At 40.9% G+C, this 144179-nt stretch overlaps 1 protein-coding gene across 2 annotated transcripts; it reads right to left on the bottom strand.

The window, feature by feature from the left end:
• Positions 1-23724: 23724 nt before the first annotated feature.
• On the bottom strand, positions 23725-108041 carry LOC136858027 (aminomethyltransferase, mitochondrial). Of its 2 annotated transcripts, none has more exons than XM_067137232.2 (6): positions 108002-108041; positions 66041-66150; positions 53102-53575; positions 47138-47466; positions 43495-43577; positions 23725-27333 (listed from the first exon to the last, which is right to left on the bottom strand). In XM_067137232.2, exons 2-6 carry the CDS (start codon positions 66140-66142, stop codon positions 26990-26992), a joined length of 1332 nt encoding a protein of 443 aa, XP_066993333.1. In that variant the 5' UTR covers positions 66143-66150; positions 108002-108041; the 3' UTR covers positions 23725-26989. The 2 variants fall into 2 exon arrangements, with proteins under 2 accessions (XP_066993333.1, XP_066993334.1); XM_067137233.2 differs by having other exon boundaries at positions 107863-108029.
• Between the last annotated feature and the right edge of the window lie 36138 nt (positions 108042-144179).

Here is a 144179-nt window from a genome sequence, read left to right as displayed (position 1 = left end):
TAATTTCGCAAACATCTATAAAATAATCAGAAAGAATGCCTTCCCAAAGCTTACATACAATGCATGTCAAACTTACTGGCCTGTAATTTTCAGCTTTGTTTCTATTACCCTTTCCTTTTTACACAGGGACTACTATGGCAACCATACATTCATTTGTTATAGCTTCTTCAACCAAAAATAATCAAATTATTCAGATATGGTACTATATCCCAGCCCATTGTATTTAGTATATCCCCAGAGATCTAATCAATTCCAGCCGCTTTTCTAGTTTTCAACTTTTGTATCTTATTGTAAATGTCATTGTTATCATGTGCAAATTTTAATACTTTTTTAGCATTAGTCTCCTCCTCTATCTGGACATTTTCCTTGTAACCAACAATCTTTACATACTGCTGACTGAATACTTCTGCCTTTTGAAGATCCTCACATACACACTCCCCTTTTTCATTAATTATTCCTGGAATGTCCTTCTTGGAACCTGTGTCTGCCTTAAGGTACCTATACAGACCCTTCCACTTTTTACAAAAATTTGTATGACTGCCAATTATGCTTGCCATCATGTTATCCTTAGCTGCCTTCTTTGCTAAATTCAATTTCCTAGTAAGTTCCTTCAACTTTTCCTTACTTCCACAGCCATTTCTAACTCTATTTCTTTCCAGTCTGCACCTCCTTCTTAGTCTCTTTATTTCTCAATTATAATAAGGTAGGTCTTTACCATTCCTTACCACCTTTAAAGGTACAAACTTGTTTTCACATTCCTCAACAATTGCTTTAAACCCATCCCAGAGTCTGTTTACATTTTTATTTACCGTTCTCCACCGATCATAGTTACTTTTTAAAACTCCCTCGTGCCTGCTTTATCAGCCACATGGTACTGCCTAATAGTCCTACTTTTAAGACATTCCTTTCTATCACATTTATTTTTAACCACGGTAGCTAGAATAGAGACGGTAGGTGTCACGGAACGGATGCGCAGTAGACTGTCGTGGTCGTGACGTCATGGACCCTCGCTCCCATTACACTACGCATTGTTTGTGCATTAATATAATTGTATATACTCTTTGGTGTCGTTGTTTTCATTGTAAGCAGTGAATTTAGGTGCATTGCTGTTCGTTTGCGGTCTGAAAATTGTTTCTTTAATTATTTAATTACTTTCAAGGCTTGCGAATATTTTGAAAGTCGTGAAGTTGTGCGTATCGTTCGTGAGTGTAGTGAATTCCAGTGTATATGCCGTGTTGTGCTGTTAAAATGTCGTGCTGTTCGGTGGAAGGCTCTACAAACCATCCCAAAAACGCAAAGAATCGTAAGTTGTCCTTGTATAGATTCCCAAAAGTCCTAACTCTGCACAAACAATGGGTACATTTTTGTCAAAGAAAAGATGCTTGTAACTCTAAAATAGCACACATAAGCTCCGAACATTCCCTGTCCTCTGATTTTGAAAGAGATTTACAATCTGAACTGTTAGGCCTTCCCCCTAAGCGCTTGTTGAAAAAAGGAACAGTTCCTTCCGAAAACATTCCCACGTTCACTGCATCAATAGACAATTCAGAGAGTAATACACACACCGAAAGGCGGGACTGTAAAAAAGGTCTAGAATCGCTAATAAGCAAATCTGTAGGTAAATCAAGAGAGATTTATGGCCTTTCTCAGGAAAGACAAATTAACGAACAGTTACGCCAAAATAAAGATAACTTGCCCTTGAAGTGTGAACTAACTGGTGTGGTTGTCGAAAACGATGGATTAAAAGAATCAAATTAATTACGGAAGATCTAAAAAGAGCCCAAATCAAAATAAGGAAATTGGAGGAAATTTTAAAAAAGGGTGAGGATTTTTAAATGTCAAAAACAATGTTTACAAAAGGGAAAGTGTACAAACTGTTCACCTGAAGATGTAGCCAATCAGTTACAATTCAGTGTATCTCCAAGAAAAGCTTTGTCATATGTTAGGGAAATTCTAAAATACCCTCTTCCTAGTGAAACAACAATAACACGGCGGTTGTTAGGATTTTAAACTCCACCTGGGTTTTTGGATATCATCTTTAACCTACTAAAAGGTCAAGCAAATATTATGAATGATAATTTTAAAAGATAGAGTGATGAGCTTTGACGAGACGAAAGTTAAATCTGATAAAGGCTATGATACGATAGTGTGAAAGATGTATTTAGAGGGCCTCGTGTAAATGTGCAGATTATTATAATAAGAAGTCTAACTGGTAAATGGAAACAGCCTGTTTACTATCATTTCGGCCAGACCGTCACTACTGATTTATTTTATAAAACGGTAAAACTTGTTGAGGAAACGGGATTTCGCCTAAGTGGTGTTTTTTGAGTGATATGGGCGGTTCCATCCGAAAGTTAAGCATCTACCTTGGAATAAGTCCAGAGAAGTCTTCCATAAAAAAATCCATGTACTGATGACTGTGTGATTTGGGCGTTTTGTGACGTTCCTCACGTCCTTAAGGTAATAAAATAAGAAACTATCTTTCAGACCAAATATACACGCTTGCATCTGGAAAACTGTTACAAAAGAAATCTTTGTAGACTTAGTACAGTACCAGAAAATTGGGGACTTAAAATCCACTCGCAAAGTAACTGAACAATATTTGCTAGTAACTGGTAGTGAACGGCAAAACGTAAGAAAAGCTGCTGAATTTCTCTCTGGCACAGTGGCCGGGGAATGAACATGTAGTACAATTTGTTGAGACTGTTACTGCTGGATTTGATGTTCTTAATAAAACAATCCCTCATCATCCTACGAACAAGTTCAAAAGTGCTTACAGAACAAGTTTAGAGGAACATGATATTATCCTGGATACAATGTTCGACCTGTTTTCATCAGCGATAGTCAGTGAAAAGCCTGACTTACTACCTTTTTCAGATAGGCTCTATGGTTACCATCCGTAGTTTGCAGGGATTATTTAGAAACCTAAAATCTGAAGGATATCAATATCTACAAGCATAGAAATATAATCAAGATGTTTTAGAGTCATATTTTTCTATGATCAGGGGCTTAGGTTGACTTTATGACCACCCCCTGCCCACAACAGTTACCCAGAGAATAAAGTCCCTATTACTGAGCAAAAGTGCATAATACATAATTAAAACTGGAAATTGCAGCAGAGAAGAGTGTAAACATTAACCGTAGATGTTGTCGACCGAGTAGCCTGAGCTGTTACTATCGACACCATAGAATTAGTCGAAGCTAACTTGGAAATTTTTGATTCAGAATATGAAGACATTAACTGTATAGTTGGCTCATTAATGGATAAGTTTACTGATCAGCACAATCTGAAAGATTGCTTACATAATAAAATTACCGACTAATTGAAAATGTTGGCGGGGTGTATTGTATACCGAACTACGAAAAAAGGAATCACCACTAGCTTCATCTACGGAGGAAAAACTGGAAAATGCGTTAGTATTAGGAACTCTGACTGGATTTCGGATTTGTCTAGAGGAGGCCTAAATCATACTCCTCAGTAGTTCGACATTGTTTGCGAATTAGGAAAAGATTTTCAAAGGTTCCAAGTGATGAAGGAACTGATAGATATCATCAGATCTAAGTATAGTGAAGTCGACGACTTCGCTGTTACGTGTTTTGTGAGAACTCGTTCATTTATCAGAATGAAAGAACTGAATATAAAGAGAGCACTCAAGAGGTCAGTTATTGAACGCCGGACTACGGATGCGCATGCTTACGCTGCGCGGAAAGAATCGACGAAGTGTAACGGTTCAAGTCCCGTTACAAGATGATAGCTGTATTTTTATTATTTTATGATTTTATCTGTATTATTATTATTATTATTATTATTATTATTATTATTATTATTATTATTATTATTATGCCAGTATTATTATTACTATGTTATTTGTGATATTATTACTTCCGTAGCGTAACGGTTAGTGTAATTAGCTGCCGTCCTCGGGGGCCCGGGTTCGATTCCCGGTACTGCCAGAAATTTAAGTATGGCAGGAGGGCTGGTATGTGGTTGAAATGGTACATGCAGCTCACCTCCAATGGGGGTGTGCCTGAAAAGAGCTGCACCACCTCGGGATGAGGACACGAGTTTACTTTACTTTTACTTTACTTTACTTATTGTAATTATCATTCTTATTCAATTCAATTTTGCAATGCTTGTCGCTTGCAGGATTGTACTTAGATGTATGCATATATACGTATGTGTAGAATAACGGTCAAGACATGTACAGTGAGAATTCTTATATATCAGATGTTGGATATGACATTGCTATATTGTGCAATACTGCTGACATTTTTGTCAAGTCATCGCCACGTCATGGCTACGTCATCGTGCTCACTTAGCACTGAGCTCAGTTCCTTTGAGTTTCTTAGGGAGCCCCAGGGGATTTCACCATTACATGTAATACTTGTCGCGTATGTGGGAGTAGGTCATTGTTATTTCTGGAGGTTACGTAGGTGTGCCATGCAACGTCTATAAAAGGTGGCTGCATATTGTAGCGTTAGTCATTAGTTAAACGGAAGGTGAACAGTGAAGAAATCAAATAGATAAGTGGACAGTCATTATTCTACTGGAAGCAGAGGCCACAGTTGGCCATTGTGTGAACGAGATGGAGAAGACTCAGTGAGCCAGTAGTCTTTGGTCATTGAGAGAGTGAGGCCTAAATTGGTCGGTCACCTAGTTGAAGATACGGACGCAAAGGCTTACCATGGAGTCATCGAAGGATACCACTTGCAATGAAGTAATACCATCCAGACTTACAAAGAGGTCATATGATATGGAGAAGAAGCAGTCACATGGATATATCACCAAATTAGGCGTGACACATCTACAGTAAACACCAGACTTAAGGAATACGTCGTAATTACATGAAAAGTGTTGAAGGTACAGTCAAGTGAAACAGTGAGGGATATATTTTGTATAAATTATTAAATGTCCTGCCAAGAAGAATTCAAATTCATGCCTAGTTTCTTTCAGTTGCAATGTCATAATTTCATATTCTAATCTGTTTTATCGCAGCAAGACTCACTATTTTTATATATTATTTAAAGAATATATTTTGTTCTATCAAACGAATTCATAGTTTTATTTCAATGACAGTAAAACATCTTAACCTCAAAATTAATGGGGAAACCGAACGCCAATCTCCTTTTCCCAGAACTTATATGGTATGTTGTCAAAAGTAAGCTTATTACCCCACACCCTAGAGATAGTCAAGATTCTCATTCTATTATTGATGCAATGAGTGGTAGTTGGCGCCCTTCAAATAACGTATGTGTAAGTAAGCAGGTAAGAAGTGTGAGTCCAGGGTTCGACGATTGTGTATTTTATTTAGTGAATGTTAATTTTCATAATTTTCATTTTAAATGCAGATATTCAGATTCTTTCAATTTAAAAGCAGTTTTATATGTTTGTAAATTCAGTAAGAGAGTTAGGATCGTCTCAGAAGATAACAAAATGAAGTCCTGAAAGGTACGCCTAAATTAATAGAAATACTACTTTTAGTATGTAGACTTATTATTTTATTATTATTATATATATACTGTAATTCGCTGGGGCCATCAAGGACCACGTTAAGTCTTGTTGCATTTGACACTGAACTTGGCCTTCTTTAGAGCCCAAATTTCCCTCATTCTTTGTGAGTGGGCCTGCTTACACTCCTCTGTCCAAGGGGCACCGTGTCTTCTCTTCGGTTGCTCGTCTCGGTTTAGCCCGTTCGTCATTATTTACTTGCGGAAGAGATCTCTGTTAACATTATTATTATTATTATTATTATTATTATTATTATTATTATTATTATCTTTAGCAATTTTAACTCATAATAGTTTGTTTTGAAATACCATGTGATTATAAATTACAGCCCTAATATACTTTTGTTAAATAGGGCACCATGCTGTACTGGATATTCATTATTATTATATTATTATTATCATTAGTAGTAGTAGTAGTAGTAGTAGTAGTAGTAGTATATTTTGTTAGCAATGAAAAAAGCAGGTACAGTACTTACTATTTTCAGGAAATGTAACAACATGCAGTATTAAATCTTGTGAATTTTATTTAGAATTTATCGGTTAATATTATGTCTTGATTGTTAAGCTTTGATTTATTTTACCTGTACCTGTATAGGATACTTATTTTAAATTCTTTCAAGTAAATATAAAGTGTAAATACTAACATTTCCGGTATATTGGAACATTTAAAAATAATTTTTGAACATATTAGCAAAAGGTCTCACTATTCTGCATTTCAAAGTCGATCTGCAATATTTACTAAAGCACACAAATAAGATAATAACAATAATAGTCCTATGCAATACCTTAGTGGTTTTCATTTGAACATTTTTTTACTGCAACATAAACGTATTTGTGATAAGGAAGATAAGCGGGGTGCTCCGCACACTGATTTGCAGTAAGTTACAGCCCCTGGCAGACGGTCCACGGTCCGCTGACGTCACACGCTCCTGGCCGGCTGCGCGTGACACCTACCGTCTCTCTTTAGCTACCGTGTTTTTAACTACGACAAAAACAGCTTCATGATCACTAATACCATCTATTACTTCAGTTTCCCTTTAGAGCTCATCTGGTTTTACCAGCACCACTTCCAGGATATTTTTCCCTCTAGTTGGTTCCATCATTTTCTGAATCAGCTGTCCTTCCCATATTAGCTTATATGCCATTTGTTGGTCATGCTTCCTGTCGTTCGCATTTCCTTCCCAATTGACATCTGGTAAATTTGGATCTCCCGCTACTATCACATTCCTTCCCATATCGTTTCCCTCATAGCTAATTATCTTATCAAATAATTCTGAATCCGTGTCAGCGCTACCCCTTCCAGATCTGTACACTCCAAATACATCAAGTTGCCTATTATCTTTAGAAATGAGCCTTACAGCTAGAATTCATGTTTGTCATCTTTAACTTTTTCGTAGCTTACAAATTATTCTTTCACCAGAATGAATACCACCCCCTCCCACCATTCCCATCCTATCTCTACGATACACACTCCGGTTCTGTGAGAAAATTTCTGCATCCATTATATCATTTCTCAGCCATGATTCAACTCCTGTTACAATATGTGGTAAATATACATCTATTAAATTACTTAATTCTATTCCTTTCTTTACAATACTTCTACAGTTCAACACTAACATTTTTATGTCATCTCTACTTGACTTCCAGATCTCTGTACCCTTATCATTTCTAGGCGTTTGACATGGTTTTCACAAATGAAGAAACGTGGTTCCGAAGCAAGACAATGACACATGAAGCAGCAGAAGTATCTGTTTTGGCAGCCGTTGCAATAAATCTTCATGCCAGTTCACGTGAAATGTGAAGACAGATTGGAATCACTCGAAAAAGCGTGCTGTGTATTCTTCACAGGATAAATACCACCCTTACCACTTGTCAGGTAACTATCGCGTTGTTGCTTCTACGAATCTTTACAGTCATCTTCAAATCCCTTATCTGTTTAGCACACGAAAGCCATTTCCTTTATAATAATAATAATAATAATAATAATAATAATAATAATAATAATAATAATAATAATAATAATAATAATAGTACTGGGAGGTACACCTAAACCCCGCTCAATCAAAAGAAGCGCCTAAGCAACTCCTCTATTAACCTAAATGTGAAATTGCTACTTCAGGAAGTTGAGACTTTAATCAGAAGATGTCACCACTGAAGGATTGAGTAATTGTGTTATTCTGAAGTTGCTTAAACTGACTGGTTTTATTTGCTGTATGTTTGTTTACATCAAGAAGTTTGGACAATTTTCCACAGATGTCTCCACCAAACAACCATCGTCATGCACTCTGGTGCAGGGTAAAGGATGTTGTTTTTAAAAAGAAATTTTGTGTTCATGGGGATTCTTTAGCAAATTAACTTTCATTTGTTTGTCTGATATATTTCAAGGTTTGCAACACTTATTTCTCATTCCGCCAGTTTTTGGTCCTTTGTGTGTAAATTTTGTGTCTACCAATAAAATTGAGAGGGTGTATCCGGATTAGTCCAGAATCCTCTCGAACCTTCCCTCCGGGTATATAAACTGCGGCTTTTCTGGCTACCTTGTCTCATTGATCGTCGTCCTTCTGAGTGTGTGTGTTAAGGCAGGAGGCGGGACGCCTCATTCTTCGACAGGCAGTACATCAGCCAGGTAATGGCCACCTAAATTCTCTTTTTTCTGTAGCTACCTCTGCAGACTTATCCGAGGGGAAGGTCCGAATTTTTAACTATGTAACAAACTTTTCTAAAATGTAAATTTTCTTTAGGCTAATGTAAAATTTCACAAAGTCTTTAACTGTAAATCTGGGATAGAGAGTGATTACCCTCTCGAGCTCCCATTCATCTTGGTTTGAGGTGACTACGATTTCGTAACTGTTTTCTTTCCTGTAATGTATTTATTTTATTTCCATGCGAGTCACCTGAGTAGCATGGGATAGCCCCTATATCATCGGGCCGAGAGCCCTGTTAGGTTTTTAATATTTCATTATCTAGGAGCGCAAGTGTACGCCTCAATTCGGTTTGTGTTCGGGCCATTTATTTAACCTGTTCTTTTTGGGTACTAGATACCCCTGTGTAAAACTATTTCCATTTGTAAATCGTGTCTTGAGAGGTCAGAGATTGTAAAATATTGATGTAATATTGCCTTGAGTAGGCTGTAAGAAATCGAGAACACGTAAGCTCTTTTTTTGTTTACTGTAATATTGAGGAGTGCCTCTGGAAGGCTGTAAATTTGTTGGAGCAACGTGCTCTTGAATTGAGGGATTTCTGTCCTTGCCAAAATATTACCACTTTGAAATTGTAAATTTGTAAACTAGGGGCTTGAAGCCCAGAATTTTAAAGTTCTGAATCTTGAATTTTCCAATTTTTGAAATTGTCATTGTACCTGTAACCTCATTATTTCACTGAGTGATTGTTAAGTTTGTTTTTTTATTGAAATAGTTTTTGAAGTTTTAATTCAATTTTGATATCATAGTTAGACCCACTCACCCCAGCACCTTCTTTCACCTCTTTCTGCTCCACGGGTATCCCCGTAATAATAATAATAATAATAATAATAATAATAATAATAATAATAATAATAATAATAATAATAATGGCAAGGTTCGACTCCATGGCCAAATGTTTAGCGTGCTGGCCTTTTGTCGCAGGGGTCCCGGGTTCGATTTCTGGTAGGGTCACGAATTTTAACCGTCATTGTTTAATTCCGCTGGCACGGGGCTGGGAGTAGGTGTCGTCCTCATAATCATTTCATCCTCATCACGACGCGCAGATCGCCTACGTTAGTCAAATAAAAGACCTGCACTTGGAGAGCCGAACATGTCCTCGGACACTCCCGGCACTAAAAGCCATACGCCATTTCATTTCAGTAATAACAAGGTACCAGGAATGTTGTCGCACAACTCTTCCTTCAAGCGCTGGTACATCTATCGACCGACAATTGACGTATTTGAACACATTCAAATATCACCGCACTCAGCTGGGTTCGAACCCGCCATCTTGGGCTCAGGATGACAGTGCTCTCCCATCCCAACCACTCATTCCGGATTTAGTATCATATTGGTAGCAGTAGTAAGGGAATGAGCATATGAAAACCAACTTACAATGATCGTGAACTGTCTTACTGTATGACACATCCATTATTGATAAAAGATTAAAAATGAATTATTTCAGTCGTCTTTAATATTCTGCTTTTAAGGTTCCATCTAACTTCACCGTTATGTGGTATCAGTGTGACGAGAAGACACAGGTTTGGATTGGTGAGGACTTAAATATATCCGTATCTGGTTTCGTACAATCGTTACCGCGTCGCTGATAAGCCAAACACGAAAGAAACTCTAAGACCAAGGCTCTTTTTGTGATTGCTGACAATAACTGTTATCGCAAAGCACAATGGTTATGGATACGTCTTTGTTGTGTAACTGACTCGCTACTCCCTTGCCATTTGCCACCAACAAATTGGCTGCGCGATAGCAGGCAGCTCCCGAATCTTAATTAGAACATCCCAATTGCCTAGGATTTCTAGTTATTCTCTTAATTGAAGCTCTTCTTTTTTTATAATGTACCATCTCTCGTTCAATTTGCATGCGGCGTCAGTCTACTGTATATTGTGTTAACATGGACTTGTTGATCATGCGAAGGGTAATTACATTCCACGTTCACATTGTGATATGGACGTATGCTAGCAGTTCAGATGATGACTGAACATTTGTCTAAAGACACAACTCTTTGCATTAATCATAAACAATGCTCTGATACTCAGGTGAAATTTTAAATACTTTTAAAGTAACGAATTATTATTATTATTATTATTATTATTATTATTATTATTATTATTATTATTATTATCTTATATTTTAATAACTTGAAATTCCGACTCGTTGGCTGAATGGTCAGTGTACTGGCCTTCGGTTCAGAGGGTCCCTGGTTCGATTCCCGGCCGGGTCGGGGTTTTTAATCGCTTCTGATTAATTAATCTACCTCGGGGACTGGGTGTATTTGTCTGCTCAACACTCTGATCATCATATTCAGACAACATACCACACTACCAACAATCACAGAAACACGCAATGCTGATTACATCCCTCCATGTAGGGTTGGCGTCAGGAAGGGCATCCGGCCGTAAAACAGGGCCAAATCCACATGTGCTATTCAGTTCGCACCCGCAACCCCACAGGTGTGGGAAAAAGCGGTAGCAAAAGAAGAAGGATATTTTAATAACTTGAGAATTCATGTGATTACGATTGTGAAATGAATTAATTTAGGGAAAGACTAGCTGATGTACCCGTGCTTCGCTACGGGATTCTCAGAAAGACTAACTTTGTGGTTTTCCTAACCTGAAATCAACATAGGTCATTACAAAAACGTAAGTATGAATGTAGCGATTAAAAGCAATGCTATCATATAAAATACTCGATCAAATGGAAAGCTGCACGTTTTATCACTTTTAACGAACAGTGCTGCGGTTAGATTGCGGTGCCAATCTAATAGTCCAAAGTTCCAGAGCTGGGATGACCAGGCCGCAGATTGCCATGAACACTCATTTGCCATTATTTCGCTAAATATGCACACTGTTCATTCCAATCAATGCCTCAGAGTAGGGATTGAATAGCCCGAATGCTATGATGATCCAATGTGTTACGTACCAGTAGTATCAGAAAATCTGTAAACCAGGGGAATGGCATGCTAAAGAAGAAAGTTATCTAACTCCCTAGCTACTTCCCATCAATATTCAGACAGGCTGTTACACTCTGTACGACTGGGCGAGTTGACCGTGTGGTTAGCGGTGCGCAGCTGTGAGCTTGCATCCGAGAGATAGTGGATTCGAACCCCATTGTCGGCAGCGCTGAAGATGGTATTCCATGGTTTCCCACTTTCACACCAGTCTAATGTTGGGCCTGTACCTTAATTAAGACCTAAAGCACTCCTGGCCCTTTCCTACCCCATCGTCGCCATAAAACTATCTATGTCGGTGCAACGTAAATCAAATAAAAATACTCTGTACGCAGCAGTAATCCTATCTACCGGAGATGAGGGGCAACAGAAGACACAAAGCACATCACGACAAACAATGGTCAATGTAATGTTATTGTTGATCAATGTTATGAGCTTTATATATTGTAGGCCTTCACATTTACTTTTCTTTCGACTCTGTGATTTGTAAAATATTTCATACCATAAACTGTAGTTTCTTATTCTCCGACTTTACATACCGATTTTCATTAAATACTGTTTACCCATTTTCTCGTTACTCGGCGCTGATATGGACTTAGTAATAAAAATCCAAATACATGAATATCTTTGTGATCATAGCCAGTACGGTAACAATGTATAAGACATGAATAATAGGAAATTTTATACTATATAACCTTAGTTATGTAGCTTTCATCGATTACACCTCTAATAAGAAATATTTGAGAATTACATTTTAGGCCTTCCCCTAAACTACCATTTCACTCAGCGTGAATAAAATAATTTACAGCCTAGACTATAGCGACTTATTTCCTGACTTTGCATACCGATTTTCATCAAGATAGGACTACTAATAACAATATTTGAGAATTAAATTTAGGCCTTCCCCTAAACTACCATTTTTCTCAGCGTGAATACAATTATTGATAGCCTAGATTGTAGCAACTTATTCCCCAACTTTGCATACGCATTTTCTTTAAAATACGACCATTAATAACATAAATAGTTGAGAATTCAATTTTAGACCTTCCCCTAAACTACCATTTCACTCAGCGTGAGTAAAATGGTTTATAGCCTAGATTGTAGAGGCTCATCCCCCGATTTCACATACCGATTTTCATTAGACCATTAATAACATAAATAGTTGAGAATTCAATTTTAGGCCTTCCCCTAAACTACCATTTCAGTCAGCGTGAGCAAAATGGTTTATAGCCTAGATTGTAGAGGCTCATCCCCCGATTTCACATACCGATTTTCATTAAATTCTCTTCAACCGTTTTCTCGTGATGCGTGTACAGACAGACAGACAGACAGACAGACAGACAGACAGACAGACAGACAGACAGACAGACAGACAGACAGACAGACAGACAGACAGACAGACAGACAGACAGACAGACAGACAGACAGACAGACAGACAGACAGACAGACAGACAGACAGACAGAAATTATGGAAAAGTAAAAGGTGCATTTTCTTGTTACTATGGACATGACCGATACAGAAATACCATTATTTTCAAATTCTGAGCAACGTACAGACAAAACTCTTATTTTATATATATAGATTTACTTACCTGTTAAAATATGGAGTAGAATTAAGATTCTCGGAAGTTTCTTAATGATTTTGCAACATGAAAAACAAAATTGCCTTGCCACAGATAGGGAACCTTGGCCCTCGAACTCACAACTTTCGAGTTGTGTATAAAGGGAACTCGTATTTTTTTGCCCTGGAAGGAGTGTCGCTCATTTAAGGCTCACCCCCAAACAAGATGAGCTGCATGTACATTTTTAACCATATTTCAGCACACGTGTCATTCTTAAATTGTTGACAGTACGGGATATGATCCCGGACCTCCGATGACGGCAGCTAATAACGCTAACCGTTACGCAACGGAGGCTGTTATGTGTAATCACATATTCCACAGCGATTTAGGAATAAGACCGAACATAAAATGGTACTGCACTTGCTCGTAATGCCCATCATTAGTCACACATACACAAACGTAAACAATATAGCAATTATATACTCATGATAAAACTTGGTTAGCTGATGAGCTTCTGTTAGGAACGGAACATGTCATTCTGTTGTCAGTAAAATGCTTCCGTTTTGTTAGGCATTTTTCAATATATTTTCTTGTGAATAATGTTTCCCCTTCCAGGTATTTTCTAGTGTTTTCTTTATCTTATATTAGTTTCGACTGACTGGAAAACTTGAGAGTTATGTATTAACTGTGTAGAAACTCAAAATAAATTATTTTTCACATTAACAGCTGATTGTGTGATCATGTGATCTTGTGCTTAATCTTCCCTGTAGTGCTTACTTTGTCATCTTCGTCTTGGTTCAGATCCTGGAGTTGTAACATTTGTCTATGGGATTTCTTTTTTCGCCTTGTTTGCTCTTGCTTCTTCTAGTTATGTAGAGAACATCCTCGCTCATCCCAGCTTCAAATTTCTCCATCAATCTCTTTAAATTAATTACCTAATATATTACCTAACAGGTTATCTCAGTGCGTTGTGGCACGGCCAGTTACAGTTCCTAGCTGTGTACCTGGTAGAGAGCTGGGTTCAATACCTCGTCAGCCATACTAGAAATGGTTTCCCGTGGTTTCCCATTTCAAATCCAATGAAATGCCGGGATGGTACCTTTCTATAAGTCGCGACCAACTTCAATCTTATTCCTAGCCCATATAATAATGACATCTACACCCACAGACAATACCCTCACACAGTGATACATGTAGTTCAACCCCATAGGTTTACTGGGAGAAGGAGCTGCAGAACGGGCGATCCGAATGTGTCCTCGGACACTCCTGGCACTAAAGCCCTATACTGAAACAAAAATCTGATTAATTAAAGTTGTTAAAGACATTTAATGCCTACCTGTTGCTATTTCTAGGTCGATACAGTATTTTTGCATCAGTCTCTTGGTAGGGTATAGGTAGGGTATGTTCGTGATGCAGGTAAGTTCCTGATAGATCTTTGAATTAAGTATCACGTGTCCGCTAGTGTGATGAAGACCAGTGCAAGTAGCTGGAGACATCTGTTGAGAACTCAAGGAACTAGCAGTAATGTTCAAAGGCTCAGTATGCAATAGGGAAGTTCATGATACTTATTCAAAGATTTATCATGAGCTTACCTGTATCACATATATACTTCCATTTACCCTACAGGCCGTAGCAAATTGTAGCTTCCACCGAAGTCTCAGTCTCATTTTGACTGTGAAAATAAGGAGGCTGCTGAGGTATGTCTGGTATTCAGTAACGGCTGTGGTCTTTTAGGCATTAAAAATACCATCCAAACCACACTGTTGCGGAAGACTGGTACTTTTACAATTGAGCAACATAAATTTCATAAATTAAGTCCCCATAAGGAAACCATAATCTAATGTTATTGATTGAAATCCATGAAATTAATGAAAACTTGAGTAGTTAGTGTCTTAACGGCGCTCTAGCCGTCAACGTCTGGAAGTGTGTGGACATCCAACTGAAGAGCCCACTGCCAAACAATTGGAAATGCCTAAAGAAGTAGAATGTTTACAACCCGAATTTATATTAACGTTCTCAATCGTTCCTTATGAGAACTTAATTGTTGATCATGGAAGGACCTATACAGACGGTAGAGAGACATACCTCCTGTAGTACATCGGCACTGCATTGCGCTTGTCACCGGATGGCTTACAGTGCAGTGGCGTCACACCGAGTAGACTAGGCTACGGCTTAACGATGGCTAGTTTTGCTCTGCATTCGGGAGGCGCAGGTGCTGGTCCCAATCGTCGGTTGTCCTCAGAATGGTTTTCCCGTGGTTTTCCCTTCTCCTGCACTAAGGTGAATGCTGGGACAGTCCCTATTACAGGCCGCGGCCGCACCTACCTCACCTTCTCCGCAAATCACACCTCCGATACAAAACTCCATGGCCTGAGAGACAGCGTTACCGTTTAGGAGGCCCGCCGTCCCATCAGCGACGAAATGAAAACTTGTGTAGCAGTTATTAGTGGAGTCACAACGGTGTATTATCTGGCCAGGATACTGAAGAGGTGTAGTTTCGAACTGATGATCCCAAGCTGCACTGGGATGAAACCATGGTACTTTTACAATTGAGCAGCCTGAATGTATTAAAAATCTTGTATTGGGCGGCCTTAATTGGCAGTGTCAAAATTTGTATATACTTGTATTAACTACTTAACAATTTAAAATGTAAATTACCTTCTGAACAATGTTAAATAGGAGCTTTACTGTATATGGAAGTGCCACATTGGTACTCACCTCAATCCCTGTGAGATAGTACGAAACTGCACGAAAACTCCTAAAAGAAAGTACTCTCTACCTACATTACAGTTGACTACTTGGGTATTTTTCAAAGTTTTCTGGTGTCCGTTTATGTCTCGTATCAGTCAGGATATGTCTTAACATAAAATATCCCCTCAACCTCACTGGATGTGATCAAGCTATACTTAAACAAGACCATTTCCACTCGTGACAGCTCTAATGTCGTGGCTGAAGGAGTATCACAGGGCATAATTTATTTGTTTTACATTTTCCTAACCACGAAATCATCCTCATTCTGATCCTGAAGATTTTGTCCATATCTCCAGAAATTTCATCCAGGCCAGTTTTTATTTGCAAGTCTGTTGTCTGTTCTGATGATATATATACAATTTGTTTATACGTCGCATCGACACAGATAGGTCTTATGGTGACGACGGGGTAGGGAAGGCCTAGGAGTGGGATGGATGCAGCCGTGGCCTCAATTAAGGTACAGACCCGGCATTTTGACTGGTGTGAAAATAGAAAACCACGGAAAACCATCTTTAGGGCTGCCTGCAGTGGGGTTTGAACCCATTATCTCCCGGATGCAAGCTCACAGCTATACGCCCCTAACCACACGGCCAACTCGCCGGTGACGATCTGTTACTCCGCCGACCAACGAGATACGTAGTAAGGAATAGCATAGTTTTTAAAATTGAAAAACATAGAAAAATATGTGCTAACAGTCAAATTAGGCATTTATAGGCACTACTAACAAACGCCATTTATTCGTCATAAGCAATAGAAATAATTTAACTTTCTTTGTTAAAAGGACAAACACAAATCACCATACGAATTCGCCATTAAACAGAATATGTCAGTTAATTAATAAAATGCCAAACGCGGACATATTTCACGACGAGAGTATCTTGTTAAGGTCAGTCAGAAGGGAACTCGCACAGAGAGAAGACATAAAGTAAATAGAATAGCATTATTGTGTACCATGAATAATTTAGTCCTTAGATTAATTTAGATTAATAATGTATATTTTAGGAGGAATTAAAATAATTTGAAACATACACTTACCACTGTCCATAGTTCATACGTATAATATTAGGTTTATATTTTAATTTGTATTGTAAATTATTTATAAAATAAGAAATAAGACATGGGAATGTTCTGTAAGTGGGCAGAAATGCCTGTTGAACAATAAATAAATAAATAAATAAATAAATAAATAAATAAATAAATAAATAAATAAATAAATAAATTGACCCATAACGGATTTTCAACTTCACCCTGTATGTTTAACAGTTACAGGAAAAAATGGGCAGTTTTGGAAATATCCTCAGCTCAGGAATGACAGTCGGAGCACCCTTAGTGCATCTGGATAATATGAAAGGTGTTACTCTTGGTGCCTGTCGTGCTGAAGTAGCAATTTCTGGCCCAATGAGAAAAGCAATGGCAACTATCTCGATCCTCATCGTGTCTAACACGCCTCATAATAACACCGCAAACGGCTTTTGCGATGTCCTTATACCTGCATGATCTTCGGTGGTGTTTTTTGAGTATACAACCAACCTACGGGCTCAATGCATAACCGATAGACAGTTAATGAATGCTTTGAGGGTCTGGTAATCAATTTGTTTTGCGATAGGAACACGAATGACAAGATTCTTAACAGTGAAACTGCGGCACGTACAATGCCGAAAGACCTTGGCTTTCCGAAATGTTTGCTTATAAAATGATAATGACACCATCCTTTTGTATTTAGTGTTATGAAATTACAGCATCACAATTTAAAGTTGGAATTCAAGTAGACAAATCGGGACAAATACTCATTTATAGGAAGAGGAGTTAGGGATTGGAATAATTTACCAAGGGAGATGTTCAATAAATTTCCAAATTCTTTGCAAATATTTAATAAAAGAGTAGGTGAAAAACAGATAGGAAATCTGCCACCTGGGCGACTGCTCTAAATGCAGATCTGTGGCGACTGATTGAATTCAAGGTAGCCTATTGATCTTGTTAAGAGGTATCTAAGAATCATCCTACGAGTCCGCCTCGTTCGCTGAATGGTCAGCGTACTAGCCTTCGGTTCAGAGGGCCCAAGGTTCGATTCCCGGCTGGGTCGGGGATTTAACCTTCATTGGTTAACTGCAATGACACGGGGGCTGGGTGTTTGTGCTGTCCCCAACATCCCTGCATCTCACACACCACACATAACACTACCCTCCGCCACAATAACACGCAGTTAGCTACACATGGAAGATGCCGTCCACCCTGATCGGAGGGTCTGCATACAAGGGTTGCGTTCGACTAGAAACAGCCACATGAAATTAAAAATCATTATCATCACAGCAGCCTCGGGTTCGATTCCCGGCCAGTCCGAAAAGTTTTCGGTCTGAACTGAGGACTGGAACGGTGTTCACTCAATACCGCGACATCAACTGAGAGGATGTCTGGTAAGAGAGGCAGCGAGTCCGGTCAATAAACTTAAGCAATACGGTTGAGGATGTCGTCATTCTTTTCTCGTTGCACTCAAGTTTCTGCAGGTCAATTCACTGGGCAGCAGTCGCCTTTGCCTTAATGAGCTGTTGCGGCACGGGTATTGGAGAGTCACATAGTCAGCGTGGCTTCTTTGACTCGGTCCGCAGCTCCTCAGTTGACCTATTGGGGTTAATGACCCCTGTTCTAGCCCTCGAACGAGCATTTAGTCGGAATTCGAACCAGATAAGAATACACGATATTCTACACCATGACACAGGTTATTTATCCTAAAAATGAAAATCTCGTAAGTCGGATTCTTTTTGAAACTGAGATAATTGGACGAGAGGTTGAAAAATGTGTATGTCAAGCTGCTAAATGGGGAAAAATCGAAAAAGTAAATTGCAGTGTCCTCGAGCGACCTGTTAGTAAATAATGTCTATGCAGGTAGGTAAAATTCAGTATGGAATACTCCCTGGTCGTAGATTATGATTAGGTAAACGTTTTAGATGTCTGTTATAATGTTTAATAACAAGAAACAACGAACAAAAGACCACTTGTTCAATTACCTGTTGCGATGTCCGGCTCCATGGCTTAATGGTTAGCGTGCTGGCCTTTGGTCATAGGGGTCCCGGGTTCGACTCCCGGCAGGGTCGGTAATTTTAACCATAATTCGTTAATTTCGCTGGCACGGGGGCTGGGTGTATGTGTCGTCTTCATCATCATTTCATCCTCATCACGACGTGCAGGTCGCCTACGGGAATCAAATCAAATGGCATGCATCTGGCGAGCCGAACTCGTCCTCGGACTCTCCCAGCACTAAAAGCCATACGCCATTTCATTTTCACCTATTGCGATCACCTAAATTTAGCATTATTTTCAAACAAGAATTAAATTGTTCCCAACTTTCATGCAATATAAATTACTGTAGATTTTTTGAAAATGTATTGAAATGCGATGAAAACCTTATAAATCTCAACCGTGAAGGTATCGATAACTCGTATATCCAGTAACAGGTGTATTAAGTAAGCATTTCGTAATGAAATGGAATGGCGCAGGGCTTTTAGTGCCGGGAGTGTCCGAGGAAGTGTTCGACTCGCAAGGTGTAGATCTTTTGATTTGACGCCCGTAGGCGACCTTCGCGTCGTGATGAGGATGAAATGATGATGAAGACGACCATATACCCAGCCCCCGTGCTGGGAATAGAACCCGGGACACTTGTGACCAAAGGCCAGTACGCTAACCTTTTAGCCATGGAGGCGAATAGCATTTTCTAAGTTGCCAATTCATGTATGTGTCTAAGTTTGTATGCAACATAATTACCAACAGCCTAAACCTATTCAGAGAGTCTTTGAAATCGAAAGAAAAAAATTCCTGTAAAATTAGTTAAATCGGACATACGAGGTTTTCATTCATAGGTGTCGTTATATTGAAGTATACTCTATTTCATTCGAGGTGAACTCAAACAGAGCAGACTTATAGATATTATATTGAAAGTTGTGGATAAAATGAAAATCACGGCATTACAGCGGAAGTTTCCTCCATAACTAAGTATAAAATGTGGCGAGGCATTACGAAATTAACATACGCCAGTTTCAGTTTAATATGAGTTGTGAGAAGTTTGAGGTGGTTTATTAAAAGTGGTGTCGTTCCAGGTGTGACTGAAGAAGATCGATATGCCCTTGCTATCGGGATACCTCTACTGTCACAGTGAGCACCAGTCTTGAAATATGCACGGCATTATAATTCAAACACTTCTCTGGTGTCCTCACTGCTTTATTGAGTTATTCTTCACTCTCAATATCTATTTAATACGTTTAACCTCCAGGGTTGGTTTTCCCCTGGACTCAGCGAGGGATTCCACCTCCATCGCTTCAAGGGCAGTGTCCTGGAGCGTGAGACATTTGGTCGGGGATACAACTGAGGAGGAGTACTAGTACCTCGCCCAGGCCGCCTGACCTGCTATGTATGTGGGGGAGGGGAAGATTGGAAGCGATAGACAAGGAAGGGGGAAGTAAGCGGCCGTGGCCTTAAGTTACGTACTATCCAGGCATTTGCCTGGAGAAGAAGTGAGTAACCACATAAAACCACTTCGAGGATGGCTGAGATGGGGATCGAACCCCCTTTACTCAGTTGACCTCCCGAGGCTAAGTGGGCATTGTTCCATTCCTCGTAACACATTTCAAATTTTGGGAATCGAACCCGGACCTTCGGACATGTCAGCTAATTACACTAACCACTTCACCACAGAGGAGGACTGATCCTCAATATACTTTACGCCCACTAACTGCTTTTACGGTTCTCGGAATTTTGTCCTATATGAGTTCTTTTACGTGCAGGTAAATCTGCCGACACGAGACTGTCTTATATGAGCACCTTAAATACCTCAGGACTGAGCCGATATCGAACCCACCACCATGGGCCCTGAAAGCTAGCGATCTACTGTCTGAGCAATTCGGCCCATCTGCGTGCTAATAAATAACAGAAAGAAACATACAAGTGCCAAGTATAGAAAGAGTGGAACATGATTAGGATGAACACTATGACAGAGCTTTGGCAAAATAAATAAAATTGATTTGAATTGAACTCTATTGTATTTTTTGGTTACAATTTGCCATTGAAGCAGATCAGCCCCATTATGTAGCATCTGCACTGAAAATAATTTACAGAACAGTTATTACAGAAAAAAACTAAGGAGAAAATTAAACTAAAGTTTGAAATCTGAAGAACGAATGAATTAATATAACATAAACTACATAAAAATAATATGTAGTGGTTAACCTCAAGTACGTAGGCTATTACAAACATTGAAATTGGTTAACTTGGCTGCATTAGAGATCTACGCTGATGATTACCAAGGAGTTAATCTAATTATCTTAAACGCTGCCAAAATAAAGGAATCAATTTACACTGAAGAAACATTACTAAGATTTAGAAAAGAAATAATAATAATAATAATAATAATAATAATAATAATAATAATAATAATAATAATAATAATAATAATAATAATAATAATAATCACGGATTATGGAAAATAGAATGATTTAGTGAACATACCAAGCAAAGAAATTCTTCATTAATTACTGCCTTTTTGTTGTATTCATCCCAGAAGCAGGTCGTTGAATATTTTTTGAGTGACGTGATGTTGGCAGAATTCGTAAATCGATGAAGATCAAAAATATTAAAAACCAGTGATGCTGTGCTGAGAAGAGATTTATTCTACTTTACAGTACGTTGTACGAGATTCTGAAGTGTAGATTTTGGGTATTGGTTATTTCTGTCATGGATGATTATTTTTATTTCGTATGGCATGCAAAGGTTACGGTTACAAATATGAACGTAAAACTATATACTAGTAATAAATATCTAGTAATATCCACTCTTGATCATTATAAACCACAATATAATGTCCAAAGAAGTAATCCACTTCACTGCATCGTCACTTTCATTCTGAAGGTATTCATATCCTCCGTTGAAAGACAGTAATGGACATCCCGTCACAATACGATAAATTGCCTGCACAGCGTCACCACAGTCACACTGAAGGCTAGGAGTTTTCCCCCACTTGTGTAGCCAGGAGTTACATCTTCCGTGACCGGTCCGCACTCTGTTCAGAGACGTCCATATCCTTCTTGTCAGATCGAAACCAGGAGCTTTCCTGCAGGGATCGGTGATCAATCCTAACTGATCAGGGTTTGATGTAGTCCATTCTTCTCACCAAGTTTCATCCATGTTATACTTTGATTCAATCAGCCTCTTGCCTAGTTGCCATGAGGGATGTCCAGATTTTAATCTCCCTTCCTTCTGGGGAAAGCAGTCCTGATGAATGGGTTAGAAAACATTTGGAGTAGATTTTAACCATTCCTTTTTTAGAACTGTTAGCCTTCGAAGGTGTGGAGGATGAATGTTGGATAATACTGGCAGCCACTTGAGTGGTGTGGATTTGAGAGTGCCTGATATTGTCCTCATTGCATCATTTAACTGGACATCAACGTGTGCACTACGATATTCAGCAACCGAGTACACTAAGGCGAGAACAGTTGTATGAAGAACAGTCGCAGTTGCTCCCCAACTTGTTACGTGTTCTGCTGCTGTCCTGATGAGATGTTCTCTGTATGTCAAAGAGCGGTCCAGCACAATACCCAGATATCTTGGTTGAGGGCGATACTTTAGGTGTTAACTCTGAATTGTACTTGAGGGATGTAGTGGGCCCTCATATTAATTGATAATGTTAATTATTCTGAATAGGTTATGGAGATAACATGGGATCTTAGCATAAGTAGCGCATTTGGTAGCTCTCGAAGTTTTAAGTACTGAAGTTGTACGTAATAAGGTGTACCGTTTTAACGAACATAAAGATTTTTAACTATCTGTAATTTAATATTTACTGTATCAGATAAATCATTGTACACAGCTGAGCCATAGTCGTGATTGGAAGTAGCTTTATGAAGTAACTTACCCTTCGAAGTAAGGGTCTATTGGTTGATGTTGCGTATCTCGTGGACTGAAAGAGTACGGAATGGTGAGGTGATGGGAAGACTAAACAAGAAGACCGAAGTACTTCTTTCCTTCAAGAAGCGGGAACTTGAATACTGCGCACACGTGATGCGGAATGAACAGTACAGGATCCCACAGTTAGTGATGCAGTGATCTCAGGATAACGGAGACGTGGCCGAAGAGCCTGAGGGACTAGTTCGAGATGAGTACGATGTCGCTTTTCAGTATGGTAGACTCAAATACTTTAACTTACTATCTGTTGTATGCCCACCAAGCAATAATAACAACCAACCTTTCTTCTATAGGGCGGATACTGGAAATGAAATGTTGCAGCTATATTTCGAATGTATGCATCCTTTTTCGGATATCGTCACAACGTTTCTCGGTGGAACACTAACACATTACTCGTTCTCTGCCTCTTGAATATGATGGAAGGTACTGACCAGAGGCAGTGATGCAGTCCACTTTTCCCGCTGGAGATCACACCAACATATCTTTTACCCGTAAGAGCAAGAAATTGTTGGCTTTCTTTTGTGAACCATGAATAACTCACCTTCATTTACGTTGGATATTTTAATGGGATCCAAGTTGTTTGCTTGTTTGTTTGTTGGAAAGCTTTCCACAAGATTAATACTCCAATTCTCTGAGGGTAAGGCACGCAGACGAATAATACAGCCACAGTAATTCCTGCCTGTCGTAAGAAGTGACCAAACGGGGTGACCAAGGAATGATGGTATGTCACACATAAAGATACTACTCACAGGTAACACAGGCCAATGGTGTTCCTCGTGTAATGGTACTAATCACAAATAATCTCCGTACAAAGTTTTGAAGTCAAACTCGTTGAATAGACAAAAAATATGACCATGGTCATCTCTCATGGAAAAAAATACACTGATGTGTACAACATTTACTTTATTTCATATTATTTACATTAAATTATTTAATAAACTATCAGTACTTACTTATCACATATATAATATTTCCATTCCACATGGCAACATTTAATACATAAAAATACAACACTGATCATTTTTCGAAAAGGAATGTAAACAATACATGTACGGTAATACACAGGCCCACTTCCAAACTGCAGTAATACAACAGGTGTCCAAATGTAGTCTAGTGACCGTACATTTCTGGATTTAGATTAGTTTCTCGACCGTAAAGCAAGAACAAAAATTAAACGAATACAAAGTCTTCCATCGATATAAAAGTAACAACATATTGTCCTATGAATTTCAAACATATTTATTGTATATATGACATGCCCCTCCTTCATCCCATTTGTACCAGCACTCACTACTCACACCCGTGAGCTTCGTTTATTGGAGCGACCTAGTAAATTCTAAACTCTTGGACGGAATACCTCATACTTAGATTCCATGATATTACATTTATATTTACGTATATTTCAAGAATTAGGAGGATGATTATCGTGAATTTTAGGCTATTTCAGGTACCAGTTGTCCAGATAAGTCAAGTGGTAGATTATAGTACAGTATTTTGAAAATAATTAGTTAAACAATAAATTATTCATTTCTTCCAGTTAAACTAGAAGAAAATATGGACCACTGGAGGGACAGGCATTCCTTTAGCTAGAACAATGTCTGTAAAGATCATGAATTAGTAACATTAATAATAATAATAATGGTAATAATATTAATCAATGGCGTCAAATGTGTGGTCGCGTCTGACCTGCGGCGATTCTATGGAACACAGTTTTCAATTACAGCGATCCCCACTACTACCTTCAGATGTTCCATACTTGGATAGAACAACTTTACGTCCCACAAACTGCCGTACTTATTTTTACGGCTTCGGAGACACCGGAACGTACCAATGAATCTGCCGAAAGGAGGCTAGCGTGTTTGAGCACACTGGAATACCACCGTACTGAACTGGGATTAAACGTCCGCCAACTTAACGTAGATCAGTACTCTGTCGTCGGAGATACTCCACTTGGCATGTATAGATTCGAATCTGCTTTCATTATGCCTAACCAACATGACCATTGGTGACCTGGTCTTTGTCAGTAATATTTCCTTCATACCTTATAAATTGTCCTTGATACTGTGAATATAGAAAACAGTTGTCATTTTATCCGTCACAATACATATACAGTTTTTTCTACTGGTTTAAATTCGCACTAACACTTCGAAGGTTTTCGGCGACGACACATACATATTGAAACGGGAATGCCCTACGAGCATTCACGTTTCATTCATTTATTAAGAGGAACTCGCTAACACCCGGCCGTAAGCATTTAAAACTTGCGCCGAGCGCACAGGCATTGTGGGAACTGCAAGCAAGCTCGCGCTGTTCCAGAACACCGGCCAAGGTCAAGCGACGTCACGCAGAAGGTTCTTTCGTGTTCCATAGCATGGCAGCATGAACGAAATGTGATATCAATATTTCAATAACGTCACCTTGCAGGCAGGAATAATGAACGTTGCTAGCCGAAATTTAATGTCAGTAGGTGTAAAGATGGCCAAGATATAAAATTTTCTTGGGGCCCACATGTGTAGCCACGCCCACCGACCTTCGGCAATATAAGCGAATCGCCAGCCTGGGGTAAATCAGAGAGTGTGCAGTGTGTGCAGTGTGCAGCTGCAGTGTGCCGTAGGCAGAGAGAGTGAGAGGAGTCGGCAGTAAGCCGTGAGCTCAGTGTGTGTGCAAGTAAGCACGTCGCGATGTAATTCGTCACTCGGTCCGGCTGTGTACTTGAGTTCGGAAACGTTAGTGTTGGAAGCCTTCTCCGTGGGCTTGAACTTTGTGCATGAACAAAAACGTAATTTCGTTTTTATCAGTCTGTACGACTGGGCGATTATATTTCGTTTGTGGACTATGAATGTGCGTTATGAACTGTGCCAGCCTTCATTTCATTTACAGACTTTGTGGAAACAGTGATAACATTCTAGCATAAACTGTGCCAGCCTTCATTTCATTTAAAGACTGTGTGAAAACAGCGATAACGTTTCTAACATAATCTGTGCCAGTCTTCATTTCATTTAAAGACTGTGTCTATCCATTTTTCGGAACTGTGTTCGTAATAAAACTGTGCCGACCTTCATTTCATTTAAAGACTGTGTCTATCCATTTATCGGAACTGTGTTCGTAATAAAACTGTGCCGACATTCCCTCTTAAAGACAGTATTAACTTGTGGAATACGGTATCGTCATTTCTTTCCGAGGGACCATGCCAATTCCCATCATAACCTGTTCAGAATCACGTATGATCATAAGTGTCAGTGATAATCTTCTGAAAATTACGACGTAATAGAACTTGGACTGTCGTTTATTTCAACAAGTGTGTGAATATTGTGCTCATGGTGTACAGCGCAGAGACTGTACCCAGTGAATTTAATTTTCTTTGTGAAGTGCTTAATCACTGCACCTCGGAAGGTCCTAGATTGTTTTCGTTTGTTTATTATTCCAAATACGATAATTCCTTCCATCTTATTCTCATGGAACTGTGACTCTGACTTTATCCTTGTTGCTAAAGTGCGTTCATCATCATTGACTGTGGGAACTATTTCGGTGTGCTTCGCCTTAGAAAGGTGTCACACCAGAGTCCCATGACGTCCGATGCGGAAGCTCCACATTTCCCCGTTCCTGCCTCAGGTTCGAGTCGCCATCAACGCTAATACAAAGAAAACACCAACGACGGAAGACAACGCCGACGCCGACCGCAAGACGACGCAGACGCCGCAGGACGACGTCCCCTTCACGCCTTCAAGGACAACCCCACGATTCAGCTGTAAAAGGTGACATAATTCTTTGCATATCTATTGAATAAACTGAAGGATCCACTTTAGTAATAAATTTTTTTTTCACTACCCTTCTCTCTCACTCTCTTAGCATGGGCCGTACACGCCTTGTCGTTTCTCATGCTCTCCGAAAAACTGAAGTACGGGCGTTCCTGTTTCAATATATAACGTAACAAAAATGTGCCATTAATTATGACCCTTGGCAGCAAAAATCTGGGGTTAATAAACGTACAGGATATATACTCATTGCAAGGAATGCCTTTCAGTATTCTGGATAATTCGCTGCTTGTGCATGTGATCTTAGGTAATAAAATCCTTGGCAGCAAAAATCTGGGGTTAATAAACATACAGGAGATATACTCATTGCAAGGATTGCCTTTTAGGATTCTGGATGATTCGCTACTTGTGCATGTGATCTAAGCTAATAAAATGCACTCGTAGAAGTCATACGAGTAGAATAGAAGAGACATGTCTAAACACAATAACTGCCCGCGAAATCTACGGAGGAGTATTTACTGTACCAGAACCACATCCTTAGTAATGGCCACTTTCTTACCACAATTCATTATGATCTTGTCGACAACGTAACTGGGAACTCTCCTGCCTTTTTCTATCGTTAATAATGTCTCTAGATAACTCGAAGTAGTTAATTCTTACTAACGCTCTTCATTGGACCCGATACTGCATGAATATTATCTTTCTAGAACAAGAGATCGGAACATAAAGAAGCACGTCAATACGACAGAGGCATTATCTTTGTCTTGGTATAGGGTGAGGAACTTGGCACTCGATCAACACAACTGCTGGACATTATTTTACTTGTCCCCGCGAGTGTAGTAGCGACTGGGTACGAACGGTAGCTTCACAACCTCGGCGTCCACCGTCTTGCCACGCACCTCCAGCCGAACCTTGGTGCCTGCCTTGGCTACCGGGCTTTGCACGTAACCCATGGCTATATTGCAGCCCAGAGATGGTGAGGGGCAGCCGCTGGTTACGTGACCCACCTGCTCGTCCGCCTGGTCGAGTATTCGTGCTCCGGCCCTTGCAGGAGGACCACCTGAACTCCTCAACCCCACACGTCGGCGGGACACTCCAGAGCGTAGCTGTTGCAGGACGACGTTCGCGCCAGGGAAGTCCGCAGTGGAGCGACGTCGTTTACCTAGAGCAAGGTGCAAACATACTGTATTATTAACACTGAAATACTAACTAAAATAAAAATATTTTCAGATAATGGCTATGGAGCTCGACTTGACGAATAATGGTTCACATTCTGTGCACATGATCGTTCAGGCGAGTAACTGCTCTAACTGCGTTCTCACAATTTACTTATAGTTTACTTTGCAATGAATTCCTGAACTTCCTACTTCAAAAAATAATAAAACAGTCTTTCTTTTCTTCTGTGCACTGTCTCAGATCTCCTTTCTCTTGGCTACCAATTTGGTCAGTTCATATCTGCAACTGTTCTAAAAATGTTTCTGCTGATGGAATTCTTGTCAAGCCAGGATAACCTCGTTGAGGATGTAGTGATGTGTCTTGAGACAAGGCAAGGAAGGCGCTGTTGAACCTTAGAGCTCTCATTATTTCCATGAAGGATTTTAAAATCGGGATGATCGACTTACACTGCCGGAAAAAGAAAACATGCAACATCTTCAAGGCCTGTGCATACTGAAGGGTTGTTGTGTTAGTGATTCAATTGCCATGGACATCGGCGATCAGATGGCGCATAGGAGGCCTATCCGTCCGCACTGTGTTTTGACTCTATAGACAGTAGCTGTGCTGAGGTTAGAGGTGAACAGTGTTTACAACATTCAATTGCCCCGTCGACGAGTACGTGCTCCTGTTGAACAACTGCAGTCATTTGAAAGCAGTCGCATTGTGGGCCTGCGGGTAGCTGAATGGACGTATCAAGAGATTACTGCACATGTTGGGCATAATGTATCGGTGGTGTGTTGCTGCTTTCAGCAGTGGACTGTCAAAGATTCCCACAGCCATAGACCAGGTTCCAGAAGTCCACGTAGTACAGACGCATGTCAAGATCGACGCATTGTGCGAGCATCCGTGGCCGGCCGAACATCATCCAGGAACGAACTCCGGTCACACGTTGCACCTACTGTGTCACCAAGGATCATTGGGAACCGTCAGCTTGCAGCAGAATTACGATCACGTGTGTGTTTGGTCAGACTACCACTTACACCACGACAACGCTAAGCACGGCTACTTTGGTGACGTGAAGGAGTCGACTGAAGAGGGGAATGGCGCTCTGTTGCCTTCAGTGACAAGAGTAGATTCTGCCTATATTAAAGTGATGAACGTACGCGTGTACGGCGAAGATTCCAGATTGCATTTGCCCACGACACCCAGGTCCTAATCCAGGATTCATAATGAGGGGAGCCATCAGTTTCAAACAGCGGCCACAATTGGCGTTTCTGCAGGGTAACATAACCAGTGTCCGCTACTTTGCACAGGTTGTTATTGTTTCGACAGAAAGGTGATGTGCTTTTTCAGCAGGACAGTGTACGTGCACATACAGTTGCTGCGACGCAACGTACTCTACGTAGTGTACAACAACTGAACACGTATGGAACATGATGAAGCGGGGCCTTACGCGTTCTCCAGAGCCTGCAAGAACCATTGCCGGATTGCATCAAAAAAGTGCTTGGGACAGTCTATCGCTGGGTGACATTTCGCGCCTTTATGATCGTTTGTATGCTCAAATACACGCCTGCGTTGCCGCTAGAGAGGGATATTCTGTGTACTGATGCGACTGTTTCGGCGCCCTTCACTGTGACATGTGTGTTTCATTTGGTCTGAATTTGTAATCATTAGGTCCCGGATATTTAAAAATGCATATGCGCATAATTTGAACGTTAGTGCATATTTAGATATATTTTCTCATATGTGTGATTGATTATCTAAGATTTCTGAACGAAATGAAAAATCTAATGAACTCTATATTATGTTGTACATCCCTTGGCAATACGAGAAGCCTACCCTGATCAAGGAAAGTGCTTTCAGTGTCGCAGGCGGATAATGGCCCCTTTTCACAACAGCTATTTCCGTCTTTCAAACATTTAATCCATAAGCAACTGCATAAGCAGAATCAGGCGGTCTTTGCCAGAAGAATGTTCTAAACTGTCAGTGCCAGTGTACAAGTATTGCCTAGTTACGTCTGTCGACGGAGAACGATCATTTGCAACGTATAAATTAATTCTGTCCGACAACAGAAAGTCTCTGAACCTTGAAAATATTGAAAAAAATGTTCATAACCCACTGCCATGCATAATTTTCTAAGCAATGAAAAATGTTTATCAATTTAATACCGAGTTAAAATTAAATAATGCGTTTGGTAAGTGTATTTTGTTTTATTTTTATTGCTTATTTTCAGCATTTTTAGTGCATATGTGCATGCACATTTTTGGAGTTTTTAGTGCATATGAATCCGGGCCCTAGTAATCATATACTCCTTCAATGATGAACTACCTGTCGCATCGCTTGTGAATAAAATGACCTTGTCCTTGAGGATGCTGCATGTTTCTTTTTCCGGTAGTGTATTTCAAATATTCATATCTTGAGCTCAATATAATGACTTCATGTGTGATTGGCATCTTAAGGAATCACATATAAGGATCTATGTTATATTGTATACAGTAAGAAATAAGTTACAGGAATGTGAACAAAAGACCTCGACAATGTTGTGAGATGGAGAACAGATGGATGATAGTAGTATAATTGGATGGTTCTGGCGCCTCCGCCGCCCGCCTCCTCCGCCGCCGCCGCCGCCGCCGCCGCCCGCGGGAAATTTGAATTTTGGCGGGAAATTTGAATTTGTAAACAAAGCCACGTGCTTTTTGACAGCTGTCATCGACAACAACGCATCGCTAACCTTACTGCTGCCATCTTGACGGGCCTAAACCTCACAAGTACCAACTTAACCTAACTAGCGTGAGGTAAACAAAGCCACGTGTTTTTTGACAGCCACGTGCTTTTTGACAGACAACAACGCATCGCTAACCTCAGTACTGCCATCTTGACGGGCCTAAACCTCAGTAGTGCCAACTTAACCTCACTAGCGCGAGGTAAACAAAGCCACGTGCTTTTTGACAGCCACGTGCTTTTGACAGATTTGTAAACAAAGCCACGTGCTTTTTGACAGACAACAACGCATCGCTAACCTCAGTACTGCCATCTTGACGGGCCTAAACCTCAGTAGTGCCAACTTAACCTCACTAGCGCGAGGTAAACAAAGCCACGTGCTTTTTGACAGCCACGTGCTTTTGACAGATTTGTAAACAAAGCCACGTGCTTTTTGACAGACAACAACGCATCGCTAACCTCACTGCTGCCATCTTGACGGGCCTAAACCTTAGTGGTACCAACTTAACCTAACTAGCATGAGGTAAACAAAGCCACGTGCTTTTTGACAGCTGTCATCCGCCATCTTTGAGTACAGTGCTGCCCTCTTTAGCTACTTACCTTTGACAGCTGTCATCCGCCATCTTTAAGCAGTGCTGCCCTCTATGTGGTGGCGGCAAATTCTAAATGCTTTACAAACCTATGCCCCTTTTTGACAGCTGTCATCCGCCATCTTTGAGCACTGTGCTGCCCTCTTTCATCACCTGTCATCGGCAGTGCTGTCATCTTGACGGGTCTAAACCTTAGTGCTACCAACTTAACCTGGCGCGTGGTAAACAAAGCCACGTGCTTTTTGACAGCCACGTGCTTTTTTGACAGCTGTCATCCGCCATCTTTAAACCACAGTGCACTATGCTGCCCTCTTTATCGTAGTAGATGTAAAATTCGTCACCTGTCATCGGCAGTGCTGCCATCTTGACGGGCCTAAACCTTAGTGCTACCAACTTAACCTCACTAGCTCGAGATAAACAAATCCACGTGCTTTTTGACAGCCACATGCTTTTTTGATAGCTGTCATCCGCCATCTTTAATCTATAGAGCACAGCGCTGCCCTCTTTAGCTACTTACCTTTGAAATGTGGTGGCGGATAATTTGAAAAATGCTTTTCAACAAGCAGCCATCTTTAATCATGAGAGCACCGTGCTGCCCTCTATGTGGTGGCGGCAATTTGAAAAATTCTACATGCTCTTGTTTGGAAACAAACTCACGTGCTTTTTTGACAGCTGTCGTACGCCATCTTTAATCTATAGAGCACCGTGCTGCCCTCTGTAGCTACTTACCTTTGAAATGTGGTGGCGGCAAATTCCACGTGCTCTTGTTTGGAAACAAAGCCATGTGCTTTCTTGACAGCTGTCATCCGCCATCTTTAATCTATAGAACACAGTGCTGCCCTCTTTATCGTAGTAGATGTAAATTCGTCACAGCTGTCATCCGCAGTGCTGCCATCTTAACGAGCCTAAACCTTAGTGCTACCAACTTAACCTCACTAGCGTGAGATAAACAAATCTACGTGCTTTTTTGACAGCTGTCATCCACCATCTTTAATCTATAGAGCACAGTGGTGCCCTCTTTAGCTACTTACCTTTGAAATGTGGTGGCGGATAATTTGAAAAATGCTTTTTGATAGCAGCCATCTTTGAGCACCGTGCTGCCCTCTTTGTGGTGGCAGGCAATCCCACGTGACAGCAGCCATCTTTAATCATGAGAGCACCGTGCTGCCCTCTATATGGTGGCGGCAATTTGAAAAATTCTACATGCTCTTGTTCGGAAACAAACTCACGTGCTTTTTTCTGACAGCTGTCATCCGCCATCTTGCATCACAAACCTCAGTGCTGCGCTCTTTAGCTAGATACCTTTGAAATGTGGTGGCGGCAATTTGAAAAAAATCTATGTGCTCTTGTTTAGTAAACAAAGCCACGTGCTTTTTATGACAGCTGTCATCCACCATCTTTAATCAATAGAGCACTGTGCTGCTATCATGCGGGCAATTTCATCACCTGTCATCCACCATCTTTAATCTACAGAGCACCGTGCTGTCCTCTATGTAGTGCGGCAAATTCCATGTGCTCTTGTTTAGTAAACAAACTCACGCGCTTTTTTGTCAGCTGTCATCCGCCATCTTACATCGCAAACCTCAGTGCTACACTCTTTAGTTGAAATATGGTGGCGGATAATTTAAAAAGAAAAATTCTACAGCAGCCATCTCTCGGCGCTAATTGCACAAGATGGTGGCTATACATGACTCCTTAAAGGTGCTTATGCAAGATGGCCGCTATACATAGACTCCCTTGGGATGCTTGCGCAAGATGGTGGTTATACATGGCTCCTTATGAGATGTCCTAGGGATGCTTGCGCAAGATGGCGGTTGCTCTTATGAGGCGGCTTAAGGGTCCTTGACTAGAGACGCCCTAAGGATGCTTGCGCAAAATGGCGGACGCAAGATGGCGGCTATATACGACTCCTTATGAGACGCCTTAAGGGTGCTTGCGCAAGATGGCTGCTGCTCTTAGCTTAGAGGCTAACGTGTCATGCTAGTTCGATTCATTAAATTTGGGGCTTAAATGCAAAATGTTAAATATCTCGAAAACGGTGCATCGTAGAGCAAAACGGACAAAATTTTTCCGCCCAATACCTCGATTCGCAGTACGAGGAACATGATAGCATAAGTATAATGATGAGATCGACGGTTCGGTTCCTACTTAGGCCCTATGGCATTCACTCTGTTTTAGCTTGTATTGAAGCAAGTCTTCGTAACATGATCAGGTCTAGCTATGGTAGAGAGTATAACGTGCCGTGCAGGTTCGATTCATTAAATTTAGGGCTTAAATGCAAAATGTTAAATATCTCGAAAACGGATAAAATTTTTCTACCTGATACCTAGGTTTGCAGTATCAGGAGCATAAGAAAAACATAGTCTAATGATGAGATCGACGGTTCGATCCCTACTTAGGCCCTTTGGCATTGGCAGCTATCTAATTCTACAAGATGGCGGCTATACATAGCTTCTTATGAGACAGCTTAAGAGCGCTTGCACAAGATGACTGCTGCTCTTATGAGACGCCCTAGGGGTGCTTGCGCAAGGTAGCAGTGACAAGACGGTGACTATACACAGCTGCTTATGATACGGCCTAGAGGTGCTCACACAAGATGGTGGCTGCTCTGATGAAGAAAGTTAGCTTTGCATCATGCAGGTATCTTTACAGCACTAAACCTCATACCTTTGAAATGTGGTGGCAGGTAATTTGAAAAATTCGACGTGCTTTTTCATAAGCTGTTAAGGCCTCCTCTTATGTCAAGGCATAGCTCTATCGAACGAGTTTAAACCTGCATCGGGATAGCTAGAGTAAGCGCGTGCTGCAGTGATGACGTCATTATGCATGTTTAGACTTGCAAATCAGAGAAGAAACGTAACAAGGCTGGAATCGAAAACTGCACTCTATGCTGTTAACTTTATCATGTGATCGAAACATTGATTGAAGTATTTAGAACACGCAATAAGTAGAACCAAACACTGTACTCGATACAACATGTGTTTAGAACATGTCAGGGGATATCTTTGTTCTAAGAAGATTAGTTTACCGCACATTCCTTGGCTAAAGGGCTAATGGGCTAAAGGGCTAATGGGCTAAAGGGCTAATGGGCTAAAGGGCTAAAGGGCTAATGGGCTAAAGGGCTAAAGGGCTAAAGGTGCAACAACCTCATCGATCGCTATCAGCAAGAACGCTTGTACTTTGTTAAGTGTAGAAAATTAATCTTTATTGGTAAATGGTTTTATGTTCAGAACAAGGAATGGAACCTAGGGGTTACGTCTTACCTAATAAAATCCCCGAGGTGCGATGAGTTACGTTTTTCGAACTAGTGTTTGGAACACTGAACTTTTCAAGATGGCAAGAGTGAGGTTAGCAATGTTCTGTTGTTGGATTTTAAATTCCGCGCTACAACATGCATAAGGTGGCAGCCCTTGAGGTTTACCGCCGTAAAGATGGCAAGAGTGAGGTTAGCGACGCTCTATTGTCCTTCAAAGTGAGGTTAGGGTTCGTCAAGAAGACAGCTGTCAAAAAAGCACGTGGCTATGTTTACCAAACAAGAGCACGTGGCTGTGACGTCACGGTCACGTAATCAATCCTTAGCTCGACGTCGTTAAGAGCAGTATTAGGATTAGCTATTCTTAAAAGTCTTGGGAACAGAGCAGCAGTATGAATTGCCATGTTTCAAAGCGTGTACACATCACCTATCGATTTTACATGCATCGACCATCGTACTAAACTTCATCCGCTAGATCGTGCTGCTATCTTATTATAACCTATACCCATAAAATTAAAGTACAATGAATAGCCATGTTTCAAAGCGTGTACACATCACCTATCGAATTTGCATGCATCGACTCTCGTACTAAACTTCTTCCGCTAGATTGTGCTGCTATCTTAGCATGGCCTTAAAGTACAAAGAATAGCCATGTTTCAAAGCGTGTACACATTACCTATCGAATTTGCATGCAACAAATATCGTACTAAACTTCTTCCGCTAGGTTGTGCTGCTATCTTAGCATAACTAAGACGCATGACTTAAAGTACAAAGAATAGCTATGTCTCAAAGCGTGTACACATTATTATTGATTTTGCATTCATCGAATCTAATACTAAATTTATTCCGCTAGATTGTGCTGCTATCTTAGCATAACCTATACGCATGACCTTAAGGTACAAAGGATAGCCATGTTTCAAAGCGTGTACACATTACCTATCGACTTTGCATGTAAAAAATATCGTACTAAACTTCTTCCGCTAGGTTGTGCTGCTATCTTAGCATAACTCATACACATGAACTTAAAGTACAAATAATAGCCATGTTTCAAAGCGTGTACACATTACTTATTGATTTTACATTCATCGAATCTCGTACTGAACTTCTTCCGCTAGATTGTGCTGGTATCTTAGCATAACCTATACGCATGACCTTAAGGTACAAAGAATAGCCATGTTTCAAAGCGTGTACACATTACCTATCGATTTTGCATGCATTGACTCTCGTACTAAACTCCTTCCGCTAGATCGTGCTGCTATCTTAGCATAACCAATACGCATGACCTTAAAGTACAAAGAATAGCCATGTTTCAAAGTGTGTACACATCACCTATCGATTTTGCATGCAACAAATATTGTACTAAACTTCTTCCGCTAGGTCGTGCTGCTATCTTAGCATAACTTATACACATGAACTTAAAGTACAAAGAATAGCCATGTTTCAAAGCGTGTACACATTACTTATTGATTTTGCATGCATCAAATCTCGTACTAAATTTATTCCGCTAGATTGGGCTGCTATCTTAGCATAACCTATACCAATGAACTTAAAGTACAATGATTAGTCATGTTTCAAAGCGTGTACACATCAACTATCGAATTTGCATGTATCGACTCTCGTACTAAACTTCTGCAGGTAGATTGTGCTGCTATCTTAGCATAACTAAGACGCATGAACTTAAAGTACAAAGAATAGCTATGTCTCAAAGCATGTACACATTACCTAACGATTTTGCAAGCATCGACTCTCGTACTAAACTTCTTCCGCTAGATTGTGCTGGTATCTTAGCATAACCTATACGCATGGCCTTAAGGTACAAAGAATAGCCATGTTTCAAAGCGTGTACACATTACCTATCGATTTTGCATGCATTGACTCTCGTACTAAACTTCTTCCGCTAGATTGTGCTGACATCTTAGCATAACTTATATACATGAACTTAAAAGTACAAAGAATAGCCATTTTTCAAAGCATGTACACATTACCTATGGATTTTGCATGCATTGACTCTCGTACTAATCACCTCCCGCTAGATTGTGCTGCTATCCTAGCATAACCTATACGCATGACCTTAAAGTAAAAAGAATAGCCATGTTTCAAAGTGTGTACACATCACCTATCGATTTGCATGCAACAAATATCGTACTAAACTTCTTCCGCTAGATTGTGCTGCTATCTTAGCATAACTAAGATGCATGAACTGAAAGTACAAAGAATAGCCATGTTTCAAAGTGTGTACACATCACCTATCGATTTTGCATGCATCGACTCTCGTACTAAACTTCTTACGCTAGACAGTGCTGCTATCTTAGCCTAACCTATACGCATGAACTTAAAGTACGAAGAATAACCATGTTTTAAAGCGTGTACACATCAACTATCGATTTTGCATGTATCGACTCTCGTACTAAACTTCTTGCGCTAGATTATGCTGCTATCTTAGCATAACCTGTACGCATGAACTTAAAACAAAGAATAGCCTTGTTTCAAAGCGTTTTCACATTACCTAATGATTTTGTTCGAAACGACTATCATACTAAACTTTTCCTACTAGATTGTGCTAAAATCGTGTATGTGTGCTGCTATCTTAGCATAACCTATCGATTTTACATGCATCGACTATCGTACTAGACTTCTTCCGCTAGAGCATGTAGCAATCGCTTTTGTGTATCCCTAACCCATGTGCATGAACTTAAAGCATAAAGATGAGCTATGTTCTAAAGCGTGTACACATCACCTATCGATAATGTATGTATCGAATATCGTACTAAACTTCTCCTGCTAGAGCGTACGACTATCGCTTGTGTGTGCATGAACTTAAAGCATAAAGAATAGCAATGTATAAAAATCTTGTAAACAAAGCGGCAGCATTACGTATAGTCAAGATTAAATGCGTGCACACATCATGTATCCATGACGCACACAGTACTAAACTTATTCTATTAGAATGTACAAAGTTCGCATGTGTTTGTGCTGCTATCTTAGCATAGCCTATGTGAATGAACTTAAAGCATAAAGAATAGTGATGTATAAAAATCTTGTGAACATAGCAGAGTGTTAACTACGTAGGTGTAGACATTGAACTTTGCATGCTGAGGCAGCATACTACGTGACCGTGACGTCACAGCCACGTGCCCTTGTTTGGTAAACATAGCCACGTGCTTTTTTGACAGCTGTCTTCTTGACGAACCCTAACCTCACTTTGAAGGACAATAGAGCGTCGCTAACCTCACTGCTGCCATCTTGACGGCGGTAAACCACAAGGCTGCCACCTTATGCATGTTATAGCGCGGAATTTAAAATCCAACAACGGAACATTGCTAACCTCACTCTTGCCATCTTTACGGCGGTAAACCTCAAGGGCTGCCACCTTATGCATGTTGTAGCGCGGAATTTAAAATCCAACAACAGAACATTGCTAACCTCACTCTTGCCATCTTGAAAAGTTCAGTGTTCCAAACACTAGTTCGAAAAACGTAACTCATCGCACCTCGGGGATTTTATTAGGTAAGACGTAACCCCTAGGTTCCATTCCTTGTTCTGAACATAAAACCATTTACCAATAAAGATTAATTTTCTACACTTAAAGTACAAGCGTTCTTGCTGATAGCGATCGATGAGGTTGTTGCACCTTTAGCCCTTTAGCCCTTTAGCCCATTAGCCCTTTAGCCCTTTAGCCCATTAAGCCCTTTAGCCCTTTAGCCCATTAGCCCTTTAGCCAAGGAATGTGCGGTAAACTAATCTTCTTAGAACAAAGATATCCCCTGACATGTTCTAAACACATGTTGTATCGAGTACAGTGTTTGGTTCTACTTATTGCGTGTTCTAAATACTTCAATCAATGTTTCGATCACATGATAAAGTTAACAGCATAGAGTGCAGTTTTCGATTCCAGCCTTGTTACGTTTCTTCTCTGATTTGCAAGTCTAAACATGCATAATGACGTCATCACTGCAGCACGTGCTTACTCTAGCTATCCCGATGCAGGTTTAAACTCGTTCGATAGAGCTATGCCTTGACATAAGAGGAGGCCTTAACAGCTTATGAAAAAGCACGTCGAATTTTTCAAATTACCTGCCACCACATTTCAAAGGTATGAGGTTTAGTGCTGTAAAGATACCTGCATGATGCAAAGCTAACTTTCTTCATCAGAGCAGCCACCATCTTGTGTGAGCACCTCTAGGCCGTATCATAAGCAGCTGTGTATAGTCACCGTCTTGTCACTGCTACCTTGCGCAAGCACCCCTAGGGCGTCTCATAAGAGCAGCAGTCATCTTGTGCAAGCGCTCTTAAGCTGTCTCATAAGAAGCTATGTATAGCCGCCATCTTGTAGAATTAGATAGCTGCCAATGCCAAAGGGCCTAAGTAGGGATCGAACCGTCGATCTCATCATTAGACTATGTTTTTCTTATGCTCCTGATACTGCAAACCTAGGTATCAGGTAGAAAAATTTTATCCGTTTTCGAGATATTTAACATTTTGCATTTAAGCCCTAAATTTAATGAATCGAACCTGCACGGCACGTTATACTCTCTACCATAGCTAGACCTGATCATGTTACGAAGACTTGCTTCAATACAAGCTAAAACAGAGTGAATGCCATAGGGCCTAAGTAGGAACCGAACCGTCGATCTCATCATTATACTTATGCTATCATGTTCCTCGTACTGCGAACCGAGGTATTGGGCGGAAAACTTTTGTCCGTTTTGCTCTACGATGCACCGTTTTCGAGATATTTAACATTTTGCATTTAAGCCCCAAATTTAATGAATCGAACTAGCATGACACGTTAGCCTCTAAGCTAAGAGCAGCAGCCATCTTGCGCAAGCACCCTTAAGGCGTCTCATAAGGAGTCGTGTATAGCCGCCATCTTGCGTCCGCCATTTTGCGCAAGCATCCTTAGGGCGTCTCTAGTCAAGGACCCTTAAGCCGCCTCATAAGAGCAACCGCCATCTTGCGCAAGCATCCCTAGGGCATCTCATAAGGAGCCATGTATAACCACCATCTTGCGCAAGCATCCCAAGGGAGTCTATGTATAGCGGCCATCTTGCATAAGCACCTTTAAGGAGTCATGTATAGCCACCATCTTGTGCAATTAGCGCCGAGAGATGGCTGCTGTAGAATTTTTCTTTTTAAATTATCCGCCACCATATTTCAACTAAAGAGTGTAGCACTGAGGTTTGCGATGTAAGATGGCGGATGACAGCTGACAAAAAAGCGCGTGAGTTTGTTTACTAAACAAGAGCACATGGAATTTGCCGCACTACATAGAGGACAGCACGGTGCTCTGTAGATTAAAGATGGTGGATGACAGGTGATGAAATTGCCCGCATGATAGCAGCACAGTGCTCTATTGATTAAAGATGGTGGATGACAGCTGTCATAAAAAGCACGTGGCTTTGTTTACTAAACAAGAGCACATAGATTTTTTTCAAATTGCCGCCACCACATTTCAAAGGTATCTAGCTAAAGAGCGCAGCACTGAGGTTTGTGATGCAAGATGGCGGATGACAGCTGTCAGAAAAAAGCACGTGAGTTTGTTTCCGAACAAGAGCATGTAGAATTTTTCAAATTGCCGCCACCATATAGAGGGCAGCACGGTGCTCTCATGATTAAAGATGGCTGCTGTCACGTGGGATTGCCTGCCACCACAAAGAGGGCAGCACGGTGCTCAAAGATGGCTGCTATCAAAAAGCATTTTTCAAATTATCCGCCACCACATTTCAAAGGTAAGTAGCTAAAGAGGGCACCACTGTGCTCTATAGATTAAAGATGGTGGATGACAGCTGTCAAAAAAGCACGTAGATTTGTTTATCTCACGCTAGTGAGGTTAAGTTGGTAGCACTAAGGTTTAGGCTCGTTAAGATGGCAGCACTGCGGATGACAGCTGTGACGAATTTACATCTACTACGATAAAGAGGGCAGCACTGTGCTCTATAGATTAAAGATGGCGGATGACAGCTGTCAAGAAAGCACATGGCTTTGTTTCCAAACAAGAGCACGTGGAATTTGCCGCCACCACATTTCAAAGGTAAGTAGCTACAGAGGGCAGCACGGTGCTCTATAGATTAAAGATGGCGTACGACAGCTGTCAAAAAAGCACGTGAGTTTGTTTCCAAACAAGAGCATGTAGAATTTTTCAAATTGCCGCCACCACATAGAGGGCAGCACGGTGCTCTCATGATTAAAGATGGCTGCTTGTTGAAAAGCATTTTTCAAATTATCCGCCACCACATTTCAAAGGTAAGTAGCTAAAGAGGGCAGCGCTGTGCTCTATAGATTAAAGATGGCGGATGACAGCTATCAAAAAAGCATGTGGCTGTCAAAAAGCACGTGGATTTGTTTATCTCGAGCTAGTGAGGTTAAGTTGGTAGCACTAAGGTTTAGGCCCGTCAAGATGGCAGCACTGCCGATGACAGGTGACGAATTTTACATCTACTACGATAAAGAGGGCAGCATAGTGCACTGTGGTTTAAAGATGGCGGATGACAGCTGTCAAAAAAGCACGTGGCTGTCAAAAAGCACGTGGCTTTGTTTACCACGCGCCAGGTTAAGTTGGTAGCACTAAGGTTTAGACCCGTCAAGATGACAGCACTGCCGATGACAGGTGATGAAAGAGGGCAGCACAGTGCTCAAAGATGGCGGATGACAGCTGTCAAAAAGGGGCATAGGTTTGTAAAGCATTTAGAATTTGCCGCCACCACATAGAGGGCAGCACTGCTTAAAGATGGCGGATGACAGCTGTCAAAGGTAAGTAGCTAAAGAGGGCAGCACTGTACTCAAAGATGGCGGATGACAGCTGTCAAAAAGCACGTGGCTTTGTTTACCTCATGCTAGTTAGGTTAAGTTGGTACCACTAAGGTTTAGGCCCGTCAAGATGGCAGCAGTGAGGTTAGCGATGCGTTGTTGTCTGTCAAAAAGCACGTGGCTTTGTTTACAAATCTGTCAAAAGCACGTGGCTGTCAAAAAGCACGTGGCTTTGTTTACCTCGCGCTAGTGAGGTTAAGTTGGCACTACTGAGGTTTAGGCCCGTCAAGATGGCAGTACTGAGGTTAGCGATGCGTTGTTGTCTGTCAAAAAGCACGTGGCTTTGTTTACAAATCTGTCAAAAGCACGTGGCTGTCAAAAAGCACGTGGCTTTGTTTACCTCGCGCTAGTGAGGTTAAGTTGGCACTACTGAGGTTTAGGCCCGTCAAGATGGCAGTACTGAGGTTAGCGATGCGTTGTTGTCTGTCAAAAAGCACGTGGCTGTCAAAAAACACGTGGCTTTGTTTACCTCACGCTAGTTAGGTTAAGTTGGTACTAGTGAGGTTTAGGCCCGTCAAGATGGCAGCAGTAAGGTTAGCGATGCGTTGTTGTCGATGACAGCTGTCAAAAAGCACGTGGCTTTGTTTACAAATTCAAATCTCCCGCCTAAATTCAAATTTCCCGCCAAAATTCAAATTTCCCGCGGGCGGCGGCGGAGGAGGCGGAGGCGGAGGAGGCGGGCGGCGGAGGATGCGGCGGAGGCGCCAGAACCATCCAATTATACTACTGATGATGATGATGATTGTTGTTTAAAGGGGCCTAATATCTAAGTCATCGGCCCCAACAGCAGATGGTGAAGTTCTCTCAGTTTTAATTACTGTGTTGATTGTGTGGAAGCTCCTCATGGAAATCACTGTACTATAAGTACTGTAAGTACTGTAAGTAAAAATGTGAAAGAGAGGGCGTTTAAGTCATTGGTAAGAACCCAATTAGAGTACGGTTCCAACGCAACGGACCCACACCAGATTACGATTCGAGAACTGGAAAAGAGCCCCCCCCCCAAAAAAAAAAAGCACGTCGATTTGCTCCGGGTGATTTCCGACAAAAGAGTAGTGTTACTAAAATGTTGCAAATGTTAGGCTGTGAAGAGTTGGGAGTACGAAGACGAGCTGCTCGACTAAGCGGTATGTTGCGAGCTGTCAGTGGAGCGATAGCGTGGAATTTATTTATTTCGTATGGCGTATAGAGGGTACAGAGAAACGATATATTATATATACACTTAAAATTATATACACTTAAAGTAGATAGAACAACAGTCGGACAAAGGATCAACTGATGGCAATATAACTTATAATTTAATGTCCAGAGAATTTAGCCACTACTCTTTACTTGCCGCATGAAGTTCGTGGTACCATCCCTGGAAGCTCCGAACTGGGCACATCATTACAACACTTCACTGCAGTCGCAAGGAGGGCTGGAAATTTTTCCCCACTTGTGGAGCCAGAAATTGCATCTTCCAAGACCGGTCCGCACTCTGTTCAACGAAGCCCAGATTCTTCCTGGCAAGTTGAATCCAGCAAGTTTCCTACAAGGGTCAGATATCAACCCTAGCTGGTCAGGGTTTGAAGCAGCCCAATCTTCCCTCCAGACATTATTCATATTGTACTGTGACTCAACCAGCCTCTTTCCTAGTTGCCATGATGGGTGTGGAGATTTTAATCTTCCATGCTTCTGAAGGTTGCAGTCCTGATGAATCGGCAAGAGTGTATTTGTAGTATATTTTAACCATTCCTTCTTCAGAGCATTCGAAGGTGAGGAGGATGGATGTTAGCGTGGAATGACATTGGTAGACGAATAAGCTTGAATGGAGTTTTTAAAAGTAGGAAATATCATAATATTTCCATGGCTAAGTGGTTTGGCCACAGGGATCCCGGGTTCGATTCCCGGCAGGGTCGGGAATGTTATCCATTATTGGTTAATTTCGCTGACACGGGGGCTGGGTGTATGTGTCGTCTTCGTCATAATTTCATCCTCAACACGCGCGCAGGTCACCTACGAGCGTCAAATCAAAAGACCTGCACCTGGCGAGCTGAACATGTCCTCGGACACTCACGGCACTAAAATCCATACGTCATTTCTACACAATATTAAGACGAAGTTGTAATTAAAGAGGACAAATTAGGGCAATTAGGAATTAACGATTGGAATGAATTTACAGCTTATTTTAAAACGTTAAAAAATGGAGACTAGGTAAAGTAATGAGAGGGAATCTGCGGTCTTATTGCGACGATGGAATAGGAAAGGCCTAGGAATGGGAAGGAAGCGGCCGTGACCTCAATTATGGTACAGCCCCAACATTTACTACGTATCACGAAGGAGTGTCAATAAATTGCAAACCAAGTGGTAACGCATTATTAGAAAAAATCACACCGAAGCGTAAATCATAATGAAACCAAGCCACGTGCTCTAAGCAAAGACGAAACATAATGGGCAGCATGGGTTTGTCCGAGCTAATAGGATTGCTTCTTTCTTCAACATGGCGCCAAACGTCAAGATAAACTAGATCGGGATAAACTTTAGGATTGGGAAGAAAGCGGCCGTGCACTTAATTAAGGTACAGCCCCAGAATTTGTCTGGTGTTAAATTGGGAAACCACGGAATACCATCTTTAGAACCGCCGACAGTGGGGTTCAACCCTCAAAAAATTTACCGACTTGCTTTTATTATTTAAAGATGAAACAGATTACATGTTTAGTGAGATGAAACAGCGATATTTCTTTCAGCAATAATTAGTATAACAAATGTACAGTATACACCTAGCGTTGTGTTAAATTAGGGAAGATATTGTGGAACTCACCCACTAGCCAAGCAAGCCCCGCCTCCACTGGAGTGGTCGTGTGGTCGATGTCGTGCCCATACAGACAGAGCCCAGCCTCAAGCCTGCAACACACACATATCACATGTTTTGTTACGCTAATTGCTTTACTGGGTAAACATCCGGCAGGTTAAGCGTATTACCATGGCTATTGGCCCGCTAGACACACTATAAGTCCTCTTATCTCACGAGCAGTGGCATTCAGGCGTCACTACAGTCTGCACAAAAAACAAACATTACACAGTTCAAACGGCTCTTTGTCTAACCCTACAATTCAATTACAGAACAGGAACTAGGGTATATTAAGTACTGACAGGGAAGAATGCTATAATGCTGTTAGATATCCAGAGACCTTACAAAGGCTCTTTTCGAATTAGATCTACAATTTTTGCCTAATTATATTATATTCCTGACTGCCGCGTATTAGTGAACAGATATACAGGAAAACAGCACAGATACATAGGTAGCAAAATCACAATAATTACAGGAACAATAGAATACTTCCCTCAAAATTCACATAATTTACACAGTGGTAATAGAACTGTAGTGACATCGCAAATTTTAATGGTAAATAAATTACCTCGTTTGAGAGCTTTCAACCGTTTGAGAACAATAATCCCCAACAACTGACTCCCGAGACATGAATGATTGATGCCTTGTGTCTGTTACCAACGTTGAGGAGAGGGCATCTATAATTCGAACGAGTAACACAACATTGTGAGAAAACCGCAATTAACACCTATGTGTTATACATCAAAATAAATTAGAAATAATTAGAAAAAATATTATTTATTTCGTTACGTCCTACGTTTGCCTAAAATAGTCATTTATTCAAATAATGTGATGATTAAGTCATTATTCAATGTATTCACCGGTAGATGGCTCTATGAAAGTTGTCTCCGCTGATCATTCTACGCTAGCCCGATAGAGGGCTCCGTGAAAGTTATCTATGCAAATATTCCTATGTTAGCCCGATAGATGGCTCTGAAATATCAAGTTATTGCCAGAATGTTCGTTGTTGCTCCATGTTAGTTCTAATAAGGGAGAAACAGAAATAAATCCCTCTCAAAATATTATATATTTCAAGAAGTCCTGTATTATGAAACTTACATTGAATTATTCAGTGTAGGGTTATTAAATGAAAACTGTACGCACTGTCAAGCATGACATATCGCTGTAGAAATGGTAAATGGACATTTTATTTCCCGTTGTCACAATGGTATGGTTTATTTTCCACAACCTGAAGTAATTAACGTACTTAAAAGCATGATGCCACATGAACTTTATAAGGTAGAATAATAGTACAATATCATTCGCATCCTTCTCTTCTAACGGTAGCCACATTCCAGGACCAGGATTAGGTCTTCACTATCTTAAGATTCAGGGGATGATTTATAGGAACATTTCGGACTTACTACCTACTGAAAGCCAGCCTTATGTGATTCAAGTCTTGCGAACAGAATTCCTTGTGAAAACTATATAAATTGCCAAGATTCAAAAATTCCAACAACGAAAGTGTAAGTTTAAATGCAAATACATGGTCTTCCGGAGTTTAATATATTTTCCTGTATCATCAGTTTCATTTTGAATCTTTGTGCGCAGCTATTGCTGTGGCAGACCACTAGTATTTGCATAAGGAGGTCGTACATTACATAGGACCTCAACAGGCAAACAGAAATAATTTTGAGAGCGGCCCATCGCTAAATCAGAAGATGCTTCCATATACTTTTGCCACGTTATTCAAATTCAACCTTCCTATCATATATCTCCTTTCTCTCCAACCTTGACAGTAATGGGTTTGGAGGGCCAAGGGGATCTGTCGTTTCTTTGCTTTTCATCATGTCATTTCCTTTTCTTTTGCTGATATCTTGTTTCTTAGACCAGTGAATCTATTAATCCTTCTTCTATGATTTCAGTTAAGAGAGAACCATTACCGCATTGTACTGAAGCTGTATCACGATTGTGTATGTCCGCCCCCATAGCGCAACGTTAAGCACTATTAGCTGCCGTCCTCTGAGGTCCACCAGAAATTTAAAATGACAGGAGGGCTGGTATGTGGTTAAAACGGTACATGCAGCTCACCTCCATTGGGGTGTGCCTGAAAAGAGCTGCACCACCTCGGGATGAGGACACGAATTTACTTAGTTTACCTATGTGTATTTGGTTTCCTATGCTTTTTCCTTCAAATGGTCATTAATAAACATCTAGTAATAAGAGCTTGGTGTTTACTGTATATCGGGGGCATGATTGGTGCAGTGGCATTGTTGCTGGCTTTCTACTGAGACGACCGAGGCTCGAATCTCGGTGGACTTATCATCTAAAAATCTTGAGGTACCAGGAAGGGTATTCGTCCGAAATCCAAATTGACTCTGATGGCTCAAGCGAGCCGCACAATAACTTGGATATTTGAGATGCACTAACTTCAACCCTTTGTCAAAATAATATGAAAATAGTTATCAAACTGTAGTCTCTGTATCGTTGATAACTATTGCTTTTCTTTCAAATTAACAGGTCTCTAGTTACAGTCCTCAATGAATTAGATATTTTAATCTCAAGTTGTTATAGCTGTTCCGTATTTTGAGATATATTTTAAGTTATATTGTATCTCTTTATATATTCGAATAGCTGTAGTACCTGGCGTTGCGCGGATAGTTTTTGAATGTTTACCTTCATGATCTATATTAGGTACCAGTTAGTTACGTGTGAAGTGAATTTATATATAATTCCTTTTTTTGTTGTTGATTGATATTTTACGATATATTATGTAGTTTTTAGAGTTATTTAAATGTGATTTCAAGTTTTAGATTATTTCAATTTTTGAGTAAAACTTTATCCTTACAGAAGCTCGAATTGACTTGGAAGTATTTGATCTTGTCAAAAATTAATAAGTGATAACTATATGTATTTAGCCGTCGCACTATTGATACGATGTAAAGGATTTCAACTGTCAGGGAGACTGTGCCCCTCTCGCCCCCCAACCTTAAGAGATAAAAATTCTGGATTGTCACCATTCATCTCGGTGACCCCAAAAACTGTGGATTCGATACTATTTTAGATAATTTTTATGTCTCACTACCCCCCTCACTCCCATCGGGTTCTCAAGGAAGGCAGCTTCCTAAATCGAATGTTATTGTAATGTAATTGTAATGTAATAGAGTACCGTACTTAAACTGTTCCTCCTACATGGTCTGTTTGTAGATTAACTATAAACCAAGCCCCATGGCTCAACAGCCCTGAAGGGCCATGACCTATAAAGCGACCGCTGCTCATCCCGAAGCCTGCAGATTATGAAGTTTCATGCAGTCAGCATGACGAATCCCCTCGGCCGGTATTCTAGGCTTCCTAGTCCGGGACCTCCATCTCACCTTTAGATAGCTCCTCAATTGTTATCACGTAGGCTGAGTGGACCTCGAACCAGCCCTGAGCTCCAGGTTAAAATCCCTAACCTGGCCAGGAATCGAACCTAGGGCCTCAGGGTAAGAGGCAGACACGCTACCCCTACACTACGGGGCTGGCAGATTAACTACATGATTAATAAATAAATGCATTACCTACGTCAGTAAGTCTCTATTAAATAAAATATAGGTTTAAAGAGTAAACAATTACCACGAGTTTCAATACTGACCTGAGCGTGTCTCGAGCTCCCAGACCAGCCGGTTTGATGGGCGCAACAGACGACTCCAGGAGCGTTTCGGCAACTACGGTGGCGTGTTCCGCAGGTATGGAGATCTCGACGCCATCCTCGCCTGTGTAGCCACAGCGGGTGACTCTACATCGGGGAATCCCCGCAACTGAGGTCAATGTACTGCCCATGAAGTACAGCTGGGCGAGGTCCACATCTACCAGTGGCTGGAGGGCTTCTATAGCCCGCGGGCCCTGCAGAGCCAACAGCGAGCGCTCCTCGGGAGAGAAGAAACGCAACTCCACCTTCTTGCCTTGGTTCAGGAACTCTCTCTGCGGACAGATGACATTACTAAAGTAACGATAACGTCTACTGACAAACTTCTTGGGGTCCTAGAGAGTCCTCAGCCCAAGGGAGTATTGGATCTCCAGAAGTTCCATCACCAGCTCTTATGGAAAGCGCGGGTGTCAAGAGAAGTATAGAGAAATGGGAAGTGAGGAAATTTCCTACTGCTTCCTCCACTAAGTCAGGAGGTGGTTTAACATAGCAGTCTGCCAAGCTCACTGAAATGTTTGTACAGCTCAACCTTGTGAACTGTGCTTTTACAGCATTCTTCAAACTGCGTAAGGAATGATACTACTAGCATACCTCATAGGCCTGTCTCAATACCTTTCCTACTGTCAAAGCTAGGGGTGAGACTGAAACAGGTCAGTTAATGTAACAAACTCAACCTAGTGCGTACTAAAAGACATGGTGCACTGTAAAAATATATCTCACCATAGATAGATCAGGAAACTTTATCTAGAAACTAGCCTCCTTTAAATCAGATACGTACGTTTGAAAAATGTCTGAATACTTCTAATGTATGTGTAATGGTTAGAGTGCAGGATAAGGATATGTGTTTTATACCTGGAAGTAAAATAGTAGGATTTCTTGGAATAAATGAGCAAACGTTGCGTTTAACTCTCATTCATGATTGTCGAGGCTTGGGAACGCGAATATCTTGTAGTGTATTTTCCCAGAACTGTACTCTCTCCTAGATAAGCTTGGACTAGAGTTTATTTATTTAAAATCAAAAACAAAAAAATCATTGATTTAACTCATAAGCAACTACTGTCAAGCAATTTACCCTGCCGCTAACAATGTGTATACCAATGTCAATTTATTGTAATCTACATAAACATAATTTACATTAACAAAATTATACGGTAATTTCTTCGTACAGTTCAAATTTTTGCCTCATACACAGTTTTTTATCTCGGATTAGGAATATAAAAGTCGAAGGTGTGTTCAGTTCAATGTTTGTTTGTTTGTTTGTTTGTTTGTTTGTTGTTTGTTTGTGGGAAGATAGCGGGAAAATGGCTTGACAGAATTTCTTGAAACTCGGTATTTATGCTCAGAAATATCTGAAGCGTGTTCTAGGCTACATATTATTTTCATCAGAATACAGTGGCATAGCGACACTGGGGGGAGGGGGTTGTAGCAAAACAGGAAACGCCACTTTTTTCTGTTAATATTAGCTGTATCGACACACTATACATTATCAAAGTTGTGTAAAATATTCTTTCCACTCATTTAAATTATCTGTACCTTTTTTTGTTAGTTGTTTTACGTCGCACCGACACAGATAGGTCTTATGGCGACGATGGGACAGGGAATGGCTAGGAGTGGGAAGGAAGCGGCCGTGGCCTTAATTAAGGTACAGCCCCAGCATTTGCCTGGTGTGAAAATGGGAAACCACGGAAAACCATTTTCAGGGCTGCCGGTAGTGGGGTTCGAACCTACTATCTCCCGGATACTGGATACTGGCCGTACTTAAGCGACTGCAGGTATCGAGCTCGGTATCTGTGCTTTTTCCTTGCGAATAATAATAACAGAGATGTTTGAGATTCTTACATTTTTCACTAACTTCGAAATATCTCCGGATATATCTGTTTAAATCTAAAACGTGTACGTAATAAAAATGTTATAAAAATACAATTTCCGGGGCGATGACCTAGATGTTATCCCCTTTAAGCAACAATCATTCATCATCATTACAATTTTCGATCATTTAACATAATATATTTCATACATTTTTAGTCCACGGGCTACGATATCAAATATTAGACTTTAAGCGTGATATCTATCAACGCTAGACACTACTGACATCGACATATTGTTCAATCGTCATGGTAACGAGTTAAATGGTGATCATGGTCGTCGTTGTGATTATTTTTGTCAGATATAAAACCTCATGATAATCAGCCCATATTGATCAGGAAGATAACTCTAGAAATGGGAAGGAAAGCACGAAAAATAACGCAATAAAGTAAATCATGAAGGGAAGTGGATATGAAAGATTGCCTTGATCTCTGATGCCTTAATAACGCCGAGCCGGAAGAAAACTAAAACTAAGCCGGGCTGAGTGGCTCAACTTGACAGGTTCGATCCTGGCTCATTCCGGTGGCATTTAAAGGTGCTCAAATATGTCAGCTCGTGTCGGTATATTTACTGGCACGTAAAAGAACTCCTGCGGGACTAAATTCCGGCAACTCGGCGTCTCCGAAAACCGTCAAAGTGGGACGTAAATCCAGTAACATTATTATTATTAACTAAAACTAGGAAATCTAAATCCATAAAACTGATCAACAATAACATTACACTGACTGTAGTGACATGCTCTCTTTCTCTCTCTCTCTCTCTCTCTCTCTCTCTCTTTCTCTCTCTCTCTCTTTACCTGCCACTCACCTCCTGTAGATGGCATCACCGGTGCAATTGTATAAAAGCTAACCCGTCAGCGACAAGTTTTGCTTGTCTTTCGAAACATCTCTTCTCCCGATCAACGGCTATCAACCAGTGTAGCAGTTCAATTCGTTGAGTTTACATAGTTGAAATCTTTAATTTACTTGTTTTAAACGCAGTTATAATTAGTACGTTAAATATAGCATACTGTTTGTACTTGTTAATACAAGGCAAGATATATTTTTGCTTTGTCATCCCAAACATGGCAAGACAAGCAAACTTGTAGTTCTACGGGACTGTTGATAGCGTGGTTATAGCCACCGGGCCTCCAATTATACATGAAATTCCATCCACAACTTGAAAGTATTGACGAGTTTCGAACAATCAGTATCTTCAGCACAAACTGAAGAATGTATATCCTCTCTTCTATGTGGTACAGCAGGAATAACTAGGCTAGGTTCACGACATTGAGAAATGATATAAAGCGACCGTCAGAGTACCTACCTCTATTTCGTTGTGTGTTCTAATGTTAACAGCACGCACACACCGTTATAATACCGCCCGGATCTTTTTTCATGTCTTAATACGAATCGACAGCGCCAGAGCTTGACAGTGCCGTGATATAAGTTAACTAGTACATTCCGACACTGAGGCAGAGTTTGCAGATTAGAACACACAACGTAACGGCTCCTTCATGTCTTAGTTTTAAGCTGGTCAATCCAGTCTGGTTATCCCTGTGCTATAGATACAATAATTTCATAAATATCTACCCAATCATTGTTGTGTCTGATTCTTATAAGGCATTGTCATCAACAGTTCCAATTAGTGTGTCTTAAAGTCTGTTTGACAACTTCTGAAAGGGTGTCCTACACTGGTGCAATTTTACACGATATCCTACTAAAATGTATTTTGAGTCCTCAGCCCTAAGGTTGGTTGGATTTTCAATAGTTCTACCGTTAGCTGTCGTAAATAGCATATGCCCTACTAAGACATATTTAACCAAGCTCGATAGCTGCAGTCGCTTAAGTGCGTCCAGTATCCAGTATTCGGGAGATCGTGGGTTCGAACCCCACTGTCGGCAGCCCTGAAGATGGTTTTCCGTGGTTTCCCATTTTCACACCAGGCAAATGCTGGGGCTGTACCTTAATTAAGGCCACGGCCGCTTCCTTCAGACTCCTAGCCCCTTCCTGCCTCATCGTCGCCATAAGACCTATCTGTGTCGGTGCGACGTAAAGCAAATAACAAAAAAAAAAAAAAAAAAAAAAAAGACATATTTATGAAATTCCGTTCTGTAACATACGTGTTTTAGGAGCATTTTTAGACCCTCAATTTTGTGAGTTAAAAGACTCCAGTTGGACTCCAGCCAAGGGCGCCCATACCCGGGGGCAAGGTGGGGCCCCGCCCCCTAGCTCTCAGGGAAAGGCAAAAATCTAGTGTAGTCAGGTGTTTTCCTTTCAAGAAAATTATTTAAAAGTCAGTATTACGTAGAAGCGGTCGTACCGTTCCCCACCAACAGGTAGGGAACACCGTGGGTTATTCTACAACAGAATACAAGTCGCCATTTATCTTCCAAAATATTAAAAATACTACGTACCCCAAGGTCTTCCCCCCCTCCCCCCCCTACAAACTGTCATATGGGCGCTGATGACTCCAGCGGACCTAAGAGCACAATATTCAAATGAGAAATTATCGTCCTAGTTACATACTTCGTCTACCGGTTTATTCTTGGGACATAATCTAAGAGAGTTATAGCTGTACAGTATATTCTACGTACAAAATTTTCAGTTCATCAAAGCAATTATCTTTCTATCTGAAGGTCATATTTACTGGTCGTTTATAAGACCACGCTATAAGCAATAATAATTCCTACAATCTGTCACCGGGCGAGTTAGCCGTGCGGTTAGGGGTCCGCAGCTGTGAGCTTGCATCCAGGAGATCGTGGGTTCGAATTCCATTGTCGGCAGCCCTGAAGATGGTTTTCCGTGGTTTCCAATTTTCACACCTGGCAAATGCTGGGGCTGTACTTTAATTAAGGCCACGGCCGCTTCCTTCCAACTCCTAGCCCATTCCTACCTATCCCGTCGTCGCCATAAGACCTATCTGTGTTGGTGCAACGTAAAGCCACTAGTAAAAAAAAAAAAAAGTTACAATTCGTCAGATACATTTGGATACAAATCTGAAACAGTTTGTAATGTTGTAATAAATATATTTACGCAATTTCTGTCCCGTTCATCACATTGCAGTAGATAACAGTGGCAAACTATTAGATTAGAGGTTACTTTATAAGATAAGTAATGTACCAAATATACAGGATGTTTCCAAACATGTGGGAATTAACTGGGGGTCAATAGTACACCACAAAACAACACAAAAAGTCCCTATGAACATATGTTCTACGGTCGATCGTATGCAAAGCACGTACAGTATGTTTAAGTTATTAGATGGAATGACGAAACGTTCGTATTTAGGATGAAGCTCGTAGTCACGCATGCCGTTATAGACACTGCAGTACTTCGCCAGCGTGTGGAACAAGGTTGCCGTGGAAGCCTGTGGTGTTCGACAGCCACTGAGGTGGTGCGTTCAGGCGAATGGTGGACCCTTTAATCACTTATTGCAGGGCTTCTCAGGGAGCATGCGCCTGGTGCATGCTCTGTGCACGGTGCAAAACACGACTTCGCTTGGTTGCCCAGAGTGCAGACCCCCACTCCTCGATTTGGAGCAATAGCGCTGTCTCTCTCTTTCCCCACGCCTGTCTCGCTCGCTCCCCCCGTCTCCCCCTTCCTCACTTGCTCCGTAGCGCTCCAAATCCGAGCCGAGTTGAGCTGAGCTTAGCCGAGTAGCCCAGAGACGAAGCGTTGGTCCGAGCAGAGCCGAGTGTAACCGATGCACTGTGCACAGGAATTTTGCGTCGCTGTTGGCACGCGTGAGATTTTGGGCGTTTGAGAGGCCCTGACTTATTGTATTAGAACGCAGTATCCCTGCTGGTACGCGAATGTGGCAACAGCTACTCGACGTGGGACGTGCCAGGTAAGGCTATTTACAATACTTCCCGTACAAAGTTGGAAAGTCCGTAGCTCGTAAACGATCAATCCTTGGACATACGGTCATAGGGACTTTTTGTGTGTTTTGGGGTGTAATATCCATCCCTAGACTACTTATCACATTCTTGAGAACACCGCGTATTATCTAGAGGGTTATATGCAGTTTAGGTTTAAAAAAATGAAGGACAAAGCCAATGCTTACCTCTGCTCGAAGCATCAGTTTTTGGTCCTCAGAACGACGAGACGCGTTAGATACGACATACAGATAGCCTAGAGTTGTTTTGGTAACAATCAGGTCATCAAGGATGCCACCAGTTATAGGGTCTGTGAATACGGTGAGTGTGGCCGTGTTTTCAGGTAGAGCCTTCAAGTCTGCCGTACAGATGCTTTCCAAGTACTCTATGCCGTCCTTTCCGCGCACCTCCGTCTGCATCATGTGCGACACGTCGAAGAGCGAACACTGGTTGCGAGTGTGAAGGTGAGAAGTGGCTATTCCCTCACTACCGTACGTCACTGGCAGTAGAAATCCTGCGAACGGCACCATCTTCCCTGCATGGGCCACGTGAAAATTGTACAGGCTCGTCTTTCGAGGTTCATCGCTGTTCTGGTAATCGCTGGCTACGCTGAGGCCGCGAGTGAATCGCCCTGACACCCCGCGACGTTCGTACACCGTAACCTGGAACATGAGAGAACTGCATTTTAAATGCTCTGTGAAAAGAGCTACAGTGGATGAAAGTAGACCAATGAGAATGTCTGTCTGTCTGTCTGTCTGTCTGTCTGTCTGTCTGTCTGTCTGTCTGTCTGTCTGTCTGTCTGTCTGTCTGTCTGTCTGTCTGTCTGTCTGTCTGTCTGTCTGTCTGTCTGTCTGTCTGTCTGTCTGTCTGTTAGGTTATCAGCCTAGAGGCTGGTTGGATCTTCAAATAGCACCACCAAAGGTTATGCGATTACAAGGAAACCGCAAAAACCAATGGCAGCACCAAAATGAGGCGTACTAAGCAGGACGAGGAGTGAGGTAGTTTGCCATTGCTTTCCTCACTGGGTCAGAAAGTGCTATTGCAGCACGACTGACCCTATGAGCAACACCTTTCACAACACACAGATGCACTAGTCGTGCTCTGAATGTCATTACTCAGCACTACCCATACCCCAGTAGCTTCCATATTGTCACAGCCATGGATGAGACTGGGACTTCGGTGAAAGCTACACTTTACTCTGGCCTGTGCCAAGAGACGGATACAAAAGTACTGTATCCTTCAAGAAATGGCAGCAGGCTTCCAATGAGAATATGAAACAGATATGCTTCAATTGGTCAAACACAAAATTCATAAAGAAAACTAGGAGTGGAGACACAGGATCTCAATCAAAGTTAGTAAATACAGAATTAGAAGTATGTCCAACCTTTGTCCCGTTTCGCTGCAGGGTCGAATATGAAGTCTGCTTAGCGAGCTTTTACTATGCCCTTCCTGACGTCAGCATCATCAGAGGAGTTAATGAGATGAAATGAATTACGTGATATATGATAGTAGGAAAGGAGAGGGAGAAACCCGGTGCCGGCACATAGCCTACTCCTGTTGAATACCACCAATGAGTCTGTTCAAGTTTTAACGTGCCCATCCGACGGACGAATCACCATCAACAGTGCCATACTCCGCCACTCTCCGTGAATTCAAGCTTTTGGCAAGCGATCTACTGATTAGAAATAAGTGCAGCATTAGGCCTACCTGTTTTATTCAATCAAGTGCACATATTTTCGTTCCCAAATTCAGGTTTGTCCGTTCCGTACACTATCAGTATGTAAGTTGTGTTGAATCGTTGTAGAATCAAACATTTTTTTTTTTTTTTTTTTTGCTATTTGCTTTACGTGTCACCGACACAGATAGGTCTTATGGCGATGATGGGATAGGAAAGTCCTAGGAAAAGGAAGGAAGCGGCCGTGGCCTTAGTTAAGGTACAGCCCCAGCATTTGACTGGTGTGAAAATGGGAAACCACGGAAAACCAACTTCAGGGCTGCCGACAGTGAGATTCGAACCCACTATCTTCCAGATGCAAGCTCACAGTTGCGCGCCGTTAACCGCACGGCCAACTCGCCCGGTGTAGAATTAAACAAGAAATATGTTTTTAAAACGACGTTAGCCTAATTTATACTAGATGTGTACAGATATGCTTATCCTTCATATTGCAATGATTAACTCTATTGGTTGCCGTCCTTGAAGGACTGGATTCGATTCCCGATATTGCTAGAAATTTAAGATTGACAGGGATTTGCATGTTATTATAAAGGTACATACAGCTCACCATCAAAGAGCTGCACCACCTCGGACTCGGGACGAAGAGACGAATTTACTTAGTGTTGAAAGAGGGATAGTTCAGCTTTCATGCCTGAAATTTTTATAATAATAATAATAATAATAATAATAATAATAATAATAATAATAATAATAATAATAATTGTAGCAGGGGTATACCTTCCCCGGCTTTTTAAACTGCGCGCCTTCTCTAAGGCCATGAACTTTTAAACTCCCAGAAACTTTCTTGTTCGACGGTTAGAGGGCTCTAACATCGATTTATTAGCGCACTCTTATGACTAGACACATACTACTTAACAGAAATGTTTTTTTTTTCTTTCCATGTATCGAAGTTGTCAGCACTTCAGCTGGTTCCTTCTCTATTGGGATCTACCTATCGTATGCTTGTAAATATGTTCTCTAGCCAGTCCAACCCGAGGTGTGTGTGCGTATGGAAATTCAGCCTATCAGCATATTGTAGTTTAATTTAATCTGGCTCTCTCTCCTATGGAACTATATAAGCAGGGCACTTCTGGGCCGTCTGGTCTGATTTGCTCCAGTGCTTCTGGGTGCGACTTGACGGAGACCACAGAGGGTTAGGGTGGCAGCGGCGCGGCCTGCTTGAAGAAGAACCAGCGATACAAGGTAATGGCAAAATTTGCCTAAACATGTGATAGTGCCTGCGGGTATTCTAAGCAGAAGGTTTCAGCCGTTTCTTTAATTTAGTATTTTGGTGGTTTAAATACAGGTCCTTCTGCGCAGTCTTTGGACTCTAGTTCTATTCTGTAATGGGAAACATGTAAAGTAAGGGAACGCGAGTGGTGACCCCCGTTTCAGTCGTCTCCTCTTCAACTTGGAATTGGGTGACTAAAGTTTTCAACCAATCATGTCTCGGCTTTAAATGTTCCACCTTTTAGTCACCCTTTTTAGTATTGGATTTGTCTTCGCGTCATTGGGCCGTGAGCCCACATAGGTTCTTTTTCTTCCAGAAATGTCTATAAGGAGTGCTGGTGTTTCGCCTCCTTGCCTTTTGTTGTTGACCTGTTTTGTGCAACCTTTCCTTTTTACTCCTTAGGCCTTGTAGTATGGGTAGTCATGCCCCTGTTTATTCTGTATTATTCTTAGAGTAAGTGTGTCATAATTTTGGTTCCCTATGGGCACAGTAATTGAAATTGTGGAGCATTGCAATTGACAAGCACACCATTGGGCAACCGTGTATTAACATTTTGAAGTGGGGTCACCCTGTGGGTTGCCTAGTGTAATTTACGTGTGTCAAAAGAAAATGATTGCCTGTTAGAGGCTAGACTCTTGTGTTTTGGTGCTGAGAGTCCTATGAAGTGTACCTGTTCAGAGAAAACCTTGATCTTTCACAAAATTGTACCTGTCAGAAGCAATTATGCTCTATAATTGAAAGACTGGGAGCTCATCCCAAGTTTTGTTCCTGATTTAGGGCTTCTAAGTCCAAGGAATTGTAAGAGCTGACGAGTTCGTTGTTAACTTTTTCAATTGTTCTTTGTTGTTCTTTTAAATTTTATAGCTCTCAATTTTAAGAATGGAAATAAATAAAATTTCTAAATTTGTTATACTATAAGTTGCTCAGAGTAACTCCCTGTCCAGCCATTCAACACAGGCGCTTTCTACTCCTCTGTGAAATACGGAAACCCTGGAATAATAACAATAATAATAATCATCATCATCATATAAACAGTGTTGGGCCGAATGACTTTTATTTGCACGTGCACACTGTTAAGAACTGGACACTGAGAAACGTGGCTTCTAGCCACTGATATTATGCAAATATTGTAACATTAGCTATTGTGTATATCGCAGATTGTATTGTAATTGGGGGATATGTATTAAAATATATTGCATTTTTAATATGAGAAGAAGCTATCTAGACACGTGGATGTTGTAAAAGTACATGGGTTCGATCTCTTATTAGGATATCCAGAAATGTAGGAAGATAATTTCAGTTTTGTAGAGACACATGGACTTGGAGATCGCGCAGCCTACAACAGTAATGCGTACCAGGCTAATTCCTGGGGTCGAAGGTTGCCGGTCACAGAGCTGACCACTCTATCCCACATAGAGCATGAATGGCCATTTCGAAATTAAACAGATCTGGGAAAGGACATGACTCTTGATACAAAGCAAGAAATGATTGCACCTCGGCTGCAATGACTGGCTTTTTATTATGGAACCAAAAATACAGAGTAGATAAGTGATTGCTTTATCCAGACTAGCGCTGAGATCATCAACAATACGACTTCTTTGCCTACCACATTTCCCACTATCCGGTGGGATCGCCGGTGCGATCTGTCTCTCTCATGTGGACTTGCTCCAGATTTTCGGCAGGCCCTTTGTTACAACGATGGTTTTTGGAGATATGTATTGAAATATAACGTATTTCTGTGTTCACTGGTAGAGCGGTGTGTGTGTGGATTTTTAAGTGCGTGTAAATGACACAAAATAAGGAACAAACACACAGTTCCCGTGCCCAAAGAATTCAACGGACTCGGCTAAAAACCCAGGTTTAACTGGAAATCTACTTCTGATCCACTTAAAACAAAGGCCTTTACACTGACCATTGCGTACAACCATGTAACTAAAGAAGAAAAAAAGGGTATCGCCTAAGGAAGAGTGGTATGAATATGCAAGATCCCAATCTGGTATCGAAGTACAATAACAATAACCCTGTGGACGGTGAAGACTAAACTTAGGAAATAATACCTCATCCATCAGGGATTAGTGATAACTATTCACAATTCACTAGTTACAGTTTAGCATATAAATTATATTACATTATTGAAAATGGTATTGTTTTTCCTAAGGCAATCTACAGTAACAGATATAACTTGAAATAAATAAATAAATAAATAAATAAATAAATAAATAAATAAATAAATAAATAAATAAATAAATAAATAAATAAATAAAAATAAATAAATAAATAAATAAATAAATAAATAAATAAATAAATAAATAAATAAATAATGAAACTCTTAAGGGCACAGACAAATGACGCATTATAGTTTCGAAATAAAGAGACACGTTGTAACAACAATGTTGTATGGCATATGGTCTGCGTAGAGTTTTGTATAGGTCTTTCGGGCAACCTGCTGGTTTCTTTAATGTTGCAGATGGCGCAAACGCCCAGTCCCCGAGCCAGAGGAATTAACCAATGAAAGTTCAAATCCCGTTCTAGCCGGGATTCGAAGTCGGGGCCCCTTTGACCAAAGGCCAGCATGCTAACCACTTAACCACGAAGCCGAACGTGTTAACGATATTACTAACGCATTAAAGAATTGCACTTGTTAAAATCGTCGTCTAACCCATACGAAGCGTGGGAAGTAAAAATAAGTAAGAAAAATTTATTTCAGGGGAAGCAATGTTTTTAAACAACACCAAATGACTGATTGTCACCAAATGCTGTCAAAGCATTCTGTGTCATATGAATCAACTCTTAAAGTAATAGTTTGAGTTGGGTTCGAATCCCACTGTCCGCAGCCCTGAAGATGGTTTTCCGTGGTTTCCCATTTTCACACCAGATAAATGCTGGGGCTGTCCCTTAATTAAGGCCACGGCCGCTTCCTTCCCACTCCTAGTCCTTTCCTCCCAGTCTAGCTCGAGCAGTCGAGGAGAGAGGTTGCGTAGCGAAGTGCGTGCTGTAATCATGGTTGGCATTGAACAGTACCGGGCCGCTATTGGGAAATGGCAGGCAAGGCAGAAGAAGGAGGTCAGGAATGGATTGGTGACGGACGGATTGAAAATGAGTGAAGCGGTGCTGGTGGTGACAGTGATAGCAGTGTTACTGGTTATTGGGGGGGTGGAAGTGAACCCAGGCCCAAATACCAGTGGAAAATTTAGCGCAGAGGATTTGGCCGCACTCAGGGTGGTTGTAAGTGAAGTGATGCAGGAAAAGTGTCAATGGGATAAGGTGCAGGAAATAAAGGACATGATGGAGGAGCAGAGAAGGGAGATAGGGAACATGAAGAAATGGCTTGAAACGAAGACAGAGGAATCGAGCAGGAGAGTGGTCAATAACGAGAAAGAAATCGAGTTATTGAGAGGGGAAGTGAAGCATCTGAAAGACGAGGTGATGAAGATGAAGAAAGAAGCGGAGGGGTACAGGCAGGAGAGATTGAAAAAAGCCATATTTTTATATGGAATTGAGGAAGGGGCGAGAGAGAGCAAGATTGAGCTGATATTTAAGGTGGTGGAAGCTATACGTGATGTTATGAAGGTAAACTTTAGTGAGGTAGACATTGATGATGTAGAGAGAGTTGGTAGAATCAAAGGTCGGAGGCCAATTAGGGTTACATTGTTCTCAACCCTAATGGCAGATTCTGTGTTAAGAAACAGCAAGAATTTACAAGGGCGGAAAATAGGGGTGAAAGGAGACATGGGAAGAGAAGGAAGTGAAAACGCGAAGATCTTGAATAGGCACCTTTGGAGAGCGAGGAACCAGGGGCTAAAGGCCCGAATAAGAGGTCTGAGGTTGGAGGTGACGAACGGGCGATGGGTCAGAGTTCATTCAGTTTCTAAGCTAAAGGAAATGGACGAAAACGAGAGGGTTGAGAGTGGTGAGAGGTCAAGGCAAGATGGGAAGAAGAAAGAAGAAAAGAAGAGGAGGAGGGACGTGGCAGGAGAGCAGGGCATCTCGGAAGAGAATGGGCAGTGCAGCCGGGAGACAGAAGACCAAGATAGTGAAGTGGACGGTGAGAGTGGACCGCAAGGAACTGGGAGAGGAGAGTGTAGTGGTGCAGTGAGTAAGAAAGGACAAAGGGAGATGGATTCAGAAGTCCAAAATAGTGAGGGGGAGAGTGGGGGTGAGCAGCAAGAAGAGGTGAGTGCAGGGTGCAGTGGTGTAGCGAAAAAGAAAGGTCAAGAGGAGACAGATCGACAAGAAGGTAAAAAACTTATGAGTAAAGTCAGGAGTAAGAGCTTAAAAGACATATGGGGAAAAGTACGTAAAGGGATGGAGGATACAGAGGGAGAGAGGTCGATAAATACTAGAAGTAAGAATAGAGTGGGAGACCTAGAAGGGAGGGAGGGAAAGTTATAACAATTTTGGAAGATAGGATGTGTGAATATTGAAGGAGTAAGGAGCAAATTAGGAAACAAGAAAGTTAGGGAAGTAATTGAAAGTTTCGATGTTGTGGCACTCTTAGAGACGTGGTTGGAAACAGGGAGGGAGATTACATGGAAGGGGTTTGAGATAAAATATAAATATAGAAGAAAAGAGAGGAATAAGGGACGAGCACCAGGAGGGATGATAGTTCTAATTAGGGAAGAAATTAGTGAAAGAGTAGAGGATATAGAGACCGATATGATGGAAACCATATGGCTGAGATTGAATTTGGGAGAGAGAGAGGGACGGAGGAAGAAAATAAATCTAGCTTTTGTTTACTGTCATCCTAGTAATTCAGAATATGCAAATAAATATTTTTTTGAAGAGTTATTGGTGGATATTGGTAGGATAAGGGGAATGTATCCAGGGGAGGAGGATATGTTGTTATTTGGGGATTGGAACGCGAGAATAGGAGAACAGAGCCCAATTTATAGTAGGGAGGATGGAATGTGTTTGTTAGAAAGCAGAAGGAGTGAGGACAAAATTACAAATAGTTATGGAGAGAAGCTCCTAGAGATGTGTGCTGTGGGAAACTTGTATATTCTGAATGGGTGGATAGAGGGTGACAGGACGGGGAAATTGACATATGTTACGGAGAAAGGGGGTAGTGTGATAGATATGGTTCTGAGCTCGGAAGGGATGATTGAGGAAGTTGTAAGTATGGAAATAGGAGATTGGATTGAGTCACACCATTTCCCGGTGAGGGTTATGCTGAAAAGAGAGGTAGAGAAGCGTACAATGAAGGTAAATGAGACAAAGGATAAACGAGGGAGGGGTTATAATAAGTACAAATGGACAGAGAAGGTAGGCCGGGATTGGAATAGGGTAGTAAAGGAGGAGTTACATCTTCTGAAATATGGGTGGGAAGGGGCGTTAGAAGAGAATGATACTGATAAAGCCTTGGAATTGTTGCTACATCCAATAAAGATGATAGCGCAGAAGGTGAAAGCTAGAAAAGGAAATAAGAAAGAGGGAGAAGAATGGTTTAATAGGGAGTGTGAAGGATTGCGGAGGAGGGTGATGGACGCTTTAGGAGAATATAGAAGGAAAGGTGGAAGCCAAGAAAGGGAGTTTTTCTGTAGATTGAGGAAAGAGTATAAAAAGAAAATTTCTGAGACAAAAAAGACGTGGTTAGAGGAACAAATGGAAGCCATAAATAATGACTGCAAGACTAACAATTTTGAGAGAGTCTGGGATAAGATTAATAGAATTATTAAGGGTGGAAGGAATATGGAGAGAACGAGTATTGAGGAAGTGCAATGGGTCAGGCACTTCGAGGAATTACTAGGAAAAAAGGGGGGTGATAGATGGAGAGGTTCGGGAGAAGAAGTAATTTGGAGTAATAGGGGAGTGGCAATTTATGACTTGGATAAAGAAATCACAAGAGAGGAAATCCGGGGAGTGATGAGTAGAGCCAGAGCGAAGTCGGCCGGGGGGTGTAATGGTATAAATAATAAGTTTTGGAAGGAAATTAGTAAAAATGAGATAATGATAGAGGGCATGGTGAAACTATTCAATAGGATATTCGAGGGAGGAAATTACCCTAGGGAATGGGAAACAGGAATTATATGCCCTATATACAAGGGAAAGGGTAGTAGGAACGATGTGAACAGTTATAGGGGTATATCTCTGTTGGATTCTCTGAGTAAAATATATACGGGGGTGCTAGCGAACAGAATAAGTGGGTGGGCGGAAGAAAATGGAATTTTGACAGATTACCAAGGGGGATTTAGGAAAAAGAAAAGAACAGTGGATAATATAATGATAGTAAAGACTATTTTAGAAAAGTATAAGAATATGAATAGAAGTACGGTTTATGTAGCAGCAATAGATTTTGAGAAAGCTTTTGATAAGGTAAATAGAGAGGCCCTACGAGAGAAATTAGGTAGGCTAGGGATTTCGGAGAAGATGTTGAGAGCAGTGGAAGGAATATACAGGGACGTCAGGTTTTGTGTTAAATTGGGAGAAGAGAGAATGAGTGGACCATTGGAGTCCAAGGTGGGTTTAAAACAAGGTTGCAAGTTATCGCCCATACTGTTTATTTTATTTATAAACGATATTTTAGAGGGGTTTGGGGCAGGAAATTGGGCTGTACCGGTAATTAATGGTTTGGAAGTGCCAGGACTGATATTTGCGGATGATGTGTTATTGATGACGTTAACTTCAGGGGCGATGAATAGGGCCTTAGAGTCAGTGATGCTATTTGCGAGGAAATGGGGATTGAAAATTAATGGAAATAAGTCTAAAATATTGATAGTACAGGTGAACAAAAGAAGAAAGATGGAAGGGAATTGGGTAATACAGGGAGAAAGATTGGAACAGGTAAGGAAGCTGGAATATCTAGGAGTTATTTTTAATGATAAAGGAACTTGGAGTGACCAGATCAAAAGAATGAAATATAGAGGCTTGGCAGCCTTAGCCTCAGTCAGAAATTTGCTACTCAAGTTCCCGGGGATCAGTTATAAAACACTGAGACTCGTGTTCAGGTCGGTAATAGTGGGGAGGGTATTATACGGAGCAGAAGTTTGGGGGCTGGATGAAAAAAGAGAGGAACTAAGAAAGATTGTTAGTAGTTTTGCTAAGTTAGTGATGGGCTTACCGAGGTGTACAGCAAACGTAGGGGCGGAATTAATGTGTGGGGAGGATTTGGAATCAGAGGGTGTGAAAAGAATAGTTAGATATTGGATGAATTTAAAAAGACAGGAAGGTGGGAGAGTTTTACAGGCTGCATATGTACAGCAATTTAAGAGCATGTATAAGGGTGGATGGTTAGAAATAATAAAAGGATATTTAGAGAGGATAGGATTAGGGCACCTGTGGGGGGAGGTTTGGTCAAAGACAGAAGTGAGAGGGATGAAAATACTAGAAAGGAGAATTAGGGATATCCATAGGCAGAAATTATTGGGGGAAAGCAGACTAAGAAATTCGCTGATTGTTTTGACGAAAATAGAGGAGATAGCAGGGTTGAATATTAGATACGTTGATAGGTCAAATCGATATGGGATGATGTGGTGGCTTTTAGGTCTGCCAAGGAATAAGGGCTGGTTACAGGGCAGGGATAAGACAAGGTGTGTACTTTGTGGAGATGTGAATGATGAGTTTCACTTGCTAAGAGACTGTGAGGGAACGAGGGGGTTAAGACACAGATTATTGAGTGCCGAGAATCGGGAAGTACTGGGGAGAGGGGATGAGAACGCAATACTGAGATGGATTCTTAAACAATGGGAAAAAGGGGGTGAATTGAACAGGTATTTTTGTGCGACAAAAAAGGCCTGCGAGAGTAAAATGAAGGAGAGTGAGTTAGAGGGTGGGCAGGGGAATAGGGGGGTAGAATAGTTATCTGTATAAGGGAAGGAGATAGTAGGTTAAAATTTTAATGGTTTAGTGTATATAGGGACTGAGTATTTAGTTAGGGGAGTTGGGTAAGAGGACAGGATGGCATGGTCTGTTTGTTTTATGATATGTCAGTAATTGTTATGCATTGTAATTTTATTAGGCTAGGATGGTAACTATTTGTGAAGACTGAAATATGGTAAATAATTTGTGAAGGCTGAGACGTCGTAAGGGTGAAGTGATATATTTATTGTGATATTTGGAGTTGACGCTGATTGGTAAGTCTTACGATATGTCAGTAATTGTTATTCACTGTAAATTTATTAGGTTATGATGGTAATTATTTGTGAAGGCCGAAATGTGGCAATGGTGAAGTGGTATATTTATTGTTGATGTATATAAGAGAGAGGATAGCATGATAGTGTGGTATGAGATTGAGAGGTGGTATATGAAGCGATGTGTTGGTATTGAAGGGTAGCTGTATTAGCTTTTGGTTGGGTAGGAGGTTTATTTAATGCTAACTAAGTGAGTGTTAAGAGGGACAAGAGTTTTGGATGGTAGAGATTGGAATGTGGTGTTGGTGAAGAGATGGTATATGAGTGTTTGGTATTTTAAGGTGAAGATGGCCTGGTATCTAGATACGATTAAGGTAAGATGTGTCATATTGCTGAAATGAGGTGTTGGAGAAGTGGTGGTATAAAATGGTCGCAGTTATTGAGGGCTATGGTTGAAATATGGTGAGAAGCGGTGTTAAGCGGTGTTATTTTGTAAATATGAGATGTTGTAAATTTAGATTTAGTGGTGTATTGTGGAAGGTATATGAGGTGGATCTGGAATGGAAACTGTGGATAAGAGGTGGTATCTGAATCCGGGAGTTGGTATGTAGATGGTTTATTTATTGCGGAATTAGTTTAGATTTATCGAAAAAAAAAAAAAAAAATGTGGTGTGGGAGAAGTGTTGGTATAGGCGAAGATGGTTTGGTAATGAGATGGTTTAATTTATTGCTGAAACTTTTGGAGTTGGAGAGATGATTGTATTAAGTGCGGGTTGGTAAATGTAGTGTATGATGGATTGAAGGGCAATTGCGGAATGTTGGTTGTTATGGTTTGGACAGAGAGTAAGTTAGAGGACAATGAAGATGACGTATGTGCTGAATCCACAAGGACACGGAATGAGTGGTGGTTGCGATAGCAAATGTAATGCTGAGCATGGCTTGGGTTTTAAAATGAGATCAAGCATGGCTAAATAATGGTCAAGTTGCAACATGAGAGGTAGTAATGCATTGAAATAAAAGTGGTATTTAAGGTAAGTGTGGAGGGAGACCAGTGTTGAAATTTGATTGTAAGTTATTATGATTTTCTGCTGGGTTAGGATTGTGTTATTTATTGTTGTGAACGTGGAGGACTTTTGTTTGTGTTATGGCTGGTTAGAATGTAAGTGCTGACTGTCGATGTTTTGGTATTGACCGGGAGTAGGTCAGGGAAAAGGAATGTGACGAAAGTTGCTGTAGGCATAAGGACAAGTGATGAGTTTGCTGGATCCTCGAGCCGAGGACTGCTACAGAATTGTTATCATTTTTGTTATTATTTATTCCTATTATCTCTATTATCATTATTTTATTTTTATGTATTATATTATTATTATCATTATTTTATCATTATTTTTATTTTTTATTTTTTTTATTATAATTATTAATATTGTGTCTTATTGCTTTGTGAACATGTAATGGGGCGGAAAGCCTGTTTGTTCATAAATAAATACTAAATACTAGTCCTTTCCTCTCCTATCGTCGCCATAAGACCTATCTGTGTCGGTGCGACGTAAAGCAAATAACAAAAAAAATGTTTGAGTTATATGTTGTTTCATTTAAAAAATAATGGCTCACCTGCTTTGGATCGTGAGTGAAACTGGCTTGTGCTATATAATGACCAAGCATTATTTTCGTACGTGAAGCAGTCAAAAGCAAAGTGGTATAAGTCACATTTGCGTTATGTTAGCTGGTGAGATTAACAACGGCAGCGACGTACATTTACTACCAATAATGCATTTACAAGATAATAATGCCCATGTTCACAATAACATTAAACAAAATACTACACACAAGACAAACTAGCATCTGGTTGAAGTCACTTTCATTAACGACATTCAGAATATACACACGATAACTCAACTTCTCTGGTTCTTACCGGGGGCTGTGTTCTATTCTGGAAGTAAAATTTGCGCAGAATTTCAGTATTATTAAGAAATAACTTATCCTGTTAGTGTCAAAGAATGGAGAGCGTTGAACTTAGTATGTTACCGAAAAAGTAATTTCCCTGGTGACGAGTGATACATAGTCCAAAACCACCAGCTCTTAAGATTATTGAAAACAGTTTACCAGTTTTCCTTACCACTCTGGTGGAGTAGGCGCAGCAGGACCGGGGAGTTTCAGAGTGAGCTTCCTGCAGCCTCTGTAACAACGCGGCGAGACGGCGATTGAAATAGCGAACCATCCTGTGTTCTGTAACAGAGAGAAGGAGAGGTGATGTAGACACGGAAAGTAAACACTCTTACTGGCAACCTGCAGCCTACGGCGATAGAATTGAGGTTAAGATTAGTTTTATTGGCTTTACGTTGCATCGACACAGATAGGTCTTATAGCAACGATGGGATAGGAAAGGGCTAAGAGTTGGAAAGAAGACGCCGTGGCCTGAATTAAGGTAAAGCCCCAGCATTTGCGTGGGGTGAAAATGGGAAACCACGGAATACCGTCTTCAAGGCTACCGACAGTGGGATTCGAACCTGAAGAGAAGTAAAACTGTATGACTGGTAACAGTGTGATGTTTTCGAACTTAGGCTATGTAAGACCTCCTTGTCCTACATTATAACAAAAAAGTAAGCCTAATTTCTGTTCAAGTACCAAATTGAGTGAGTATTGCTGAAATGCAAATAAAAAGGAGACGACTGAGAAAATAGAGTTTAATAGTAATACGATGACTGTCATTTGTGGTTGCAGAACAAGTTATGCACTTTTCTTTATTCAGAAATGATAAAGTGAGGATATGAGAGACGATTCAATAAGCCTAAATAAATTAGCAGTATATCTTACTGCATGAAGTCACTCAACTTCTACATATACACACAGTCTGTATTGGATACTGCTATTCTCATATCTGTTTAAGTATTTAACGGTAGACCTACAGTATATCAAGACACTTATGTCGGCCTAAATAACTGGGCGTCGAGCGGTTGAAGCCACGACACGACAAACACTGAGCTTCAATAACGGCTTCAAGTTGAAAGGAGAGCAAGCTTCTAGTTCAAAAATCCTAAACTTTTCAAGAATTTAAAGATTTTTAAAATTGTGAGTACCTCCCACATCCAGCAATAGGTACCAGCACGCGAACACCATGAAATGGAAACTTTAATAAATAAATTTTGAAAATGAACCAATGTCCCGTTTTCTGATACGATGTCGGGGATGAGGTGAGACGAGATTATACATGTTTTACGGCCGGAGTCTTTTGTGACGAGTTCCAGACTTTGGAATTGCCTGCCTGTCAGTGCCAGAGATAACACTTCATTACTTAAATTTAAGACAACTTATCGAGACTACCTGATAAATGCAACTGACTAATGTGTATGACTGTGAATGACTGCGAGTTAAAAAAGTGTAATGTTTTTAGATTATTTACTATATATTATTATGTACTCAAGCTCTATTCCCATTCATGTATTACTACAGTGCTGAAGTGTAAGAGCCCGAACTTCACCACCTACAAAGGCATTATAAATAAATAAATAAATAAATAAATAAATAAATAAATAAATAAATAAATAAATAAATATGTAATATCAACTGTCCCGGGATTTGCCTGGAAGTGAAGATGGAATACCACATAGAACCATTGTCAGGAGAGCCGACGGTGGGACTGACACACGCAGCCACTCAGCTTAGTAAACACATAAACCAACAAATGTATTTTTAGAGCAGACGTAGTGCACTGTAAACACTAGGTCCTGCGAGCAAAGGTTAAAATACAATAGCACCTAAATCATCTATTAGGTAACTTTTATATTTTTTCTTTGTTTGATTTGTGTTCTGAGGCATTTCAGAAAATAGTACCAATCAGTGTCATCATTTTATCATGTATATACTTTTCGAGAAATTTGCCGTTGCCATATGGCGACGCTAGGTGCTTCCATGAAATAATTTCATTGTGCTATAGCAGGAGTCTATCTGTGCTTATATGAATATACAGAAAATATCACTTATACTTACCTTTTATTCACTAGTTTAGGTTACCTTATAAACAACAATCAGTCAGAAATATAGCGAGAAAAGAAAGCAAGTGAGAATAAAAAGTAATAAACAGTGACTGGACAGATCAATGTCACATTTAGAATAGTGTGTTCTCACTACGGCTTAGAAGCTTCGTGATCATTTCATATTCTCTGGTTTGTAGTGTGTAAGATAGTCCATCCTGTCCTCTGACATAATTTGATGTCCGACCAATTTGAAACGATATCGGCGAAACGGACGCTCTTCTAGCTACTTTGGTAGTACCTGATATCTCTGAATCTTGGTTAGGACGTTTCCTGATTATTTGCTTTGTTGTACAAAATCCAAATGTTCTGAATGGCCATTGTGAGGTCTCCATCCCCAGTCTAATTTCTTTATTAAAATAGAAGTCGTAGTTTCATTTTTTCACATTATTTTGTGTTTTGGTTCAAGACACTTTGTAGTCTTTTACTCAAGATTCCAGTATCGCGATGTGACATTTTCAGTTGCGGAACAGGTTATGCAATTTTCATTGTTTATTATTTCTGATTTCGTGTCGCTGTAAATGTCCTTTAACTTTTACGAAAGTAATTAAGCAATCAAAGCGATAAGGGAGGTGAAGCTAAACGTAACTCAGCTAAGCTGAATGCCATACAGTAAGAACGTCTGTTTGTTTATTAGTTCATCAGTATGTGCCATCTCAGAACAAACTGCGTACTCATCGTAAGTAAAACAGGAAGGGCCTTCACACGGTATGGGTAGGGGAGACCGGGGCTAGTTGTTACAGGGGCAGGTTGTTACAAACAGCTTTTTGAAAAAACCAATAGGAGCAGCGCATCCCTCTCCATATAATGTGTTGACCTTGCCGTCCCTCACAATCCAAGGGAGTCTCAGGCTGCGTGTGGATCTGTGAAATTTTTAAAATGGAAAAGTTTATTTTCGCTGTGTGTTTAGGCAGCGTCTTGCGCCTTTCCGATCTTTACGCACGTGATCAAATATTATGACCGTCCAATGGCAAGTGAGTCAGCTGTTGAGCCATTGAAGGTCATGCTAAAGGAATGGTTAACAGGAATTACTCGGAAATACATCCAGCTGGGTCAGATATCTAGAATAACTCGCCCATTCAGACAGGAAATTGGATGGATATAAGATGAGGAATGAAATTCCTAAGCTCAAAACCCCGTGGTCACCGCACGTTTACAGTCACGAAATATTATCTTATATGTGAGCAGAGATTAGCAAAATAATTTTTACATTCTCAACAGTATTAAGAAGTAAGTCGACCATATGATATTCAGGTCCAGCGGTGTCATGAAGGAGGCCATGAATTGATGCCATGTGTTACAGGATCAAGGCGGCGCTGAAGAGGTTAGGTCGATTACATACGTCATAAAGACAATGGTGAAGTGTTCCTTTGTACATCTTTCCAGTCAGATGGGATCACGTTATCTTGGAATTCGCATTCGAACCGTCAAAAACAGATGGAAGAGAGGTTACAAGTCAGTGAGTTGAGCCTAACGTATGGAATGCAGACCGATATTATTATCATAACAATGGTAATGAGCTTTTGTTTTATGAATAATGGTATGGCGTATAAAAACGGAGATTGAAGGTTGAACTGACAGTAATTAGCACGTCTTTAAAGGGAACGTCTACGTTCGCAGAACCTAAGAGAAATATTTGAGAACGTGATATATAAAATAATATTACTGTGTCGAATAGCGATCTGAGGTTTTAATACTGAACAAGGAAAGTTTCGGAAATAACTGTGAGATATTGTAAAACGCTTGTGTCACTGTGTTAATTTTGTTTTTCTAAGTTTCAGGTCCATGGACTCAAAAATGTATGAAGATTTTTCCAATGATGTAATGATGGAAATGAATATGAGGGCTTAAACGTTCCGATATCCTAACAGGCCCGGGAGATGATGCCGAAGTGAGGGCCAAAACTATGACCAATGGAGCCAAGGACTGAGAGCGGTATCACATAATCTTCACTGATAAGTACCAAGATTTCATTTTCTTTACCCTATTTTCTTGTAGTTGCATAGCTGTAGAGTAGAATGTATTTTTTCTTTCATAATGAGGTGACGTAAATTTAAACAACTTGAGTGACCTAATGCGACTATCATTTAGTGCCCGGTTACTGTGATTACGGTTATGTCCGAGGTTGTAATATTAAGATCATCTATTACACGCAAGATTTAGCTTGTAAATACGTGCCTTACCGCGAGTTACTCGGAATCTTCTTCACGTTTACGGTGAATGGAGGAATGCGGTGTCTTCATTAGTGAACCATACTTGTGTTGCACGAATACTTCGTGAGGTGACTTTATTTTAATATTTATTTGTAGAAGGTCTTCTGCATGATAATACAATACGTGTTTATTGCGTAGTGGCGAATGTTTCGTGAAATTAGTGTTGCGTTGATTGCGATACTTTGGTGATGATAAAGGAGATTCTTCGGGAATGCTTGTGAATTCTCTTGGGTAAGTAATGTGTGAATATGTATGATGTGCTTGAATATGGTGAATAATGAGGACAGGGTCGTCCATAAAGTGTTTTATGATGAATTAATGTTGTTATGGTGAGTGTTTCGTTGAAAAATGGATAATGGGAGTGTGATAAATAGTTATTTGAGATTTAGAGATCGATTTAAGCGCTCGTCATACAATTAAGAACCCAGAATAGGCAAGCATTTGTGTCGTTGTTATTTTGGTGATGTAAGATGTCCAAAGGTCGAGCGTAGGGATTGTTATATGATCATCGAAACACTGTTTCGCGACGGGATACGATGCAGATACCATTTAATTTGAGGAAATGGTCACTAATTAGACGTCTTCAACATTTAATAAGCATAATATGTGTGAAGTAGAAGGTCGTATTTATTGAATTAGTGTCACCTGGTAGTAGATTGTATTCTTGCGTAGTTGCTTATAGTATGTTTCCCGTAGATAGTGTGCCTTCAAGATTTTCTTTCAGGAGGGCAGTGCCGGTGGAAGCAGTTACTGTTAATCATTCTTTGGATCATTAATGATTTTGTAGCGGCTAGATATGGTGTTCTATTTAGGTGGCTGATACGGATTCCTGGGACATGCTGTTGTTGAGTTATGTCGATATGAGATCCAATTATTATGTGGGTTTTCCTACACTATGTGCACTTTATGGATATTTATATTGAAACTGGTCACCATTAGAGAACTCAAGTTGGTTAGCAATTGGGTAATTTCTGAGATAATGGATAAAATGTAGGGTATTTTAAAATGAAATCTTGGATAAGTGAAGATAAAGGCAAGTGTAGTTTAAAAAAAAAAAAATTGAATGAAATTTTATTCGATCCTATTATTCATTGCGGGCGGACAATTAATGATAAATAATGATGATTTGCCTTCAGCAAGTTCCATATTCGTTTCCATCAAGTTAGTATTTTCAATCAAGGTTTAAATAATGAGGGTTTTTAAGTATTTAGCCAACAGAGATTTTCGTTCGTCTATCTAGCTATTATCCAATCATCATACAATGTATTATTATTGTATTAAGTTAGGTTTTGATTTCATTAAATTGGAAAAGGTCCTTCCAAGAAACTAACATTCGTTTTCCTTATTTAAATGAGATATATTTAGCCTTACGAAGTTATTGAATACTATTATTACCATAATCATGAACGTCTTGCGTCAAATGCTAGTCCAACTGCATAAACAGTAGTTGAATGTCCATGCCCTGGGTGGGGAATTATGCGTCACGACTGACTTTAGCTGAGGCTTACCACAAGAACCTACGAACCTTCTATATCCCCGGGCAATGGACGGGTGTATTCTGGCGCCCATACGTGAAGCCAAATTAAGAGAAGGTTTTCTTGACAACCAACAGCAGAATTCGAAATAGAGGATGACTGAGTAATTCAATGCTCATACGTGCAGGCAAGAGCACACTTATTGTCCACCGTGGGAGATTTATGTTATGCAGAGTTTGGACTGGGGTAATGGATATGATTAATACTTACATTTATTACAGAGCTACGCAAAATATTAAAAGGCAGGAGACGTTTCGAGCAAGGCATAATTATATGTTAGTAGATTGGAAGGATAATCTGTAGGCAAACTCTGTTGGCTAAGAGTTATTAATTTACTTAAACTGAAGTGTCCGCAATTAACTCACTTGCGTTTATCGTATTATTGGTCGTTCACTTTGGCATTGATTCCGGGTCTGGAAGGATTTAAGCATTCAAATAGTTGAAGTATATTCGCGTAGGATTAGGTGTTAGTGTTAGGTAACTTGAGTGATAGGGAACTTAGAGACTGTTAGTACTATATTTAACTTGCGACAATATTTTTTAAAATGGCATCGTTGGCACAAGTAAAAGCGTTGTTGGAAGAGTTGGCAGGAAAGATGACAAAGATGCAAGAGACACAGGAAGCCACGACAAAGGAAAATCAATCAATGCAAGAAAGTATTAAAAAGATTCATGATGCCCAGGAAGCTATAACAAAAGAGATTCATGATGCACAAGAAACTTCGTCTAGAGAGATTCATGGAGCACAAGAAAGGATAAAAGAAGTCACCATAAAGGAAATTCATGACGCACGGGAAGCTTCAAGAAGAGAAATTCAGGAGAGCCATGAGCTTATTCAAAACCGATTATTGGAGACACAAAGGATGCTCAGAGTGGAAATGCAGGAAGGAATTAAGAATGAGATTCAAGGTAATTTGCGTGAGATCACCGAGGTGGTCCAACAGAATTTCAAGACCATGCAAGAAGAGGTGACGTCACTAGGAGAGGACATGAAGAACTTGAGAGAGGAAGTCGCTATGGCAATTAATGAAAATAAGAAGGATATTCAGGAAAAATTCACTGAGTTGAAAGCTGAATTAAGACTGAATGTCAGTGACCTTCAAACCCAGGTTGATCGGGAAATAAAAGAACTTAAAGAGGAAGTAGTCATGGTGCAAGGAAGGGTGACAGAGACAAATGCCAGCTGGGAAGAGAAATTTAAGAAGATTACGGAAGAAATGGAAAATGCTAACCAAACGATGCTTAATGATATAACATTGGCAAGGGAACAGATCAATAATAAATTTGACTTGGTCATGGAAGAATCAGACGGAAATAAAACCTTAATGGATCAACAAATTAAGAAGCTGAGTGATAATCTTAATACGATCCAGAAGGACATGCAATGTCTGAAGATTGAAAATGAGGCAACGAAGAAGTTGGTATCAGCTTTCACAGATCGACAGGTATCGATGGAGACTGGGAAGAATACAGAATCAGAATGTCAGTCCGAAATGCCAGCATTCAATATTGAAACCAGCGAAAGTGGCATTACTCATGTAGGAAACGGTATGCAAATAATTAATGTTATCCGCACACATGAAGATAGGCCTAAGAAATTCTCAGGCAATATCGGATCAGGAATGACACCCCGTGGATTTGTGCGTGAGATGGATGAATACTTTCGTGAAGCCAAAATACCGATGGAGAGACGACTTAAGACTGTAGAGCGACATTTGGAAGGAACACCGTTGGTGTGGTTCAAAGCGTTCCGCTATATATTTGAAGATTATGACGGATTCAAGCAGGCGTTCTTGGAGAAATTTTGGAATATTGATACGCAACAAAATATCCGGTTAGAATTGTACTCAAAGAAGTATTCACTGGGTGGACCGAGTCGCTTCTCAGACTACTTTACAATGCAATTCCATCGCCTTAAAGAACTGGACTCACCACCAACAGAGTTAGAGATGGTCAGGGCGATAGTAAAGCAATTCCCTCCAGACATTCAACGATTATTGACAGCGGCGAATGTACAGTCTGCAGTACATGCTGAGTCTGTTCTAAGACAGCTTGATAGCACGTCATCGCAAACCGGTAACCGAATGATAAGGCATGCTGACCCGGTTGTTAATGTTGCGACACCGGTAGAATCAGAAGAAGCAGGGAGAGATAATAATTCATACCGCCATGCCCAAGAAAGAAGGCAAGCGAGGTACAAAAATCTCAAGGAGGACCGGCAATATCAGAGATGGGCACCACCCCAGAATGGGAATAGGAGATACCCACGATATCGAAGGAGCTCAAGATGGGTCAACCATAGAAGCAGATGGCCATATCAAAGAAATAGAGATAATGAGGACATGAGACAGCGAGATGGAAGTCAAGAAGAAGAGATAAACCACGAGAAAAAGAAATACATTGAAGAGCTAAAGAAACAACAAGAAAAGAAGCAATGGGAAAATGCAATCCAGAGTCAGGATATTAATGCTGATTGCATAGGTGCAACGAGTTTGGAATATCAGCAGCAGCTTAAGAGAAACAGCACAAATGCAAAACTCAATCCTGGAGCGGTACCATTTGATGACGGCAATAAAGAGAGGAGCGGTGTGAAAAAAAAACTTCGTTCTGGGATCAACAGAGAACGATGTAGTTAAAATAAGGCATAATTATAAGGGAGATGATTGGATAATAGCTACCATAGAGTCATGGGCATTTGAACCCGAAGAACTGCTGGAGGATAATCAGCCCAAAACGATAGATTTAAAAAGAGGACTTCAGATAATTACAGTAACGGTATTTGGTATTCACGTGTCATCATTATTGGATACCGGGGCAAGTATCAGCATAATCTCGAAAATACTGTTCTTAGGATTGCAGGACAGACTTAAGATTCCTGTAATTCCAGTTTCAGGTGTAAAAATCAGAGGAATTATCCCAGATAAAATCGCTAAATGCAAGATACAAACCTATTTGCCTATTGAGATCGGGGAAATAGTGTTTGAACACCCATTTGTGGTCATGGACAGAATTCAGTACAACTTAATTATCGGCTCAGATTTCATACGTGAAAATGGCATTATCATTGACCTGAATAAGGAGGAAATCAGACTAAGAAGAAACGATGAAGAACAGTCACACGTCGCAGCAAAAGTAGAAAACAAGAGGATGAGCGAACTTCAGAAAACCATAAGTGTTTCGGCGGAGGAAATACTACACTTGACAGAGAAAGTCATGGAGAAGCACGAGTTCGAGGACATTTCACAAAACGATGTGATCGACAAGGGAATTGGAGGTAGCGTTGAGCAAAAGAGAATGGTTATAAACTTGATAATGAAATATGGCAATGCGTTCAAAACCCAACCAGGAGCGATTAAAAATTTTGAATACAAATTATTGGTAAAGGATTGGAGACCGTTCAAGGCCAAACCATATCCAGTACCAGACAAATTTATGCCTGAGGCCATGAAGGCAATCCAAGAGATGGTTGACAATGGTATAATTTCGAAATCCCATTCTCCTTATACTAGCCCCCTGGTAATCGTAAAAAAAAGTAACGGATCCATCCGTGTGTGTTTGGACGCGAGGGTATTAAACTCGAGGATCATACCTGAATATGATAAGGCCCCTATAATTAAGGAGATTATCAGAAAATTTAAAGGGATGATGTACTTCACAATACTGGATTTAACATCGTCATATTTTCATATAGTGTTGGAAGGTAAATCCAAGCTGTTGACGGGATTCCTCTTTAATAACCAAACCTATATATTTGAAAGGCTTCCCTTTGGCACTCGCAACTCAGGAGCCGCATTAATTCGAGCATTGGATCGAAATTTATGGCCAGAAGTCAAGGAGTCTGTCACCATTTATGTTGACGACATTGTGCTAGCAACGGTCACGTTTGAAGATCACATGACCAAGTTAGAACGATTATTGGCTAATTTAGAGGAAGCAGGGTTCAAAATTAACAGATCTAAATCAAAATTCTGCCAGCCAGAAATTCTTTTCGTTGGGCATATAATTGATGGAACGGGGATCAAACCGAATCCTCTTAAAATCCAGGCCATATGTGAATTTCCCAGACCGAGAAGGATAAAACATATCCGGCAATTTTTAGGAATGACGGGATTCTTCTCTAATCACTGCCCAGATTATACTGAAACAGTAGCACCTCTACAAGAGCTCCTGAAGACTAACAATCGATGGCACTGGACTGAACGTCATGATCGAGCTTTCAGGAAAACAAAGGAATTGATGGCGAATAATGTTAAGTTGGGCTATCCAAATTTTGATTTAAAATTTATTATACAGTCAGATGCTTCGTTAATAGGAGTTGGAGCTGTATTATATCAGGAATATGACGACGTAGAGAGGAGAAAGACTTACTTGGCATTTATAAGTCGGAAGTTACGTGTTCATGAAACGAAATATACGACGACGGAGCTAGAGATGTTAGCGATCGTGTATGCGCTCCAGCAGTGGAGGAAAATGATTTATGGGTACCCAATAGTGGTCCGAACTGATCACAAGGCTCTGACATTTGTATTAAAATCATCTTTGACAAGCGAGAGAGTGTCAAGGTGGGCCCTCTATGCACAGCAATTTGATCTTCAAATCGAGTTCTGTGCCGGTAAATCAAATATCTTGGCAGACAGTTTGAGTCGAAATCCGGTGGAGGACATACCAGAGGTTAACATGGTGGAAATGACCAAAGAAGACGAAGAATGTCTTGAGGATTTGAAATGTTTATCAGAGTTGCAACTTAATGATTCGTCCTTAAAACCCATAATAGAAGATTGTCGAAGAAGAACTACCGATGATGGTCATGGAAACCAGGAAGCAAATATGCTAACGGCCAACTATGTTTATGACAATAACCTTTTATATAAATTTGTGGATAAGGAAAAGGAAAGGTTACGAGTTGTAGTTCCACGCAGTTTAAGGTGTAAACTAGTCTGGTACACACATCGAATGATCGGCCATGGAGGAGTAGACAAACTGATAGCAACTATAGGAGAAACATTTACCTGGGTTGGATTTCGAAGAACAATAAGGAAAGTTATCAGAACTTGTGATACGTGCCAGCGTGTAAAGTATAATTCCACTTCACTGTACCAGCAACCGATCTCTGTAATACCAGAAAGGCCCCGTGACATATTTGCGATGGATCTATACGGAGGATTACCAGTTAGCAAACGCGGGAATCGTTTCATTCTAGTTGTCCTTGATATCATGTCCAAGTTAGTGTCGTTGCAACCTATCAGGAAAGCAAATTCCAAAGCCATCATTAGGAGTTTAGAGAGGTATGTCATACCTCAGATGGGCAAGCCGAACTGTGTCTTAACCGACCACGGAACTCAATTTACGTCAGTAGAATTTTCAGAGGCCTTAAAAAGAATGGGAATACAGCACAAGTTCAGTTCCATACGTCATCCAGAATCAAATGCGGCTGAGAGGATAATGCGAGAGCTGTCGAAATATTGCAGAGTATTTTGTTCTGAACGTCACTGGACATGGGCCACATTCTTACCAACAATCACTGAATGCTTAAACAACATATGGCATGAATCGATCGATAATATCCCTAGCGTTGTCCACCTGAATAAGTATCCTAAGCGTCCTTGGAACGAGGTTATAAGCAAGCCTACAGAAGACCTACCTAACGAGGAGGAGATCATTCAGCAAGCTCGACTGCGCATGGAAAAACAGGCGGAAAAAAGGCTCAAGAAATTACGGCACAGAAGATTTCGGAAACCACTAGAAATTGGAACTTTCGTGTTAGTGAAGAAACCGGCCACGTCAAACCCTGCTGCTAAATTTTATTCAAAATTCGCTCATCTGTTTATTGGGCCATTCAAAATCATCGAGGTTTTGGATAATAATTCATACAAAATTCAGAGCTTAGATTCTGGAAATGTTTCCATATTTAATGCCTCAAACTTGAGAAAATATTATTTTCCGATCACTGTTGAAGAAGAAGTAAACGTTATTTTTGAAGATAGTAAAACAGAGGATGAGTTTAATGAATATACATCTACGGAGGAATAAGGTCAAGCCCGTTGGATATGTTACGAGGAATATCAAAGACTAAGAGGGACGACAGAACGTGTAACAGGATGTTTTGTAACGAAGAACAACTATTCAATTAATATGAATTGCAAGTTTTCCGGAAATATTAGATTGACTCCTCAAATGGAATATGACATTAAGAACAAGTTATAATTTTGGTACACATGAGGAGAAATTTCCTACTGACGTCCGAAATTTCTTTTCAAGTAAGGGGGGAGATATGACCGTCCAATGGCAAGTGAGTCAGCTGTTGAGCCATTGAAGGTCATGCTAAAGGAATGGTTAACAGGAATTACTCGGAAATACATCCAGCTGGGTCAGATATCTAGAATAACTCGCCCATTCAGACAGGAAATTGGATGGATATAAGATGAGGAATGAAATTCCTAAGCTCAAAACCCCGTGGTCACCGCACGTTTACAGTCACGAAATATTATCTTATATGTGAGCAGAGATTAGCAAAATAATTTTTACATTCTCAACAGTATTAAGAAGTAAGTCGACCATATGATATTCAGGTCCAGCGGTGTCATGAAGGAGGCCATGAATTGATGCCATGTGTTACAGGATCAAGGCGGCGCTGAAGAGGTTAGGTCGATTACATACGTCATAAAGACAATGGTGAAGTGTTCCTTTGTACATCTTTCCAGTCAGATGGGATCACGTTATCTTGGAATTCGCATTCGAACCGTCAAAAACAGATGGAAGAGAGGTTACAAGTCAGTGAGTTGAGCCTAACGTATGGAATGCAGACCGATATTATTATCATAACAATGGTAATGAGCTTTTGTTTTATGAATAATGGTATGGCGTATAAAAACGGAGATTGAAGGTTGAACTGACAGTAATTAGCACGTCTTTAAAGGGAACGTCTACGTTCGCAGAACCTAAGAGAAATATTTGAGAACGTGATATATAAAATAATATTACTGTGTCGAATAGCGATCTGAGGTTTTAATACTGAACAAGGAAAGTTTCGGAAATAACTGTGAGATATTGTAAAACGCTTGTGTCACTGTGTTAATTTTGTTTTTCTAAGTTTCAGGTCCATGGACTCAAAAATGTATGAAGATTTTTCCAATGATGTAATGATGGAAATGAATATGAGGGCTTAAACGTTCCGATATCCTAACAGGCCCGGGAGATGATGCCGAAGTGAGGGCCAAAACTATGACCAATGGAGCCAAGGACTGAGAGCGGTATCACATAATCTTCACTGATAAGTACCAAGATTTCATTTTCTTTACCCTATTTTCTTGTAGTTGCATAGCTGTAGAGTAGAATGTATTTTTTCTTTCATAATGAGGTGACGTAAATTTAAACAACTTGAGTGACCTAATGCGACTATCATTTAGTGCCCGGTTACTGTGATTACGGTTATGTCCGAGGTTGTAATATTAAGATCATCTATTACACGCAAGATTTAGCTTGTAAATACGTGCCTTACCGCGAGTTACTCGGAATCTTCTTCACGTTTACGGTGAATGGAGGAATGCGGTGTCTTCATTAGTGAACCATACTTGTGTTGCACGAATACTTCGTGAGGTGACTTTATTTTAATATTTATTTGTAGAAGGTCTTCTGCATGATAATACAATACGTGTTTATTGCGTAGTGGCGAATGTTTCGTGAAATTAGTGTTGCGTTGATTGCGATACTTTGGTGATGATAAAGGAGATTCTTCGGGAATGCTTGTGAATTCTCTTGGGTAAGTAATGTGTGAATATGTATGATGTGCTTGAATATGGTGAATAATGAGGACAGGGTCGTCCATAAAGTGTTTTATGATGAATTAATGTTGTTATGGTGAGTGTTTCGTTGAAAAATGGATAATGGGAGTGTGATAAATAGTTATTTGAGATTTAGAGATCGATTTAAGCGCTCGTCATACAATTAAGAACCCAGAATAGGCAAGCATTTGTGTCGTTGTTATTTTGGTGATGTAAGATGTCCAAAGGTCGAGCGTAGGGATTGTTATATGATCATCGAAACACTGTTTCGCGACGGGATACGATGCAGATACCATTTAATTTGAGGAAATGGTCACTAATTAGACGTCTTCAACATTTAATAAGCATAATATGTGTGAAGTAGAAGGTCGTATTTATTGAATTAGTGTCACCTGGTAGTAGATTGTATTCTTGCGTAGTTGCTTATAGTATGTTTCCCGTAGATAGTGTGCCTTCAAGATTTTCTTTCAGGAGGGCAGTGCCGGTGGAAGCAGTTACTGTTAATCATTCTTTGGATCATTAATGATTTTGTAGCGGCTAGATATGGTGTTCTATTTAGGTGGCTGATACGGATTCCTGGGACATGCTGTTGTTGAGTTATGTCGATATGAGATCCAATTATTATGTGGGTTTTCCTACACTATGTGCACTTTATGGATATTTATATTGAAACTGGTCACCATTAGAGAACTCAAGTTGGTTAGCAATTGGGTAATTTCTGAGATAATGGATAAAATGTAGGGTATTTTAAAATGAAATCTTGGATAAGTGAAGATAAAGGCAAGTGTAGTTTAAAAAAAAAAAAATTGAATGAAATTTTATTCGATCCTATTATTCATTGCGGGCGGACAATTAATGATAAATAATGATGATTTGCCTTCAGCAAGTTCCATATTCGTTTCCATCAAGTTAGTATTTTCAATCAAGGTTTAAATAATGAGGGTTTTTAAGTATTTAGCCAACAGAGATTTTCGTTCGTCTATCTAGCTATTATCCAATCATCATACAATGTATTATTATTGTATTAAGTTAGGTTTTGATTTCATTAAATTGGAAAAGGTCCTTCCAAGAAACTAACATTCGTTTTCCTTATTTAAATGAGATATATTTAGCCTTACGAAGTTATTGAATACTATTATTACCATAATCATGAACGTCTTGCGTCAAATGCTAGTCCAACTGCATAAACAGTAGTTGAATGTCCATGCCCTGGGTGGGGAATTATGCGTCACGACTGACTTTAGCTGAGGCTTACCACAAGAACCTACGAACCTTCTATATCCCCGGGCAATGGACGGGTGTAATATACAGGTAAACAGTTTTTTTCTGTTTGTGATTTAAACCCTCAGACATAAGCCTTAGTTTTCTAATGTAATATAATTCTACCTTTCCTCTGTGATTAACTGTAACACAAAATATAAGATGGCGGCTACTGGGGCTAGTTGTTACTTACCACGCGGGGCACGTTGATACATGTAACAACGTGCCCCATGCAGTTCTTATTTCGATTCTCTCGTTTCTTACAGTGAACATGCTTCGTTCCCCTAAGAAGACAACTGAAAGGGGTAACACAGACATGGAGACATTCGAAGCAGCCGCTTTAGAAGTAAGATCAAATAAATCTTCCATTAGGAAAGCTGCTATAGCGTTCGGAATTCAATTAATACGTTGCACCATTTCACAGTACCTAGAAAGAATTTCCTCGGGAAAATGAACATGTGAGGAACAGAATTACCAGCTGCCCTAACTGCGCACTAAATTTCCCCTTTCCCCTGATGTTACTGCACCAACTTGCTTTACGCCTTTTACTGCCAAAATTTTGCTGGGACGCTGCACTGTTGTCATAGCTGTTTCATCGCAGTTCCAAAGATCTAACGCAGACGATTCTTCGTGGAACAAGCCTGGGTCAAGTAGATCCACAGTTACCATTAGCACAGATAGTCTCAAATTACCAGAAACATTAGAAGATGGAAATTCAGCATTACGGCATGTTTGAGATATAAATAATTTTAGACAGGCATTTTTTTATATTTTTTGTCTTCACTGTAGGCTACGTGAATAAACTTCAGCTCAGACCATTATAAACTTAGTAGAGTATTGGTTTAAAATTACGTTAATTAGGTCATAGGGGCAGGTGATAACCTATTATATTAATTATGTATGTACGGTCAGTCCTAAGCCATAAGCCTGGTTGGATCCTCAACAACTCCGCAATCAGCTGTCATGGATGGCCTAAGCATCACTGAAGAGGCGTACAAGGAAAATGAGGAGTGAGGTAGTTTCCCGTTGCTTTCCTCACCGAGCCAGGAGTCACAATTACATACCAGTCTGCCAAGCCCACTGAAATGCATGCACCAACCGACCCTATGAGCAACATTTTCACACCATTCATAGCAGGGACTGGCTGCATAAGGAATGATATTATTAGCATCGCTCATACCTAAGTCACTTTCATATTGTCAAAGCCAAGGATAAGACTGAACAGATAATTATGTTATATTTAATTAATGGGCTAACCATATTTTGAATTTAAAATGAAAATTATAAATATTTATCATATTTTCAGTGACATTTTACTCTATGTAACAAAGTGCCCTTTACATGTAACAACCTGCCCCGCTGTGGGGCATGTTGTTACAGAATACCTGAGCTGATAATAATGTATCTTATTGACAAATGTGTGCATGTTCTAGAATTTTTCAGCTGCTATTCTTATGATAAAAGTTTGTTCCTTCTATCAGCAAAATTGAAATTTCATTTACTATTCACCTTAAAATTTTTAAAAATGAAAACCAAAAATCGTAACAACATGCCCCGGTCTCCCCTATAGGATGCATCTGTGTGACAAAATCTTTAGCAAACTAGAAAAATGAAATAAATAAATAAATCATATAATAATAATAATAATATAATCTTTACTTTATATTCGTAACTGCGCTCTGCCTGCGGGAAATTTTTCATCTTGAAAGGATCATGAGTACGTTTTTACTTTCCGAATGACGAGACTACAATTTACAACTTTCTTGGAAACACACTATATTTTACAATCGCGCTATCAGGTGGGATTTCAGCTTGTTCGACACTGAGAAACTGCCACTGACAGTCGTTGCTCGAGAGTGGCATCTTACTTCTCGTCATCACACTTTTCGTTTTAAGTAATAGGATCAACTCCTACCCACTGGCTTCCTGTCTTGAGCAACATCATGCCTCCTTCATTCCGTAGAGCACAAGCACTGTTGAGAGAATACTCCAAGATAAATGAGAACCCTGACTTGCCCATCCACTCCAATATTCCTGACCTTCAGAGGAACCGGTTGAAATCTAGACATCCGCCAGTTAAGTACGCGCAGAAGCTCAGAGAAGACAATATCAACCCCTATGCCCAATAGAAGGAAGATTGGATCTCAAAAACAGGTAAACATCTCTGGTCCTTCTTCCCGCCTAATTCGAGGTCTGATCTCCCAAGAACAACTTGGCCCATCCTTAATAGCATTCGATGTGGTCATGGAGTCTGTGCTGCGTCCCTGTATAAATGGGAAAAGGTACAATCCCCCGAGTGTGACTGTGGTGCTCCTTTTCAATCAATCGAACACATTGTAAAGCAGTGCAGCAGAAGAGCCTACCCTGGAGATTGGTTTGATTTTCTAGAGGTCAATACAGAGGCTCTAGAATGGATAACAACTTTGGATATGAAAATATAATGTATTTGCTTTCCTGTATATATGTATATGCTGTGCGATAAATAAATAAAAATCGTTTTAGGTCAACACGTGCCTCACTTAAACCACATTATGACAGAAAGAAACCTTGCTTCTCTTGTGGAAAGAATGAAATGTCATAATTCCACCGCCTCATATTCGTCAGTAATCTGTAAGTTACCGTATATGATAGAGGCATGTAACTGGTACAAACAGTAAAGGAATAGACTGATACGAAATGTAATCAAAGTACAACAATGTGTAGTTAGTAATTTCTTTTGATGTCTCACTATTTGAGAATGAAGCATTGTTCGACGTAATAAGCTGGTTGGTGGTGGGCAGAACCGAGTCGGAGAAGGGGTTCTTGAGTTGACTTCGAGAACAGGTTGCTAATGGAACAAGAGTCTATCCGGTCTTAAACACCCGCGCTTGTGTGAAGTGCATTTCTACTATTGTGCTTTACGTCGCACCGACACAGATAGGTCTTATAACGACGATGGGATAAGAAACGGTTAGGAGTAGGAAGGAAGCGGTCGTGGCCTTAATAAGGTACAGCCCCAGAATTTCCCTGGTTTGAAAGTGCGAAACCACGGAAAACCATCTTCAGAGTTACCGACACTGGGGTTCGAACCCAGTATCTCCCGATTGCAAGCTCACAGCTGCGCGCCCCTAACCACATGGCCAGCTCGCCCGGTCGTGTGAAGTGTGATCTGCGTGTTCGTGAGTGGGCCTGACGATATACATCCGATTGTGATGTCCTACTTTGCAATCCAGAATCGCAGGACGGGGCATCTCCCATAAAACGAGGTGTCATTTGAAAAACATACAAGTGATAACAAATACTATTGCTTTTTACGTACCATAAACTACCTTTACCGTTTCAGAAGACCCTGAAATGCCGCATTTTTTCGCCAGAGGAATTCTTATACGTGTCGGTATGTTTACCAATAAATACCTCCGGACTGAGTGGGTATCGAACCTGTCAACTTTGACTCAGAAAGCCAGCGCTCTTCCGTCTGAACCACTCAGCCCTGTGAATGTCCGGCTCCATGACTAAATGGTTAGCGCGCTGGCCTTTGGTCACAGGGGTCCCGGGTTCGATTCCCGGCAGGGTCGGGAATTTTAACCATAATTAATTTCGCAGGCACGGGGGCTGGGTGTATGTGTCGCCTTCATCATCATTTCATCCTCATCACGACGCGCAGGTCGCCTACGGGTGTCAAATCGAAAGACCTGCATCTGGCGAGCCGAACTTATTTCTGACACTCCCGGCACTAAAAGCTATACGCCATTTCATTTCAGCTCTGTGAATAAAAGTGATCAACGGAAAACAGAGTACATAACATCACATGGAAATGTGTGTGTGTGTGTGTGTGTGTGTGTGTGTGTGTGTGTGTGTGTGTGTGTGTGTGTGTGTGTGTGTGTGTGTGTGTTAAGTAGTCAAGAAATCTCAAACAGTAATATGGATTTTTGTACCTAGACATATGTCTACACGTGCTCCCATAAGCTTGACACAAAAGAGGATAGTGAACGCCAAGGCGAATAATAATAATAATAATAATAATAATAATAATAATAATAATAATAATAATAATAATAATAATAATAATAATAATAATAATAATAATAATAATAATATCCACCTCTGTGGTGGAGTGCTTAGTGAGATTAACTGCCACCCCCGAAGGCCCTGGTTCGATTCCTGCCTCTGCCACGAAACTTGAAAATTGGTACCAGGGCTGGAACGGGGTCCACTCAGCCTCAGGAGGTCAGCTGAGTAGAAAAGGTGGGTTCGGTTCCCACCTCAGCAGTCCTGGAAGTGGTTTTCCGTGGTTTCCCACTTCTCCTCCAGGCAAATGCCGGGATGGTACCTAACTTAAAGCCACGGCCGCTTCCTTCCCTCTTCCTTGTCTATCCCTTCCAATCTTCCCATCCCCCCGCAAGGCCCCTGTTCACTATAGCAGGTGAGGCCGATTGGGGGAGGTACTGGTCATTCTCCCCAGTTTTATCCCCCGACCCAATGTCTCACGCTCTAGAACATTGCCCTTGAGGCGGTAGAGGTGAGTCCGAGGGAGAAACCAACCCTGGAGTGAAAGCAGATTAAGAAGAACCCCCAAACCCCATGGCGCTACAGCCGTTGAAGGGCCTTGGCCTACCAGGCGACCGCTGCTCAGCTCGAAAGCCTGCAGATTACGTGGTGTCGTGTGGTCAGCACGACGAATCCTCTCGGCCGTTATTCCTGGCTTTCTAGACCGGGGCCGCTATCTTATCGTCAGATAGCTCCTCAATTCTAATCACGTAGGCTGAGTGGACCTCGAACCAGCCCTCAGGTCCAGGTAAAAATCCCTGACCTGGCCAGGAATCGAACCCGGGGCCTCCGGATAAGAGGCAGGCACGTTACCCCTACACCAAGAGGCCGGCTAAAAAAGAAAGAAAGATAAATAATAATAATAATAATAATAATAATAATAATAATAATAATAGTTTTATGCCCCACTAACTACATTGACGCTGAGGTGCCGGAATTTTTGACCCGCAGGAGTTCTTTTACTTGCCAGTAATAAATTACCTTACAATGGGCGGGTGTATTTGAGCATCTACAAATTTCACCGGACTGAGCTGTGATCGAATCTAGTGCATCTAGTGAATCTTGACCACAGAGAAGAAGTAATGAGTTGTGTAGGGGAAATACTACGTACCGTTGTCTGTTCGTTGAGTCTACCTCAAACGTGCAGTGTAGCCGACAGCAGCAAGACAACTACTGCCATCAAGTCAAGTTTTGCTGAGAGTACAGGTCAGTAAATACGACGCAGGCTATCTGTCCAGTTGGCCAGTTGCCACCAGTAAGAAATAGACACAAGCCAATATATATGGAAGTTGGTTTCTCACACAGTTTGCTTCAGTCGTAAAAGTATTAAAACAACCATTTTTATAAGGTCTTCTTGAGCGCCTTATGAGGACCTGATTTAAGCTTCCCAGCACAAGGGGGTCGTCATGGAAATAATTAAAAGGATAATAATGTCCGTCTCTGTGGTGTAGTGGTTAGCGTAATTAGCTGCCATCCCCGGCGGACCGGGTTCGATTCCTGGCTCTGCTACAAAATTTGAAAAGTGGTATGAGGGCTGGAACGGGGTCCACTCAGCCTTGGGAGGTCAACTGAGTACAGGTGGGTTCGATTCTCACTTCAGTCTTCCTCGAAATGGTTTTCCGTGGTTTCCCACTTCTACACCAAGATGGTACCTAACTTAAGGCCAAAGCCGCTTCTTTCCTCTTCCTTGTCCATCCCTTCAAATCTTCCCATCCCCCACCACAAGGGCCCTGTTCAGTATAGCAGTTGATGCCTCCTGGACGAGGTACTGGTCCTCCTCCCCAGTTTTATCCCACGACCCAAAGTCTCACGCTCCTGGACACTGACTTGAGGTGGTAGAGGTGGGATCCTTCGCTGAGTCCGAGGGAAAAACCAACCCTGGAGGGTAAACTGATTTAGCAGAAGAAAATAATAATAATAATAATAATAATAATAATAATAATAATAGTAATAATAATAATAATAATGTTAGACCACATCACCGGAGAAATGTAATACTCTAGGCCTATTTACCTACTGTGTACTGTCTTCTCGACGTAATGAAGCAATTCTTTTCTTCATCAGTTTGTCTCCGTATGACCTCTGACTTAGATAATATGAAAGACTGATGATTGTTGCTAGCTTCTTCTTCTTCTTCTTCTTCTTCTTTCCAACGAGAAAATAATTTTACTTACTAACTCATATACACCCAGCCATTTTGTTAACTGACATTGATCGGAATCCACTAACTTTGATGTGTTATTGCGATGTAAAACAGCATATCCACCAACTTTCTGATAGAGTAAGCAGCCAGCAACTGTTCTTTTTCTTTGTTTTTCAACGCTTTCCCTAAACTCTAATGGGGTCAGGGGTACGGACCAGTACGGTAATGGATATTTATCCCGTAATATAGAACTTAGACGAGTCCACTTATGGGTGCATTTGGGTTAATCAAAATACCAAATATCTTAATAGGTCGGCGTGCTGGTCCTCAATCCTCAGGGCTCAGAGGTCGATCTCCGGTCTGGTCGGCGGATTTTGGCTCGGGGACTAGGTTTCTGTGCTGATTCGAACATTTTTGCAGTTCACACACCACACTCAACAATAATCCTCCTCCACAATAACATGCAGTTTCTAATAATAAGATTGTTAATTTGATTTACGTTCCACTAACTACATTTTTATGGTTTTCGCAGACGCCAAACATGCAGTTTCTCACACAGCAGACAGCGTCCACCCTCATCAGAGGGTCTGCCTTACAAGGGCTACACCAGGCTTGCAATGTATGTATGTTCAGTCTTCAGCCCTAAGGCTGGTTGGATCCTCAAAGCTCTGCCATCAGCTGTCATAGATGGCCAGGCATCACTGAAGAGGCGTATTAGGGAAATGAGGAGTGAGGTAGTTTCCCGTTGCTTTTCTCACCGAGCCAGAAGTTGCTATAACATATCAGCCTGCCAAGCCCACCGAAATGCATGCACCAACCGACCCTATGAGGAACATTTTCACAACATTCATAGCAGGGACTGGCTGCATAAGGAATGGCATTACTAACACTGATCATACCTCAGTGACTTTTATATTGTCAAAGCCAAGGATAAGACAGAGACAGATCAATGAAAGTAACAAAATTGCTCTAGTCCATACCAGCAGACGTAGTGAACTATAAACACTAGGTCCTGCCAGCAAAGGTATAGGCTTGCGATAGCCACACGAAATTAATTGAAAAATGGACCTAGCGGCCTGATAATTGTACCATCTATGACAGTGAGTAGAGCAACGACAAACTACCTCTAACGTACAAGGAGGATGTAGATGATTGATGAAAGTTGATTTCACGTCCAATATTTACCTTTATGACATACCTTCAGAATTACTGACAGCCTTAGGAAAAAACAGAATGGTGTATGTGTAAGATGCACGATATAGAAGAAGTACCATCCGAGTTTAGACAGAATGTCGTTATACCTATTCCCAAGAAAGGAGGTGATGACAAGTACGAAAACTACCGCACCGTAAGTTTAGTATTTTACGATTACAAAATAGGAATGGAAAGACAAATTCAAGCTGAGTTCAGAACGGATCAGTTTGGCTTCAGGAGAAATGTAGAAACTCGTGAAGCAATTCTGACTTCATGCCTGATCCAAGACAATCGAATTAAGAACGACAAACCCAGATATATGGTATTCGTAGATCTAGAAAAGGCATTCGATAATATTGATTGGACCAAGCTGAATGGGATTCTGAAGGTGATCGGTATCAGATACAGAGAAAACACAGTGACCTACAATCTGTACAAAAATCAGTCTGGAGTGATAAGAATTGAGGGCTATGTAAAAGAAGCAGGAATCCACTAAGGAGTGAGGCAAGGCTGTTGTTAGTCCCATCTCCTTTTCAATGTTTGTATAGAACAGGTGGTAAAGTGAATTGAAGAAGAATTTAGAAAGGGAGTCCAAGTACAATGATGGGAAATCAAAATTCAGAGATCTCCGTATGATATTATTTTATCTGAATCTGCAGAAGATCTGGAGAAATTTTGAATGGTATAGACTTAGTCTTGGAGAGGGAGAACAAGATGAAAAATAAATCCAAAACAAAATTAATGGAGTGCAGTCGAACTAAGTCAGGTGATGCTGGGAATATTAGTTTAGAAAACAAAGCGTTAAAGGAAGTAGATGAATACTGTTACTTGGACAGTAGAATACTTAAAGATGGAAGAAGTAAGGGGGCATAAAATGCAGACTAGCACAAGCAAGGAATGTCGAGCACTGATATAGAAATTAGAAAGATGTTTTGAAGACTTTTGTCTGGAGCGTGGCATTGTATGGAAGTGAAACATGGACGATAACTAGCCCAGAAAGAAAGAGAATAGAAGCTTTCGAAATGTGGTGTTGCAGAAGGATGCTGAAGATGAGATAGGTAGACTGAATCACAAATGAAAAGGTACTGAATCGAATTGGTGAATGGAGGACGATTTGGAGAAATTTGACGATAAGAGGAGATAGAATGGTAGAACACATCTTAAGACACCCAGGACTTGTTCAGTTGGTTTTTAGGTAAGTGTAGGGGGCGGGGTAAGAACGGTAGGTGGTAAACCAAAGTATGAATATGACGGATTAGAGTGGTTGTAAGATGTAGTAGTTACGTAGAGATGAGAAATTTAGCATATGATAGGGTGGCATGGAGGGCTGCATCAAACCAGTCTATGGACTGATGGTACAAACAACATGATTAGCTCAGTGGCGTTGATGCTGGCTTCCCACCCGGAAGGCTAGGGTTCGAATCCAGGACGATCTTGGCTTGAAGTTTTAATCTCAAAAGTCATATGACGTCAGGAAGGTGTATCCCACCTTGTAGCCCCAGCCAAACCAAAATGAGCTGGGTGGCTGTAGCGGCCCCAGAAATAACTGGGACAAGCTGAAGGATGTTTTGTCCGGCTCCTTATTTGAATAGTCAATATACTGGCCTTCGGTTCAGAAGGTCCCGGGTTTAATTGCCGGCCGGGTCGGTGAGTGTAATCGTGTATGATTACTTTATTTGCTTTCAGGACTGGGTGTTCGTGTTTGCCCCAATACTTTTATATCTATAGACACACTACACTATCAATCATCACGAAAAGACGTTATAATAATACATTCCTCCACATAGGGTTGGCATCAGGAAGGGCAGCCGGCCGTAAAACAAAATCAAGTATGCGACACAGACTCCACACGCGACTCCACTAAGGTTTGGAGAAAATAATAGGTTTGCCTTCTTTATATGTCAAACGTATTTCTAACCTAAAATCACCGAGCTCGATAGCTCCAGTCGCTTAAGTGCGGCCAGTATCCAGTATTCGGGAGATAGTGGGTTCGAACCCCACTGTCGGCAGCCCTGAAGATGGTTTTCTGTGGTTTCCCATTTTCACACCAGGCAAATGCTGGGGCTGTACCTTAACTAAAGCCACGGATGCTTCCTTCCCATTCCTAGGCCTTTCCTGCCCCATCGTCGCCATATGACCGATCTGTGTTCGGTGTGACGTAAAAAACAAACCTAAAATCTTTGAAGAGTACTATAACTAATTACAAAAGTTTTCATTCCGTACCCTGAAGGGATACGGCGGGCCTCGTAGAGGGTCACGCACTTTCTCAGGCCAGCGAGATTTTTAGAAGGTGATGTATGGAAAAGTTGAGGGGTTTGGCGGCTGTGTCCTATAAGTTACTAGGCACTGTACTGACATTCACCTTAGTGCAAGAGAATGGAAAACAACGGAAAACCATTCTCAGGACAGCCGATGGTGCGGACCAGCGTAGAGTCACTGTAAAGACGTGGCCACCGCTCCTCTGCTCGGTTGGTCGGTTGGAATGCAGAGCTGTCGGACCACGAACCAGCCGTGGTCACTTGTACTCTCTGTCATAACTCCCCTTCAACTGGATCTAATTGGCTAATCGAAATAAGAACTGGTGAGGTTTCTTCTCATCAGCAGAGCTTGGGCTGGAGAGATGTGACCGAGTTGTCACAGGCTTGTAATTGTTGAGGTCAACATCCTTCACTTCATGCAAATTAGGGACATCGAGAATAGAATAGTCAGGATGGATTCTTTATTCTCGATCTTCGTTCATGCAAAGGTCTGCCTTAGCAGTACGTACATTGCACCAGTGGTTGAATGATAGATTCTTAGTAGTATATAAATTGTGCTGGCCATTTGGAGTTAATTTACGTTTCTACACTAGCTGCCGATTCGGTCCTACTAAGCCACTGAACAGTTTGAAAGTTACAGTAATATGGACTTTTAAAATCGTTAACATAGAAAAATGTTCACCGAGTTCAAATGTCGTAACTTTCAAGGGAGTTCTTCCCGAAGGGTGTTTGTCAGGGGTTACTCTACTTCGCTATTGCTTTCACTTGTACACGCATTAACAGAAATGGTGTCCCGATATAAACAAAGCGTGGCATTCCCCCACCTCCCCGCTTAACGCAATGCTACATGTAGACAGCCCACATTCTCCAGGTTATTTTTAACAGAATTTAACCCAGAAAGTTGGAACATGCATAGCGAATATCTTTGACTGAAAACGAAAACAATTTTCATCGTTAGGTAAAATCATTGATGAAGTGCATGAAACTCTAGAAAACATAAGAATCAGTAGCAACCGAGATGACGAAATGGTCACATTTCATGATAACAATTCAGGTATCGCACACAGATGGTCTTATGGCGACGATGGGACAGGAAAGAGCTACGACTGGGAAGGAAGCTACTGTGGCCTTAATTAAGGTACAGCCCCAGCATTTGCCTGGTGGGAAGATGGGAAACCACGGAAAACCATCTTCAGGGCTGCCGACAGTGGGGTTCGAACCTACTATCTCCCGAATACTGGATACTGGCCGCACTTAACTGACTGCAGCTATCGAGCTCGGTCATTTGAAAACAGAAGTTCATTGTGTAACCTACAAAGTTTTCCTTTTAAGCGCATCATTCATTTGAAATTACTAAAACAATACGAATTATTATAAAAATAAATATTATATAGTCATGTAAGTAAATTTTCTATAGCTGTGTCAAATTTCACTGTAGTTGTTGATAACATCTGCTGCCCCCCAAAAGAAACTCGCTTCTCTATAAAATAAATTATTGCACTGATACGCTTGCAATCGATATGTCAATATGTGAATTTGTTTCCGGGGGCACACTCACGGTCGTGAGATTATGGCAATTGAACTGGCGCATTTTACACAATTTTCGTGGGATAGAGAGGCTGACACTTCTATATTCCTTTGATTGCTGGCGCCGTCTACTGTCAGCCGAAAATGATTGGAGGCAAGCTTACTTTAAATCACGATTATCTACTTCAAAATAAAGCGATTACTATTCAGTTACATATTATAGCATTGTCATAACGATAACACTGGGACCGAATGGGATGGCCATGAGGTTAGAGTCGCACAGCTGTGAGCTTTGTATTCGGGAAATAGTGGGTGCGAACTCCACTGTTGACAGCCCTGAATATGGTTTTCCGTAGTTCCCCATATTCACACCAGGCAAATGAAATGAAATGTCGTATGGCTTTTAGTGCCGGGATATCCCAGAACGGGTTCGGCTCGCCAGGTGCAGGTCTTTCTATTTGACGCCCGCAGGCGGCCTGCGCGTCGTGATGAGGATGAAATGATGATGAATACAACACATACACCCAGCCCCCGTGCCATTGGAATTAACCAATTAAGGTTAAAATCCCCGACCCGGCCGGGAATCGAACCCGGGACCCTCTGAACCGAAGGCCAGTACGCTGACATCACCTGAAACATTTTTAAAAACAGATAAGTTTTAATAAGAAGATATATTTTTGCTTTAACCTAATAAATGTGTAAAATATAGGGCTATAGACTGTACTTAATTAACGCCACGGCCGCTCTCCTAGCCCCTTCCTAACCGGTCGTAGCCATAAGAAGTATGTGTGTCGGTACTGGTTATCAGTCGACGTACACTCTAATAAGTTTACTAGGTTGATGAAGGAGTTTATATTGGTCCGTAAAAGAAACCAGGACAAGACCAGCAACTTGTAAGTATTCTTCATTCGAAGGCCAAGCTTATCATGTAAAATCAATACTGGCTGGATTCTAGCAGATCGCTTCACAGACAGCTATATGAACGTCAGACTGTTGCTTCTGTGATCTCGTTGTGCTGGACTCTCTAAGAGGAGTCAGGTAACTCAATTAACTCAGCCAATTTGCCCTAGATCAGGGATGGCAAACCTGTACAGACTAGCGTATCAATTAAGGTCTTGTTTATTACACTTTACTATCCAGTGTGCCGTCGCTTATTTTCCTGTAAAATCACAATTTGTCTTCATTTAGGTATTTAGATTCCATTACATATAAATCCATTCGATTGAATGTTTCATGATTTTATTTTGCAAACATCACCTGAAACATTTTTAAAAACAGATAAGTTTTAATAAGAAGATATATTTTTGCTTTAACCTAATAAATGTGTAAAATATAGGGCTATAGAAGTAATTGATATATACTTCTTTATAAAAGCGTAATGTTAAAATATGCTTTGTTGTTAGATGTTCCACATGTTAAAAACATTAAGTCCGCCTATGTGGTGTAGTGGTTAGTGTGATTAGCTGCCACCCCCGAAGGCCCGGGTTCCATTCCCGGCTCTGCCACGAAATTTGAAAAGTGGTACGAGGGCTGGAACGGGGTCCACTCAGACTCGGGAGGTCAACTGAGTAGAGTTGGGTTCAATCCCCACCTCAGCCATCCTGGAAGATGTTTTCCTTAGTTTCCCACTTCTCCTCCAGGCAAATGCCAGGATGGTACCTAACTCAAGGCTACGGCCGCTTCCTTCCCTCCTCCTTGTCTATCCCTTCCAATCTTCATATCCCCCGCAAGGCCCCTGTTCAGCGTAGCTGGTGAGGCCACCTGGGCGAGGTACTGGCTATACTCCTCAGTTGTATCCCGACGCAGAGTCTGAAGCTCCAGAACACTGCCCTTGAGGCAGTAGAGGTGGGATCCCTCGCTGAATCCGAGGGAAAAACCGACCCTGGAGGGTAAACAGATAAAGAGGAAAAAGAAGAAAACATTAAAATATGTTAATATGTTGTCTGAGGTGCCACATAAGTCGCGTTCGCGAGTCACCTCGTGGCACGCGTGTCATAGGTTCACCATTCCTGCCCTAGATAAAGGAAGCTTTAAGACAGTCTATCCCAGATAGCGATTTTTAGAGATACTAATCGTTATAATTCAAAGGGGGCTTCAAACTTAGACATCCTTCAGACGTCTGCACTAACCAAACATATTCAATTGAAAATATATTAAACATATTATTATTATTATTATTATTATTATTATTATTATTATTATTATTATTATTATTATGTCCTTTTCTTAATCCGTTTACCCTCCAGGGTTGCTTTTTCCCTCGGACTCAGCGAGGGATCCCACCTCTACCTCCTCAAGAGCAGTGTCCTGGAGCGTGATACTTTGGGTCGGGGGAATATAACTGGGTAGGAGGACCAGTACCTCGCCCAAGCGGCCTCACCTGCTATGTTGAGCAGAGGCTTTGTTGGGGAGGGGGCGGTTGGAAGTTGGGAAGGGAGAGACGAGGAAGAGGGAAGGAAGCGGCCGTGGCCTTAGCATTAGCCTGGAGGAGAAGTGGGAAACAACGTGAAACCACTTCGAGGATGGCTGAGGTGGGAATCGAACACCCCCGCCCATCTACTCAGTTGACTTTCCGAGGCTGAGTGAACCCCGTTCTAGGGCTCGTACCACTTTTCAAATTTCGTGGCAGAGCCGGGAATTGAACCCGGTCCTCTGGTGTAGCAGTAAATCACGCTACCACTACACCTACTACACCACACAGGCGGAACACTTTTACTACAGTTCTGAAACACATCGGTCCCTATCCCAAAATCGGGGTAATATGACGAGTGGTTACGCGCTAGAAGACAGCAGGAATCATGAACGCCACTGTTAATTCATTACGGGTACCTCGAATGAACTAGTAAAACGAGCACAGACACGAAGAACAAGTAAGTTACAACAGGAGGTGCATACACAGACCAGGAGCAGGAATTGTATTGACTGGGAACTGCTCGCTGCATGTCAAGCCTGGTAGTAGCTCACATGGCAAGGGCGCGGTGGGAGATGTGTTAGTGGACTGTGCTCGAAAGTCGAATACCACGAAAATCATTTGCATTAATATTATCATTAACATTAATTTTACCACCAGTTGCCTAGGATTTGATAAGGTTGCGTACTTGATACCTTCCATGGACTGATTTGTTTATTTGGCCCTGTAAAGGGTCGTATGAATCATAGCGTATGGAGCTGGGTTGGACGAGGATGAAGAGGTGATAGTCTGTGACTAGGACACGGGCAACCAATTAGCTACGTCATACATGTTCCAAGCTTCGTAGACAACAGGTAGGGCAAAGTATGCCGCATTGGACGATAACAACAATCTCGGGAAGAGAACACTTATTTACAGTTTTTGTTGTTCATTAACAACAACAAGGAATGTCCACTGTGACTAATGATTGATGACCTCGGTGTTTGGCCCCTTAAAATCTCAGTCATCGTGATTTTCAGTGATTGAATTAGTCTATGCACATTGTAATTTCTTAATAACGTTTAGGACTAGAGGAATTTCTCCTGCCTCTCTTGAGCAGCGAATCCCAATTCTTCGCACACGTATCTTTGGGGGTTCGCGCTGGGCCGTCCAAGGGTATGCGGAAAATAACCACTAATGGCGGAATCAAATTCGCGAAAATTACACAAATCGCGGAACAAAATAAGAAAAGAAATAACTAACAATTCGGAGGCAGTGATACGAGTTAAAAATTGTTTGGACACTCTACAACACCTACCTCGAAGCGAACAGTGAACATTTTCAAGAGTCATCCTTATTTCTGCAATAGGAATATTGTGAAATTAAATCAGTGGTTTGCGCTACAAGTGTTGTAATCTCCCCTTAGTAACATCTTCCTCTTCTTCTTCAGAGCCTTTTCCCCTATTTCTTGGGGTCCCACTCAATGTGGATATAGCCTAGTTTTCGTCCCTATAGCGTTTTTATGCATTGGTTGGTACTGTAGTGTATAGATGAAGAGAAGTGTATTCAGACGAATATTAACATTGAGTCCCCTAGCCAGAGAAATTCACATGCAGTTAAATTATTCGGCCCGCCAGGAATCGAACCTGGGACCTTCTGAACCGAAGGCCAGTACTCTGATTATTCATTCAAAGAGCCGGATCCTTTCCTTGCACGACTCATTACGGTACCTCATTTTTCTTAATGTACGTTGACAGGTAGACCCTGGAAAGGAGTCCCAATATTTTAAAGAGGAGCTATTTAGAAACAAGTGTGAAATTTATATAAATTGTTTTAAAAAGGGCATAACAATGAACATATTATGAAACACCCGTTTGAAGATACTATGACATTGACTACCAAGATTTCTTACTGATAATTATACTGGTTCACTATTAGGAGAGACCCTTCACGACATTGAGAATACATTTATACACTGAATGCTGCCGTCCTTGTTCTCAGTATCATAAAATAAATTTGACCTTAGGTGAAGGTCACGGTAGGCTGCACTGACTCAGAACATAGCCTGCTACGATGTCAAAGACATCGCGGCGGGCTGTGCTCAAAGAGAGCTGATTGTGCTCTGGTTTCGGGTCAGAAGGGAAACGGACCATTCTTATTCCTGTGTGTAAAAGGAGCCAGGAACGAATCAACTAGGTATAGTCCCAGTATATTTCTACAGTAGGTGAAGAGAAACTCAGCCGCCTGGAAAACAATACTCCCACTTCCTTGGTCAAGTAAAGTCTACCTCGGGCAAATGCGGTAGAATTATATTGGCTACCAGAATATTTACCTCAGTTCTGCTTCTTCTTCTTATTATTATTATTATTGATGAATACATTGCAATTAAGAGATATGTCGGTGTCAGTGCCCACTAGGGTTGCCAGGGGTTCCGTATTATACGGGACTTCTCGTATTTGAAGGTCTGAAGTACCGTCGCGTTTTAACAGTTCATAGGAGGACTTTCTTGCCATATTTAAAAAATATCACTTCCGCCATGGTTAAAACAATCTGTTTACAGTAGCTTTTTCTTCCAAGTTGATTTACTTCGCACCGACACAGATAGGTCTTATGGCGACGATGAGACAGGAAAGTGTTAGGAGTGGGAAGGAAGCGGCCGTGACTTTAATAAGGTACAACCCCAGCATTTGCCTGATGTGAAAATGGGGAAATCACTGAAAACCATCTTCAAGGCTGTCGACAATGAGGTTCGAATACTTCCGAATACTGGATACTGGCCGCACAGTAGCATTTACCGCTCCTGAATTTCAGTTTATTATGCTTCACCTAGCGATTCTGCATCATAACGCTGCAATCAAATTATCTGGAAAAGATTATCTCGGTTATTAATCACCCCCATGATAATACGTAGCACATTATTTTACAAGCCTCTGAGTATCATTTAAAACTATGAAAACATAATATAGATATATTTAATGGATTACACGTTATTTCCGTGTAACATCTTAGGTGAATAACCCTGTATTATGCATCCTAATTTCTTATATGGGGCTGAGAGAGAAAAACAATTTCCATCTCGCATCGGTTTTTTTTCCATACGTCTGTATAAATCCCATCAGGTAAACCCATGCCTGTTCTCAGTTCAAGGTCGAACTCTCTCCCGCAATCCCCTTATCTTAAACGCCCTATACACGTACGAGCACGGTTCGGCGAACTTGGTTCGCTTCTGTTTCGCTACACACATGTTCAACCAGCATGAAGAACTCGGTCTCAAACTTGTCGTGGAAATGAGCGTTTTCAAAGTTGAGGCTGCTGTTATTTTGCTTGACGAGTTGAGTACGAAAAGGAGCACGTGGTATAAGGACTGGTTACGAGAAAGAGACAAGTGGTCGTATATGAATCTTTTAAATATGCTCAAAGACACAAGTGAAAAATACTTTCATAATTTTCTGCGAATGCCAGATATAGAATATAGAAATCAATTAAAAAGCAGAGTAGATTAGATTATGTGAGTTACTTTAATGCCCGGGAAAGAGTTGCCTGGCAGAACCGAATGGTATCTTCAGTATAAAATGAACAATATGAAACATAATGTACTGAATTTTTAAATCCTTGTTAGAATCATCAATTTAATAAATACTAATATTTAAATGCAACAAATTATTATTATTATTATTATTATTATTATTATTATTATTATTATTATTATTATTATTATTATTATTATTATTATTATCATTTGTGATTCAAACAGTCACTTTCCTCACACTGGCTGTCATCATCCGGCTCTCCTTCCTCAGTGACTGGAACATGAATGTTGGATTTCGAGTTTCGTATTCCCTCTTGGTCGGTGAGATATAAAAGAAGACCGAAGTACCACAATTTTGGTACATGGACACTTTCTGGCGACGAACCCGTTTTACTTTTTGACTAACTTTTCCAATTACCCTACGGAAACTTTGTTTCAACGAAGTAACTCTCGCAGTTAAAAACGGTAAATCTGCCTCGGATATCTGCTCTCGCATCATTCTCAGTAGCTCCTGTAATCCCTCCTCCCGCTTACATTTGTCTCTATATTCACTTGATTTCACTTTCCAAAAACAAGGAAAGCCTCTGAAAGACTCTGAACTTGGTCTTTTCCAAAGTTCACGCACCAAGAATACTTCTGTGTGATGTCTCACGAACCGTGAAAATAAAATGAAATGGCGTATGGCTTTTAGTGCCGGGAGTGTCCGAGGACAAGTTCGGCTCACCTGTTGTAGGTGTGTGGAGTTGACGTCCGTAGGCGACCTGCGCGTCGTGATGAGGATGAAATGATGATGAAGACGGCACATACACCCAGCTCCCGTGTCAGCGAAATTAACCAATTATGGTTAAAATTCCCGAACCTACGGGGAATCGAAACCGGGACCCCTGTGACCAAAGGCCAGCACGCTAACCATTTAGCTATGGAGCCGGACTCACGAGCCATGTTCTTGGCAAACATGGATTTCTGTCGAGTTGATGAACTTGGTTCGCGGAGTTGCCAGCGACTAACCATGTTCGCGCGTGTGTAGTGAAGGGGTGCGAACCTGTTCTTCCCGTCAACTGTACAAAATGCAATCGTTTGGTCCTATGCACAGATTGATATCAACGGAAAGATCAGCGGTTTGTCTGAAACATTTTCAAGTCAGTGACTCGCGATTTATTTTAAAATATATCGGCAAGGAAGGAAACGCGTTAACGCGATCACCCCATTTTCTGAAAATTAGAATAAACAGTCATTTCAGTATTTAAGTGTGTGTGAATTGTGGTGGCCTACCGGATGGAGATTTTATGAGATAAAAGTTCTGACGTTATAATCCGTAGAAATTCTTTAGTTATAATAAATAATGTTATTTGCTTTACGTCCCACTAACTACTTTTACGGTTTCCAGAGACGCCGAGGTGCCGGAATTTAGTCCCGCGTGAGTTCTTTTACGTGCCAGTAAATTTACCGACACGAGGCTGACGTATTTGAGCACCTTCAAATACCACCGAAGACCAGACTGAGGCAGGAAGAAACCTGCCAAGTTGAGGTCAGAAAGCCAGCGGCTCAATGGTCTGAGCCACTCAGACCGTCTCTTTAGTTATGGAATGGAGTCAGTTTTCGACTCTCACAGATTTCTGGGATAGTTATGCTTTACCAGATGATATCAATAACGGAAGTTTTCTTGTAGGGCCTAACCCAGATTGCGATTCTTAGTGATGTAGGCTAAAAATCATTCATCATTGTTTTTAAATACAACTAACATGGTTTTGATTTTGCTCCCCAGCTATGTCTGGTTAAAGGACGGTGACTACCTCCCTCTGCGATGTTGTTACATAATGTGGGCCGGCCCACGACTAGAATCAGCCGTAATAATTTCGTGTGGCTATTTCTAGCCGAGTGCAGCCCTTGTAAGGCAGACCCTCCGGTGAGGGTGGGCGGCATCTGCCATGTGTAGGTAACTGCGTGTTATTGTGGTGGAGGATAGTGTTATGTGTGGTATGTGAGTTGCAGGGATGTTGGGGACAGCACAAACACCCAGCCCCCGGGCCAATGGAATTAACCAATGAAGGTTAAAATCCCCGACCCGGCCGGGAATCGAACCCGGGACCCTCTGAACCGAAGGCCAGTACGCTGAACATTCAGCCAACGAGTCGGACAGAATCAGCCGTGATTTTATTCAACATATGGTTATAGTTTCCAGCGTTCAGTTCGTAAGCTATTACCCTACATTCGCAACTGCCTCTTTACAAAATTTGAAATTTTTGTTGAAACACTGTGTGTCATGATTGATAGGTTGAATTGAGGACCAAAGATGGAAAAGGGGGAAAGCGCCAGAAACATGTTTCCGAGTAATCGCCAATAATAGTGGATCTATAGATTCATCAAGAAGTCGGAGGGATGGTAGAGCGATGAAAATAAGTGTAATTGCAGGGTGAATTGTTCAAATTACTTCAATAGTTTGTCCTTCAAGTAAATAACGATGTGTGAATTGAATAAATCCAGATATGATTGCGAATACTTCCCCCATGGATAGTACATAATGGTAGTGGGCAACAACATAGTATGTAGAGTTCGCGAGCACAATGGCACTTTCAACCTTCTCTACCAAAGAAGACCAGGAATTGCCTTTGAAGTGCAAGTATACCACATTCAATTAATTTTATATAATTACATAACAATATTTAGCTTCTATACATTTCATTTCTCTATTTAAATGGCTATAGAATGCATTAGTGATAGCACACTGACACAATGGATAGTACAGAACAATTGCAGCGTGAGACGCTGGTACATTCACCCTTCACCACCAAACTCAGCCGGGCACATTGGACTGCAGCTCTACCCGTTGAACTTCCTACCAACTAAACTAATGACCTCAGGCACATGCACCACCATATGCGGCATGGCTAATACATCCCCTTATTACAATAGAAAAACCCGCATTTTTCATATTTGAGCACTTTCACCCTTTTCCATCTTTGGTCTTCAATTGTGTTATGTTTCACAAACTTCATAAAGATTCAGGAAGTAGTTACTCCTTTCAAATTGAAAGTTGTCCCACGAAGCTTTTGTTCTCTATGAAAGTGTGAACGTATTTAAAAACATTCACTAGGAAACAATTTTTAGAGAGGGGTAAAAATAAAAGGAAATAACAGGTTATGTCATCATCAAAAGGTCACCGCTCATCATGCAGACTAATACAGTATGTGAATGGTCAGCGTACTGGTCTTCGGTTCAGAGGGTCCCGGGTTCGATTCCCGGCCGGGTTGGGGATTTTAATCTTCATTGGTTAATTCCAATGGCCCGGGGGCTGGGTGTTTGTGCTGTCCCCAAGATACCTGCAACTCACACACCACACATAACACGATCCTCCACAACAATAACACGCAGTTACCTACACATGGCAGATGCCGCCCACCCTCATAGGAGGGTCTGCCTTACAAGGGCTGCACTCGGCTAGAAATAGCAACCCGAAATTTTTAAAAAGTACAGTATGTTATAAAGAAGTATTTAATGACAATGTATGCATTTGTTTTGTTGATTAACTTCTTAAATAATATGAAGTCGAAGCTTACAATACAACGTTAACAGTGAAGTAGGCCAACAATCATCCATCATTGTTTTGAAATACAACTAAGTGTGGGTCTTGATCTTGTCCCCGGCTATGTCTGGTTAAATTACGGCGACTACCTCCCTCTACGATGTTGTAACATAATGTGGGCCGGGCCACGAATAGAATCAGCTGTGATTTTATTCAACATACGGTTTTAGTTTCCAGCGTTCAGTATGTACGCTTCTGTGAAACGTTATAACCCTACATTCGCAACTACTAATATGCCACCGAGTGAATTGGCCGTGTAGTTAGGGTCGCGTGGCTATAAGTTTGCATTCGGGATATAATGGGATCGAATTCCACCGTCGGTAGCCCTGAAGATGGTTTTCCATGATTTCCCACTTTCACACCAGGTAAATACTGGGGCTACCTTCCCATTCCTAACACTTTCCCATCCTTGCGTTGCCAAAAACATTCAATGTGTTAATGGGACGTTAAACCACTAGAAAAAATAGCCTAATGCTCTTCTATATTTGTTACCCTTAAATGTCCGACTCGTTGGCTGAATGGTCAGAGTACTGGCCTTCGGTTCAGAGGGTCCCGGGTTCGATTCCCGGCCGGGTGGGGGATTTTAACCTTAATGGGTTAATTCCAGTGGCCCGGGGGCTGGGTTTTTGTGCTGTCCCCAAAATCCCTGCAACTCACACACCACACATAACACTATCCTCCACCACAATAACACGCAGTTACCTACAAATGGCAGATGCCGCCCACCCTCATCGGAGGGTCTGCCTTTCAAGGGCTGCACTCGGCTAAAAATAGCCACACGAATTTTTTTAAAACTTAAATTCTTCTTCTTCTTCTTCTTCTCCTCCTCCTCCTTCTTCTTCTTCTTCTTCTTCTTCTTCTCTTTCATGGCCTCTTTTACCCAGTGTATTGAGTTGGACACCTGATGTGGATTTCACCCAATTTTACGGCTGATGCCCGTCCTGCCAGCAACCCTATATGGATATATTCACGAGTGCGTATTTCCGTGGTAGTTGATACTGTGATGTGGTGTATGCATATGATGAGAAGTGTATAAGTTGAACATGAACGTTCAATACCCGAGGCAAAGGAATTAACCATTCGCAATTATATTCCTCAGCCCAGCCGGGAATCGACCCCCAGGGCGCTCTGATTCGAAGGGCAGTTCACTGAATACTCCACCAAGGAGCCGGAATATCTCGAAATCATTAAAAAACTAAGAATGGCCGTGCTTTTCTAATCCGCTATCTGCTTCTCCTATCCTACATGATCTTACCAGTTATCCTCTAAGGGACCTGTTCGCCTCCATTCACCTCACACGACTCCAATTCCGAAGCTACAGCAGTTCATAGGTGTAACTTAATCCATAAAGCTCCATTCGTAATGTGAACCTTTAGGCCCTACCTATTTATTACGAGTACCCTCCAGTCGTTCTGTCCACCTATCATGTCTGTTATTTCCAACTTGGAAGTCCGTACACCAAAGACGGTCTGATTACAGCAATTGTAGTTTCGTCTGGAACTCACTTCAGTCCTTTAAAATGGCAACTGCGAGCAAAATGTACACTGACTGACAGAGCAAATGCAACACCAAGAAGGAGTGGTCAGTACTTTATGCCAATTGCAGGGTAGACTGACGTCACTGAGGTATGCTCATGATGTGAAATGCGCCGCTGTGCTGCGCACGTAGCGAACGATAAATGGGACACGGCGTTGGCGAATGGCCCACTTCGTACCGTGATTTCTCAGCCGACAGTCATTGTAGAACGTGTTGTCGTGTGCCACAGGACACGTGTATAGCTAAGAATGCCAGGCCGCCGTCAACGGAGGCATTTCCAGCAGACAGACGACTTTACGAGGGGTATGGTGATCGGGCTGAGAAGGGCAGGTTGGTCGCTTCGTCAAATCGCAGCCGATACCCATAGGGATGTGTCCACGGTGCAGCGCCTGTGGCGAAGATGGTTGGCGCAGGGACATGTGGCACGTGCGAGGGGTCCAGGCGCAGCCAGAGTGACGTCAGCACGCGAGGATCGGCGCATCCGCCGCCAAGCGGTGGCAGCCCCGCACGCCACGTCAACCGCCATTCTTCAGCATGTGCAAGACACCCTGGCTGTTCCAATATCGACCAGAACAATTTCCCGTCGATTGGTTGAAGGAGGCCTGCACTCCCGGCGTCCGCTCAGAAGACTACCATTGACTCCACAGCATAGACGTGCACGCCTGGCATGGTGCCGGGCTAGAGCGACTTGGATGAGGGAATGGCGGAACGTCGTGTTCTCCGATGAGTCACGCTTCTGTTCTGTCAGTGATAGTCACCGCAGACGAGTGTGGCGTCGGCGTGGAGAAAGGTCAAATCCGGCAGTAACTGTGGAGCACCCTACCGCTAGACAACGCGGCATCATGGTTTGGGGCGCTATTGCGTATGATTCCACGTCACCTCTAGTGTGTATTCAAGGCACGTTAAATGCCCACCGCTGCGTGCAGCATGTGCTGCGGCCGGTGGCACTCCCGTACCTTCAGGGGCTGCCCAATGCTCTGTTTCAGCAGGATAATGCCCGCCCACACACTGCTCGCATCTCCCAACAGGCTCTACGAGGTGTACAGATGCTTCCGTGGCCAGCGTACTCTCCGGATCTCTCACCAATCGAACACGTGTGGGATCTCATTGGACGCCGTTTGCAAACTCTGCCCCAGCCTCGTACGGACGACCAACTGTGGCAAATGGTTGACAGAGAATGGAGAACCATCCCTCAGGACACCATCCGCACTCTTTTTGACTCTGTACCTCGACGTGTTTCTGCGTGCATCGCCACTCGCGGTGGTCCTACATCCTACTGAGTCGATGCCGTGCGCATTGTGTAACCTGCATATCGGTTTGAAATAAACATCAATTATTCGTCCGTGCCGTCTCTGCTTTTTCCCCAACTTTCATCCCTTTCGAACCACTCCTTCTTGGTGTTGCATTTGCTCTGTCAGTCAGTGTATTAGCTTTGCTGCACCTTACTTCGACTTCACTTTCTATACTAGCATCCTTGGAGGATACACACCCTGAATACTTGAAATAATTCACCTGTTACAAATTTGTATTCCCAGCCTGGGATTCTAAGCAGCTACGTTTCTTTCCAATGGACATAACTTTAGTCCTAGGAATACTCATTTCCATACAATATTCACTGCATTTCTTTTCATTTTACTGAATGCCATTCTTGTACAAGCTAGTCGCAGAAAGCGAAGCTGGAATTCTAGGGACAGTTGACAATTGTAGCTAAGGACTAATGTGCGATGTGTGCTATCGGATCCAACCCGACCCTTGCATGATCATTACATTATGTTATGTGCCAGAATTGCATCGAAACATTATTACAGTACTTTTTTTTTTCTCTCTCTAGTTGCTTTACGTCGCACCGACACAGATATGTCTTATGGCGACGATGGGACAAGGAAGGGCTAGGAGTGGGAAGGAAGCGGCCGTGGCCTTAATTAAGGTACAGCCCCAGCCTTTGCCTGGTGTGAAAATGGGAAATCACGGAAAACCATTTTCAGGGCTGCCGATAGTGGGGTTCGAACCTACTAGACACTGGCCGCACTTAAGCGACTGCAGCTCTCGATCTCGGTACAGTACATGTTAGAAGGAAGAAAGAAACACGAGACAAAAATAAGAATCGTGACTGACTGGCTTTATGGTTGAAGAAGATCGAAATTAGTTTTAAATTAAAAGGAACAATTACATTTCCATATCCAACTAGTTAGTGTGAAACTACCCGTCACCTTTACCCAAGGTTATGAGGATCAAATCTCGACATAGTCAGCTGACATAACAGGAGTTAAATGTCGAAGATTTTCTGTAACATAAATAATGGTTTAAATGTAAGCTTCCAGCACTATGAGTTCCTACAGAGTTTGAAGGGACCATAACTCATATAGTAAGAGATAGGGCATAACCACAACCTACTGAAAGATTTTATCAGTTCTACAAGCAACATGCTATATGTTTTAATAACAGTACACAAACCTAAGTTAACAAATCCAGATTCACAACAGTCGTCTGACTCATACAACGAACTACTACTACTGTACCGGGCGAGTTGGCCGTGCGGTTAGAGGCGGCGGCTGTGAGCTAGCATCCGGGAGATAGTACGTTCGAATCCCACTGTTGGCAGCCCTGAAAATGGTTTTCCGTGGTTTCCCATTTTCACACCAGGCAAATGCCGGGGCTGTACCTTAATTAATGCCACGGCCGCTTCCTTCCAACCCCTAGGCCTTTCCTATCCCATCGTCGCCATAAGACCTATCTGTGTAGGTGCGACGTAAAACCACTAGCAAAAATTACTACTGTACTTTATCATTCGTACTGACTGTTGGCCGGTAAGACACGGATGGAAGACGGTGGGACGGACTGGGATCATTGTCCTGCGGGAATTCTTTTACATGCCGGCAGAAATACGGATATGACGCTGACATACTCGATCCCCTTGACATACTACTAGATCGAGCCGAAATCGAACTCATCAACTTTGGCTCAAAAGATCAGAGTTTCTACCGTCTGAGCCCTGCAAAAATATTCTTCATCGTAATTTAGGTAATATATTGTTATGGATGTAAATACCGAACGGAGTGGCCTCGCGTCGGCTATGGAGCAAAGCTCTGCATTCGGGAGACGAGTGGTTTCAAACCCCACCATCAACTGTCCTCAGAATGGTTTTCTGTAGTTTCCCCATTTTCACATCCATGCAAATGCTGCGATAGTTCCCAGCCGATAACTTCCACCTCCTTAACCGAATTCCATTCATCATTCATTTCATCTCCATTTTCTCCTCAACTGAGGTTAGCACCAGGAAGGGCATCTGGCCATAAAAATGCCGTATAATTTCATCTCGCCTCATCCCCGAACCCGAATCAGGACGCGGGACCATGGGGTGGACATACATTGTTACGAATGTAAGTATTCTTTCGTGACGTTCTTTAATGTAATTTATAATTTAAATTGGGTTGATATATTTAAAAGAAATATTTATGCTCTAAGAAAACCTGTTAAGGTAGTTGGTTTTATGTATATAAATGCCCGTTTATCTAATTTTTAAAGATTTTTATAATGCTCGCCATTTCTGAACACTAAGAATTTTAACGACCATGATCACCATTTAACTCGTTACCATGACGATTGAACAATATGTCGATGGTGGTGGTGATTATTGTTTTAAGAGGAAGTACAACTAGGCAACCATCCTCTATATAATACTAATCAGAGAGAAAAAAGGAAGGGGTCCGACATTTCGAAAAATGAAGGTATCGGCCAAAGGAAGACAAGGGCCACGAAGGGCGTGAAAATGAAAGACTCCCTAGCCTTCGCAAACCTAATAGCGTCGGGGTCGGAAAAGAGCAAGAGTTGACCAAGGGAGGTCGGATAGGATAGATAAAAGTGAGGAGCCTGGCACAAGTAAGTGGAAGCAATGCCAGGACTCAGCTGAGGGCCCCGTGGTCGCCAACCCACGCTCCATAGTTCAGAGCCCCCTTTAGTCGACAGGCAGGGGATACCGTGGGTGTTATTCGATGTCAGTGGTGTTTAGCTTGATAGATATCACGCTAAAAGTCTAAATTACCGAGTTCGATAGCTGCAGTCGCTTAAGTGCGGCCAGTATCCAGTAATCGGGAGGTAGTGGGTTCGAATCCCACTGTCGGCAGCCCTGAAGATGGTTTTCCGTGGTTTCCCATTTTCACACCAGGCAAATGCTGGGGCTGTACCTTAATTAAGGCCACGGCCGTTTCCTTCCCATTACTAGGTCTTTCCTATCCCATCGTCGCCATAAGACCTATCTGTGTCGGTGCGACGTAAAGCAAATAGCAAAAAAAAGAAAAGTCTAAATTCATAAATATTTATGTTATCGTAGCCCGTGGACTAAAAAGGTATGAAATGTAAGTTAAATGATCGAAAATTGTTGTGATGATGAATGATTGTTGCTTAAAGGGGATAACATCTAGGTCATAACCCCGGAAAGTGTATTTTTTTAACATTTTTATAACGTACACGTTTTAGATTTAAACAAATATATCCGGAGATATTTCGAAGTTAGTGAAAAATGTAAGAATCTAGAATATCGCTGCTGTTATTATTATTATTATTATTATTATTATTTCTACTTGATGTATCTTAAGATAAAGAAAAATGGTATATTTACATAACTATTGATATCGTCTTCATGATAACGGAATCCCTCGTTTTACGTAAAATACGAACCACACGTCCGTAGCTTTCCAAAATTACTCGTGCATTGACAGGGATTTCAATCGCAACTGCCTTGCTAAGATGGTATCAGTGCCATCTCCAGGTTAGATAAATGCCATGCTATAAATTGCTGATAATGTGACAGGAGTTACGTATATTTTGACGGATATTAATGCCAATTCGTCTCATTCTTTAAGTTTTCCATAATTATTAAATATCATGCCGTAAATTCCTAGTAATTTGATATAAGTGATATTCTTTAACTTACAATGTTGGTGAATGTCGAGTGTTGTTATATTTTGAAGTCCCTTGTATCGTTCAGAAATACAAGCGGGTAACCTTTATTCAAGTTACGGAGAGCAGCGTACAAAATGTTATTCGTTTTGTCGCAAGATGGTATGACTTACGTAGCAAGAAGTAGCAGATGCGTGTTCACTGGACACAGTCACGAAGACAACTGTGATAGTCGCGGGCAGTATGGCAACTCGCGGGGCAGAGGTCATGCGAGGGCACACACTCTTGTCCAGCTGATATCAGCGCTATGCGCCGCTCCACAAACATCACATCAGCGTCGTCGTGTACAAGTAACTCCATCCAATTCTTCTTGCTGCGTTCTCTTTCAGCCCTTGAAGAGCCTTAAGCCAAATAGCTTGGTTCACGTGGTTTTCACAGTTGTTATTTTTCCTTCCTTGCCCCCTCCTTCCCCCGACCCCAAATCCTCACCCCTTAAGAGCCCGCCCTTTTAAATCGTGGTCTGACGACCTTAGGGCCCAGTTGTTCACGAATCATAACATTACTTCCAACAGTTACGACACGCTCTTATTGCATGTTGCTTCCTAAATTTCTCACTCTCTTACTTTGCGAGGCCATCGAGAGTAATTCGATTCCACTGATACCGCCTGGCTCCATGGCTAAATGGTTAGCGTGCTGGCCTTTGGTCACAGGGGTTCCGGGTTCGATTCCCGCCAGGATCAGGAATTTTAACCATCATTGGCTAATTTCCCTGACACGGGGGCTGGGTGTATGTGTTGTCTTAATCCTCATCACGACGCGCAGGTCGCCTACGGGTGTCAAATCAAAAGACCTGCACCTACCGAGCCGAACCTGTTCGGGGATCTCCCGGCACTAAAAGCCATACGCCATTTATTTCAACTGATACCTTCATTATTCATCTTTTTTAGTTAATAATAGTGTTACTGGTTTTGCGTAGCCTGTCACTTACTGCTTTTACGGTTTTGGAAACGGTAACGACCGGGCTGAGTGGCTCAGACGGTTGAGGCACTGACCTTCTGACCCCAACGTGGCAGGAAGATCCTGGCTCAGTCCGGTGGTATTTGAAGGTGCTCAAATACGTCGGCCTCATGTCGGTAGATTTACTGGCACGTAAAAGAACTCCTGCGGGATTAAATTCCGGCAGCTCGGAGCCTCGGTAAACTGCAAAAGTAGTTAGTGGGGCGTAAAGAAAATAACATTAAGGAACGGTAATGTGCCGGAAATTTTAACCTAGATGAGTTCACGTACGTTCCGGTAGACCTAGCTGATTAACATCGCTCTATCAGTAGTAAATTTTATTCAAGATGTATTCTGTTGTGGGGGTAGACCTAGCTGATTAACTTCGATCTATCAATATAAATTTTATGCAATAGAAGTTCTGTTACGTTGCAGTAGACCTAGCTGACTAACGTCGATCTATCGATATACATTTTATGCAAAAGTAGTTACGATACGTACCAGTAGAGCTAGCTTATTAGCGTCGATCTATCAATATAAATTTTATCTTACTACTTTGAGAAAGAAGATCGCTTTTAAAAAGAAGTAATCCACTTGGAACCAAGAAGAGGTTGATTAACAAACAGGAAGAGAACTGTGTATTAAAAATATAAATATTGGTGAAGAATTCAATTATTCACGACTAAAGAATAAGTCATGACGTGGAGAAACGTATACATTTCAATTTGTTACGTGCCAGTAGACCTAGCTGATTAATGTCGATCTATCAATATAAATTTTATGCAAAAGGAGTTTGTTACGTTCTAGTAGACCTAGCTGATTAACGTCGGTCTATCTATATACATTTTATGCAAAAGGATGTCGATACGTGCCAGTAGACCTAGCTGATTAACGCCGATCTATCAATAAAAATTTTATGCAAAAGGAGTTATGTTACGTTCTAGTAGAACCTAGCTGATTAACGTCGATCTATCGATGTACTGTACCATTACGTTACAGTCGAGGCGATCCTACTCACAGAAATGTAGCGGACAAAATGGCGCGCGCCGGCTTCATGCAGCACGAACACATATGAGGTATCACCAAGATGCAAGTTAATCACAGTTTAGAAGGCGGAGACTTACGAAAGACCATTGAAAAAGAGTTTCATGTTGGAACAACTATTGTCTTTAAAAATAATTGAATTCAATTAATTCTTACTACCTTGAGAAAGAAGATCGCTTTTAAAAAGAAGTAATTCACTTGGAACCAAGAAGAGGTTGATTAACAAACAGGAAGAGAACTATGTATTAAAAATATAAATATTGGTGAAGAATTCAATTATTCACGGCTAAAGAATAAGTCATGACGTGGAGAAACGTATACATTTCAATTTGATATATTGGAGAGAAAGGAATATACGGATCGGTGCAAGATTGAAGAGAAAGGGCGAATTCTAGCACTATAAGTGGCTGAATATAATCAAGAATAACGGAAATAATATCCAGAAGCACTAGCCAACGCAAAGAAAAAGATCTACTTAATGAGAATAAGCCGCATTTGAATTCATATAAGAGCGCAATTTCGAGATATAAGAGAAAATACTAGCATTTATTCATATCTGCTAATGCTTAAAATGAAAGAATTAGCTATTTATTCTGCCCGTATATCATTGTTTTCTTCTTGCATGGACACCGCCAATATGATGAGAACCGCTTAAGCTGATGGACGAAGACTGCCCAGGCTACCATGACGGGGACCAATACTGCGATGCCCAGTAACCAGCTGTGACGTGTCTGGACATGGAATCTAACTACACAGAGATCGCATAGTGTACAAGCAGGAGCCAGCAACTGACGCACACGAGACGAGATAAGAGATAAGTTCCCGATATATATTAAGAATAGTAGTTGTCGTAGTAAATTAAAAGCAATAGAGTGTTACCTATAAAAGAATTATATGTGCCAAATTGTGAATGTCAGTGTTAGATCTTAAGCAGTTAACTGCGAGTGTGTGCCAATTTAAGTAGCAGATATACTCAAAATGTAATTATAGGTTATTGTCAATTTAATTTAATTTAATGTTATTTATTTTACGTCCCACTAACTACTCTTTTACGGTTTTCGGAGACGCCGAGGTGCCGGAATTTAGTCCCGCAAGAGTTCTTTTACGTGCCAGTAAATCTACCGACACGAGGCTGGCGTATTTGAGCACCTTCAAATACCACCGGACTGAGCCAGGATCGAACTTGCCAAGTTGGGGCCAGAAGGCCAGCGCCTTAACCGTGTGAGCCACTCAGCCCGGCGAGGTTATTGTCAACATACGTGAAGTGTGTATATCGATTTTAACATACCAGTCTACAGGGAAAGTTTATTTAACTATGAACCGGGGGGAGATTGAGAAGAGTAGACATGAATTGCAGAGTATAACCTAGTTTTTGAGTAAACCAAATCGACTGACATGGCTGTAATGGTTATGAATTTCATGTTTTTGGTCCGTATTGAACTGAGAATAATATATAAGTAATAATAATAATAACGTAAATGTTTCCACCTTTTCAATACAATACTTCACACATCAACAAGACCAGCAGTTTTTTAAAATCAGGAGTTTATAGGATCAAATGTACCACCTGTAAAAAACCTACATCGGGCAAACCGGGAGAAACTTCATTATCAGATACCACGAGCACACTAACGCAATAAAATACAACAAGTTTTCAGCCATCGGCCAACACATGCAAGATTATAACCATAATTTCACCAATATTGAACAAGACATGGACATCCTCGTATTAGCAAACAAGGGCCCTTTACTGAACATAATGGAAAATTACTACATACACCTAGACCAATACTTTAATGCCAGTCACAATCTCAATGAAATCTCAGAGAAACCCAACATACTCTTCGATCTATTTATCACTTTCCTCAGAAACAATAATGCAGCCAACCTAAACTCAATCCTAAATTTAATCAAAGGTACTTTTCCAAGACAATTACACTTTCTCCCGCACCCTTCAGCCCCACCTTAAGCCCTCTTCCTTAGCCATATTTCATTTCAATACAAGAACTTACTGATTTCCATGATTATAATTTTTACAACACCCCATTTATACTTTATTCTTTGTTAAAAACCTCTTAGTATGTATATTCCTTGTATTATTAACTATTACCATAACATCTCATTTCACTTGTTATTCTTTAAAATAATATTGTCTTAGGATTTCGCCACAAATGATCTTTGCTCCAATACGGCTGATGATGACCCCTAGATGGGTCGAAACTAGTACCGTATAATTTTGTAATTTTGTGAATATATTGTATTGAAAAGGTGGAAACATTTACGTTATTATTATTATTACTTATATATTATGGCTGTAATGACTTTATTATACGAAGAGATGGATTATATTAGGAATGCGCGTTTTATAAGAAGAATATATCGTCGAGGGAGTATCGAACCATAATAGAGATGATATTTAGTGGAAGCGAAATTAGAATGTGTATTCAGGTGGATTAATAAGAAGAGGTAAATGAGACATGTGTAGTAATGAGAGTATTGAGATTTAATGTTTTATTTCGTCGTAAGGTTAAATGAAGGAAGTTGTTACGGATTCATGTGATAGATATTGATAATCCATGATAAATAAAATGAAAGCTATGAGGTTAGGTCATGTTCATGTGAACATAGAGTTACAGACCAGCTGATTTAATATCGATTGGTGATATATCGTGAAAGATTATGCATGGTTATTGTGTTTCAGATACTTATTGGTGTATATGTAGGGACATTAAGAATTATCGCCCTACAGAACGTGAATGTCTCCCAAAATAAACTGTAAATTGAGGAATTATATTACCTCGAAGTATTGGCACAGCGGTAGATTAAATAAGAGTATACGTCATTACTAGTAGCACATACTGTATATAAATGAGTGGCACAATTTCAGAGTTAATATCGATAGATTATTTTATGAGAGGCACTTATTGATTATATATATGATTTCTAATGTCATAAACGAATTGATATAACATTGCCTAGTTAGTATTTCTAATTATAATAGTATCTTAGAGTGTGGTAACAGTTTAAAGCCACAATGAGGAAACTTGTTAATTATCTCTTATCTCGTAAGGTGAATACGAAAACCCAAATATGAAGAATCCTCCACATCCCAACAAAAATAAAGAATATAACCTTGTGAAAAAATAACCCCATGAACAATACTTATGCGAAATGATGGATTTAATTAATTCAGTGAAGCATTAAATGGCAAATAATGAATGTAAGAATACAAAAGACCCAATTTCAACTATGTTGACAGAAATAATCAATGTATATAAGATGGTTAATTATCGTATACCCATTTTGTTTTCTCTACAACAGATATTTCAATTTTATTTTCTTTCATACAAAGTTAGCATGCTAATAAATTAGTGTAAGGATTATTTCTGAGTTTTATTCTGAAATATAGGTAATGATATGTAGCTGTAAGGTAATATAACTATTAATGACAGGAATTATTGAGGTGATATAACGAATGATGAAATGCATTGGTAGAGTTTGGGGGTTAAATAATACAATTCACATGCTCTTATTCTTCAACGGAACCTGCGATAATATTATTATATTTGAAGGACGAAGTTAATTTTACCCTGAGGAGCTGGCGGGAACATATACCAATCCTTTACTTGGGTGTAATACATTTTATGAGAAACGAGTTACGATACGTGCCAGTAGACCTAGCTGATTAACTTCGATCTATCAATACAAATTTTATGCAAAAAGAGTTACGATACGTGCCAGTACACCTAACTGATTAACGTCGATCTATCAATATAAATTTTATGCAAAAGGAGTTCTGCTACGTTCCAGTAGACCTAGCTGATTAACGTCGATCTATCGATATAAATTTTATGCAAAAAGAGTTACGATACGTGCCAGTAGACCTAGCTGATTAACGTCGATCTATCAATATAAATTTTATGTGAAAGGAGTTCCGTTACGTACCAGTAGACCTAGCTGATTAACATCGATCTATATTAATTGTATGCAAAAGGAGTTCTGTTACGTGCCAGTAGACCTAGATGATTAACGTCCATCTATCAATACACATCTTATGCAAAAGGAGTTGTTCTTTGCTCTCCTTTGTCCACCTACCTTTGTGCCCTACCTTTGCTGCTTGCTGTCTGAGAACACTGAGTTGTTTCACTGTTTTTATACTGAATTATATGGAAGTGCCAGGTCGTCGACGAATACCAAACAATCAACATTCAGTCCATTGCGCTTGTGTCCCAGAGATACCACATGGTATCCCCTGTCTAGTTAACTCCTTCCGCCATTCTCTTATTACCTTTTCCAGTGCACAGTTAAAGAGGACTGGGGAGAGGTCATCTCATTGTCTTACCTCTGTCTTGATTTCAAAACTTCCTGAGAGCCTTGCTCTGAACTTCATCATTGACCTGGTATTATGTAAAGTCTGTTGGATAAGGTTATGGATCTTCTGGCCCAGTCCTAATTCCTGCAGAATTTTCATGAGAGTAGGTCTGTCAACTGAGTCATACGCCTGCTTAAAGTCGACAAAGACGATTATATATTTCATACCGGCCATCTTTACCTGGCGCAGCACTGACTTCAGGTTGAGTATCTGTTCAGTACAAGAGCACACTTTCATGAATCCCCATTGGTATTCTCCTTGTTGTGGATCTAGTTGTGGTTCTGCTCTGTTTAATAAGGCCTCGAAGAAAATCTTGCATGTGACAGGTACCAATAAGATTCTTCGATAATTATTCATGTCGTTCAATCTTACTTTCTTGTGCAAGAGATGAATCAACGGCAGGAGTCCAGTCACTAGGTAATGTTTCAGTCTCCCAAATGTTTTGGAAGATTTCCGTCAAATTGTTGACAGTCCTATCTCCAGCTTTATTCCATAGTTCGACTATTATTGAGTCTTCTCCCGATGCTTAGTTGGTTTTCAAGGACTGAATGATTTTCACCACTTCTTCTTTAGTCGGTGGTAGAGAGTTTGGTTGCTTGATGCTGTCTTGATAAGCGAAGAATATATCAGGCGATTCCCAGTTAAGGAGATTCTCAAAGTACTTTGACAGAAGAATTGGCAATTATCTGAATCATCATAAGTTATCTTCACGTTATTATTATTATTATCATCATTATCATGCATACGTTATATTTATAGACTGTTATGCCTTTCAGCGTTCAGTCTGCAAGCCTCTGTCAATTTACTAAACGTCGCCACAATCCTCGATTTGCAACTAGTGCTGTGGCCTCATTTAGTTCTATATCTCTTATCTTTAAATCGTTGGAAACTGAGTCTAATCATCGTCGTTTCGGTCTACCTCTACTTCTCTTACCCTCCATAACAAAGTCCATTATTCTCCTAGGTAACCTATCCTCCTCCATTCGCCTCACATGACCCCACCACCGAAGCCGGTTTATGCGTACAGCTTCGTCCATTGAGTTCATTCCTAAATTAGCCTTTATCTCCTTATTCCGAGTACCCTCCTGTCATTGTTTCCATCTGTTTGTACCAGCAATCATTCTTGCTACTTTCATGTCTGTTACTTCTAACGTATAAATAAGATATCCTGCATCCACCCAGCTTTCACTCCCGTAAAGCAAAGTTGGTTTGAAAACAGACCGATGTAAAGATAGTTTCGTCTGGGAGCTGACTTCCTTCTTACAGAATACTGCTGATCGCAACTGCGAGCTCACTGCATTAGATTTACTACGCCTTGATTCAATCTCACTTACTATATTACCATCCTGGGAGAACACACAACCTAAATACTTGAAATTATCGACCTGTTCTAGCTTTGTATCACCAATCTGACATTCAATGCTGTTGAATTTCTTACCTACTGGCATCAATTTAGTCTTCGAGAGGCTAATTTTCATACCATACTCATTGCACCTATTTTCAAGTTCCAAGATGTTAGACTGCAGGCTTTCGGCACAATCTGCCATTAAGACCAAGTCGTCAGCATAGGCCAAACTGCTTACTACATTTCCACCTAACTGAATCCCTCCCTGCCATTTTATACCTTTCAGCATATGATCCATGTAAACTACGAACAGCAAAAGTGAAATATTACAGCCTTGCCTAACCTAAGTACTCTCAACAAAGAACTCATTCTTCCATCAATTCTCACTGAAGCCCAATTGTCAACATAAATGCCTTTGATTGATTTTAATAATCTACCTTTAATTCTATAGTCCCCCAGTATAGCGAACATCTTTTCCCTCGGTACCCTGCCATATGCTTTCTCTAGATCTACGAAACATAAACACAACTGCCTATTCCTCTCGTAACATTTTTCATTTACCTGGCGCATACTGAAAATCTGATCCTGACAGCCTCTCTGTGGTCTGAAACCACACTGGTTTTCATCCAACTTCCTCTCAACGACTGACCGCACCCTACCTTCCAAGATGCCAGTGAATACTTTGCCTGGTATACTAATCAATGAGATACCTCGATAGTTGTTGCAATCCTTCCTGTTCCCTTGCTTATAGATAGGTGCAATTACTGCTTTTGTCCAATCTGAAGGTACCTTACCAACACTCCATGCTAATTTCACTACTCTATGAAGCCATTTCATCCCTGCCTTCCCACTATACTTCACCATTTCAGGTCTAATTTCATCTATTCTTGCTGTTTTATGACAGTGGAGTTTATTTACCATCCTTTCCACTTCCTCAAGCATAATTTCACCAACATCATTTTCATCCTCCCCATGAGCTTGGCTGTTCGCAACACCACCCGGATGATTTCCCTTTACATTGAGAATATGTTCAAAATATTCCCTCCACCTCTCCGGTGATTCCCTGCGATCTATTATGAGTTCACCTGAATTACTCAAAACACTGTTCATTTCCTTTTTCCCTCCCTTTCTAAGATTCTTTATTACTGTCCAGAAATGTTTCCCTGCTGCTTGACCTAGCCTTTCCAGGTTATTACCAAAATCTTCCCACGACTTTTTTTGGATTCAACAACTATTTGTTTCGCTCTGTTTCTTTCATCTACGTACAAATTCCTGTCTGCCTCGGCCCTTGTTTGGGGCCATTTCAGATAAGCCTTCCTTTACGTTTACAAGCTGCTCTCACTTCATCATTCCACCAAGATGTTCGCCTTTTCCCATCTTTACATACAGTTGTTCTTAGGCATTCCCTTGCTGTTTCTACTACAGCATCCCTGTATGCCACCCATTCACTTTCTATATCCTGAACCTGCTTACTGTATACTGTTCGAAACTTCTCACTAATCATATCCATGTACTTCTGTCTAATCTCTTCGTCCTAACAGAAACTATGTTGCTTGCAATGGTATTCCTGATAAAGAGCCCTACCCCAGACTCTGCCCTTCCCTTTCTAACACCCGTCAATTACATTTTATAATCTCCTATCTCTTCCTCGTTATCTCCCCTTACCCGAATATCACTTACTCCCAGCACATCCAGATGCATCGTCTTAGCTGACTCAGCCAGTTCTACTTTCTTTCTTCCATAAGCCCCATTAATATTGATAGTCCCCCATCGAATTCCATTTCGTTCGCTAAGTTGTTTTCAAAGAGTCCCTCGCCTGTCAAATGGGAGTGAGACTCCTTTACTCCCATAGGTCCGAGGCTTGCTTTTATTATTATTATTATTATTATTATTATTATTATTATTATTATTATTATTATTATTATTATTATTATTATTATTATTATTATTATTGTCACATGGATTTCTACGTCTAACAATGTTTAACGGTTCCTAAATGTGGTTGAAGTAGAATTCAAAAATGCAATCATTTTATTTCCACTAATAAATATTTTAATCTTCTTCAGGAGTTCGCAGTAAGACAGCGTTTTGTTTCTTTACACGGAAGAAGTGGAGTTCATCAGTAACTTGTTTCCTTTAAATAGCTGACAGCTTACAACCAATTTGCAAGCAAGAGTATGAATTATAACATTTGATGTTTGACAGAAAGGTACGTAAAATCTTAAAGTTGATGTCCTTATTTCCGGAAAGATGTGACGTGTTGGTGAAACAGTTGCTGCGCATCCCCTTTCAGCCACCTCGCCACAAAAGTATTACCAAAAAAATATTAAAAACTGAAACATCGGGAATTTCCTTTGCAGAAGCAGAGCAGTGTTGTTATTATTGTCGGAGTTCTAGTTTAAGTGCACAGCTACGAAATACTAAGCTTTTACCGTTCGGTAGAGATATGATTTGTTCAGTTTCGAGCATCTGTTATGTAAACGCAGTAGCAGTATCTGTGTCAGTTCTTCGCAAAGTTGAGCAAGGCGCCCTAGTTATTCTTTGTTTACAAAGAAAAGCTTGTGAAACGGAAGGGGGTAAGAATAGTGTGTCATAGATTCCTCTTCGTAAACTATTAAATGAAGACCTCTCTTCTCCTTATCAGAGTGCTCCTCTGCGTCATGCCCCAGGTTCATAACCTCTCGTATCTGCGCCGCGAATACACTCTTTCTCTATCGTGTTCCTCAAGATGCCAAATATCCCATTCGCCTTGTTTGTACCGAAAACTCAATATCACATACGAAGAGGGGACTTCGCTGTGTTTTTAGAATTTACCTTACATAATTATACCGCCTTTGCCTGCTGCCATTTCTTGATGGATACAGTACTTTTGTATCCATCTCTCAGCACAGGCCAGAGTAAAGTGTAGCTTACACCGAAGTCCCAGTCTCATCCATGGCTGTGACAATATGGAAGCTGCTGGGGTATGGGTGGTGCTGAGTAATGACATTCAGAGCACGACTAGTGCATCTGAGTGTTATTAAAGGTGTTGTTCATAGGATCAGTCCTGCTGCAATAGCACTTTCTGACCCAGTGAGGAAAGCAATGGCAAACTACCGCACTCCTCGTCTTGCATAGTACGCCTCAGTTTGGTGCTGCCATTGGTTTTTGCGGTTTCCTTAAAACCGCACAACCTTTGGTGGTGCTATTTGAGGATCCAACCAGCCTCTGGGCTGATGACCTAACAGACAGAAAATTATACCGCCATGCAATTACACTAATGTTTTCGGAAATAAGGATCTGAAGTCAGTGTTATGTGCCACTAATAAACACAAATCAAACAAGCTTCAGTTCTACTTGACAGCTGGCATCCGAATCATAGCCACGCGCCTCTTGATTTGCGTCGATTCTGAACTATAATGACATGACATTTTATCTCAAATGTTCCACGTGCGTTTCTGGGAATTCGAACTACGGTTGCATAGATGGGAAACCGAAGATGATTCCATTTAGTTATCGCAATCGTAAATTAGTAAATTAATCAGTATTCTATATTACACAGAGTACCTTGAAGCTGAAGGAACAGTGGGTTTATGAACTTCAATGTAGTGTTAAAAATGGCACTGCATTTTCCGTTATATTAGTATGGCAGTGTTTCTGATAAACGAAGGAAAACATGCCAGTCAATGGATTTACGATGGGTTTTGAATGGATTCTAATCTCATAAAATCAATTAAGTTGATTACTCTCAATCAAATACAAATACGTCTTGAAGAATTTAACGGATTCTGACCTTACATAACACTTAAAAATTCAGGTCTTATTCACCTTTCATCTACTGATAACGGGTGACAACCGTATGGCGTAGTCAGTACGACGGATTCTCTGTCAAAAATATCAGGTGAAACAAACTTTCTATTTTTTTTTTTGTATCAGAATACTCTTCAACTATCTAGTGCACATGGCCAATGTCCGCCATATTGAAACAGAGTAAACTGTTTATGCCTCATGAGTTTTGATTCGAAAATTGAAACACCTTTGGTATGTTCACTCAAGTGAACACTGGTATTATATATATTTTGAATGTTACATTTGTAAATATTTATATTTTGCACGCATGGCAAAGTGTGTTTGTAAGAAGAAAGACATTCGATGGCGCGCAGTACCTAATTACAAACATTATTTCAACACAAATAAAGACAAAATTTTCAACTTTCAAAACGAGTAGCAACTTCAAGTAAAATAATTAATTAGTAACAATGGAAAATTCATTATAAAAAGGCTTTTAGTGCGGGGAGTGTCCGAGGACATGTTAGGCTCACCAGGTGAAGGTCTTTTTATTTGACTCCCGTTTGCGACCTGCGCGTCGTGATGGGGATGAAATGATGATGAAGACGACACATACACCAATCCCCCATGCTAGCGAAATTAACCAATGATGGTTAAAATTCCCGACCCTTTCGGGAATCGAACTTGGTACCTCTGTGACCAAAGGCCAGCACGCTAACCATTTAGCCATGGAGCCGGACTTCATGATTAAAGATTCTGTACTATTCAGATAGGCTGTAGGCTTAATTACGAAATGGCGAATTCTGCATTTTCCCAGTGTGAAAGAGAGGATTGTTAAAGAAAAGATGCCATATTTTAATATTAAAAATAATAGTTTTATTGCAGCCAAATGGCCATGTAAGTAAGTACATTAATTCTAACATTTCCAAGCCACATAGGTCTCATTCTTCTGAACAGAATTTAGTCAATGATTTCCCTCTATTTGGACATGTTAAGACGTGGTATCTATCACATTCACGATCGCACAATTTACACATGCATCCGAATTCAGGTTCATGAAATATTTTGGTTTTGCAGAGCTTAAAGTGAAAGCCATGAACAGCCAATCTAATTACAATATTCGTAGTTCGCTTCCATCCATCCCCGCGTTGTCATAGCATCTGTTGCATAGAAATCTAACCAAATGTCTTCTCTTTTCTGCTTCAGTTCCGTAAGTAGTCGATCGTAATTTGTCGTGGATGGTAGTGACATCTTGAAGCGTAACTCTTCGATCAGGAAAGATTCCCTCGTCAGAACATACACAAGTCAAGATAGTGTATACTTCGAAAGCCCCAGAGCTCTCTTTAAGTATGCGGCTTTGACTTTCTCTATTCGTCGTAGACTATTAATAGTTAGGTATTCCCAGACGAGTTGTAGACCATAGGTGATTATAGGCACAACTTTAATATTGAAGAGCTGTATCGCTGCTATAACTGACATCTTACACAAATCTTTGATTTCATTCACTGCTTTAAATGCCAAGATTGTCCTATTTTCTATGTGTTTTGTGAAAACATCACCTCTGGTTTGGAATATGACTCCCAGATATTTGAAGTGACTAACCCTTGTTAGTTCTTTACCACTGTAATGGACTCTGTCGGTCACTGCTGGTCTTCCCCCTTTTCTGAAAATCATGTGAACAGTCTTTTGGTCATTTATGCTGAGATCAATTTCATGTGCCCATGCTGCCAGAAGATCAAAGGACTCTTGCAGGTCCTCCAGCCGTTCTGCAGCGAGAACCATATCATCTGCATATACATACAACTTTACACCATCTTTGATGCATTGCGTCACATCCGAAGTGATTATTGAGAACAGAAGAGGACTTAGAGGATCTCCTTGTAGTACACCATTGGTCTGTGCTATTGCATCTGATATTGATATGTTATCCTGTATAAATACTGTATTGTTGGAGAGAATGTCTTTGATTATGACTTTCAGGTAGTGACTCTTACCAATTAATTGTTCCAACTTTGTTAGGTGTATGTTCCTATTGAGCATATCGAAGGCTTTAGAGAAGTCAACAAAGATTGCGTGGAGCTTTCCACCTGGTACTCTTAGTGCTTCCTCGATATCTTGTTTTAAACACTCCACCGCTTGCAGGGTGGATCTACCTCTTCTGAAACCAAACTGTTGCTCTGGTATATATTGATCCACAAGTGTTGTTAGCCTGTCAGTGAGAATTTTGGTCATTACCTTAAAAAGAGTGCATTCGAGTGCGATACCTCTGTACGAGTCTGGATCTCCCATGTCCCCTTTACCCTTGTATACCATTCTGATGTAGGATCTCCTCCAGCTATCTGGTATTCTACCTCTCCTAAGACATTCGTTCATCAAATAAGACCACGTTTCCTTCAAAATTGGAGTCACCGTTTTTAAATGTTCGTAGTAAATCTGATCAGGTCCGCAAGCCTTTCCATTATATGTTAATATTAAAAAACTACACAATATGTGGCATGCACTTTGAAGACGTGTTTGTTTTTATATTTACTAAGAAACCAGTTGCTGGTCCAACATTATTCGGCACACTAAATCAATTTAAATGCATATTAAAAAGAAGAACCGTTATAGTAAGAAAAGCGTTCACAGAGAGGAACAGTGAAATGAATAAGGTGGATAAAATTTATTAACAAATTATTATTATTATTATTATTATTATTATTATTATTATTATTATTATTATTATTATTATTATTATTATTATTATTCGAGACGTTTTCTCAGTTACTTGGGGTCGGAACTACATGTGTTTTAAGTTCAGTTCATTCATGTCTACTTTTGTTTTATATCTACTTTTATGTGCATTGTTACATACTGACTTCCATTTATTCTATTAGTGAAAAAATACATCACCACCAAATTCATTTAGTTTCATATTTAATGTTATCTGTTCGTAGGGCTTAATGAAATAACCACTCTGTAAATAAAAATTAGAAACTACTGAACACCACTTGCAGAAATACTAGCTTTCATGGATGAAGAAAGCAAACTGAAAGTGGTGAGAGAAAAGGCACGCAGGGTGTGTGAGAAAACATACTTCTACTTGCATTTGACAAAATCCAAGAATATAGGCTATTTAAACCCCTTCCGTTCTTCCTAACAGTAAGTAGGGAACACACAGTTGCTGACCATCCCTACCAGCTAACACATGGGTGACAGTCATAAATGCAGTGTAATGATTGATTGATTGATTGATTGATTGATTGATTGATTGATTGATTGATTGATTGATTGAAATAATCGGTGCAACCCGGCCTACAAGAACAAGGCAGTCCCATATATGCAGTGGTGGCGAATGGAAACCTACAACCTGTTTTCCAGTCAATGACCGGGTCAGGGATGGGATGAATGAAGCCCCCAACTTGCGGCGAGGATAGGAATTGTGCCAGCTGCCGAGGACTGTCGCAGTACTCTGGGGCAATTATTAATGACTGACAGATGAAATGAAATGATAGTGGAGAGTGTTGCTGGAATGAAGGATGATAGGGAAAACCGGAGTACGCGGAGAAAAACCTGTCCCGCCTCCGCTTTGTCCAGCACAAATCTCACATGGAGTGACCGGGATTTAAACCACGGTATCCATGCAATGGTGGTGCGTTGTTTAATTTCGGAAAATGAAAATTACTTTTTAATGCAATACAAGATTAATGTCGCAGAAAGTAGACAAATGTGATAGCATTCTAAAATTCATTAACATCTTTCATTATTGATCCAACAGTTCGGTTCCAATCAGCCAAGTGAAGTCAATTAAAATAAGATTATAACTGTACTAACCTACAGTACTGTCCCCCTCTACCGCCAGAAGTATGGTATTGCAAACATTGAAGTGATCGACTTCTTAATTGGCGCCAGGGGAACCGTACTGAAGAAATTCGTCACCTTCTGTTAGCTTTTCAATGTAGATTTGTCTCTGGCCCAGACTCTGTCCTGACAGCCGTAAAAGAATCACTGTCCTTACTTCAAAATAATTTGTATTCGTAGTACGACCAGCTAAACACAAGAAAATTTATGTTATTAACAGTTTAAGACTCTACAGAGCAAGTTCTCGTGAAAACTACTTCAGTGGACTCATTATACTTCGTCATTTCTGGCAACCTTCTTCTGGGGGAAATGTTTATACCTCTTGAGAATAAATGTTATATTTATGTACCAAGTATGCATTAAAATAAAAAGCAAAGTCTTCTCCATACAGGCCATGAAGGCCCTTGGAGGGGTGGAAGGTAAAGGCTTCCACTATCCGTAACCTCGGCACATGATGGGGTAGAGTGGTTATGTCTACGCCCGGCCGCCTTTGCCCCCAGGAATTAACCTGGTACTCATTTTTGGTGTAGGCCATATGCACCTCCGGAAGTGGAAATCTCATCTCTTAAATTTTACGACTTCCTGACGGGGATTCGAATCCACGTCCTCCCGGGCGAATCGAGCACGCCTTTACCGCCTCGGCCAGGCAGCCTCTATGCATTAAAATAGGCAAAATTATTATTACTGCATACAACCCGGAGACCCCGACATCAACTTACTGTATAATTAAAACGTTTGTATTATATTTGTAAAAATAAAGCACAGGCATTTTGTCCAACATCCTCTCTTTACACATTAATCTTTATAACCACAAGTCTGCACTGAGGAAACTCAAACGTATGCGTGAATGTGTCAGGCTGATTGTGAGCTTGAATGGAGACATTACCATAGGTGGGACACACATCAAGCAGCACGTATGAGCCACGCATGAAGGCCGTGGGGTACCACAAGGTCGAGCACTTCAGTCACGTCATATAGCCGTGAATGTATCGCTTATGTTCCATTTTACAGGCTTCTGAGCTGCAGTAAGAACACATGTCTACCTTGTTTATGAGGTGTAAGTTAATGTGCTACTGCGGTATCTGCACTAGCGTTTTAGAATAATATTGTATATGTTGAGTTATCAGCCCGAGGGATGGTTGGATCCCCAACAGCTCGATCAGCTGTCATAGACAGCCCAGGCATCGCTGAAGTGGCATATAAAGTAAAGTAAATATTGTTATTGGCTTTACGTCGCACCGACACAGATAGGTCTTATGGCGACGATGGGATAGGAAAGGCCTAGGAATAGGAAGGAAGCGGCCGTGGCCTTCATTAAGGTGTGCCTGGTGTGAAAATGGGAAACTACGGAAAACCACCTTCAGGCCTGCCGACAGTGGGATTCGAACCCACAATCTCCCGGATGCAAGCTCACAGCCGCGTGCTATAAAGTAAATAAATGAGTAGTAAACTAGTTTTCAGTTGCTTTCCCCGCTGTGACTGTTTACCAACCTTACTGAAACGTGCACTTAACCTTACCAAATAGGATCGTCACAAAGATTATGTTCTTGCACAATTCTCTTGTTTGAAACAGGTTGAACAAATGATACAGGTGGTAGGATTTCAATATCATCTTTTATTCGCTGTTCAGTATTGACACCAATAACATATGATAACCTCGAAAGAAAATAATTCTGGTTCCATCTTATTCAACATTACTGAGAATCATAAAATCTTTAACTTATTATTACTAACATTTTACTTGTTTTGGCAATCTTGTAGGTTTGTTACAGTCTACACGTGAGCAGGTTAACAGTAAAGAGATCTGCATGACAACATGGAATTTCTTCTACGAGTACTACCAGTTTCATTCGCGTAATATTTACTTTGTTCCGTGTTTTCGGTATATGCGTACCTCTTAAAATTTGGACCAACGATTTTAGAAGTTTCTGGTAAGCCTTCTGAGAATGTACAAAATTAAATATTTCTTTGCTGGCCAATTTTTGTGTGGTTGAATGTACATATGGACAGATCCTATGAAAAGCACTTACATCATACAATAACCTCGAAATGTTCCACCTTATTCAATACTAATCAGTTCTTAATATCTGTAACATTATTATTATTATTATTATTATTATTATTATTATTATTATTATTATTATTATTATTATTATTATTATTATTATTATTATTATTATTATAATTTATAAATCGCAAAATGTTTGGCACATATTTCGTTCTTATCATAGGACCTTCAGCCTTTAAAGTTAATAAAAATAATTCATGCATGATTATTTTTAAAAATATCGAACTTAGCTCATAAAAACGTCCACACTGTTTGTTCAATACATTAAGAACAAATGTTCACTACAAAATCATCTACATAAAATAGTCTCCTTAGACTAAACTGTCACAATAAAATATTGACCATTTTAATGCAACTGAAACAGTGTAAATTAATTATAGTGCCCATTAAAAATTGTTGTGATTTTTTAAAATTAGCTTTACGTCGCACCGACACAGATAGGCCTCGTGGCGTCGATGGGATAATAAAGTGCTAGGAGTGGGAAGGAAGCGATCGAACTTTAATTACGGTACATTTGCCTGGTGTGAAAGTGGTAAACCACGGAAAACCATCTTCAGGGCTGCCGACAGTGGGATTCGAACCCACTATATTCCGAACGCAATGTTGTGAATTATTCCAATGGGCATTATCTTATTATGCTCTTATGATAAAGTCTTACCAGAAAATTCTAAAATCTTTTGTCCAAATTTTAAAATGTACAGGTATACCGCTAACACGGAACAAAGTAAACATTACGCAAATAAAACTGGTAGTACTCGTAAAAGAAATTCCATGTTGTCATGCGGATCTGTTTACTATTAACCCGCTCTCGAGTACACTGCACCAAAGCTGCAAGATTGCCAAAACAAGTAAAACGTTAGTAATAATGTCCGCCTCTGTGGTGTAGTGGTTAGCGTGATTAGCTGCCACCCCCGGAGGCCCGGGTTCGATTCCCGGCTCTGCCACGAAATTTGAAAAGTGGTATGAGGGCTGGAACGGGGTCCACTCAGCCTCGGGAGGTCAACTGAGTAGAGGTGGGTTCGATTCCCACCTCAGCCATCCTGGAAGTTGTTTTCCGTGGTTTCCCACTTCTCCTCCAGGCGAATGCCGGGATGGTACCTAACATAAGGCCACGGCCGCTTCCTTCCCTCTTCCTTGCCTATCCCTTCCAATCTTCCCATCCCTCCACAAGGCCCCTGTTCAGCATAGCAGGTGAGGCCACCTGGGCGAGGTATTGGTCATTCTCCCCAGTTGTATCCCCGACCAAGAGTCTGAAGCTCCAGGACACTGCCCTTGAGGCGGTAGAGGTGGGATCCCTCGCTGTGTCCGAGGGAAAATCCGACCCTGGAGGGTAAATAGATGATGATGATGATGATGATGATGATGAATAAGATAAAGATTTTAAGAGTCTGATTAATATTGAATTAAATGGAACCAGAGTTATTTTCTTTCCAGGTTATTATATGTTATTGATGTCAATACGGAACAGCGAATAAGAGATTTATCACTGAAGCACTTAAATATTATTCACAGCAGAAACTGGCTGCACAAGGAAATAAGTTACTAGCTCGCTCATACTTCAGTTATTTTCATATTATCAAAGTCGAGAATGAGACTGAGACAAGGTCAACTCAACTACCTAACAAGTTTATTCTAACCTATACCAGAAGCCTATACTGTAAAGCATTATGCCTCACCAGAAATGGATCTCACGTGGAAAACCACGGGGTTTGTTCGAGAATGACTGGCTGTGGCAATCGAACCCCGCTGTAACATGATTCGAGACCTCAACAGCTAATTTCGTCTATACGCACACTAGTTACTGGAAACTGCTGTAATAACTAGCCTACTTGCATTGAGGGTTAGAACGGTATTGTCGTGAGGTACTTATTACCTGGCGATAGCAATGAGAAAACTTGTGTATTGTTTAGATATACTGAGCTCGACAGCTGCAGTCGCTTAGGTGCGGCCAGTGTCCAGTGTTCGGAAGATAGTGGTTTCAAACTCCACTGTTCGCAGCCCTGAAAATGGTTTTCCATTGTTTTCCATTTTCACACCAGGCAAGTGCTGGGGCTGTACCTTAATTAAGGCCACGGCCACTTTCTTCCCACTCCTAGCCCGTTCCTATCCCATCGTCGCCATGAGACCTATCTGTGTCGGTGCGACGTAAAGCAAATTGTAAAAAAATGATTAAGTTAGAAACGTTGAACAGGGTAAATTTGGGTGAGTTTTTCTCACAGTGCATTACTTTTGCATACTCTTGTGACAGCTGAAAAAGTAGAATTTGGTTCACAAATGGATACTGGGTGAACCAATGTTTGTGTAGAATTAGATGATTCTACCTTTCGTATCAGTTTCAAACTATGAAGTATACGTGTACAAATGGTAAAATGTAAGAACAGTGGAGAAATAGGGACAAATCTAACGTATAAGGAATAGACATACGACAAAACGTTACTGTACCAAAGTTGTAGATCATTCCAAATTGAATGGAGGTTGTGCCATCCGTTTGGTGATACCATTTATCGTTTAGCCACGAAATACCTCGAAATTAAGGTCTGCACCGACACTAAAATTGCCTCAATATTTCAATATATTTCGGGAGTAAAATGAGAAATATTTAAAGATCTTGGAAGCTTTCCGTCGGTTACATGCTAAAACAAATAATTTTGCCAAATTTCAATATTCTAGCTCGTCTGGCATATTGTGCCGCAATCTTGAATTGGGGGAGGTTGTAGGGTTGGAAGGGGGGGGGGGGGGTAAAAATGAGGAATTGCTGGACACTAAAGCTCACAAATATGCAGATGGTCGATTTTACACCTGAAACGGATAACTGTACGAAAATTTCGCTGAAATAGTCAATGTACGGACACACGGTCGTTACGATTTTATTTATATAGATAAAGAATCTGCTCCTCGGTGCGATACCTTTTGAGCCATGTCCACTGGACTTCGCCTGCAAAACCAACCGTTCATGATATCTCCTTTATAAATAATCCTATCGGAAAAGTACACGTGAGAAAAGTTTTAGAAAAGGATTTCCATCAAGGTTGGGCGATTTCCAGTCAGGTTGGTCTTGTATATACTGTTGGAGAGTAATATCACTGTTTCGGTTCCCTATAAACCCCCAATCCATTCCGGGAATGTGACATGGAATGGACCTAAAAACCTATCTTTGGACAGGTGGATGCTAAATATGAAGTTTGGTTGAAATATTTCCAGTAGTTTTCAAGTTATAAGAAATACGCTTTACACGCACCCGTTCTTGAGTTAAGTCCGGTGGGACTTGTACAGAAAAACGGTCCGTTAACGATACCTCCCTTATTAATCCTCGTATCGAAATTATGCACATGACAAAAAGGTACAGAAATTGATTTCCATTAAGGCAGGTATATTTCCATTAAGTTCGGTTGTGTACATTTTGTGGGAGTGCAACATTACGGTTTAGGTTTCTTATAAACCCCCAGCCAGTTTGAGAGATTTAGAAAAAGATTGGCTCTTAAACCTACCCAAGGACAGGTGGATTCTAAATATGAAGTTTGGTAGAAAAACATCCAGTAGTTTTCAAGTTATGAAAACTCAAACAGACAAACTAACAGACAAAAAGATACCAAAACTAAAAAATATGCAGATGGTCATTATTGCACCTGAAACGGATAACAGAATGAAAATTTCGCCAAAATAGTCAATGTACAGCCACATGGTCGTTACGATTGTACTCCTATACCTAGGTAGATGATATCTATATAGATCACTAACGATAAATATTTTCATGAACTTCTTATAAGAAGAAGAAGAAGATCAACAAAAGGTAAACCCGTGCCACAACAGCCCATTATTATAGTACCTTTGACTGGAAGAGAGACTTCCTGCTGCACTTGTCAAACGTTTGTCACGTGACTGATGGTAATGATGACAAGTAACCTCCGAAGAGACCTGGTGCAGGTCCTTCGAGTTGAGGCCGTATAGACGACCTGCGCGCCTGCGAGGATGCGGACCTACCTATGATGAATTCTGATGCTGAAAATGGTACACACTCCCAGCCCCCGAGCCAATGAAATCAATCAAGGAAGGTTATAATCCCCGATCCGGCCGGGAATCGAACCCGGCGTTCGAGTCTTAAAAGAGATATCTTAATATTGGTTTACAAAGCCAGTGTTTTTATTAAACTACTAAAACAATAGTAATAAATATAAGTTTTAGAAGAGATCTTAATATTGGTTTACAAGACTAGTGCTTTAATTAAACGACTAAAACATTGGTAATAAATATAAGCACGCTCACCGTTTAGTCATGGAGCCGGACTCCAGAGCATGTACTTACAACCAACGGAAGTAACTGACAGGCATTGATAGAATATTGAATAAGGCGCAAAGTCAGCTATAAATAGTATCTATTGTCGTAACAGTTTAGGCCTTCACGACCGGTGTCTAGATGAATACAGAAGAAATTATTTTCCGGGTTTGATCGAACTGTGTTGGTTGGTAGCTCTAACGTTTCACCGGAAAGTACATCCGGGATTCACAAGAGGTAAAACATTGGGAGCTACTGACCCACTTCGATTACGGTGTACAAGCCCGGAAAATAATTCTTCTATATTAATTGAATGTCTAAGGGATTAATTTTAGCTGTACACTAAATGTCGGTTATCAAACATGCTATGCCGTGGTAAAGAAATTTTACAACATAATTGTACGTAATCCCGTCCTTGGACATCCACCGCAGTCCTTACGTCAAAGCAATGAAAGGAACAGGACAGTTTGATATTTTTAGGTCTTTTCCCTGGACTCTTTCCTTAAATTAAGGCTTATACCAAGTTAAATTAAATTGAAGTGTGGGACATTCCGCAACCCCAGCAGACGAGTGGCCGGTGTTTTTTTTTTAACAATTTGCTTTACGTCGCACGGACACAAATAGGTGTTATGGCGACGATGGTATAGGAAAGGGATAGGAGTGGGAAGGAAGCGACTGTGGCCTTAATTAAGGTACAGCCCCAGCATTCGTCTGATGTGAAAATGTGAAGCCACGGAAAACCATCTTCAGAGCTGCCGATATTGAGGTTCGAACCGTCAGTATTGAACCCTTGAACTTACCATTCCATCGTTGGTCGGCCACGGCTGCTATAGTAGAACAATTTAGAACTCTTAAATCTTGGGTCGTTGCGGGGATAAATTCGGTCACGATCTTAACCAAACGATGGGGTTCAGAAGAAAGCCTAACTACTTGAAATGAGGAGCAAAATGTGCTTACTAACTTTTATTAAACTGAAAGAGCACGATAACATCGTTAATTTAATATGCATTCTTGCCACAAAAATATAAAAAAAAGAATTTAATTGTTGATTTTTGAAAAGTTCCAAACACAGTCACATTACATAACGTCACTTCGTTTCTTCCAATGTCGAAGAGTTGCTTCGGAGAAGCTAATATGTTAGTGGACAGCGAAACTGAAAAACTGAGAAAGGGAAGACCTGAAAACCGGGCACCTATTATTCCAAACAAGAACTGAGAGTTAATCCACACGATCCGTGGAAAATCTGACTTTCAACAAGTAGAACGCCTGATTTTCTCTTAATTAAGGTTATCCACCAGTCAAATACCCTTCACGGATACGGAACATCCGCCGAATGGACCCTTAATCGAACCAAACTGACTATCAGTTGCTTTGGATAGGTTGCGAAATATTATGGGAAAGCATGGTGTTCACTACAAGTTAATGGCATCATTCACAATTGAAATAAAATTCCACCATGTATTTGTCATTCATGACACCCTTAAGTGATAAGGTAATCCCGATGCCAAACGTGCATCACCCCAAACAGCTGTTCGGAAGGAACCAACAACAACATGATCCGGGAGGATCTTACGTTAAGTCGTTCTAAAGGAACAAACTGCGAAATGCAGGAAACACTTACTAATCATGCATTTAGAAGAAATGCCAAACACTGAAGTTAATCAAAAAGTGAAAAGTCACTTGAAAATATTATTATTGAACCGATTTTCAGGTTAGAAATGGGTTTATTATGCTTAATAAATTTACCAGTCCACGCTAAAATCTACTACAATTTTAAGGAATTCTTTCCCTTGACAACAATGCTACCAGTACAGATCTCTCTATTTACTGTCTGTCCCAACACACTACTGGTAAAGTGATTACTTACTTATTCTAACCATGAATACGAATGAAAATACGACAAGATGAAAATAATATAAATTACTGGCTGACGAATCGAAACCGCATTCGCAACTCAAGTCTCATTCTAAAACACTAAGTGTCAATATGCACACTATCAACGAAAAACGGACGTCAAGACAAGGAAACAATAAAGTCCGTAAAAATAAATTAACATCTTGAAGTCATACAGCTTAACACGCACGAAGAAACACAGTAAAAATATTTAATCTAGATCGGGTCGATGTCCCACACTTGGACAGCCCTCGTTTGTCAACAGCAGTCCCGTTATCTCAATGAGAGCTTCGCATAGACCCTCTACAATAAATCATATCGCACTGTAATGGCTACCTTCCTCCAGGCCACTTCACAAAAGAAACAAAAGGAAAAAAATCTAAACTGAGACTTGAGTGTGTACAGCTACCATCCCAGACCTATCGTCGGGCTCACTTGAAATCTGTACACCCTAAACCTAATCAGTATATACATGATGCCTTCCAAATCCTATCGTCGGGCGTGACCTAAGACGTCTCATCATCAATGACTTCAAGAATAAACACGTGACGTCCTAAATCTATCGTCGGGCGTCAAAGTGGGTCGTACTACGCCTCCCTTAGCATATCAGGCGAAATGCAATTCTCAAACAACTCTGATATTTAACACTAGATTTCGTCAAACAAATACGCACGACGGAACCCACGTCTCTATTATCAAATGAATGCAAGTTGAAATACAGCAAGTATCTACCTCTCGAAAAATACAGTAAGTGTCTACCTCATTATAATATGTGAACTCAAAAATAAATAGACGTGACGAACGGTTATCCACCTCGAACACAATCTCAGCCTGTGCACTGAAGTGTTAGGGAAGCAAATGAAAATCCCAACACACGTGTACCCTTTTAGTGGACGCCTTCAAAATAATAATCATCACCATCGCATTCGAAATTCTCAGATCGCCTATCATCAATTCCAACCATCTTATCCATGACCTCTCCAATGAACAAAATCAATATAACCCAACCGTGTGTCCAAAGTGCTCTTTGATCCTGAAGATCGTTCATTCCCTTATCATCCATGCGGGCTTTACGTAACATAGATCACTGGATGTGTACTACCCAGCCTTTAACATTTTACAAGAGTCGTTTTCACTTGGAATCTTTCTATAAATTTCACAATGCTTCACATCATAGTCATCTCAAATTCGGATTGATTGCGGAAAACAATACAGCCTGCCTCACACAGCCTGTTCCTAAATACTTCCTCTACAAAAATACAGCTTGTCTCAACACTCTTTCTCCTCGCTTTCCAGCGGTATTACTTCCATCTATCTCGTCTCCACATACATATCAATTCATCGCTCTCAATTCCTTTTCCTTCAAGATCCTTTTTCATACATCGATCACCTGGTGAAAACGACAACCATTATTAAACACATCTTTTACCTTACTATTATTAAGACTTTCGGACCTCAAGAATCCAAGAGCACACATCGACCTTTCGCAATTCAAGTATACACGATGTCTCAAAATTTCCTTCCCATTAACGACTGTGACTCTAACAAATTTTATTGACATTATCTAAATATGCCTACGATCCTTGTGAAAATAACTGGTTAAATGTAAATTTAACAGAGAGGAATTTCCTTATCCCGCGGTGGAACATTATTATTATTATTATCATTATTATTATTATTATTATTATTATTATTATTATTATTATTATTATTATTATTAACCAGCATTTCTGAATGCAACTGACCTGAAATTACAATATTCGCCACGACAAATTTACACTTATAACGTTCACAAATCCGCACTTTGACTGATATCTCATCTCAACACAAAATTTTAAGCGTCGCATTTACCGTTCTTGACATGAAATTTACACACTGAAATTTTCACACGCTGACCAAAATTTACAACGCCTTTCGCCTGATAATTACGCATATCACCCGACAATCATCTGGAAAATTTGGTTAGGACAGACAGTAACTAACTAACTAACTACAACATAATGTAAATTAGACAGACCTGCACATTGGTGACATTCTCAGCATTCTGATTACATCATCTCCAGCAACCTCGTACTTAGCCACTCATTTTCACAGATAACATTTTCATTTTTAAAAACTCACTCATCCAAACACTACCCTTCACACACACGAGATTAAAATTACCATATAAACAATGCACTTTCTCTGTAACTTGCACCACGAACTTCCCTCGTTCTGCAGTCGGCTATAACTGTCTGATGCGTCTCCCAGAGTGGTTTCTCTCCCCGTTGTTTCAACAAGAACAGGTGTTCGGCCGATAAGGGAGTCGAACTATTTGAATCGCTTCCCCCAGACCTTCTTCACTTACAAGAGTACAGGAAATGATAAAAATAAAATCTGCTGTGTATTTTCCAACCAGCCTACACCTTCCCAGTTCGTCTGCACACGTTCACAGCTTCTCCAATCACTTTTCTTCTTGACTAAATATATGGACTTTAGCCACGAACATGTATAGAATTATTGTCGGTCAATCTGGCGCGAAATTCTAATGACGACGGGCACAAGCTCCCGCGGCTTCAAGTTCCAGATCGACACTGAAAAATCTACGGTGGAGGGTTTCTTTTATAATTTCCGGAAGGACGCTATCCCCTCTATGAGGCTTGGTTGTGAAATCTGCCAAATTTGCTTCTAATAGACCAATTTTGATAAGATTTGTCCCAGAACTCCGGACAGACTTGCACTTATGTTAGGTGTTAATTTTATAATTTTCCTACACTCACAACAGGAGAAATAAATTGTTTCTGCCCGTGCGTTTCGCGCGTTTTCTTCCTTCCATGACCTTGGCACGTGTAGCTAGTTCGCTGGTCTCACGCTACCATGTACTTGGGCTTAACTGCACTTAAAATTTTCCCTGGTGTCTCTACTTTCACAGAGGGTGTATGAATAATTTTGCTTATTTATTTCATCCTTTATTACATTGTCAAAATCCCTCATTGTGCAGAATTCCATGGATTAAAATAATTGTCGGGCACTCGAGCTCCACCGAGGTGTCCCGGCAATCCACGAGCTCGCCTTGGGGGAACCTTCCCACGTGACATCGGGCTCTTGGGAGCGCAAAATGGCTGCCCTCAAACATACAGTAGTTTCTGAATACCAAATAAATATTTGAGAAAAATGAAAATTTTTCTCACCGTAGAATTATGGGTTCAGTATTTTATACTTTTAAATTTAGGATCACTCCGAAATTTAAAATCATTTGTATTACTTTAATACGTTGTAAATAATTAGTTACAAATCCTTACTGCACCAACCCAGTGGGAAGGGAATGGAATCTGTTTGCGCCGGCTGACAGATTCCTAGAGTCTCTCTGTACTCGTCGTCTCTGTTCTACACAGTAAATACGTCACGACAAAGCTCGATATGAACTACCTGCAGGGGGTATCTCTAGTCTAACTACAACGAAACCTACAAAGAGTTCTACATGCCTTCAATGGAGTGTATCTGCGATCACTTTCCATTTCATAGCTTTTATTTTTTGTAGTATTGTTGCTATTTTTTTTTGCTAGTTGTTTTACGTCGCACCGACACAGATAGGTCTTATGGCGACAATGGGACAGTGAAGGGCATGGAGTGGGAAGGAAGCGGCCGCGACCTTAATTAAGGTGCAGCCCCAGCATTTGCCTGGTGTGAAAATTGGAAACCACGGAAAACCATTTTCAGGGCTGCCGACAGTGGGGTTCGAAACTACGATCTCCCGAATACTGGATACTGGCCGCACCTACGCGACTGCAGCTATCGAGCTCGGTTAGTATTGTTGTACCAAGGTGCTTGTGTTGCTTCAGGAAGCTGCATTGTTCGGTGATTCGAGTCTCAAAGTTCGGTAATGATGGTAGCTAACCTCGAAGTGTTGATGATGATGATGATGATGATGATGATGATGATGCTTGTTGTTTAAAGTGGCCTAACATCTAGGTCATCGGCCCTCAAAGTGTTTACTGCTAGGTTTCTAATGGGACAGTGCATCTTGGACACTGACTGCAAACCTAGCTGGGATCATTATAAATTAATTACACATACTGCCAATAGAACCTACGAATACATTGTTACTAAACGGAGAATTGAAATAGGTGACGACTAAAGTTTTGCCAAGCCCCAAATACAAATCAGCAACTGGAATTACTGATCTAAGAGCTACACGAGGTGTTTACTATTACCTACAGGTCTTGGGAGATTGCCCATATCCTCGAGTGAATGTTATGTTTTACTGTTTCATTTGCCAGCACTTCTTGGTAAACAAGACGAGTTATCTCCAGTTGTAATAACAACGTGATACCACAAACAAGATCTGCGCAACGCATTTCAATTTTCCAGACTATCATCCACTTTGTATGATGCGGACAAACAACCCTACTTATTTCAATTTGTCTTGTGCCAAGCAAAACTTTAGATATACCGAGCGAGTTGGCCGTGCGGTTAGGGCCGCGCAACTGTGAGCTTGCATTCGGGAGATAGTGGGTTCTAACCCCCACTGGTGGCAGCCGTGAAGATGGTCTTCTGCCGTTTCCCATTTTCACACCAGGCAAATGCTGGGATTGTACCTTCATTAAGGCCACATTGACTTCCTTCCAACTTCTAGCACTTGCCTACCCTATCGTCGCCATAATTCCCATTTATGTCGCTGCGACGTAAACGCAAGAAGAAGTACATTTTTTTTTTTTTTTGCTAGTTGCTTTACGTCGCACCGACACAGGTATGTCTTATGGCGACGATGGGACAGGAAGGGGTTAGGAGTGGGAAGGAAGCGGCCGTGGCCTTAATTAAGGTACAGCCCCAGCATTTGCCTGGTGTGAAAATGGGAAACCACGGAAAACCATTTTCAGGGCTGCCGACAGTGGGATTCGAACCTACTATTTCCCGAATACTGGATAATGGCCGCACTTAAGCGACTGCAGCTATCGAGCTCGGTGAAGAACAAATTGATCATACCAACTTTGCTTTAGGGGAGTGAAAACTCGATGGACTCAGGATATCTTATTCATAAGTCAGAAGTGACATACATGAAAGTAGCGAGAATGATTGCTAGTGCAAGCAGGTGGGAACAATGTCAGGAGAGTACTCGGAATGAGGAGATAAAGGATAAGTTAGGAATGATCTCGATGAATGAAGCTGTACGAATTAACCGGCTTCCGTGCTGTGGTCATGTGAGGCGGATGGAAGATAGGTAACCTAGGACAATACTCGAGTCTATCATGTAGGGTAAGAGGCGTAGAGGAAGATGAAGGTGCCTATACTTAGTCTCTAACGATATAAAATACGATGTTTCAAACTAAACGAGGCCACAGAAATTGTTACAGATAGAGGATTTTGGCGGCGGTTTGTAAATTCACAGAGGCTTGCTATTTGCTTTACGTCGCTTCGACACAGATAGGTCTTATGGCGACGATAGGACAGGAAAGGCCTAGGAATGGGTAGGAAGCGGCCGTGGCCTTAATTAAGGTACAACCCCAGCATTTGCTTGGTGTGAAAATGGGAAACCACGGAAAACCATCTTCAGGGCTGCCGACAGTGGGATACGAACCCACTATCTCCCGAATGCGAGCTCACATCTGCGCGCCCCTAACCGCACGGCCAACGCTGAAAGGCATAAGTCTATAGTGAAGATGTATGTATGTATGTATGTATGTATGTATGTATGTATGTATGTATGTATGTATGTATGTATGTATGTATGTATGTATGTATGTATGTATGTATGTATGCTCTTCACCGGCCGCGTGCTGTAGGGGTAAATTGCTTGCCTCTTACCCAGAAGCTTGGGGTTCGATTCCCGGCCGGGTCAGTGATATTTACCTGGATTTGAAGGTTGGTTTGTGGTCCACTCAGCCTACGTGATTAGAATTGAGGAGCTATCTGACGGTGAGATGGCGGTCCCGGTCAAGAGAGCCAAGAATAACGGCCGAGAGGATTCGTGGTGTTGACCACATGACACTTCATACACTGCAGGCCACCGAGCGAGTTGGCCGTGCGCTTAGGAGTGCACATCTGTGAGCTTGCATTCGGGAGATAGTGAGTTCGAACCCCACTGTCTGCAGCCCTGAAGATGGGTTTTGCGTGGTTGCCCATTTTCACACTAGGTAAATGCTGGAGCTGTACCTTAATTAAGGCCACGGCCGATTCCCTCCAATTCCTTACCCTTTCGTACCCCTTCGTTGCCATAAGACCTACCTGTGTTGGTGCGACGTGAAGCCAATTGTAAAAAAAAATTAAAAAGATCTGCTGGCTGTCGGGCTGAGCAGGAGTCCTTTAGTAGGCCATGGCCCTTCGGAGCTGTTGCGCCATGGGGTTTGGGTTTTTTATATGACTTTTCTTTGTGTTCTATTCAACCCAGAATTGCTCTTTTTCCGGCAACCTGTCTTCTCTTCCCATCCCCTGGTCTGCCTCGGTTCTTCATGAAAGTCCTTGAAGTTTGTTATGTATATCGTGCTCGATCTGAGCTGTGTTCCCGACTGAGACCAACCCTGCCAAAGTCCTTTATGACCTCCTGAAGGCATAGTACCAGAGATTTCGGGCCTGTCGTCCAGTATTTTGGAGACCTATGTTGTCAGTCACTTTTCATCCATTCTGAAATGTATGCTTATTATTATTATTATTATTATTATTATTATTATTATTATTATTATTATTGTCTTCCTTAATCTGCTTACCCCTCCGGGGTTGGTTTTTCCCTCGAACTCAGCGAGGGATCCCACCTCTACCGCCTCAAGACAGTGTCCTGGAGCGTGATAGGCATTGGGTCGGGGGATACAACTGGGGAGAATGACCCGTACCTCGCCGAGGTGGCCTCACCCGATACCCCCCGGAGGCCCGGGTTCGATTTCCGGCTCTGCCACGAAATTTGAAAAGTAGTACGAGGGCTGGAAGGGGGCCCACTCAGCCTCGGAAGGTCAACTGAGTAGAGCTGGGTTCGATTCCTATCTCAGCCATCCTAGAAAAGGTTTTCTGTGGTTTCCCACTTCTCCTCCAAGCAAATACCGGGATGGTACCTAACTTAAGGCCACGGCCGCTTCCTTCCCTCTTCCTTGTCTATCCCTTCCAATCTTCCCAACCCCCCTAAGGCCCCTGTTCAACATAGCAGGCGAGATCACCTGGGCGAGGTACTGGTCATCCTCATCAATTGTATCCCCCGACTCAGAGTCTGAAGCTCCAGGACACTCCCGTTGAGGCGGTAGATGTGGGATCCCTCGCTGAGTCCGTGGAAAAAAGCGGCCCTGGAGGGTAAGCAGGTAAAGTAGAAGAAGAATACCAATCAGTATCACAACAAAGAAATATAGAAAAAAGTAACTTGACACATAATAAGAGGTAATACACATCCTGAAAGAAGACGACATGCAAAAAGTACTCGGGCAGCGCATAGAGCAATTTCATATCAAGACACGTTATCTCACCTGCGAGGTTTGTAACGGATGTTGCGGAGTAGCATAAGTCTTTTCCGGTTTCACTGAGAGATGGCGCCAGCGAACAGTACGCAGCGTATGAATTTAACACATACGTCAGTTTCTTCGTCTGACATTAACCTACCAACAAGTTGAGTGCGCCAGACACTAGCGTCTGTGTTGTATTGTTCAGTGATCATGTTGACGTTTGCGTCTGCATTGAATTTCTTATTTAATCAAAAGGAAAAGGTTATGGAAAGTCATCATTTGCTGATAGAAACATATGGTGAACACTCTCCATCGATTAGAACATCTGAGACATGGTGTTGACAATTTAAGGGAACCAGGGACACATTTTCTAATTTTCCACAATTTTTGAGCAATCACAATGAAATTGATACGGAATATGTAGGACTATTATGAAAAGAGTATATCTTAATTTCAACTTAATATCCTTATTAGTTCATGAGATATGATGTACTTTGTGTTTATGACACTCGCGAAACAGGCAACTTTCAAAAAGTTCCCTGCGGGATGGACTTTTACCTGAGAGTTTGAAAACTTGTGAAATGATTCTTCCTTATAATACAAAAAAACTCTAGGATGGAATTTTTGATTCACCCTATGTTTCTCAATTAACTACTGTTTCAATTTTTTAATTTTATTTCATGTAATTTTCCACTAATTTTCTGTACATTTTGCCTCATAAAATGAGTATGTTGAAGAAGAATGCAAAATCCATCCTACAATTTCTTTGTTAGGTCACATAGAAGCTACATACCGACTTTGGTAAATATAGGTTTAGATTTGACCCACATGGAACACTGCAGGTTACAAAAAATGGTGTTTTGAGTTAAATGAATTTTAGTTCTAAAACCATTAAAAATTTTCATAATGGCCTTTCCAAATCTCTTAAAATTCACCAACACTATAACTCCTACCCTCCTGTTTCTTCTTGGCTTCCTCCCTGTGTACCTTGAGGATTGTCAGTTCTTTCCTGGCTATTTTCTTTTGTTGTGTGACTGACCGCTGACTGTAAAACTTTCTTCTTCCATCTCGTTGTGTGGCAAGTTTGTTGGATACTGGTGAAAGTTTATAATTCCTTATAACCATTTTCATTTCTTGTGTTGCACTACATCACATGTTGTATTCTGCAACTGCATTAGAAACAGCTATTCCAAGTCTTTTTGAGGACAAAGAGGTCTCTTTTGGGCACATTTTCCATTTACATGCATGAAACTTTCATTACATTTTGAGTAGCCCCTCTACAACATCTAGACAGAAGTTCTGTTGATGCCAGCCTTTGGTATACAGGCACAATTTTCAGCAGCATTGCAGTTGTGAACTTAACTGACATTTTTTGTGGGTTTTGAGGGGTTTGTTCAGTTGCGATACTCTTGTTGTAGAAGCACCATGATTCAGGTCCTAAAAGGCATTTCTTATGCTTAGGATCTTCATCTGTGGAGGAGTAATGGTATAGTGAGGCATATATTGCAGATTTCATATTATCTGTTGAGGGAATATTTGGACATATTGCCTGCCTCTAATAATTTGTGAGCTTCACAATAGTTGCTTCTTTCAAACTTCCAGGCCCCCTTCCACCAAGTGTAGTTCCTTTTACTTTCCACTCTTTCACCAAATTCCTCAAACCAGTCCCCATGCTTTTTGCAACATGGTTAATGCACTCTTCTTTCTTCAATTGTACATCTGGTCAATATACTGCTTTATTTAAAAGGTGGAGAAATGTTTTGGCATCCTTATCAGAAAGCACATTTGTGTAGCTCATGCCACATTCTTCCACTGATCTTTTTCATAAAATATCAGCTGCAAATACTTCCATTGCTACAAATGATCCCTCATAATTCCTCGAGCATTCCCCACATGCTTTATGACCTTCCAGCCATATATTATATTCTGGAGAATCATCACCCAGTTCCTGAGCAGTTACAACACACATGTGACAATATTTAGATAACACATGGTAATCTATAACTAATCCACTCAGAATATGAATCACTATGCCAATGCCATAGAGAGATGTATGGCCACGCTTGTGCCATGTTCCATCAACTGATAGAGCAATGTCAAGCACTTGTTTACCTACATTGGATGGATCTACTTCCTCATGATTTGATATAATATTCACTAAAAATTTCCCACAACCTTGCTTGCAATTCACGAAACTGACCAAAACAAACCCAATAGTAAACAAGGAAGTGTATAGGCTGATGTCAGGCTGCCCACTAACTTATTAAATATATCATTTGATTACAACTCTCAAACATATTAAAATACTACTTCTAAAAACACAGAATTTTTTCAAGTCAAACATGTCACTAGAATGGATAACATGTTTTGAAATATAAAGTTTTATGTTGACTAAATTATAGGTTGAAGTAGTTCATAACATAGCCAACAGATGGCAGTATATATTCCAATATTCAAAAATTGTTTCATCTCAATGCTACTGTAAATAGGGAATTAATGGTAACAGAAGGGACACGGATAGCCGAGCATACAGAGGAATGGGGGCGTGGTGGAGAATTAAATGACGTGCAGAGCCATTTAAAACGGCCGTAACTACGCCAAAAATAGTCACAGCGACAGAAAACCACTTTTGTTACGTAGAGGAAGGTTAATACAATTTATTTATGCCAGAATTCAAATTTCGACAATTTCATCCATTTACCGAAAAAAATGTGTCCCCGGTCCCCTTAAACGTGCTGATTTCAATTGAAAGACAATTGTGAGAGCAGAGCGGTATTGTGTATTATGAACTCTTGAAGCCCGGCGAAACCGTTAATGCACAACGCTATTGCCAACAAATGATTAATTTAAATCACGTATTGACCGAAAGACGACTGGAATGGACCAGAAGACATCGAAAAGTGATTTTGTTACACGACAATGCGCCGTCTCACACAGCAAAATGCCTTGAAATCGCTTCGATGCGACATCCTTCCACACCCGCCGTACTCCCCCGACCTGGCACCTCTATCACCTCTTCGTATCAATGGGACACGGGATCGCAGATCAGCACTTCAGCTATTTCGAGGGAGTTGGAAAATAGCAGGACGAAATGTTTTCCGCAAAAGTCAACCAGTTTTTCTGGTATGGTATTCATAACTTACCTGAAAGATGGTCGAAGTTTGTATAAGCCGATGGCCAATATTTTGAATATACAAAAATTGGATTTCCTTAGAAAATTATGTTTTTTTAAGGGACTATCACAAAAACCGGAAAAACTTATGCATACACCTGGTATAATAATATTTTAAAGCAATACAGTGTACTTCTAAGAGATCCTCCAGGAAGAGCTCATCTCAACAGTAGACGTTCGGCTATCAATCCAAGTTTCCGAGATAACGTAATCCAGGTCACAACGGCTCTCACTTCTCCACAAAGTAAACAGGTCTATTTTTAAGTGTCGAGATGTATGTTGCTGAGAGCTTATTAAGTGGGTAAATGTTTTCTAAGAGGTCCTTAACCTCCACTGTACCAACAAGGGAGTTCATACAGAGGTTATCAGTTATCTTTCTCCCCAATAAAAAGTTGCAAATATACCAACATTGAACTTGGAAATCCCTGCCATGTTTCTACCATTCATAACTCTGAGGATCGTCTGGTAACTATCACATTCAAGATAACGAGTTAGATATAGTTCAAGAAATGCCCCAACGAGGATAACAAGCTCCAGACATCTTGTTATGATGCAGTACATGCAGTATGCATGGATGACGCATGGATGTTTGTGACAGTAAAAAGTGGAATTAGGATGCCGTGTGCCGGGAAGAGAAACTTCCAATTAAATATAAATACTAGCACGAAGCAAAATGAGTGAAACATATAATTCATATCATGTCTAATGATTCGAGTAACCAATTCCGATTATAGGTCTTACCTCACTCACACCTGCTTTTGTGGAGAAGATAAACTCTTTCTTTCTTAATCTGTTTATTGTCCAGGGTTGGCTTTTCCCTCGGACTTAGCGAGGGATCCCACCTCTACCGTCTCAAGGGCAGTGTCCTGAAGCTTCAGACATCGGATCGGGGGATACAACGGGGGAGAATGATCAGTACCTCGCCCAGGCGCCTCACCTGCTGTCCTGAACAGGGGCCTTGGTGGGGGATGGGAAGATTGGAAGGGATAGCTAAGGAAGAGGTAAGGAAGCGACCGTGGCCTTAAGTTAGGTACCATCCCGGCATTTGCCCGGAGGAGAAGTGGGAAACCACGGAAAACCACTTCCAGGATGGCTGAGGTGGGAATCGAACCCACCTCTACTCAGTTGACCTCCCGAGGCTGAGTGGACCCCGTTCCAGCCCTCATACCACTTTTCAAATTTCGTGGCAGAGCCGGAATCGAACCCGGGCCTCCGGGGGTGATAGCTAATCACACTAACCACTACACCACAGAGGCGGACAGATAAACTAATTACCAAATAAAAACAAGGGACATATCCAAATTGTATTTTATACATAAATTAATATTAAATAATAAATACCTGCTGTTATTCCTGGATGGATGCAGCATTTTTTTAATCTGATTTTTTGCCACAGGTCAGTGTAAAATGTAGCTTCCACCGAAGTCTCAGTCTCACTCACGGCTGAGGAATGTGTGATGCTGAGTAGTGGCATTCAGAGCACGGCCAGTGTGTCTGGATATTGTGAAAGGTGTTACTCATAGAGCGATAGCATTTTCTGGCCAAGCACTGGCAAACTACTTCACTGCACATTACGCCGTGTACGCCTCATCATAGTGTCGTCATCGATTTTTGCGGTTTACCTACTTTTCTATTTGAGGATTCAAACTGCCTCGGCGCTGAAAACTTAATAGGCAATAAATATAATATTTACTTCTTCTTCTTCTCCTCTTCCTGGTATTATTCCCAATTTATTGAGGTGACATTATGATATGTTTTTTAATTAATTAATTAATTAATTTATTTATTTATTTATTTATTTATTTATTTATTTATTTATTTATTTATTTATTTATTTATTTATTTATTTATTTATTTATTTATTTATTTATTTATTTATTTATTTATTTATTCAGTCCAGTTTTACCTTCGGATGGCCTTCCCAAGCCAACGCTATGTGGAGGGATATATTCACTATTAGGCGTTTCTGTGGGGCGGTTAGTAGTGTGGTATGTCATGATTAGGCCCTATATGAACACAAGGGTATTAAGACGAGCACAAACACCCAGTCCCTGAACCAAAGGAATTAACCTTACGCTGTTAAATTTCTCGGTGCGGCCGGGAATCGAACATAAGTCCTTCTGAAACGAAGACTAGTGCACTTACTATTCAGCCAAGGAACTGGTGACAACAAAAACATTA

Source organism: Anabrus simplex, chromosome 1, assembly GCF_040414725.1.
Source record: "Anabrus simplex isolate iqAnaSimp1 chromosome 1, ASM4041472v1, whole genome shotgun sequence".
In the NCBI taxonomy this organism is placed as follows: domain Eukaryota; kingdom Metazoa; phylum Arthropoda; class Insecta; order Orthoptera; family Tettigoniidae; genus Anabrus; species Anabrus simplex.
This window is presented reverse-complemented; position numbering and strand designations above follow the sequence as displayed.

What these genes read in the sequence shown, in the direction of transcription:
- LOC136858027 (XM_067137232.2), bottom strand. Translation starts at nt 66,142, where the DNA reads ATGGTTCGCTATTTCAATCGCCGTCTCGCCGCGTTGTTACAGAGGCTG. An exon ending in GCGCCTACTCCACCAGAGTG is followed by an intron (nt 53,576 to 66,040) that starts GTAAGGAAAACT and finishes CTCATGTTCCAG; the next exon opens with GTTACGGTGTACGAACGTCG. An exon ending in GGGGCTTGCTTGGCTAGTGG is followed by an intron (nt 27,334 to 43,494) that starts GTGAGTTCCACA and finishes ACCTTGCTCTAG; the next exon opens with GTAAACGACGTCGCTCCACT.